Below are 144179 nucleotides of genomic sequence, written 5' to 3' on the forward strand. Positions count from 1 at the left end.
CTTTTCAGTTTGAAAAAGGTTTTGTCCAAAGCAATGTTCCTGTTATTCCAGTAAGAAAAAACAATTCCTTTTCTTACTCTTTCTTTACTAATTCACATTCTGAGTCTAGTTTTCCATTTGTTTCTTTTGCAGTTTGGGATATTATAGTTGATATCAATTTTCTCCATTTGCTTCAATGGAAGTTTTGTGCACAATGCATTATCTTCTTTATATTGAAACTGTACCAAAGGATTCTTAACAACAGTCCTATACAGTGAAAAGGGTGACTGAGTAGAGAAATCTTCAAGTTATTTCCTATTGAAAATTCCATTCCTTTGGATATTTTTTCTTCTCTATTTCCCATTCTATTGAGTCCAGGTTTCCCTTTGTTTCCCTTGCATTTCAGATCATTGTAATTGATGTAAATTCTCTCCCATTTACTTCAATGGAACTTTCTGTACAAGTTGCATAATCTTCATTATATTTAAAGATTGATCAAAGGATTCGTAACAGCAATCCTTTTCAGTCTGAAAAAGGTTTTGTCCAAAGGAATGTTCCGGTTATTCCAGTACCAAAAAACAATTGGTTTTCTTACTTATTCTTCTCTATTTCACATTCTACTGAGTCTAGTTTTCCTTTTGTTTCTTTTGTAGTTTGGGATATTATAGTTGATAACAATTCTCTCGAATTTCCTTCAATATAAGTTTTGTGCTCAATGCATTATCTTCTTTATATTTAAACTCCATGAAAGGATTCTTAATAGGAATCCTAGACAGTGGAAAGGGTGAATGGGTTGAGAATTCTTTAAATTATTCCCTATTGAAAAATCCATTCCTTTGGATACTTGTTCTTTATTTCCGATTCTATTGAGTCTGGGGTTCCCTTTGTTTCTCTTGCATTTGGGATCAATATACTTGATGTAAATACTCTACCATTTCCTTCAGTGAAACTTTCTGTTCAAGTTGCATCATCTTCATTATATTGAAAGATTGATCAAAGGATTCGTAACAGCAATCCTTTTCAGTCTGAAAATGTTTTGTCCAAAGCAATGTTCCTGTTATTCCTGTATGAAAAAACAATTCCTTTCTTACTTGTTCTTTACTAATTCACATTCTGAGTCTAGTTTTCCATTTGTTTCTTTTTCAGTTTGGGATATTATAGTGGATATCAATTCTCTCGCATTTCCTTCAATAGAAGTTTTGTACACAATGCATTATCTTCCTTATATTAAAACTGTACCAAAGGATTCTTAACAACAGTCCTATACAGTGGAAAGGGTGACTGGGTAGAGAAATCTTCAAGTTATTTCCTATTGAAAATTCCATTACTTTGGATATTTGTTCTTCTCTATTTCCCCTTGTATTGAGTCTAGGTTTCCCTTTGTTTCCCTTGCATTTCAGATCATTGTAATTGATGTAAATTCTCTCCCATTTCTTTCAATGGAACTTTCTGTACAAGTTGCATAATATTCTTTATATTTAAAGATTGATCAAAGGATTCGTAACAGCAATCCTTTTCAGTCTGAAAAAGGTTTTGTCCAAAGGAATGTTCCGGTTATTCCAGTACCAAAAAACAATTGGTTTTCTTACTTATTCTTCTCTATTTCACATTCTACTGAGTCTAGTTTTCCTTTTGTTTCTTTTGTAGTTTGGGATATTATAGTTGATAACAATTCTCTCGAATTTCCTTCAATATAAGTTTTGTGCACAATGCATTATCTTCTTTATATTTAAACTCCATGAAAGGATTCTTAATAGGAATCCTAGACAGTGGAAAGGGTGAATGGGTTGAGAATTCTTTAAATTATTCCCTATTGAAAAATCCATTCCTTTGGATACTTGTTCTTTATTTCCGATTCTATTGAGTCTACGGTTCCCTTTGTTTCTCTTGCATTTGGGATCAATATACTTGATGTAAATTCTCTACCATTCCCTTCAGTGAAACTTTCTTTTCAAGTTGCATCATCTTCATTATATTGAAAGATTGATCAAAGGATTCGTAACAGCAATCCTTTTCAGTCTGAAAATGTTTTGTCCAAAGCAATGTTCCTGTTATTCCTGTATGAAAAAACAATTCCTTTTCTTACTTGTTCTTTACTAATTCACATTCTGAGTCTAGTTTTCCATTTGTTTCTTTTTCAGTTTGGGATATTATAGTGGATATCAATTCTCTCGCATTTCCTTCAATAGAAGTTTTGTACACAATGCATTATCTTCCTTATATTAAAACTGTACCAAAGGATTCTTAACAACAGTCCTATACAGTGGAAAGGGTGACTGGGTAGAGAAATCTTCAAGTTATTTACTATTGAAAATTCCATTCCTTTGGATATTTGTTTTTCTCTATTTCCCATTGTATTGAGTCTAGGTTTCCCTTTGTTTCCCTTGCATTTGGGATCATTATACTTGATGTAAATTGTCTCCCATTTGCTTCAATGGAAATGTCTGTACAAGATCGATTATCTTCATTATATTTAAAGATTGATCAAAAGATGCGTAACAGCAATCCTTTTCAGTCTGAAAAAGCTTTTATCCAAAGGAATGTTCCGGTTATTCCAGTACGAAAAAATAATTGCTTTTACTTGTTCTTCTCTATTTCCCATTCTATTGAGTCTAGGTTTCGCTTTGTTTCCCTTGCATTTGGGATCATTATACTTGATGTAAATTGTCTCCCATTTGCTTCAATGGAAATGTCTGTACAAGATCTATTTTCTTCATTATATTTAAAGATTGATCAAAGGATTCGTAACAGCAATCCTTTTCAGTCTGAAAAAGGTTTTGTCCAAAGGAATGTTCCGGTTATTCCAGTCCCAAAAAACAATTGGTTTTCTTACTCGTTCTTCTCTATTTCACATTCTACTGAGTCTAGTTTTCCCTTTGTTTCTTTTGCAGTTTGGGATATTATAGTGGATATCAATTCTCTCGCATTTCCTTCATTAGAAGTTTTGTACACAATGCATTATCTTCCTTATATTCAAACTGTACCAAAGGATTCTTAACAACAGTCATATACAGTGGAAAGGGTGACTGGGTAGAGAAATCTTCAAGTTATTTCCTATTGAAAATTCCATTCCTTTGGATATTTGTTCTTCTCTATTTCCCATTGTATTGAGTCTAGGTTTCCCTTTGTTTCCCTTGCATTTCAGATCATTGTAATTGATGTAAATTCTCTCCCATTTGCTTCAATGGAAATGTCTGTACAAGATCCATTATCTTCATTATATTTAAAGATTGATCAAAAGATTCGTAACAGCAATCCTTTTCAGTCTGAAAAAGCTTTTATCCAAAGGAATGTTCCGGTTATTCCAGTACGAAAAAATAATTGCTTTTACTTGTTCTTCTCTATTTCCCATTCTATTGAGTCTAGGTTTCGCTTTGTTTCCCTTGCATTTGGGATCATTATACTTGATGTAAATTGTCTCCCATTTGCTTCAATGGAAATGTCTGTACAAGATCTATTTTCTTCATTATATTTAAAGATTGATCAAAGGATTCGTAACAGCAATCCTTTTCAGTCTGAAAAAGGTTTTGTCCAAAGGAATGTTCCGGTTATTCCAGTACCAAAAAACAATTGGTTATCTTACTTGTTCTTCTCTATTTCACATTCTACTGAGTCTAGTTTTCCCTTTGTTTCTTTTGCAGTTTGGGATATTATAGTGGATATCAATTCTCTCGCATTTCCTTCATTAGAAGTCTTGTACACAATTCATTATCTTCCTTATATTCAAACTGTACCAAAGGATTCTTAACAACAGTCCTATACAGTGGAAAGGGTGACTGGGTAGAGAAATCTTCAAGTTATTTCCTATTGAAAATTCCATTCCTTTGGATATTTATTCTTCTCTATTTCCCATTGTATTGAGTCTAGGTTTCCCTTTGTTTCCCTTGCATTTCAGATCATTGTAATTGATGTAAATTCTCTCCCATTTGCTTCAATGGAAATGTCTGTACAAGATCCATTATCTTCATTATATTTAAAGATTGATCAAAAGATGCGTAACAGCAATCCTTTTCAGTCTGAAAAAGCTTTTATCCAAAGGAATGTTCTGGTTATTCCAGTACGAAAAAATAATTGCTTTTACTTGTTCTTCTCTATTTCCCATTCTATTGAGTCTAGGTTTCGCTTTGTTTCCCTTGCATTTGGGATCATTATACTTGATGTAAATTGTCTCCCATTTGCTTCAATGGAAATGTCTGTACAAGATCGATTTTCTTCAGTATATTTAAAGATTGATCAAAGGATTCGTAACAGCAATCCATTTCAGTCTGAAAAAGGTTTTGTCCAAAGGAATGTTCCGGTTATTCCAGTACCAAAAAACAATTGGTTTTCTTACTTGTTCTTCTCTATTTCACATTCTGAGTCAGGTTTTCCCTTTCTTTCTTTTGCAGTTTAGGATATTATAGTGGATATCAATTCTCTCGCATTTCCTTCATTAAAAGTTTTGTACACAATGCATTATCTTCCCTATATTCAAACAGTACCAAAGGATTCTTAACAACAGTCCTGTACAGTGGAAACGGTGACTGGGTTGCGAAATCTTCAAGTTATTTCGTATTGAAAATTCCATTCCTTTGGATACTTGTTCTTCTCTATTTCCCATTCTCTTGAGTCCAGGTTTCCCTTTGTTTCCCTTGCATTTCAGATCATTGTAATTGATGTAAATTCTCTCCCATTTACTTCAATGGAACTTTCTGTACAAGTTGCATAATCTTCATTATATTTAAAGATTGATCAAAGGATTCGTAACAGCAATCCTTTTCAGTCTGAAAAAGGTTTTGTCCAAAGGAATGTTCCGGTTATTCCAGTACCAAAAAACAATTGGTTTTCTTACTTATTCTTCTCTATTTCACATTCTACTGAGTCTAGTTTTCCTTTTGTTTCTTTTGTAGTTTGGGATATTATAGTTGATAACAATTCTCTCGAATTTCCTTCAATATAAGTTTTGTGCACAATGCATTATCTTCTTTATATTTAAACTCCATGAAAGGATTCTTAATAGGAATCCTAGACAGTGGAAAGGGTGAATGGGTTGAGAATTCTTTAAATTATTCCCTATTGAAAAATCCATTCCTTTGGATACTTGTTCTTTATTTCCGATTCTATTGAGTCTGGGGTTCCCTTTGTTTCTCTTGCATTTGGGATCAATATACTTGATGTAAATACTCTACCATTTCCTTCAGTGAAACTTTCTGTTCAAGTTGCATCATCTTCATTATATTGAAAGATTGATCAAAGGATTCGTAACAGCAATCCTTTTCAGTCTGAAAATGTTTTGTCCAAAGCAATGTTCCTGTTATTCCTGTATGAAAAAACAATTCCTTTCTTACTTGTTCTTTACTAATTCACATTCTGAGTCTAGTTTTCCATTTGTTTCTTTTTCAGTTTGGGATATTATAGTGGATATCAATTCTCTCGCATTTCCTTCAATAGAAGTTTTGTACACAATGCATTATCTTCCTTATATTAAAACTGTACCAAAGGATTCTTAACAACAGTCCTATACAGTGGAAAGGGTGACTGGGTAGAGAAATCTTCAAGTTATTTCCTATTGAAAATTCCATTACTTTGGATATTTGTTCTTCTCTATTTCCCCTTGTATTGAGTCTAGGTTTCCCTTTGTTTCCCTTGCATTTCAGATCATTGTAATTGATGTAAATTCTCTCCCATTTCTTTCAATGGAACTTTCTGTACAAGTTGCATAATATTCTTTATATTTAAAGATTGATCAAAGGATTCGTAACAGCAATCCTTTTCAGTCTGAAAAAGGTTTTGTCCAAAGGAATGTTCCGGTTATTCCAGTACCAAAAAACAATTGGTTTTCTTACTTGTTCTTCTCTATTTCACATTCTACTGAGTCTAGTTTTCCTTTTGTTTCTTTTGTAGTTTGGGATATTATAGTTGATAACAATTCTCTCGAATTTCCTTCAATATAAGTTTTGTGCACAATGCATTATCTTCTTTATATTTAAACTCCATGAAAGGATTCTTAATAGGAATCCTAGACAGTGGAAAGGGTGAATGGGTTGAGAATTCTTTAAATTATTCCCTATTGAAAAATCCATTCCTTTGGATACTTGTTCTTTATTTCCGATTCTATTGAGTCTACGGTTCCCTTTGTTTCTCTTGCATTTGGGATCAATATACTTGATGTAAATTCTCTACCATTTCCTTCAGTGAAACTTTCTTTTCAAGTTGCATCATCTTCATTATATTGAAAGATTGATCAAAGGATTCGTAACAGCAATCCTTTTCAGTCTGAAAATGTTTTGTCCAAAGCAATGTTCCTGTTATTCCTGTATGAAAAAACAATTCCTTTTCTTACTTGTTCTTTACTAATTCACATTCTGAGTCTAGTTTTCCATTTGTTTCTTTTTCAGTTTGGGATATTGTAGTGGATATCAATTCTCTCGCATTTCCTTCAATAGAAGTTTTGTACACAATGCATTATCTTCCTTATATTCAAACTGTACCAAAGGATTCTTAACAACAGTCCTATACAGTGGAAAGGGTGACTGGGTAGAGAAATCTTCAAGTTATTTACTATTGAAAATTCCATTCCTTTGGATATTTGTTTTTCTCTATTTCCCATTGTATTGAGTCTAGGTTTCCCTTTGTTTCCCTTGCATTTGGGATCATTATACTTGATGTAAATTGTCTCCCATTTGCTTCAATGGAAATGTCTGTACAAGATCGATTATCTTCATTATATTTAAAGATTGATCAAAAGATGCATAACAGCAATCCTTTTCAGTCTGAAAAAGCTTTTATCCAAAGGAATGTTCCGGTTATTCCAGTACGAAAAAATAATTGCTTTTACTTGTTCTTCTCTATTTCCCATTCTATTGAGTCTAGGTTTCGCTTTGTTTCCCTTGCATTTGGGATCATTATACTTGATGTAAATTGTCTCCCATTTGCTTCAATGGAAATGTCTGTACAAGATCGATTTTCTTCATTATATTTAAAGATTGATCAAAGGATTCGTAACAGCAATCCTTTTCAGTCTGAAAAAGGTTTTGTCCAAAGGAATGTTCCGGTTATTCCAGTACCAAAAAACAATTGGTTTTCTTACTTGTTCTTCTCTATTTCACATTCTGAGTCTAGTTTTCCCTTTGTTTCTTTTGCAGTTTGGGATATTATAGTGGATATCAATTCTCTCGCATTTCCTTCATTAAAAGTTTTGTACACAATGCATTATCTTCCTTATATTCAAACTGTACCAAAGGATTCTTAACAACAGTCTTGTACAGTGGAAACGGTGACTGGGTTGCGAAATCTTCAAGTTATTTCGTATTGAAAATTCCATTCCTTTGGATACTTGTTCTTCTCTATTTCCCATTCTCTTGAGTCTAGGTTTCCCTTTGTTTCCCTTGCATTTCAGATCATTGTAATTGATGTAAATTCTCTCCCATTTGCTTCAATGGAAATGTCTGTACAAGATCCATTATCTTCATTATATTTAAAGATTGATCAAAAGATTCGTAACAGCAATCCTTTTCAGTCTGAAAAAGCTTTTATCCAAAGGAATGTTCCGGTTATTCCAGTACGAAAAAATAATTGCTTTTACTTGTTCTTCTCTATTTCCCATTCTATTGAGTCTAGGTTTCGCTTTGTTTCCCTTGCATTTGGGATCATTATACTTGATGTAAATTGTCTCCCATTTGCTTCAATGGAAATGTCTGTACAAGATCTATTTTCTTCATTATATTTAAAGATTGATCAAAGGATTCGTAACAGCAATCCTTTTCAGTCTGAAAAAGGTTTTGTCCAAAGGAATGTTCCGGTTATTCCAGTACCAAAAAACAATTCCTTTTCTTACTTGTTCTTTACTAATTCACATTCTGAGTCTAGTTTTCCATTTGCTTCTTTTACTGTTTGTGATATTATAGTTGATATCAATTCTCTCGCATTTCCTTCAATAGAAGTTTTGTACACAATGCATTATCTTCCTTATATTCAAACTGTACCAAAGGATTCTTAACAACAGTCCTGTACAGTGGAAACGGTGACTGGGTAGAGAAATCTTCAAGTTATTTCCTATTGAAAATTCCATTACTTTGGATATTTGTTCTTCTCTATTTCCCATTGTATTGAGTCTAGGTTTCCCTTTGTTTCCCTTGCATTTCAGATCATTGTAATTGATGTAAATTCTCTCCCATTTTCTTCAATTGAAATTTCTGTACAAGATCCATTATCTTCATTATATTTAAAGATTGATCAAAAGATTCGTAACAGCAATCCTTTTCAGTCTGAAAAAGCTTTTATCCAAAGGAATGTTCCGGTTATTCCAGTACGAAAAAATAATTGCTTTTACTTGTTCTTCTCTATTTCCCATTCAATTGAGTCTAGGTTTCGCTTTGTTTCCCTTGCATTTGGGATCATTATACTTGATGTAAATTGTCTCCCATTTGCTTCAATGGAAATGTCTGTACAAGATCTATTTTCTTCATTATATTTAAAGATTGATCAAATGATTCGTAACAGCAATCCTTTTCAGTCTGAAAAAGGTTTTGTCCAAAGGAATGTTCCGGTTATTCCAGTACCAAAAAACAATTGGTTATCTTACTTGTTCTTCTCTATTTCACATTCTACTGAGTCTAGTTTTCCCTTTGTTTCTTTTGCAGTTTGGGATATTATAGTGGATATCAATTCTCTCGCATTTCCTTCAATAGAAGTTTTGTACACAATGCATTATCTTCCTTGTATTCAAACTGTACCAAAGGATTCTTAACAACAGTCCTATACAGTGGAAAGGGTGACTGGGTAGAGAAATCTTCAAGTTATTTCCTATTGAAAATTCCATTCCTTTGGATATTTGTTCTTCTCTATTTCCCCTTGTATTGAGTCTAGGTTTCCCTTTGTTTCCCTTGCATTTCAGATCATTGTAATTGATGTAAATTCTCTCCCATTTCTTTCAATGGAACTTTCTGTACAAGTTGCATAATCTTCTTTATATTTAAAGATTGATCAAATGATTCGTAACAGCAATCCTTTTCAGTCTGAAAAAGGTTTTGTCCAAAGTAATGTTCCGGTTATTCCAGTACCAAAAAACAATTGGTTTTCTTACTTGTTCTTCTCTATTTCACATTCTACTGAGTCTAGTTTTCCCTTTGTTTCTTTTGCAGTTTGGGATATTATAGTGGATATCAATTCTCTCGCATTTCCTTCATTAAAAGTTTTGTACACAATGCATTATCTTCCTTATATTCAAACTGTACCAAAGGATTCTTAACAACAGTCCTGTACAGTGGAAACGGTGACTGGGTTGCGAAATCTTCAAGTTATTTCGTATTGAAAATTCCATTCCTTTGGATACTTGTTCTTCTCTATTTCCCATTCTCTAGAGTCTAGGTTTCCCTTTGTTTCCCTTGCATTTCAGATCATTGTAATTGATGTAAATTCTCTCCCATTTGCTTCAATGGAACTTTCTGTACAAGTTGCATAATCTTCTTTATATTTAAAGATTGATCAAAGGATTCGTAACAGCAATCCTTTTCAGTCTGAAAAAGCTTTTATCCAAAGCAATGTTCCGGTTATTCCAGTACGAAAAAATAATTGCTTTTACTTGTTCTTCTCTATTTCCCATTCTATTGAGTCTAGGTTTCGCTTTCTTTCCCTTGCATTTGGGATCATTATACTTGATGTAAATTGTCTCCCATTTGCTTCAATGGAAATGTCTGTACAAGATCGATTTTCTTCATTATATTTAAAGATTGATCAAAGGATTCGTAACAGCAATCCTTTTCAGTATGAAAAAGGTTTTGTCCAAAGGAATGTTCCGGTTATTCCAGTACCAAAAAACAATTCCTTTTCTTACTTGTTCTTTACTAATTCACATTCTGAGTCTAGTTTTCCATTTGCTTCTTTTACTGTTTGTGATATTATAGTTGATATCAATTCTCTCGCATTTCCTTCAATAGAAGTTTTGTACACAATGCATTATCTTCCTTATATTCAAACTGTACCAAAGGATTCTTAACAACAGTCCTGTACAGTGGAAACGGTGACTGGGTAGAGAAATCTTCAAGTTATTTCCTATTGAAAATTCCATTACTTTGGATATTTGTTCTTCTCTATTTCCCATTGTATTGAGTCTAGGTTTCCCTTTGTTTCCCTTGCATTTCAGATCATTGTAATTGATGTAAATTCTCTCCCATTTTCTTCAATTGAAATTTCTGTACAAGATCCATTATCTTCATTATATTTAAAGATTGATCAAAAGATTCGTAACAGCAATCCTTTTCAGTCTGAAAAAGCTTTTATCCAAAGGAATGTTCCGGTTATTCCAGTACGAAAAAATAATTGCTTTTACTTGTTCTTCTCTATTTCCCATTCTATTGAGTCTAGGTTTCGCTTTGTTTCCCTTGCATTTGGGATCATTATACTTGATGTAAATTGTCTCCCATTTGCTTCAATGGAAATGTCTGTACAAGATCTATTTTCTTCATTATATTTAAAGATTGATCAAATGATTCGTAACAGCAATCCTTTTCAGTCTGAAAAAGGTTTTGTCCAAAGGAATGTTCCGGTTATTCCAGTACCAAAAAACAATTGGTTTTCTTACTTGTTCTTCTCTATTTCACATTCTACTGAGTCTAGTTTTCCCTTTGTTTCTTTTGCAGTTTGGGATATTATAGTGGATATCAATTCTCTCGCATTTCCTTCAATAGAAGTTTTGTACACAATGCATTATCTTCCTTGTATTCAAACTGTACCAAAGGATTCTTAACAACAGTCCTATACAGTGGAAAGGGTGACTGGGTAGAGAAATCTTCAAGTTATTTCCTATTGAAAATTCCATTCCTTTGGATATTTGTTCTTCTCTATTTCCCATTGTATTGAGTCTAGGTTTCCCTTTGTTTCCCTTGCATTTCAGATCATTGTAATTGATGTAAATTCTCTCCCATTTGCTTCAATGGAAATGTCTGTACAAGATCCATTATCTTCATTATATTTAAAGATTGATCAAATGATTCGTAACAGCAATCCTTTTCAGTCTGAAAAAGGTTTTGTCCAAAGGAATGTTCCGGTTATTCCAGTACCAAAAAACAATTGGTTTTCTTACTTGTTCTTCTCTATTTCACATTCTACTGAGTCTAGTTTTCCTTTTGTTTCTTTTGTAGTTTGGGATATTATAGTTGATAACAATTCTCTCGAATTTCCTTCAATATAAGTTTTGTGCACAATGCATTATCTTCTTTATATTTAAACTCCATGAAAGGATTCTTAATAGGAATCCTAGACAGTGGAAAGGGTGAATGGGTTGAGAATTCTTTAAATTATTCCCTATTGAAAAATCCATTCCTTTGGATACTTGTTCTTTATTTCCGATTCTATTGAGTCTGGGGTTCCCTTTGTTTCTCTTGCATTTGGGATCAATATACTTGATGTAAATACTCTACCATTTCCTTCAGTGAAACTTTCTGTTCAAGTTGCATCATCTTCATTATATTGAAAGATTGATCAAAGGATTCGTAACAGCAATCCTTTTCAGTCTGAAAATGTTTTGTCCAAAGCAATGTTCCTGTTATTCCTGTATGAAAAAACAATTCCTTTTCTTACTTGTTCTTTACTAATTCACATTCTGAGTCTAGTTTTCCATTTGTTTCTTTTTCAGTTTGGGATATTATAGTGGATATCAATTCTCTCGCATTTCCTTCAATAGAAGTTTTGTACACAATGCATTATCTTCCTTATATTCAAACTGTACCAAAGGATTCTTAACAACAGTCCTATACAGTGGAAAGGGTGACTGGGTAGAGAAATCTTCAAGTTATTTCCTATTGAAAATTCCATTCCTTTGGCTATTTATTCTTCTCTATTTCCCATTGTATTGAGTCTAGGTTTCCCTTTGTTTCCCTTGCATTTCAGATCATTGTAATTGATGTAAATTCTCTCCCATTTGCCTCAATGGAAATGTCTGTACAAGATCCATTATCTTCATTATATTTAAAGATTGATCAAAAGATTCGTAACAGCAATCCTTTTCAGTCTGAAAAAGCTTTTATCCAAAGGAATGTTCCGGTTATTCCAGTACGAAAAAATAATTGCTTTTACTTGTTCTTCTCTATTTCCCATTCTATTGAGTCTAGGTTTCGCTTTGTTTCCCTTGCATTTGGGATCATTATACTTGATGTAAATTGTCTCCCATTTGCTTCAATGGAAATGTCTGTACAAGATCTATTTTCTTCATTATATTTAAAGATTGATCAAATGATTCGTAACAGCAATCCTTTTCAGTCTGAAAAAGGTTTTGTCCAAAGGAATGTTCCGGTTATTCCAGTACCAAAAAACAATTGGTTTTCTTACTTGTTCTTCTCTATTTCACATTCTACTGAGTCTAGTTTTCCCTTTGTTTCTTTTGCAGTTTGGGATATTATAGTGGATATCAATTCTCTCGCATTTCCTTCATTAGAAGTTTTGTACACAATGCATTATCTTCCTTATATTCAAACTGTACCAAAGGATTCTTAACAACAGTCCTATACAGTGGAAAGGGTGACTGGGTAGAGAAATCTTCAAGTTATTTCCTATTGAAAATTCCATTCCTTTGGATATTTGTTCTTCTCTATTTCCCATTGTATTGAGTCTAGGTTTCCCTTTGTTTCCCTTGCATTTCAGATCATTGTAATTGATGTAAATTCTCTCCCATTTGCTTCAATGGAAATGTCTGTACAAGATCCATTATCTTCATTATATTTAAAGATTGATCAAAAGATTCGTAACAGCAATCCTTTTCAGTCTGAAAAAGCTTTTATCCAAAGGAATGTTCCGGTTATTCCAGTACGAAAAAATAATTGCTTTTACTTGTTCTTCTCTATTTCCCATTCTATTGAGTCTAGGTTTCGCTTTGTTTCCCTTGCATTTGGGATCATTATACTTGATGTAAATTGTCTCCCATTTGCTTCAATGGAAATGTCTGTACAAGATCTATTTTCTTCATTATATTTAAAGATTGATCAAAGGATTCGTAACAGCAATCCTTTTCAGTCTGAAAAAGGTTTTGTCCAAAGGAATGTTCCGGTTATTCCAGTACCAAAAAACAATTCCTTTTCTTACTTGTTCTTTACTAATTCACATTCTGAGTCTAGTTTTCCATTTGCTTCTTTTACTGTTTGTGATATTATAGTTGATATCAATTCTCTCGCATTTCCTTCAATAGAAGTTTTGTACACAATGCATTATCTTCCTTATATTCAAACTGTACCAAAGGATTCTTAACAACAGTCCTGTACAGTGGAAACGGTGACTGGGTAGAGAAATCTTCAAGTTATTTCCTATTGAAAATTCCATTACTTTGGATATTTGTTCTTCTCTATTTCCCATTGTATTGAGTCTAGGTTTCCCTTTGTTTCCCTTGCATTTCAGATCATTGTAATTGATGTAAATTCTCTCCCATTTTCTTCAATTGAAATTTCTGTACAAGATCCATTATCTTCATTATATTTAAAGATTGATCAAAAGATTCGTAACAGCAATCCTTTTCAGTCTGAAAAAGCTTTTATCCAAAGGAATGTTCCGGTTATTCCAGTACGAAAAAATAATTGCTTTTACTTGTTCTTCTCTATTTCCCATTCAATTGAGTCTAGGTTTCGCTTTGTTTCCCTTGCATTTGGGATCATTATACTTGATGTAAATTGTCTCCCATTTGCTTCAATGGAAATGTCTGTACAAGATCTATTTTCTTCATTATATTTAAAGATTGATCAAATGATTCGTAACAGCAATCCTTTTCAGTCTGAAAAAGGTTTTGTCCAAAGGAATGTTCCGGTTATTCCAGTACCAAAAAACAATTGGTTATCTTACTTGTTCTTCTCTATTTCACATTCTACTGAGTCTAGTTTTCCCTTTGTTTCTTTTGCAGTTTGGGATATTATAGTGGATATCAATTCTCTCGCATTTCCTTCAATAGAAGTTTTGTACACAATGCATTATCTTCCTTGTATTCAAACTGTACCAAAGGATTCTTAACAACAGTCCTATACAGTGGAAAGGGTGACTGGGTAGAGAAATCTTCAAGTTATTTCCTATTGAAAATTCCATTCCTTTGGATATTTGTTCTTCTCTATTTCCCCTTGTATTGAGTCTAGGTTTCCCTTTGTTTCCCTTGCATTTCAGATCATTGTAATTGATGTAAATTCTCTCCCATTTCTTTCAATGGAACTTTCTGTACAAGTTGCATAATCTTCTTTATATTTAAAGATTGATCAAATGATTCGTAACAGCAATCCTTTTCAGTCTGAAAAAGGTTTTGTCCAAAGTAATGTTCCGGTTATTCCAGTACCAAAAAACAATTGGTTTTCTTACTTGTTCTTCTCTATTTCACATTCTACTGAGTCTAGTTTTCCCTTTGTTTCTTTTGCAGTTTGGGATATTATAGTGGATATCAATTCTCTCGCATTTCCTTCATTAAAAGTTTTGTACACAATGCATTATCTTCCTTATATTCAAACTGTACCAAAGGATTCTTAACAACAGTCCTGTACAGTGGAAACGGTGACTGGGTTGCGAAATCTTCAAGTTATTTCGTATTGAAAATTCCATTCCTTTGGATACTTGTTCTTCTCTATTTCCCATTCTCTAGAGTCTAGGTTTCCCTTTGTTTCCCTTGCATTTCAGATCATTGTAATTGATGTAAATTCTCTCCCATTTGCTTCAATGGAACTTTCTGTACAAGTTGCATAATCTTCTTTATATTTAAAGATTGATCAAAGGATTCGTAACAGCAATCCTTTTCAGTCTGAAAAAGCTTTTATCCAAAGCAATGTTCCGGTTATTCCAGTACGAAAAAATAATTGCTTTTACTTGTTCTTCTCTATTTCCCATTCTATTGAGTCTAGGTTTCGCTTTCTTTCCCTTGCATTTGGGATCATTATACTTGATGTAAATTGTCTCCCATTTGCTTCAATGGAAATGTCTGTACAAGATCGATTTTCTTCATTATATTTAAAGATTGATCAAAGGATTCGTAACAGCAATCCTTTTCAGTATGAAAAAGGTTTTGTCCAAAGGAATGTTCCGGTTATTCCAGTACCAAAAAACAATTCCTTTTCTTACTTGTTCTTTACTAATTCACATTCTGAGTCTAGTTTTCCATTTGCTTCTTTTACTGTTTGTGATATTATAGTTGATATCAATTCTCTCGCATTTCCTTCAATAGAAGTTTTGTACACAATGCATTATCTTCCTTATATTCAAACTGTACCAAAGGATTCTTAACAACAGTCCTGTACAGTGGAAACGGTGACTGGGTAGAGAAATCTTCAAGTTATTTCCTATTGAAAATTCCATTACTTTGGATATTTGTTCTTCTCTATTTCCCATTGTATTGAGTCTAGGTTTCCCTTTGTTTCCCTTGCATTTCAGATCATTGTAATTGATGTAAATTCTCTCCCATTTGCTTCAATTGAAATTTCTGTACAAGATCCATTATCTTCATTATATTTAAAGATTGATCAAAAGATTCGTAACAGCAATCCTTTTCAGTCTGAAAAAGCTTTTATCCAAAGGAATGTTCCGGTTATTCCAGTACGAAAAAATAATTGCTTTTACTTGTTCTTCTCTATTTCCCATTCTATTGAGTCTAGGTTTCGCTTTGTTTCCCTTGCATTTGGGATCATTATACTTGATGTAAATTGTCTCCCATTTGCTTCAATGGAAATGTCTGTACAAGATCTATTTTCTTCATTATATTTAAAGATTGATCAAATGATTCGTAACAGCAATCCTTTTCAGTCTGAAAAAGGTTTTGTCCAAAGGAATGTTCCGGTTATTCCAGTACCAAAAAACAATTGGTTTTCTTACTTGTTCTTCTCTATTTCACATTCTACTGAGTCTAGTTTTCCCTTTGTTTCTTTTGCAGTTTGGGATATTATAGTGGATATCAATTCTCTCGCATTTCCTTCATTAGAAGTTTTGTACACAATGCATTATCTTCCTTATATTCAAACTGTACCAAAGGATTCTTAACAACAGTCCTATACAGTGGAAAGGGTGACTGGGTAGAGAAATCTTCAAGTTATTTCCTATTGAAAATTCCATTCCTTTGGATATTTGTTCTTCTCTATTTCCCATTGTATTGAGTCTAGGTTTCCCTTTGTTTCCCTTGCATTTGGGATCATTATACTTGATGTAAATTCTCTCCCATTTGTTTCAATGGAAATGTCTGTACAAGATCCATTATCTTCATTATATTTAAAGATTGATCAAAAGATGCGTAACAGCAATCCTTTTCAGTCTGAAAAAGCTTTTATCCAAAGGAATGTTCCGGTTATTCCAGTACGAAAAAATAATTGCTTTTACTTGTTCTTCTCTATTTCCCATTCTATTGAGTCTAGGTTTCGCTTTGTTTCCCTTGCATTTGGGATCATTATACTTGATGTAAATTGTCTCCCATTTGCTTCAATGGAAATGTCTGTACAAGATCGATTTTCTTCATTATATTTAAAGATTGATCAAAGGATTCGTAACAGCAATCCTTTTCAGTCTGAAAAAGGTTTTGTCCAAAGGAATGTTCCGGTTATTCCAGTACCAAAAAACAATTGGTTTTCTTACTTGTTCTTCTCTATTTCACATTCTGAGTCTAGTTTTCCCTTTGTTTCTTTTGCAGTTTGGGATATTATAGTGGATATCAATTCTCTCGCATTTCCTTCATTAAAAGTTTTGTACACAATGCATTATCTTCCTTATATTCAAACTGTACAAAAGGATTCTTAACAACATTCCTGTACAGTGGAAACGGTGACTGGGTTGCGAAATCTTCAAGTTATTTCGTATTGAAAATTCCATTCCTTTGGATACTTGTTCTTCTCTATTTCCCATTCTCTTGAGTCTAGGTTTCCCTTTGTTTCCCTTGCATTTCAGATCATTGTAATTGATGTAAATTCTCTCCCATTTGCTTCAATGGAACTTTCTGTACAAGTTGCATAATCTTCATTATATATAAAGATTGATCAAAGGATTCGTAACAGCAATCCTTTTCAGTCTGAAAAAGGTTTTGTCCAAAGGAATGTTCCGGTTATTCCAGTACCAAAAAACAATTGGTTTTCTTACTTGTTCTTCTCTATTTCACATTCTACTGAGTCTAGTTTTCCTTTTGTTTCTTTTGTAGTTTGGGATATTATAGTTCATAACAATTCTCTCGAATTTCCTTCAATATAAGTTTTGTGCACAATGCATTATCTTCTTTATATTTAAACTCCATGAAAGGATTCTTAATAGGAATCCTAGACAGTGGAAAGGGTGAATGGGTTGAGAATTCTTTAAATTATTCCCTATTGAAAAATCCATTCCTTTGGATACTTGTTCTTTATTTCCGATTCTATTGAGTCTACGGTTCCCTTTGTTTCTCTTGCATTTGGGATCAATATACTTGATGTAAATTCTCTACCATTTCCTTCAGTGAAACTTTCTTTTCAAGTTGCATCATCTTCATTATATTGAAAGATTGATCAAAGGATTCGTAACAGCAATCCTTTTCAGTCTGAAAATGTTTTGTCCAAAGCAATGTTCCTGTTATTCCTGTATGAAAAAACAATTCCTTTTCTTACTTGTTCTTTACTAATTCACATTCTGAGTCTAGTTTTCCATTTGTTTCTTTTTCAGTTTGGGATATTATAGTGGATATCAATTCTCTCGCATTTCCTTCAATAGAAGTTTTGTACACAATGCATTATCTTCCTTATATTAAAACTGTACCAAAGGATTCTTAACAACAGTCCTATACAGTGGAAAGGGTGACTGGGTAGAGAAATCTTCAAGTTATTTCCTATTGAAAATTCCATTCCTTTGGATATTTGTTCTTCTCTATTTCCCATTGTATTGAGTCTAGGTTTCCCTTTGTTTCCCTTGCATTTGGGATCATTATACTTGATGTAAATTCTCTCCCATTTGTTTCAATGGAAATGTCTGTACAAGATCGATTATCTTCATTATATTTAAAGATTGATCAAAAGATGCGTAACAGCAATCCTTTTCAGTCTGAAAAAGCTTTTATCCAAAGGAATGTTCTGGTTATTCCAGTACGAAAAAATAATTGCTTTTACTTGTTCTTCTCTATTTCCCATTCTATTGAGTCTAGGTTTCGCTTTGTTTCCCTTGCATTTGGGATCATTATACTTGATGTAAATTGTCTCCCATTTGCTTCAATGGAAATGTCTGTACAAGATCGATTTTCTTCATTATATTTAAAGATTGATCAAAGGATTCGTAACAGCAATCCTTTTCAGTCTGAAAAAGGTTTTGTCCAAAGGAATGTTCCTGTTATTCCAGTACCAAAAAACAATTGGTTTTCTTACTTGTTCTTCTCTATTTCACATTCTGAGTCTAGTTTTCCCTTTGTTTCTTTTGCAGTTTGGGATATTATAGTGGATATCAATTCTCTCGCATTTCCTTCATTAAAAGTTTTGTACACAATGCATTATCTTCCTTATATTCAAACTGTACCAAAGGATTCTTAACAACAGTCCTGTACAGTGGAAACGGTGACTGGGTTGCGAAATCTTCAAGTTATTTCGTATTGAAAATTCCATTCCTTTGGATACTTGTTCTTCTCTATTTCCCATTCTCTAGAGTCTAGGTTTCCCTTTGTTTCCCTTGCATTTCAGATCATTGTAATTGATGTAAATTCTCTCCCATTTGCTTCAATGGAACTTTCTGTACAAGTTGCATAATCTTCTTTATATTTAAAGATTGATCAAAGGATTCGTAACAGCAATCCTTTTCAGTCTGAAAAAGCTTTTATCCAAAGGAATGTTCCGGTTATTCCAGTACGAAAAAATAATTGCTTTTACTTGTTCTTCTCTATTTCCCATTCTATTGAGTCTAGGTTTCGCTTTGTTTCCCTTGCATTTGGGATCATTATACTTGATGTAAATTGTCTCCCATTTGCTTCAATGGAAATGTCTGTACAAGATCGATTTTCTTCATTATATTTAAAGATTGATCAAAGGATTCGTAACAGCAATCCTTTTCAGTCTGAAAAAGGTTTTGTCCAAAGGAATGTTCCGGTTATTCCAGCACCAAAAAACAATTCCTTTTCTTACTTGTTCTTTACTAATTCACATTCTGAGTCTAGTTTTCCATTTGCTTCTTTTACTGTTTGTGATATTATAGTTGATATCAATTCTCTCGCATTTCCTTCAATAGAAGTTTTGTACACAATGCATTATCTTCCTTATATTCAAACTGTACCAAAGGATTCTTAACAACAGTCCTGTACAGTGGAAACGGTGACTGGGTAGAGAAATCTTCAAGTTATTTCCTATTGAAAATTCCATTACTTTGGATATTTGTTCTTCTCTATTTCCCATTGTATTGAGTCTAGGTTTCCCTTTTTTCCCTTGCATTTCAGATCATTGTAATTGATGTAAATTCTCTCCCATTTGCTTCAATTGAAATTTCTGTACAAGATCCATTATCTTCATTATATTTAAAGATTGATCAAAAGATTCGTAACAGCAATCCTTTTCAGTCTGAAAAAGCTTTTATCCAAAGGAATGTTCCGGTTATTCCAGTACGAAAAAATAATTGCTTTTACTTGTTCTTCTCTATTTCCCATTCTATTGAGTCTAGGTTTCGCTTTGTTTCCCTTGCATTTGGGATCATTATACTTGATGTAAATTGTCTCCCATTTGCTTCAATGGAAATGTCTGTACAAGATCTATTTTCTTCATTATATTTAAAGATTGATCAAATGATTCGTAACAGCAATCCTTTTCAGTCTGAAAAAGGTTTTGTCCAAAGGAATGTTCCGGTTATTCCAGTACCAAAAAACAATTGGTTTTCTTACTTGTTCTTCTCTATTTCACATTCTACTGAGTCTAGTTTTCCCTTTGTTTCTTTTGCAGTTTGGGATATTATAGTGGATATCAATTCTCTCGCATTTCCTTCATTAGAAGTTTTGTACACAATGCATTATCTTCCTTATATTCAAACTGTACCAAAGGATTCTTAACAACAGTCCTATACAGTGGAAAGGGTGACTGGGTAGAGAAATCTTCAAGTTATTTCCTATTGAAAATTCCATTCCTTTGGATATTTGTTCTTCTCTATTTCCCATTGTATTGAGTCTAGGTTTCCCTTTGTTTCCCTTGCATTTGGGATCATTATACTTGATGTAAATTCTCTCCCATTTGTTTCAATGGAAATGTCTGTACAAGATCCATTATCTTCATTATATTTAAAGATTGATCAAAAGATGCGTAACAGCAATCCTTTTCAGTCTGAAAAAGCTTTTATCCAAAGGAATGTTCCGGTTATTCCAGTACGAAAAAATAATTGCTTTTACTTGTTCTTCTCTATTTCCCATTCTATTGAGTCTAGGTTTCGCTTTGTTTCCCTTGCATTTGGGATCATTATACTTGATGTAAATTGTCTCCCATTTGCTTCAATGGAAATGTCTGTACAAGATCGATTTTCTTCATTATATTTAAAGATTGATCAAAGGATTCGTAACAGCAATCCTTTTCAGTCTGAAAAAGGTTTTGTCCAAAGGAATGTTCCGGTTATTCCAGTACCAAAAAACAATTGGTTTTCTTACTTGTTCTTCTCTATTTCACATTCTGAGTCTAGTTTTCCCTTTGTTTCTTTTGCAGTTTGGGATATTATAGTGGATATCAATTCTCTCGCATTTCCTTCATTAAAAGTTTTGTACACAATGCATTATCTTCCTTATATTCAAACTGTACCAAAGGATTCTTAACAACAGTCCTGTACAGTGGAAACGGTGACTGGGTTGCGAAATCTTCAAGTTATTTCGTATTGAAAATTCCATTCCTTTGGATACTTGTTCTTCTCTATTTCCCATTCTCTTGAGTCTAGGTTTCCCTTTGTTTCCCTTGCATTTCAGATCATTGTAATTGATGTAAATTCTCTCCCATTTGCTTCAATGGAACTTTCTGTACAAGTTGCATAATCTTCTTTATATTTAAAGATTGATCAAAGGATTCGTAACAGCAATCCTTTTCAGTCTGAAAAAGCTTTTATCCAAAGGAATGTTCCGGTTATTCCAGTACGAAAAAATAATTGCTTTTACTTGTTCTTCTCTATTTCCCATTCTATTGAGTCTAGGTTTCGCTTTGTTTCCCTTGCATTTGGGATCATTATACTTGATGTAAATTGTCTCCCATTTGCTTCAATGGAAATGTCTGTACAAGATCGATTTTCTTCATTATATTTAAAGATTGATCAAAGGATTCGTAACAGCAATCCTTTTCAGTCTGAAAAAGGTTTTGTCCAAAGGAATGTTCCGGTTATTCCAGCACCAAAAAACAATTCCTTTTCTTACTTGTTCTTTACTAATTCACATTCTGAGTCTAGTTTTCCATTTGCTTCTTTTACTGTTTGTGATATTATAGTTGATATCAATTCTCTCGCATTTCCTTCAATAGAAGTTTTGTACACAATGCATTATCTTCCTTATATTCAAACTGTACCAAAGGATTCTTAACAACAGTCCTGTACAGTGGAAACGGTGACTGGGTAGAGAAATCTTCAAGTTATTTCCTATTGAAAATTCCATTACTTTGGATATTTGTTCTTCTCTATTTCCCATTGTATTGAGTCTAGGTTTCCCTTTTTTCCCTTGCATTTCAGATCATTGTAATTGATGTAAATTCTCTCCCATTTGCTTCAATTGAAATTTCTGTACAAGATCCATTATCTTCATTATATTTAAAGATTGATCAAAAGATTCGTAACAGCAATCCTTTTCAGTCTGAAAAAGCTTTTATCCAAAGGAATGTTCCGGTTATTCCAGTACGAAAAAATAATTGCTTTTACTTGTTCTTCTCTATTTCCCATTCTATTGAGTCTAGGTTTCGCTTTGTTTCCCTTGCATTTGGGATCATTATACTTGATGTAAATTGTCTCCCATTTGCTTCAATGGAAATGTCTGTACAAGATCTATTTTCTTCATTATATTTAAAGATTGATCAAATGATTCGTAACAGCAATCCTTTTCAGTCTGAAAAAGGTTTTGTCCAAAGGAATGTTCCGGTTATTCCAGTACCAAAAAACAATTGGTTTTCTTACTTGTTCTTCTCTATTTCACATTCTACTGAGTCTAGTTTTCCCTTTGTTTCTTTTGCAGTTTGGGATATTATAGTGGATATCAATTCTCTCGCATTTCCTTCATTAGAAGTTTTGTACACAATGCATTATCTTCCTTATATTCAAACTGTACCAAAGGATTCTTAACAACAGTCCTATACAGTGGAAAGGGTGACTGGGTAGAGAAATCTTCAAGTTATTTCCTATTGAAAATTCCATTCCTTTGGATATTTGTTCTTCTCTATTTCCCATTGTATTGAGTCTAGGTTTCCCTTTGTTTCCCTTGCATTTGGGATCATTATACTTGATGTAAATTCTCTCCCATTTGTTTCAATGGAAATGTCTGTACAAGATCCATTATCTTCATTATATTTAAAGATTGATCAAAAGATGCGTAACAGCAATCCTTTTCAGTCTGAAAAAGCTTTTATCCAAAGGAATGTTCCGGTTATTCCAGTACGAAAAAATAATTGCTTTTACTTTTTCTTCTCTATTTCCCATTCTATTGAGTCTAGGTTTCGCTTTGTTTCCCTTGCATTTGGGATCATTATACTTGATGTAAATTGTCTCCCATTTGCTTCAATGGAAATGTCTGTACAAGATCGATTTTCTTCATTATATTTAAAGATTGATCAAAGGATTCGTAACAGCAATCCTTTTCAGTCTGAAAAAGGTTTTGTCCAAAGGAATGTTCCGGTTATTCCAAAAAACAATTGGTTTTCTTACTTGTTCTTCTCTATTTCACATTCTGAGTCTAGTTTTCCCTTTGTTTCTTTTGCAGTTTGGGATATTATAGTGGATATCAATTCTCTCGCATTTCCTTCATTAAAAGTTTTGTACACAATGCATTATCTTCCTTATATTCAAACTGTACCAAAGGATTCTTAACAACATTCCTGTACAGTGGAAACGGTGACTGGGTTGCGAAATCTTCAAGTTATTTCGTATTGAAAATTCCATTCCTTTGGATACTTGTTCTTCTCTATTTCCCATTCTCTTGAGTCTAGGTTTCCCTTTGTTTCCCTTGCATTTCAGATCATTGTAATTGATGTAAATTCTCTCCCATTTCTTTCAATGGAACTTTCTGTACAAGTTGCATAATCTTCATTATATATAAAGATTGATCAAAGGATTCGTAACAGCAATCCTTTTCAGTCTGAAAAAGGTTTTGTCCAAAGGAATGTTCCGGTTATTCCAGTACCAAAAAACAATTGGTTTTCTTACTTGTTCTTCTCTATTTCACATTCTACTGAGTCTAGTTTTCCTTTTGTTTCTTTTGTAGTTTGGGATATTATAGTTGATAACAATTCTCTCGAATTTCCTTCAATATAAGTTTTGTGCACAATGCATTATCTTCTTTATATTTAAACTCCATGAAAGGATTCTTAATAGGAATCCTAGACAGTGGAAAGGGTGAATGGGTTGAGAATTCTTTAAATTATTCCCTATTGAAAAATCCATTCCTTTGGATACTTGTTCTTTATTTCCGATTCTATTGAGTCTACGGTTCCCTTTGTTTCTCTTGCATTTGGGATCAATATACTTGATGTAAATTCTCTACCATTTCCTTCAGTGAAACTTTCTTTTCAAGTTGCATCATCTTCATTATATTGAAAGATTGATCAAAGGATTCGTAACAGCAATCCTTTTCAGTCTGAAAATGTTTTGTCCAAAGCAATGTTCCTGTTATTCCTGTATGAAAAAACAATTCCTTTTCTTACTTGTTCTTTACTAATTCACATTCTGAGTCTAGTTTTCCATTTGTTTCTTTTTCAGTTTGGGATATTATAGTGGATATCAATTCTCTCGCATTTCCTTCAATAGAAGTTTTGTACACAATGCATTATCTTCCTTATATTAAAACTGTACCAAAGGATTCTTAACAACAGTCCTATACAGTGGAAAGGGTGACTGGGTAGAGAAATCTTCAAGTTATTTACTATTGAAAATTCCATTCCTTTGGATATTTGTTCTTCTCTATTTCCCATTATATTGAGTCTAGGTTTCCCTTTGTTTCCCTTGCATTTGGGATCATTATACTTGATGTAAATTCTCTCCCATTTGTTTCAATGGAAATGTCTGTACAAGATCGATTATCTTCATTATATTTAAAGATTGATCAAAAGATGCGTAACAGCAATCCTTTTCAGTCTGAAAAAGCTTTTATCCAAAGGAATGTTCCGGTTATTCCAGTACGAAAAAATAATTGCTTTTACTTGTTCTTCTCTATTTCCCATTCTATTGAGTCTAGGTTTCGCTTTGTTTCCCTTGCATTTGGGATCATTATACTTGATGTAAATTGTCTCCCATTTGCTTCAATGGAAATGTCTGTACAAGATCGATTTTCTTCATTATATTTAAAGATTGATCAAAGGATTCGTAACAGCAATCCTTTTCAGTCTGAAAAAGGTTTTGTCCAAAGGAATGTTCCGGTTATTCCAGTACCAAAAAACAATTGGTTTTCTTACTTGTTCTTCTCTATTTCACATTCTGAGTCTAGTTTTCCCTTTGTTTCTTTTGCAGTTTGGGATATTATAGTGGATATCAATTCTCTCGCATTTCCTTCATTAAAAGTTTTGTACACAATGCATTATCTTCCTTATATTCAAACTGTACCAAAGGATTCTTAACAACAGTCCTGTACAGTGGAAACGGTGACTGGGTTGCGAAATCTTCAAGTTATTTCGTATTGAAAATTCCATTCCTTTGGATACTTGTTCTTCTCTATTTCCCATTCTCTAGAGTCTAGGTTTCCCTTTGTTTCCCTTGCATTTCAGATCATTGTAATTGATGTAAATTCTCTCCCATTTGCTTCAATGGAACTTTCTGTACAAGTTGCATAATCTTCATTATATATAAAGATTGATCAAAGGATTCGTAACAGCAATCCTTTTCAGTCTGAAAAAGGTTTTGTCCAAAGGAATGTTCCGGTTATTCCAGTACCAAAAAACAATTGGTTTTCTTACTTGTTCTTCTCTATTTCACATTCTACTGAGTCTAGTTTTCCTTTTGTTTCTTTTGTAGTTTGGGATATTATAGTTGATAACAATTCTCTCGAATTTCCTTCAATATAAGTTTTGTGCACAATGCATTATCTTCTTTATATTTAAACTCCATGAAAGGATTCTTAATAGGAATCCTAGACAGTGGAAAGGGTGAATGGGTTGAGAATTCTTTAAATTATTCCCTATTGAAAAATCCATTCCTTTGGATACTTGTTCTTTATTTCCGATTCTATTGAGTCTACGGTTCCCTTTGTTTCTCTTGCATTTGGGATCAATATACTTGATGTAAATTCTCTACCATTTCCTTCAGTGAAACTTTCTTTTCAAGTTGCATCATCTTCATTATATTGAAAGATTGATCAAAGGATTCGTAACAGCAATCCTTTTCAGTCTGAAAATGTTTTGTCCAAAGCAATGTTCCTGTTATTCCTGTATGAAAAAACAATTCCTTTTCTTACTTGTTCTTTACTAATTCACATTCTGAGTCTAGTTTTCCATTTGTTTCTTTTTCAGTTTGGGATATTATAGTGGATATCAATTCTCTCGCATTTCCTTCAATAGAAGTTTTGTACACAATGCATTATCTTCCTTATATTAAAACTGTACCAAAGGATTCTTAACAACAGTCCTATACAGTGGAAAGGGTGACTGGGTAGAGAAATCTTCAAGTTATTTACTATTGAAAATTCCATTCCTTTGGATATTTGTTCTTCTCTATTTCCCATTATATTGAGTCTAGGTTTCCCTTTGTTTCCCTTGCATTTGGGATCATTATACTTGATGTAAATTCTCTCCCATTTGTTTCAATGGAAATGTCTGTACAAGATCGATTATCTTCATTATATTTAAAGATTGATCAAAAGATGCGTAACAGCAATCCTTTTCAGTCTGAAAAAGCTTTTATCCAAAGGAATGTTCCGGTTATTCCAGTACGAAAAAATAATTGCTTTTACTTGTTCTTCTCTATTTCCCATTCTATTGAGTCTAGGTTTCGCTTTGTTTCCCTTGCATTTGGGATCATTATACTTGATGTAAATTGTCTCCCATTTGCTTCAATGGAAATGTCTGTACAAGATCGATTTTCTTCATTATATTTAAAGATTGATCAAAGGATTCGTAACAGCAATCCTTTTCAGTCTGAAAAAGGTTTTGTCCAAAGGAATGTTCCGGTTATTCCAGTACCAAAAAACAATTGGTTTTCTTACTTGTTCTTCTCTATTTCACATTCTGAGTCTAGTTTTCCCTTTGTTTCTTTTGCAGTTTGGGATATTATAGTGGATATCAATTCTCTCGCATTTCCTTCATTAAAAGTTTTGTACACAATGCATTATCTTCCTTATATTCAAACTGTACCAAAGGATTCTTAACAACAGTCCTGTACAGTGGAAACGGTGACTGGGTTGCGAAATCTTCAAGTTATTTCGTATTGAAAATTCCATTCCTTTGGATACTTGTTCTTCTCTATTTCCCATTCTCTAGAGTCTAGGTTTCCCTTTGTTTCCCTTGCATTTCAGATCATTGTAATTGATGTAAATTCTCTCCCATTTGCTTCAATGGAACTTTCTGTACAAGTTGCATAATCTTCTTTATATTTAAAGATTGATCAAAGGATTCGTAACAGCAATCCTTTTCAGTCTGAAAAAGCTTTTATCCAAAGGAATGTTCCGGTTATTCCAGTACGAAAAAATAATTGCTTTTACTTGTTCTTCTCTATTTCCCATTCTATTGAGTCTAGGTTTCGCTTTGTTTCCCTTGCATTTGGGATCATTATACTTGATGTAAATTGTCTCCCATTTGCTTCAATGGAAATGTCTGTACAAGATCGATTTTCTTCATTATATTTAAAGATTGATCAAAGGATTCGTAACAGCAATCCTTTTCAGTCTGAAAAAGGTTTTGTCCAAAGGAATGTTCCGGTTATTCCAGCACCAAAAAACAATTCCTTTTCTTACTTGTTCTTTACTAATTCACATTCTGAGTCTAGTTTTCCATTTGCTTCTTTTACTGTTTGTGATATTATAGTTGATATCAATTCTCTCGCATTTCCTTCAATAGAAGTTTTGTACACAATGCATTATCTTCCTTATATTCAAACTGTACCAAAGGATTCTTAACAACAGTCCTGTACAGTGGAAACGGTGACTGGGTAGAGAAATCTTCAAGTTATTTCCTATTGAAAATTCCATTACTTTGGATATTTGTTCTTCTCTATTTCCCATTGTATTGAGTCTAGGTTTCCCTTTGTTTCCCTTGCATTTCAGATCATTGTAATTGATGTAAATTCTCTCCCATTTGCTTCAATTGAAATTTCTGTACAAGATCCATTATCTTCATTATATTTAAAGATTGATCAAAAGATTCGTAACAGCAATCCTTTTCAGTCTGAAAAAGCTTTTATCCAAAGGAATGTTCCGGTTATTCCAGTACGAAAAAATAATTGCTTTTACTTGTTCTTCTCTATTTCCCATTCTATTGAGTCTAGGTTTCGCTTTGTTTCCCTTGCATTTGGGATCATTATACTTGATGTAAATTGTCTCCCATTTGCTTCAATGGAAATGTCTGTACAAGATCGATTTTCTTCATTATATTTAAAGATTGATCAAAGGATTCGTAACAGCAATCCTTTTCAGTCTGAAAAAGGTTTTGTCCAAAGGAATGTTCCGGTTATTCCAGTACCAAAAAACAATTGGTTTTCTTACTTGTTCTTCTCTATTTCACATTCTGAGTCTAGTTTTCCCTTTGTTTCTTTTGCAGTTTGGGATATTATAGTGGATATCAATTCTCTCGCATTTCCTTCATTAAAAGTTTTGTACACAATGCATTATCTTCCTTATATTCAAACTGTACAAAAGGATTCTTAACAACATTCCTGTACAGTGGAAACAGTGACTGGGTGGCGAAATCTTCAAGTTATTTCGTATTGAAAATTCCATTCCTTTGGATACTTGTTCTTCTCTATTTCCCATTCTCTTGAGTCTAGGTTTCCCTTTGTTTCCCTTGCATTTCAGATCATTGTAATTGATGTAAATTCTCTCCCATTTCTTTCAATGGAACTTTCTGTACAAGTTGCATAATCTTCATTATATATAAAGATTGATCAAAGGATTCGTAACAGCAATCCTTTTCAGTCTGAAAAAGGTTTTGTCCAAAGGAATGTTCCGGTTATTCCAGTACCAAAAAACAATTGGTTTTCTTACTTGTTCTTCTCTATTTCACATTCTACTGAGTCTAGTTTTCCTTTTGTTTCTTTTGTAGTTTGGGATATTATAGTTGATAACAATTCTCTCGAATTTCCTTCAATATAAGTTTTGTGCACAATGCATTATCTTCTTTATATTTAAACTCCATGAAAGGATTCTTAATAGGAATCCTAGACAGTGGAAAGGGTGAATGGGTTGAGAATTCTTTAAATTATTCCCTATTGAAAAATCCATTCCTTTGGATACTTGTTCTTTATTTCCGATTCTTTTGAGTCTGGGGTTCCCTTTGTTTCTCTTGCATTTGGGATCAATATACTTGATGTAAATACTCTACCATTTCCTTCAGTGAAACTTTCTGTTCAAGTTGCATCATCTTCATTATATTGAAAGATTGATCAAAGGATTCGTAACAGCAATCCTTTTCAGTCTGAAAATATTTTGTCCAAAGCAATGTTCCTGTTATTCCTGTATGAAAAAACAATTCCTTTCTTACTTGTTCTTTACTAATTCACATTCTGAGTCTAGTTTTCCATTTGTTTCTTTTTCAGTTTGGGATATTATAGTGGATATCAATTCTCTCGCATTTCCTTCAATAGAAGTTTTGTACACAATGCATTATCTTCCTTATATTAAAACTGTACCAAAGGATTCTTAACAACAGTCCTGTACAGTGGAAAGGGTGACTGGGTAGAGAAATCTTCAAGTTATTTCCTATTGAAAATTCCATTACTTTGGATATTTGTTCTTCTCTATTTCCCCTTGTATTGAGTCTAGGTTTCCCTTTGTTTCCCTTGCATTTCAGATCATTGTAATTGATGTAAATTCTCTCCCATTTCTTTCAATGGAACTTTCTGTACAAGTTGCATAATATTCTTTATATTTAAAGATTGATCAAAGGATTCGTAACAGCAATCCTTTTCAGTCTGAAAAAGGTTTTGTCCAAAGGAATGTTCCGGTTATTCCAGTACGAAAAAATAATTGCTTTTACTTGTTCTTCTCTATTTCCCATTCTATTGAGTCTAGTTTTCCTTTTGTTTCTTTTGTAGTTTGGGATATTATAGTTGATAACAATTCTCTCGAATTTCCTTCAATATAAGTTTTGTGCACAATGCATTATCTTCTTTATATTTAAACTCCATGAAAGGATTCTTAATAGGAATCCTAGACAGTGGAAAGGGTGAATGGGTTGAGAATTCTTTAAATTATTCCCTATTGAAAAATCCATTCCTTTGGATACTTGTTTTTTATTTCCGATTCTATTGAGTCTACGGTTCCCTTTGTTTCTCTTGCATTTGGGATCAATATACTTGATGTAAATACTCTACCATTTCCTTCAGTGAAACTTTCTGTTCAAGTTGCATCATCTTCATTATATTGAAAGATTGATCAAAGGATTCGTAACAGCAATCCTTTTCAGTCTGAAAATGTTTTGTCCAAAGCAATGTTCCTTTTATTCCTGTATGAAAAAACAATTCCTTTTCTTACTTGTTCTTTACTAATTCACATTCTGAGTCAAGTTTTCCATTTGTTTCTTTTTCAGTTTGGGATATTATAGTGGATATCAATTCTCTCGCATTTCCTTCAATAGAAGTTTTGTACACAATGCATTATCTTCCTTATATTAAAACTGTACCAAAGGATTCTTAACAACAGTCCTATACAGTGGAAAGGGTGACTGGGTAGAGAAATCTTCAAGTTATTTCCTATTGAAAATTCCATTACTTTGGATATTTGTTCTTCTCTATTTCCCCTTGTATTGAGTCTAGGTTTCCCTTTGTTTCCCTTGCATTTCAGATCATTGTAATTGATGTAAATTCTCTCCCATTTCTTTCAATGGAACTTTCTGTACAAGTTGCATAATCTTCTTTATATTTAAAGATTGATCAAAGGATTCGTAACAGCAATCCTTTTCAGTCTGAAAAAGGTTTTGTCCAAAGGAATGTTCCGGTTATTCCAGTACCAAAAAACAATTGGTTTTCTTACTTATTCTTCTCTATTTCACATTCTACTGAGTCTAGTTTTCCTTTTGTTTCTTTTGTAGTTTGGGATATTATAGTTGATAACAATTCTCTCGAATTTCCTTCAATATAAGTTTTGTGCACAATGCATTATCTTCTTTATATTTAAACTCCATGAAAGGATTCTTAATAGGAATCCTAGACAGTGGAAAGGGTGAATGGGTTGAGAATTCTTTAAATTATTCCCTATTGAAAAATCCATTCCTTTGGATACTTGTTCTTTATTTCCGATTCTATTGAGTCTACGGTTCCCTTTGTTTCTCTTGCATTTGGGATCAATATACTTGATGTAAATTCTCTACCATTTCCTTCAGTGAAACTTTCTTTTCAAGTTGCATCATCTTCATTATATTGAAAGATTGATCAAAGGATTCGTAACAGCAATCCTTTTCAGTCTGAAAATGTTTTGTCCAAAGCAATGTTCCTGTTATTCCTGTATGAAAAAACAATTCCTTTTCTTACTTGTTCTTTACTAATTCACATTCTGAGTCTAGTTTTCCATTTGTTTCTTTTTCAGTTTGGGATATTATAGTGGATATCAATTCTCTCGCATTTCCTTCAATAGAAGTTTTGTACACAATGCATTATCTTCCTTATATTAAAACTGTACCAAAGGATTCTTAACAACAGTCCTATACAGTGGAAAGGGTGACTGGGTAGAGAAATCTTCAAGTTATTTACTATTGAAAATTCCATTCCTTTGGATATTTGTTCTTCTCTATTTCCCATTATATTGAGTCTAGGTTTCCCTTTGTTTCCCTTGCATTTGGGATCATTATACTTGATGTAAATTCTCTCCCATTTGTTTCAATGGAAATGTCTGTACAAGATCCATTATCTTCATTATATTTAAAGATTGATCAAAAGATGCGTAACAGCAATCCTTTTCAGTCTGAAAAAGCTTTTATCCAAAGGAATGTTCCGGTTATTCCAGTACGAAAAAATAATTGCTTTTACTTGTTCTTCTCTATTTCCCATTCTATTGAGTCTAGGTTTCGCTTTGTTTCCCTTGCATTTGGGATCATTATACTTGATGTAAATTGTCTCCCATTTGCTTCAATGGAAATGTCTGTACAAGATCGATTTTCTTCATTATATTTAAAGATTGATCAAAGGATTCGTAACAGCAATCCTTTTCAGTCTGAAAAAGGTTTTGTCCAAAGGAATGTTCCGGTTATTCCAGTACCAAAAAACAATTGGTTTTCTTACTTGTTCTTCTCTATTTCACATTCTGAGTCTAGTTTTCCCTTTGTTTCTTTTGCAGTTTGGGATATTATAGTGGATATCAATTCTCTCGCATTTCCTTCATTAAAAGTTTTGTACACAATGCATTATCTTCCTTATATTCAAACTGTACCAAAGGATTCTTAACAACAGTCCTGTACAGTGGAAACGGTGACTGGGTTGCGAAATCTTCAAGTTATTTCGTATTGAAAATTCCATTCCTTTGGATACTTGTTCTTCTCTATTTCCCATTCTCTAGAGTCTAGGTTTCCCTTTGTTTCCCTTGCATTTCAGATCATTGTAATTGATGTAAATTCTCTCCCATTTGCTTCAATGGAACTTTCTGTACAAGTTGCATAATCTTCTTTATATTTAAAGATTGATCAAAGGATTCGTAACAGCAATCCTTTTCAGTCTGAAAAAGCTTTTATCCAAAGGAATGTTCCGGTTATTCCAGTACGAAAAAATAATTGCTTTTACTTGTTCTTCTCTATTTCCCATTCTATTGAGTCTAGGTTTCGCTTTGTTTCCCTTGCATTTGGGATCATTATACTTGATGTAAATTGTCTCCCATTTGCTTCAATGGAAATGTCTGTACAAGATCGATTTTCTTCATTATATTTAAAGATTGATCAAAGGATTCGTAACAGCAATCCTTTTCAGTCTGAAAAAGGTTTTGTCCAAAGGAATGTTCCGGTTATTCCAGCACCAAAAAACAATTCCTTTTCTTACTTGTTCTTTACTAATTCACATTCTGAGTCTAGTTTTCCATTTGCTTCTTTTACTGTTTGTGATATTATAGTTGATATCAATTCTCTCGCATTTCCTTCAATAGAAGTTTTGTACACAATGCATTATCTTCCTTATATTCAAACTGTACCAAAGGATTCTTAACAACAGTCCTGTACAGTGGAAACGGTGACTGGGTAGAGAAATCTTCAAGTTATTTCCTATTGAAAATTCCATTACTTTGGATATTTGTTCTTCTCTATTTCCCATTGTATTGAGTCTAGGTTTCCCTTTGTTTCCCTTGCATTTCAGATCATTGTAATTGATGTAAATTCTCTCCCATTTGCTTCAATTGAAATTTCTGTACAAGATCCATTATCTTCATTATATTTAAAGATTGATCAAAAGATTCGTAACAGCAATCCTTTTCAGTCTGAAAAAGCTTTTATCCAAAGGAATGTTCCGGTTATTCCAGTACGAAAAAATAATTGCTTTTACTTGTTCTTCTCTATTTCCCATTCTATTGAGTCTAGGTTTCGCTTTGTTTCCCTTGCATTTGGGATCATTATACTTGATGTAAATTGTCTCCCATTTGCTTCAATGGAAATGTCTGTACAAGATCTATTTTCTTCATTATATTTAAAGATTGATCAAAGGATTCGTAACAGCAATCCCTTTCAGTCTGAAAAAGGTTTTGTCCAAAGGAATGTTCCGGTTATTCCAGTACCAAAAAACAATTCCTTTTCTTACTTGTTCTTTACTAATTCACATTCTGAGTCTAGTTTTCCATTTGCTTCTTTTACTGTTTGTGATATTATAGTTGATATCAATTCTCTCGCATTTCCTTCAATAGAAGTTTTGTACACAATGCATTATCTTCCTTATATTCAAACTGTACCAAAGGATTCTTAACAACAGTCCTGTACAGTGGAAACGGTGACTGGGTAGAGAAATCTTCAAGTTATTTCCTATGGAAAATTCCATTACTTTGGATATTTGTTCTTCTCTATTTCCCATTGTATTGAGTCTAGGTTTCCCTTTGTTTCTTTTGCAGTTTGGGATATTATAGTGGATATCAATTCTCTCGCATTTCCTTCATTAGAAGTTTTGTACACAATGCATTATCTTCCTTATATTCAAACTGTACCAAAGGATTCTTAACAACAGTCCTATACAGTGGAAAGGGTGACTGGGTAGAGAAATCTTCAAGTTATTTCCTATTGAAAATTCCATTCCTTTGGATATTTGTTCTTCTCTATTTCCCATTGTATTGAGTCTAGGTTTCCCTTTGTTTCCCTTGCATTTGGGATCATTATACTTGATGTAAATTCTCTCCCATTTGTTTCAATGGAAATGTCTGTACAAGATCCATTATCTTCATTATATTTAAAGATTGATCAAAAGATGCGTAACAGCAATCCTTTTCAGTCTGAAAAAGCTTTTATCCAAAGGAATGTTCCGGTTATTCCAGTACGAAAAAATAATTGCTTTTACTTGTTCTTCTCTATTTCCCATTCTATTGAGTCTAGGTTTCGCTTTGTTTCCCTTGCATTTGGGATCATTATACTTGATGTAAATTGTCTCCCATTTGCTTCAATGGAAATGTCTGTACAAGATCGATTTTCTTCATTATATTTAAAGATTGATCAAAGGATTCGTAACAGCAATCCTTTTCAGTCTGAAAAAGGTTTTGTCCAAAGGAATGTTCCGGTTATTCCAGTACCAAAAAACAATTGGTTTTCTTACTTGTTCTTCTCTATTTCACATTCTGAGTCTAGTTTTCCCTTTGTTTCTTTTGCAGTTTGGGATATTATAGTGGATATCAATTCTCTCGCATTTCCTTCATTAAAAGTTTTGTACACAATGCATTATCTTCCTTATATTCAAACTGTACCAAAGGATTCTTAACAACATTCCTGTACAGTGGAAACGGTGACTGGGTTGCGAAATCTTCAAGTTATTTCGTATTGAAAATTCCATTCCTTTGGATACTTGTTCTTCTCTATTTCCCATTCTCTTGAGTCTAGGTTTCCCTTTGTTTCCCTTGCATTTCAGATCATTGTAATTGATGTAAATTCTCTCCCATTTCTTTCAATGGAACTTTCTGTACAAGTTGCATAATCTTCATTATATATAAAGATTGATCAAAGGATTCGTAACAGCAATCCTTTTCAGTCTGAAAAAGGTTTTGTCCAAAGGAATGTTCCGGTTATTCCAGTACCAAAAAACAATTGGTTTTCTTACTTGTTCTTCTCTATTTCACATTCTACTGAGTCTAGTTTTCCTTTTGTTTCTTTTGTAGTTTGGGATATTATAGTTGATAACAATTCTCTCGAATTTCCTTCAATATAAGTTTTGTGCACAATGCATTATCTTCTTTATATTTAAACTCCATGAAAGGATTCTTAATAGGAATCCTAGACAGTGGAAAGGGTGAATGGGTTGAGAATTCTTTAAATTATTCCCTATTGAAAAATCCATTCCTTTGGATACTTGTTCTTTATTTCCGATTCTATTGAGTCTACGGTTCCCTTTGTTTCTCTTGCATTTGGGATCAATATACTTGATGTAAATTCTCTACCATTTCCTTCAGTGAAACTTTCTTTTCAAGTTGCATCATCTTCATTATATTGAAAGATTGATCAAAGGATTCGTAACAGCAATCCTTTTCAGTCTGAAAATGTTTTGTCCAAAGCAATGTTCCTGTTATTCCTGTATGAAAAAACAATTCCTTTTCTTACTTGTTCTTTACTAATTCACATTCTGAGTCTAGTTTTCCATTTGTTTCTTTTTCAGTTTGGGATATTATAGTGGATATCAATTCTCTCGCATTTCCTTCAATAGAAGTTTTGTACACAATGCATTATCTTCCTTATATTAAAACTGTACCAAAGGATTCTTAACAACAGTCCTATACAGTGGAAAGGGTGACTGGGTAGAGAAATCTTCAAGTTATTTACTATTGAAAATTCCATTCCTTTGGATATTTGTTCTTCTCTATTTCCCATTATATTGAGTCTAGGTTTCCCTTTGTTTCCCTTGCATTTGGGATCATTATACTTGATGTAAATTCTCTCCCATTTGTTTCAATGGAAATGTCTGTACAAGATCCATTATCTTCATTATATTTAAAGATTGATCAAAAGATGCGTAACAGCAATCCTTTTCAGTCTGAAAAAGCTTTTATCCAAAGGAATGTTCCGGTTATTCCAGTACGAAAAAATAATTGCTTTTACTTGTTCTTCTCTATTTCCCATTCTATTGAGTCTAGGTTTCGCTTTGTTTCCCTTGCATTTGGGATCATTATACTTGATGTAAATTGTCTCCCATTTGCTTCAATGGAAATGTCTGTACAAGATCGATTTTCTTCATTATATTTAAAGATTGATCAAAGGATTCGTAACAGCAATCCTTTTCAGTCTGAAAAAGGTTTTGTCCAAAGGAATGTTCCGGTTATTCCAGTACCAAAAAACAATTGGTTTTCTTACTTGTTCTTCTCTATTTCACATTCTGAGTCTAGTTTTCCCTTTGTTTCTTTTGCAGTTTGGGATATTATAGTGGATATCAATTCTCTCGCATTTCCTTCATTAAAAGTTTTGTACACAATGCATTATCTTCCTTATATTCAAACTGTACCAAAGGATTCTTAACAACAGTCCTGTACAGTGGAAACGGTGACTGGGTTGCGAAATCTTCAAGTTATTTCGTATTGAAAATTCCATTCCTTTGGATACTTGTTCTTCTCTATTTCCCATTCTCTAGAGTCTAGGTTTCCCTTTGTTTCCCTTGCATTTCAGATCATTGTAATTGATGTAAATTCTCTCCCATTTGCTTCAATGGAACTTTCTGTACAAGTTGCATAATCTTCTTTATATTTAAAGATTGATCAAAGGATTCGTAACAGCAATCCTTTTCAGTCTGAAAAAGCTTTTATCCAAAGGAATGTTCCGGTTATTCCAGTACGAAAAAATAATTGCTTTTACTTGTTCTTCTCTATTTCCCATTCTATTGAGTCTAGGTTTCGCTTTGTTTCCCTTGCATTTGGGATCATTATACTTGATGTAAATTGTCTCCCATTTGCTTCAATGGAAATGTCTGTACAAGATCGATTTTCTTCATTATATTTAAAGATTGATCAAAGGATTCGTAACAGCAATCCTTTTCAGTCTGAAAAAGGTTTTGTCCAAAGGAATGTTCCGGTTATTCCAGCACCAAAAAACAATTCCTTTTCTTACTTGTTCTTTATTAATTCACATTCTGAGTCTAGTTTTCCATTTGCTTCTTTTACTGTTTGTGATATTATAGTTGATATCAATTCTCTCGCATTTCCTTCAATAGAAGTTTTGTACACAATGCATTATCTTCCTTATATTCAAACTGTACCAAAGGATTCTTAACAACAGTCCTGTACAGTGGAAACGGTGACTGGGTAGAGAAATCTTCAAGTTATTTCCTATTGAAAATTCCATTACTTTGGATATTTGTTCTTCTCTATTTCCCATTGTATTGAGTCTAGGTTTCCCTTTGTTTCCCTTGCATTTCAGATCATTGTAATTGATGTAAATTCTCTCCCATTTGCTTCAATTGAAATTTCTGTACAAGATCCATTATCTTCATTATATTTAAAGATTGATCAAAAGATTCGTAACAGCAATCCTTTTCAGTCTGAAAAAGCTTTTATCCAAAGGAATGTTCCGGTTATTCCAGTACGAAAAAATAATTGCTTTTACTTGTTCTTCTCTATTTCCCATTCTATTGAGTCTAGGTTTCGCTTTGTTTCCCTTGCATTTGGGATCATTATACTTGATGTAAATTGTCTCCCATTTGCTTCAATGGAAATGTCTGTACAAGATCTATTTTCTTCATTATATTTAAAGATTGATCAAAGGATTCGTAACAGCAATCCCTTTCAGTCTGAAAAAGGTTTTGTCCAAAGGAATGTTCCGGTTATTCCAGTACCAAAAAACAATTCCTTTTCTTACTTGTTCTTTACTAATTCACATTCTGAGTCTAGTTTTCCATTTGCTTCTTTTACTGTTTGTGATATTATAGTTGATATCAATTCTCTCGCATTTCCTTCAATAGAAGTTTTGTACACAATGCATTATCTTCCTTATATTCAAACTGTACCAAAGGATTCTTAACAACAGTCCTGTACAGTGGAAACGGTGACTGGGTAGAGAAATCTTCAAGTTATTTCCTATGGAAAATTCCATTACTTTGGATATTTGTTCTTCTCTATTTCCCATTGTATTGAGTCTAGGTTTCCCTTTGTTTCTTTTGCAGTTTGGGATATTATAGTGGATATCAATTCTCTCGCATTTCCTTCATTAGAAGTTTTGTACACAATGCATTATCTTCCTTATATTCAAACTGTACCAAAGGATTCTTAACAACAGTCCTATACAGTGGAAAGGGTGACTGGGTAGAGAAATCTTCAAGTTATTTCCTATTGAAAATTCCATTCCTTTGGATATTTGTTCTTCTCTATTTCCCATTGTATTGAGTCTAGGTTTCCCTTTGTTTCCCTTGCATTTGGGATCATTATACTTGATGTAAATTCTCTCCCATTTGTTTCAATGGAAATGTCTGTACAAGATCCATTATCTTCATTATATTTAAAGATTGATCAAAAGATGCGTAACAGCAATCCTTTTCAGTCTGAAAAAGCTTTTATCCAAAGGAATGTTCCGGTTATTCCAGTACGAAAAAATAATTGCTTTTACTTGTTCTTCTCTATTTCCCATTCTATTGAGTCTAGGTTTCGATTTGTTTCCCTTGCATTTGGGATCATTATACTTGATGTAAATTGTCTCCCATTTGCTTCAATGGAAATGTCTGTACAAGATCGATTTTCTTCATTATATTTAAAGATTGATCAAAGGATTCGTAACAGCAATCCTTTTCAGTCTGAAAAAGGTTTTGTCCAAAGGAATGTTCCGGTTATTCCAGTACCAAAAAACAATTGGTTTTCTTACTTGTTCTTCTCTATTTCACATTCTGAGTCTAGTTTTCCCTTTGTTTCTTTTGCAGTTTGGGATATTATAGTGGATATCAATTCTCTCGCATTTCCTTCATTAAAAGTTTTGTACACAATGCATTATCTTCCTTATATTCAAACTGTACCAAAGGATTCTTAACAACATTCCTGTACAGTGGAAACGGTGACTGGGTTGCGAAATCTTCAAGTTATTTCGTATTGAAAATTCCATTCCTTTGGATACTTGTTCTTCTCTATTTCCCATTCTCTTGAGTCTAGGTTTCCCTTTGTTTCCCTTGCATTTCAGATCATTGTAATTGATGTAAATTCTCTCCCATTTCTTTCAATGGAACTTTCTGTACAAGTTGCATAATCTTCATTATATATAAAGATTGATCAAAGGATTCGTAACAGCAATCCTTTTCAGTCTGAAAAAGGTTTTGTCCAAAGGAATGTTCTGGTTATTCCAGTACCAAAAAACAATTGGTTTTCTTACTTGTTCTTCTCTATTTCACATTCTACTGAGTCTAGTTTTCCTTTTGTTTCTTTTGTAGTTTGGGATATTATAGTTGATAACAATTCTCTCGAATTTCCTTCAATATAAGTTTTGTGCACAATGCATTATCTTCTTTATATTTAAACTCCATGAAAGGATTCTTAATAGGAATCCTAGACAGTGGAAAGGGTGAATGGGTTGAGAATTCTTTAAATTATTCCCTATTGAAAAATCCATTCCTTTGGATACTTGTTCTTTATTTCCGATTCTATTGAGTCTACGGTTCCCTTTGTTTCTCTTGCATTTGGGATCAATATACTTGATGTAAATTCTCTACCATTTCCTTCAGTGAAACTTTCTTTTCAAGTTGCATCATCTTCATTATATTGAAAGATTGATCAAAGGATTCGTAACAGCAATCCTTTTCAGTCTGAAAATGTTTTGTCCAAAGCAATGTTCCTGTTATTCCTGTATGAAAAAACAATTCCTTTTCTTACTTGTTCTTTACTAATTCACATTCTGAGTCTAGTTTTCCATTTGTTTCTTTTTCAGTTTGGGATATTATAGTGGATATCAATTCTCTCGCATTTCCTTCAATAGAAGTTTTGTACACAATGCATTATCTTCCTTATATTAAAACTGTACCAAAGGATTCTTAACAACAGTCCTATACAGTGGAAAGGGTGACTGGGTAGAGAAATCTTCAAGTTATTTACTATTGAAAATTCCATTCCTTTGGATATTTGTTCTTCTCTATTTCCCATTATATTGAGTCTAGGTTTCCCTTTGTTTCCCTTGCATTTGGGATCATTATACTTGATGTAAATTCTCTCCCATTTGTTTCAATGGAAATGTCTGTACAAGATCGATTATCTTCATTATATTTAATGATTGATCAAAAGATGCGTAACAGCAATCCTTTTCAGTCTGAAAAAGCTTTTATCCAAAGGAATGTTCCGGTTATTCCAGTACGAAAAAATAATTGCTTTTACTTGTTCTTCTCTATTTCCCATTCTATTGAGTCTAGGTTTCGCTTTGTTTCCCTTGCATTTGGGATCATTATACTTGATGTAAATTGTCTCCCATTTGCTTCAATGGAAATGTCTGTACAAGATCGATTTTCTTCATTATTTTTAAAGATTGATCAAAGGATTCGTAACAGCAATCCTTTTCAGTCTGAAAAAGGTTTTGTCCAAAGGAATGTTCCGGTTATTCCAGTACCAAAAAACAATTGGTTTTCTTACTTGTTCTTCTCTATTTCACATTCTGAGTCTAGTTTTCCCTTTGTTTCTTTTGCAGTTTGGGATATTATAGTGGATATCAATTCTCTCGCATTTCCTTCATTAAAAGTTTTGTACACAATGCATTATCTTCCTTATATTCAAACTGTACCAAAGGATTCTTAACAACAGTCCTGTACAGTGGAAACGGTGACTGGGTTGCGAAATCTTCAAGTTATTTCGTATTGAAAATTCCATTCCTTTGGATACTTGTTCTTCTCTATTTCCCATTCTCTAGAGTCTAGGTTTCCCTTTGTTTCCCTTGCATTTCAGATCATTGTAATTGATGTAAATTCTCTCCCATTTGCTTCAATGGAACTTTCTGTACAAGTTGCATAATCTTCATTATATATAAAGATTGATCAAAGGATTCGTAACAGCAATCCTTTTCAGTCTGAAAAAGGTTTTGTCCAAAGGAATGTTCCGGTTATTCCAGTACCAAAAAACAATTGGTTTTCTTACTTGTTCTTCTCTATTTCACATTCTACTGAGTCTAGTTTTCCTTTTGTTTCTTTTGTAGTTTGGGATATTATAGTTGATAACAATTCTCTCGAATTTCCTTCAATATAAGTTTTGTGCACAATGCATTATCTTCTTTATATTTAAACTCCATGAAAGGATTCTTAATAGGAATCCTAGACAGTGGAAAGGGTGAATGGGTTGAGAATTCTTTAAATTATTCCCTATTGAAAAATCCATTCCTTTGGATACTTGTTCTTTATTTCCGATTCTATTGAGTCTACGGTTCCCTTTGTTTCTCTTGCATTTGGGATCAATATACTTGATGTAAATTCTCTACCATTTCCTTCAGTGAAACTTTCTTTTCAAGTTGCATCATCTTCATTATATTGAAAGATTGATCAAAGGATTCGTAACAGCAATCCTTTTCAGTCTGAAAATGTTTTGTCCAAAGCAATGTTCCTGTTATTCCTGTATGAAAAAACAATTCCTTTTCTTACTTGTTCTTTACTAATTCACATTCTGAGTCTAGTTTTCCATTTGTTTCTTTTTCAGTTTGGGATATTATAGTGGATATCAATTCTCTCGCATTTCCTTCAATAGAAGTTTTGTACACAATGCATTATCTTCCTTATATTAAAACTGTACCAAAGGATTCTTAACAACAGTCCTATACAGTGGAAAGGGTGACTGGGTAGAGAAATCTTCAAGTTATTTACTATTGAAAATTCCATTCCTTTGGATATTTGTTCTTCTCTATTTCCCATTATATTGAGTCTAGGTTTCCCTTTGTTTCCCTTGCATTTGGGATCATTATACTTGATGTAAATTCTCTCCCATTTGTTTCAATGGAAATGTCTGTACAAGATCGATTATCTTCATTATATTTAAAGATTGATCAAAAGATGCGTAACAGCAATCCTTTTCAGTCTGAAAAAGCTTTTATCCAAAGGAATGTTCCGGTTATTCCAGTACGAAAAAATAATTGCTTTTACTTGTTCTTCTCTATTTCCCATTCTATTGAGTCTAGGTTTCGCTTTGTTTCCCTTGCATTTGGGATCATTATACTTGATGTAAATTCTCTCCCATTTGTTTCAATGGAAATGTCTGTACAAGATCGATTTTCTTCATTATATTTAAAGATTGATCAAAGGATTCGTAACAGCAATCCTTTTCAGTCTGAAAAAGGTTTTGTCCAAAGGAATGTTCCGGTTATTCCAGTACCAAAAAACAATTGGTTTTCTTACTTGTTCTTCTCTATTTCACATTCTGAGTCTAGTTTTCCCTTTGTTTCTTTTGCAGTTTGGGATATTATAGTGGATATCAATTCTCTCGCATTTCCTTCATTAAAAGTTTTGTACACAATGCATTATCTTCCTTATATTCAAACTGTACCAAAGGATTCTTAACAACAGTCCTGTACAGTGGAAACGGTGACTGGGTTGCGAAATCTTCAAGTTATTTCGTATTGAAAATTCCATTCCTTTGGATACTTGTTCTTCTCTATTTCCCATTCTCTAGAGTCTAAGTTTCCCTTTGTTTCCCTTGCATTTCAGATCATTGTAATTGATGTAAATTCTCTCCCATTTGCTTCAATGGAACTTTCTGTACAAGTTGCATAATCTTCTTTATATTTAAAGATTGATCAAAGGATTCGTAACAGCAATCCTTTTCAGTCTGAAAAAGCTTTTATCCAAAGGAATGTTCCGGTTATTCCAGTACGAAAAAATAATTGCTTTTACTTGTTCTTCTCTATTTCCCATTCTATTGAGTCTAGGTTTCGCTTTGTTTCCCTTGCATTTGGGATCATTATACTTGATGTAAATTGTCTCCCATTTGCTTCAATGGAAATGTCTGTACAAGATCGATTTTCTTCATTATATTTAAAGATTGATCAAAGGATTCGTAACAGCAATCCTTTTCAGTCTGAAAAAGGTTTTGTCCAAAGGAATGTTCCGGTTATTCCAGCACCAAAAAACAATTCCTTTTCTTACTTGTTCTTTACTAATTCACATTCTGAGTCTAGTTTTCCATTTGCTTCTTTTACTGTTTGTGATATTATAGTTGATATCAATTCTCTCGCATTTCCTTCAATAGAAGTTTTGTACACAATGCATTATCTTCCTTATATTCAAACTGTACCAAAGGATTCTTAACAACAGTCCTGTACAGTGGAAACGGTGACTGGGTAGAGAAATCTTCAAGTTATTTCCTATTGAAAATTCCATTACTTTGGATATTTGTTCTTCTCTATTTCCCATTGTATTGAGTCTAGGTTTCCCTTTGTTTCCCTTGCATTTCAGATCATTGTAATTGATGTAAATTCTCTCCCATTTGCTTCAATTGAAATTTCTGTACAAGATCCATTATCTTCATTATATTTAAAGATTGATCAAAAGATTCGTAACAGCAATCCTTTTCAGTCTGAAAAAGCTTTTATCCAAAGGAATGTTCCGGTTATTCCAGTACGAAAAAATAATTGCTTTTACTTGTTCTTCTCTATTTCCCATTCTATTGAGTCTAGGTTTCGCTTTGTTTCCCTTGCATTTGGGATCATTATACTTGATGTAAATTGTCTCCCATTTGCTTCAATGGAAATGTCTGTACAAGATCGATTTTCTTCATTATATTTAAAGATTGATCAAAGGATTCGTAACAGCAATCCTTTTCAGTCTGAAAAAGGTTTTGTCCAAAGGAATGTTCCGGTTATTCCAGTACCAAAAAACAATTGGTTTTCTTACTTGTTCTTCTCTATTTCACATTCTGAGTCTAGTTTTCCCTTTGTTTCTTTTGCAGTTTGGGATATTATAGTGGATATCAATTCTCTCGCATTTCCTTCATTAAAAGTTTTGTACACAATGCATTATCTTCCTTATATTCAAACTGTACCAAAGGATTCTTAACAACAGTCCTGTACAGTGGAAACGGTGACTGGGTTGCGAAATCTTCAAGTTATTTCGTATTGAAAATTCCATTCCTTTGGATACTTGTTCTTCTCTATTTCCCATTCTCTTGAGTCTAGGTTTCCCTTTGTTTCCCTTGCATTTCAGATCATTGTAATTGATGTAAATTCTCTCCCATTTCTTTCAATGGAACTTTCTGTACAAGTTGCATAATCTTCATTATATATAAAGATTGATCAAAGGATTCGTAACAGCAATCCTTTTCAGTCTGAAAAAGGTTTTGTCCAAAGGAATGTTCCGGTTATTCCAGTACCAAAAAACAATTGGTTTTCTTACTTGTTCTTCTCTATTTCACATTCTACTGAGTCTAGTTTTCCTTTTGTTTCTTTTGTAGTTTGGGATATTATAGTTGATAACAATTCTCTCGAATTTCCTTCAATATAAGTTTTGTGCACAATGCATTATCTTCTTTATATTTAAACTCCATGAAAGGATTCTTAATAGGAATCCTAGACAGTGGAAAGGGTGAATGGGTTGAGAATTCTTTAAATTATTCCCTATTGAAAAATCCATTCCTTTGGATACTTGTTCTTTATTTCCGATTCTATTGAGTCTGGGGTTCCCTTTGTTTCTCTTGCATTTGGGATCAATATACTTGATGTAAATTCTCTACCATTTCCTTCAGTGAAACTTTCTTTTCAAGTTGCATCATCTTCATTATATTGAAAGATTGATCAAAGGATTCGTAACAGCAATGCTTTTCAGTCTGAAAATGTTTTGTCCAAAGCAATGTTCCTGTTATTCCTGTATGAAAAAACAATTCCTTTTCTTACTTGTTCTTTACTAATTCACATTCTGAGTCTAGTTTTCCATTTGTTTCTTTTTCAGTTTGGGATATTATAGTGGATATCAATTCTCTCGCATTTCCTTCAATAGAAGTTTTGTACACAATGCATTATCTTCCTTATATTCAAACTGTACCAAAGGATTCTTAACAACAGTCCTGTACAGTGGAAACGGTGACTGGGTAGAGAAATCTTCAAGTTATTTCCTATTGAAAATTCCATTACTTTGGATATTTGTTCTTCTCTATTTCCCCTTGTATTGAGTCTAGGTTTCCCTTTGTTTCCCTTGCATTTCAGATCATTGTAATTGATGTAAATTCTCTCCCATTTCTTTCAATGGAACTTTCTGTACAAGTTGCATAATCTTCTTTATATTTAAAGATTGATCAAAGGATTCGTAACAGCAATCCTTTTCAGTCTGAAAAAGGTTTTGTCCAAAGGAATGTTCCGGTTATTCCAGTACCAAAAAACAATTGGTTTTCTTACTTGTTCTTCTCTATTTCACATTCTACTGAGTCTAGTTTTCCTTTTGTTTCTTTTGTAGTTTGGGATATTATAGTTGATAACAATTCTCTCGAATTTCCTTCAATATAAGTTTTGTGCACAATGCATTATCTTCTTTATATTTAAACTCCATGAAAGGATTCTTAATAGGAATCCTAGACAGTGGAAAGGGTGAATGGGTTGAGAATTCTTTAAATTATTCCCTATTGAAAAATCCATTCCTTTGGATACTTGTTCTTTATTTCCGATTCTATTGAGTCTACGGTTCCCTTTGTTTCTCTTGCATTTGGGATCAATATACTTGATGTAAATTCTCTACCATTTCCTTCAGTGAAACTTTCTTTTCAAGTTGCATCATCTTCATTATATTGAAAGATTGATCAAAGGATTCGTAACAGCAATCCTTTTCAGTCTGAAAATGTTTTGTCCAAAGCAATGTTCCTGTTATTCCTGTATGAAAAAACAATTCCTTTTCTTACTTGTTCTTTACTAATTCACATTCTGAGTCTAGTTTTCCATTTGTTTCTTTTTCAGTTTGGGATATTATAGTGGATATCAATTCTCTCGCATTTCCTTCAATAGAAGTTTTGTACACAATGCATTATCTTCCTTATATTCAAACTATACCAAAGGATTCTTAACAACAGTCCTGTACAGTGGAAACGGTGACTGGGTAGAGAAATCTTCAAGTTATTTCCTATTGAAAATTCCATTACTTTGGATATTTGTTCTTCTCTATTTCCCATTGTATTGAGTCTAGGTTTCCCTTTGTTTCCCTTGCATTTCAGATCATTGTAATTGATGTAAATTCTCTCCCATTTTCTTCAATTGAAATTTCTGTACAAGATCCATTATCTTCATTATATTTAAAGATTGATCAAAAGATTCGTAACAGCAATCCTTTTCAGTCTGAAAAAGCTTTTATCCAAAGGAATGTTCCGGTTATTCCAGTACGAAAAAATAATTGCTTTTACTTGTTCTTCTCTATTTCCCATTCTATTGAGTCTAGGTTTCGCTTTGTTTCCCTTGCATTTGGGATCATTATACTTGATGTAAATTGTCTCCCATTTGCTTCAATGGAAATGTCTGTACAAGATCTATTTTCTTCATTATATTTAAAGATTGATCAAATGATTCGTAACAGCAATCCTTTTCAGTCTGAAAAAGGTTTTGTCCAAAGGAATGTTCCGGTTATTCCAGTACCAAAAAACAATTGGTTTTCTTACTTGTTCTTCTCTATTTCACATTCTACTGAGTCTAGTTTTCCCTTTGTTTCTTTTGCAGTTTGGGATATTATAGTGGATATCAATTCTCTCGCATTTCCTTCATTAGAAGTTTTGTACACAATGCATTATCTTCCTTATATTCAAACTGTACCAAAGGATTCTTAACAACAGTCCTATACAGTGGAAAGGGTGACTGGGTAGAGAAATCTTCAAGTTATTTCCTATTGAAAATTCCATTCCTTTGGATATTTGTTCTTCTCTATTTCCCATTGTATTGAGTCTAGGTTTCCCTTTGTTTCCCTTGCATTTGGGATCATTATACTTGATGTAAATTCTCTCCCATTTGTTTCAATGGAAATGTCTGTACAAGATCCATTATCTTCATTATATTTAAAGATTGATCAAAAGATGCGTAACAGCAATCCTTTTCAGTCTGAAAAAGCTTTTATCCAAAGGAATGTTCCGGTTATTTCAGTACGAAAAAATAATTGCTTTTACTTGTTCTTCTCTATTTCCCATTCTATTGAGTCTAGGTTTCGCTTTGTTTCCCTTACATTTGGGATCATTATACTTGATGTAAATTGTCTCCCATTTGCTTCAATGGAAATGTCTGTACAAGATCGATTTTCTTCATTATATTTAAAGATTGATCAAAGGATTCGTAACAGCAATCCTTTTCAGTCTGAAAAGGTTTTGTCCAAAGCAATGTTCCTGTTACTCCAGTAAGAAAAAACAATTCCTTTTCTTACTCTTTCTTTACTAATTCACATTCTGAGTCTAGTTTTCCATTTGCTTCTTTTACTGTTTGGGATATTATAGTTGATATCAATTCTCTCGCATTTGCTTCAATGGAAGTTTTGTACACAATGCATTATCTTCCTTATATTGAAACTGTACCAAAGGATTCTTAACAACAGTCCTATACAGTGGAAAGGGTGACTGAGTAGAGAAATCTTCAAGTTATTTCCTATTGGAAATTCCATTCCTCAAATCACTATTGATCAGAGAAATGCAAATTAAGACAACTCTGAGGTATCATTACACACCTGTCAGATTGGCTAAGATGACAGGAACAAATAACGATGAATGTTGGAGGGGCTGTGGGAAAACTGGGACACTGATGCATTGTTGGTGGAGTTGTGAAAGAATCCAACCATTCTGGAGAGCAATCTGGAATTATGCCCAAAAAGTTATCAAAATGTGCATACCCTTTGACCCAGCCATACTACTACTGGGCTTATACCCCAAGGAACTACTAGAGAAGGGAAAGGGTCCTGTATGTGCCAAAATGTTTGTGGCAGCCCTTTTCATAGTGGCTAGAAGCTGGAAGATGAATGGATGTCCATCAATTGGAGAATGGTTGGGTAAACTATGGTATATGAATGTTATGGAATATTATTGTTCTATAAGAAATGACCAACAGGAGAAATACAGAGAGGCTTGGAGAGACTTACGTCAACTGATGCTGAGTGAAACGAGCAGAACCAGAAGATCATTATACACTTCAACAATGATACTGTACGAGGATGTATGCTGATGGAAGTGGATTTCTTCAACATAGAGAAGAACTAATCCAATTCCAATTGATTAATGATGGACAGAACCAGCTACATCCAGAAAAGGAACACTGGGAAATGAATGTAAACTGTTATTTTTACCTTCTGAATCCAATTCTTCCTGTGCAACAAAAAATTCGGTTCTACACACATATATTGTATCTAAATTATACTGTAATATATTTAACATATATAAGACTGCTTGCCATCTGGGGGAGGGGGTTGGGGGAGGAAGGGAAAAAATCTGAATAGAAGTAAGTGCAAGGGATAATGTTGTAAAAAATTACCCATGCATATGTACTGTCAAAAAATGTTATAATTATAAAATAAAATAAAAAATTAAAAAAAAAAAAAAAAAAAAAAAGGAATGGGGGTCATTAATCCCCAAAGACTGAAAACTGACTTAATTTAAAAATAAATTATTACTTGTTTTAAAAAAAAAAAAAAAAAAAAAAAGGAAATTCCATTCCTTTGGATATATTTTCTTCTCTATTTCCCATTCTATTGAGTCTAGGTTTCACTTTGTTTCCCTTGCATTTCAGATCATTGTAATTGATTTAAATTCTCTCCCATTTGCTTCAATGGAACTTTTTTACAAGTTGCATAATCTTCTTTATATGTAAAGATTGATCAAAGGGTTCGTAACAGCAATACTTTTCAGTTTGAAAAAGGTTTTGTCCAAAGGAATGTTCCGGTTATTCCAGTACCAAAAAACAATTGGTGTTCTTACTCGTTTTTCTCTATTTCACATTATATTGAGTCTAGTTTTCCCTTTGTTTCTTTTGCAGTTTGGGATATTATAGTTGATATCAATTTTCTCCATTTGCTTCAATGGAAGTTTTGTGCACAATGCATTATCTTCTTTATATTGAAACTGTACCAAAGGATTCTTAACAACAGTCCTATACAGTGAAAAGGGTGACTGAGTAGAGAAATCTTCAAGTTATTTCCTATTGAAAATTCCATTCCTTTGGATACTTGTTCTTCTTTATTTCCGATTCTATTGAGTCTACCTTTCCCTTTGTTTCTCTTGTATTTGGGATCATTATACTTGATGTAAATTCTCTACCATTTCCTTCAGTGAAACTTTCTGTTCAAGTTGCATCATCTTCATTATATTGAAAGATTGATCAAAGGATTCGTAACAGCAATCCTTTTCAGTCTGAAAAGGTTTTGTCCAAAGCAATGTTCCTGTTATTCCAGTAAGAAAAAACAATTCCTTTTCTTACTCTTTCTTTACTAATTCACATTCTGAGTCTAGTTTTCCATTTGCTTCTTTTACTGTTTGGGATATTATAGTTGATATCAATTCTCTCGCATTTGCTTCAATGGAAGTTTTGTACACAATGCATTATCTTCCTTATATTGAAACTGTACCAAAGGATTCTTAACAACAGTCCTATACAGTGGAAAGGGTGACTGAGTAGAGAAATCTTCAAGTTATTTCCTATTGGAAATTCCATTCCTTTGGATATTTTTTCTTCTCTATTTCCCATTCTATTGAGTCTAGGTTTCACTTTGTTTCCCTTGCATTTCAGATCATTGTAATTGATTTAAATTCTCTCCCATTTGCTTCAATGGAACTTTTTTACAAGTTGCATAATCTTCTTTATATGTAAAGATTGATCAAAGGATTCGTAACTGCAATCCTTTTCAGTCTGAAAAAGGTTTTGTCCAAAGGAATGTTCCGGTTATTCCAGTACCAAAAAACAATTGGTTTTCTTACTTGTTTTTCTCTATTTCACATTATATTGAGTCTAGTTTTCCCTTTGTTTCTTTTGCAGTTTGGGATATTATAGTTGATATCAATTTTCTCCATTTGCTTCAATGGAAGTTTTGTGCACAATGCATTATCTTCTTTATATTTAAATTGTATGAAAGGATTCTTAATAGGAGTCCTATACAGTGGAAAGGGTGAATGGGTAGAGAAATCTTCCCGTTATTCCATTTTGACAAATTCATTCCTTTGGATATTTTTTCTTCTCTATTTCCCATTCTATTGAGTCTAGGTTTCACTTTGTTTCCCTTGCATTTCAGATCATTGTAATTGATTTAAATTCTCTCCCATTTGCTTCAATGGAACTTTTTTACAAGTTGCATAATCTTCTTTATATGTAAAGATTGATCAAAGGATTCGTAACTGCAATCCTTTTCAGTCTGAAAAAGGTTTTGTCCAAAGGAATGTTCCGGTTATTCCAGTACCAAAAAACAATTGGTGTTCTTACTCGTTTTTCTCTATTTCACATTATATTGAGTCTAGTTTTCCCTTTGTTTCTTTTGCAGTTTGGGATATTATAGTTGATATCAATTTTCTCCATTTGCTTCAATGGAAGTTTTGTGCACAATGCATTATCTTCTTTATATTTAAATTGTATGAAAGGATTCTTAATAGGAGTCCTATACAGTGGAAAGGGTGAATGGGTTGAGAAATCTTTAAATTATTCCCTATTGAAAAATCCATTCCTTTGGATACTTGTTCTTCTTTATTTCCGATTCTATTGAGTCTACCTTTCCCTTTGTTTCTCTTGTATTTGGGATCATTATACTTGATGTAAATTCTCTACCATTTCCTTCAGTGAAACTTTCTGTTCAAGTTGCATCATCTTCATTATATTGAAAGATTGATCAAAGGATTCGTAACAGCAATCCTTTTCAGTCTGAAAAGGTTTTGTCCAAAGCAATGTTCCTGTTACTCCAGTAAGAAAAAACAATTCCTTTTCTTACTCTTTCTTTACTAATTCACATTCTGAGTCTAGTTTTCCATTTGCTTCTTTTACTGTTTGGGATATTATAGTTGATATCAATTCTCTCGCATTTGCTTCAATGGAAGTTTTGTACACAATGCATTATCTTCCTTATATTGAAACTGTACCAAAGGATTCTTAACAACAGTCCTATACAGTGGAAAGGGTGACTGAGTAGAGAAATCTTCAAGTTATTTCCTATTGGAAATTCCATTCCTTTGGATATTTTTTCTTCTCTATTTCCCATTCTATTGAGTCTAGGTTTCACTTTGTTTCCCTTGCATTTCAGATCATTGTAATTGATTTAAATTCTCTCCCATTTGCTTCAATGGAACTTTCTTTACAAGTTGCATAATCTTCTTTATATGTAAAGATTGATCAAAGGATTCGTAACTGCAATCCTTTTCAGTCTGAAAAAGGTTTTGTCCAAAGGAATGTTCCGGTTATTTCAGTACCAAAAACAATTGGTTTTCTTACTTGTTCTTCTCTATTTCACATTATATTGAGTCTAGTTTTCCCTTTGTTTCTTTTGCAGTTTGAGATGTTATACTTGATATCACTTCTCTCGCTTTTCCTTCAATAGAAGTTTTGTGCACAATGCATTATCTTCTTTCTATTTAAATTGTATGAAAGGATTCTTAATAGGAGTCCTATACAGTGGAAAGGGTGAATGGGTAGAGAAATCTTCAAGTTATTTCCTATTGAAAATTCCATTCCTTTGGATATTTTTTCTTCTCTATTTCCCATTCAATTGAGTCTAGGTTTCACTTTGTTTCCCTTGCATTTCAGATCATTGTAATTGATTTAATTTCTCTCCCATTTGCTTCAATGGAACTTTCTTTACAAGTTGCATAATCTTCTTTATATATAAAGATTGATCAAAGGATTCGTAACTGCAATCCTTTTCAGTTTGAAAAAGGTTTTGTCCAAAGGAATGTTCCGGTTATTCCAGTACCAAAAAACAATTGGTGTTCTTACTCGTTTTTCTCTATTTCACATTATATTGAGTCTAGTTTTCCCTTTGTTTCTTTTGCAGTTTGGGATATTATAGTTGATATCAATTTTCTCCATTTGCTTCAATGGAAGTTTTGTGCACAATGCATTATCTTCTTTATATTGAAACTGTACCAAAGGATTCTTAACAACAGTCCTATACAGTGGAAAGGGTGACTGAGTAGAGAAATCTTCAAGTTATTTCCTATTGAAAATTCCATTCCTTTGGATACTTGTTCTTCTTTATTTCCGATTCTATTGAGTCTACCTTTCCCTTTGTTTCTCTTGTATTTGGGATCATTATACTTGATGTAAATTCTCTACCATTTCCTTCAGTGAAACTTTCTGTTCAAGTTGCATCATATTCATTATATTGAAAGATTGATCAAAGGATTCGTAACAGCAATCCTTTTCAGTCTGAAAAGGTTTTGTCCAAAGCAATGTTCCTGTTATTCCAGTAAGAAAAAACAATTCCTTTTCTTACTCTTTCTTTACTAATTCACATTCTGAGTCTAGTTTTCCATTTGCTTCTTTTACTGTTTGGGATATTATAGTTGATATCAATTCTCTCGCATTTGCTTCAATGGAAGTTTTGTACACAATGCATTATCTTCCTTATATTGAAACTGTACCAAAGGATTCTTAACAACAGTCCTATACAGTGGAAAGGGTGACTGAGTAGAGAAATCTTCAAGTTATTTCCTATTGAAAATTCCATTCCTTTGGATATTTTTTCTTCTCTATTTCCCATTCTATTGAGTCTAGGTTTCACTTTGTTTCCCTTGCATTTCAGATCATTGTAATTGATTTAAATTCTCTCCCATTTGCTTCAATGGAACTTTCTTTACAAGTTGCATAATCTTCTTTATATGTAAAGATTGATCAAAGGATTCGTAACTGCAATCCTTTTCAGTCTGAAAAAGGTTTTGTCCAAAGGAATGTTCCGGTTATTTCAGTACCAAAAACAATTGGTTTTCTTACTTGTTCTTCTCTATTTCACATTATATTGAGTCTAGTTTTCCCTTTGTTTCTTTTGCAGTTTGAGATGTTATACTTGATATCACTTCTCTCGCTTTTCCTTCAATAGAAGTTTTGTGCACAATGCATTATCTTCTTTATATTTAAATTGTATGAAAGGATTCTTAATAGGAGTCCTATACAGTGGAAAGGGTGAATGGGTAGAGAAATCTTCAAGTTATTTCCTATTGAAAATTCCATTCCTTTGGATATTTTTTCTTCTCTATTTCCCATTCAATTGAGTCTAGGTTTCACTTTGTTTCCCTTGCATTTCAGATCATTGTAATTGATTTAATTTCTCTCCCATTTGCTTCAATGGAACTTTCTTTACAAGTTGCATAATCTTCTTTATATATAAAGATTGATCAAAGGATTCGTAACTGCAATCCTTTTCAGTTTGAAAAAGGTTTTGTCCAAAGGAATGTTCCGGTTATTCCAGTACCAAAAAACAATTGGTGTTCTTACTCGTTTTTCTCTATTTCACATTATATTGAGTCTAGTTTTCCCTTTGTTTCTTTTGCAGTTTGGGATATTATAGTTGATATCAATTTTCTCCATTTGCTTCAATGGAAGTTTTGTGCACAATGCATTATCTTCTTTATATTGAAACTGTACCAAAGGATTCTTAACAACAGTCCTATACAGTGGAAAGAATGACTGAGTAGAGAAATCTTCAAGTTATTTCCTCATGAAAATTCCATTCCTTTAAATACTTGTTCTTCTTTATTTCCGATTCTATTGGGTCTACCTTTCCCTTTGTTTCTCTTGTATTTGGGATCATTATACTTGATGTAAATTCTCTACCATTTCCTTCAGTGAAACTTTCTGTTCAAGTTGCATCATCTTCATTATATTGAAAGATTGATCAAAGGATTCGTAACAGCAATCCTTTTCAGTCTGAAAAGGTTTTGTCCAAAGCAATGTTCCTGTTATTCCAGTAAGAAAAAACAATTCCTTTTCTTACTCTTTCTTTACTAATTCACATTCTGAGTCTAGTTTTCCATTTGCTTCTTTTACTGTTTGGGATATTATAGTTGATATCAATTCTCTCGCATTTGCTTCAATGGAAGTTTTGTACACAATGCATTATCTTCCTTAAATTGAAACTGTACCAAAGGATTCTTAACAACAGTCCTATACAGTGGAAAGGGTGACTGAGTAGAGAAATCTTCAAGTTATTTCCTATTGAAAATTCCATTCCTTTGGATATTTTTTCTTCTCTATTTCCCATTCTATTGAGTCTAGGTTTCACTTTGTTTCCCTTGCATTTCAGATCATTGTAATTGATTTAAATTCTCTCCCATTTGCTTCAATGGAACTTTCTTTACAAGTTGCATAATCTTCTTTATATGTAAAGATTGATCAAAGGATTCGTAACTGCAATCCTTTTCAGTCTGAAAAAGGTTTTGTCCAAAGGAATGTTCCGGTTATTTCAGTACCAAAAACAATTGGTTTTCTTACTTGTTCTTCTCTATTTCACATTATATTGAGTCTAGTTTTCCCTTTGTTTCTTTTGCAGTTTGAGATGTTATACTTGATATCACTTCTCTCGCTTTTCCTTCAATAGAAGTTTTGTGCACAATGCATTATCTTCTTTCTATTTAAATTGTATGAAAGGATTCTTAAAAGGAGTCCTATACAGTGGAAAGGGTGAATGGGTAGAGAAATCTTCAAGTTATTTCCTATTGAAAATTCCATTCCTTTGGATATTTTTTCTTCTCTATTTCCCATTCAATTGAGTCTAGGTTTCACTTTGTTTCCCTTGCATTTCAGATCATTGTAATGGATTTAATTTCTCTCCCATTTGCTTCAATGGAACTTTCTTTACAAGTTGCATAATCTTCTTTATATATAAAGATTGATCAAAGGATTCGTAACTGCAATCCTTTTCAGTTTGAAAAAGGTTTTGTCCAAAGGAATGTTCCGGTTATTCCAGTACCAAAAAACAATTGGTGTTCTTACTCGTTTTTCTCTATTTCACATTATATTGAGTCTAGTTTTCCCTTTGTTTCTTTTGCAGTTTGGGATATTATAGTTGATATCAATTTTCTCCATTTGCTTCAATGGAAGTTTTGTGCACAATGCATTATCTTCTTTATATTGAAACTGTACCAAAGGATTCTTAACAACAGTCCTATACAGTGGAAGGGGTGACTGAGTAGAGAAATCTTCAAGTTATTTCCTATTGAAAATTCCATTCCTTTGGATACTTGTTCTTCTTTATTTCCGATTCTATTGAGTCTACCTTTCCCTTTGTTTCTCTTGTATTTGGGATCATTATACTTGATGTAAATTCTCTACCATTTCCTTCAGTGAAACTTTCTGTTCAAGTTGCATCATCTTCATTATATTGAAAGATTGATCAAAGGATTCGTAACAGCAATCCTTTTCAGTCTGAAAAGGTTTTGTCCAAAGCAATGTTCCTGTTACTCCAGTAAGAAAAAACAATTCCTTTTCTTACTCTTTCTTTACTAATTCACATTCTGAGTCTAGTTTTCCATTTGCTTCTTTTACTGTTTGGGATAGTATAGTTGATATCAATTCTCTCGCATTTGCTTCAATGGAAGTTTTGTACACAATGCATTATCTTCCTTATATTGAAACTGTACCAAAGGATTCTTAACAACAGTCCTATACAGTGGAAAGGGTGACTGAGTAGAGAAATCTTCAAGTTATTTCCTATTGGAAATTCCATTCCTCAAATCACTATTGATCAGAGAAATGCAAATTAAGACAACTCTGAGGTATCATTACACACCTGTCAGATTGGCTAAGATGACAGGAACAAATAACGATGAATGTTGGAGGGGCTGTGGGAAAACTGGGACACTGATGCATTGTTGGTGGAGTTGTGAAAGAATCCAACCATTCTGGAGAGCAATCTGGAATTATGCCCAAAAAGTTATCAAAATGTGCATACCCTTTGACCCAGCCATACTACTACTGGGCTTATACCCCAAGGAACTACTAGAGAAGGGAAAGGGTCCTGTATGTGCCAAAATGTTTGTGGCAGCCCTTTTCATAGTGGCTAGAAGCTGGAAGATGAATGGATGTCCATCAATTGGAGAATGGTTGGGTAAACTATGGTATATGAATGTTATGGAATATTATTGTTCTATAAGAAATGACCAACAGGAGAAATACAGAGAGGCTTGGAGAGACTTACGTCAACTGATGCTGAGTGAAACGAGCAGAACCAGAAGATCATTATACACTTCAACAATGATACTGTACGAGGATGTATGCTGATGGAAGTGGATTTCTTCAACATAGAGAAGAACTAATCCAATTCCAATTGATTAATGATGGACAGAACCAGCTACATCCAGAAAAGGAACACTGGGAAATGAATGTAAACTGTTATTTTTACCTTCTGAATCCAATTCTTCCTGTGCAACAAAAAATTCGGTTCTACACACATATATTGTATCTAAATTATACTGTAATATATTTAACATATATAAGACTGCTTGCCATCTGGGGGAGGGGGTTGGGGGAGGAAGGGAAAAAATCTGAATAGAAGTAAGTGCAAGGGATAATGTTGTAAAAAATTACCCATGCATATGTACTGTCAAAAAATGTTATAATTATAAAATAAAATAAAAAATTAAAAAAAAAAAAAAAAAAAAAAAGGAATGGGGGTCATTAATCCCCAAAGACTGAAAACTGACTTAATTTAAAAATAAATTATTACTTGTTTTAAAAAAAAAAAAAAAAAAAAAAAAGGAAATTCCATTCCTTTGGATATATTTTCTTCTCTATTTCCCATTCTATTGAGTCTAGGTTTCACTTTGTTTCCCTTGCATTTCAGATCATTGTAATTGATTTAAATTCTCTCCCATTTGCTTCAATGGAACTTTTTTACAAGTTGCATAATCTTCTTTATATGTAAAGATTGATCAAAGGGTTCGTAACAGCAATACTTTTCAGTTTGAAAAAGGTTTTGTCCAAAGGAATGTTCCGGTTATTCCAGTACCAAAAAACAATTGGTGTTCTTACTCGTTTTTCTCTATTTCACATTATATTGAGTCTAGTTTTCCCTTTGTTTCTTTTGCAGTTTGGGATATTATAGTTGATATCAATTTTCTCCATTTGCTTCAATGGAAGTTTTGTGCACAATGCATTATCTTCTTTATATTGAAACTGTACCAAAGGATTCTTAACAACAGTCCTATACAGTGGAAGGGGTGACTGAGTAGAGAAATCTTCAAGTTATTTCCTATTGAAAATTCCATTCCTTTGGATACTTGTTCTTCTTTATTTCCGATTCTATTGAGTCTACCTTTCCCTTTGTTTCTCTTGTATTTGGGATCATTATACTTGATGTAAATTCTCTACCATTTCCTTCAGTGAAACTTTCTGTTCAAGTTGCATCATCTTCATTATATTGAAAGATTGATCAAAGGATTCGTAACAGCAATCCTTTTCAGTCTGAAAAGGTTTTGTCCAAAGCAATGTTCCTGTTACTCCAGTAAGAAAAAACAATTCCTTTTCTTACTCTTTCTTTACTAATTCACATTCTGAGTCTAGTTTTCCATTTGCTTCTTTTACTGTTTGGGATATTATAGTTGATATCAATTCTCTCGCATTTGCTTCAATGGAAGTTTTGTACACAATGCATTATCTTCCTTATATTGAAACTGTACCAAAGGATTCTTAACAACAGTCCTATACAGTGGAAAGGGTGACTGAGTAGAGAAATCTTCAAGTTATTTCCTATTGGAAATTCCATTCCTTTGGATATTTTTTCTTCTCTATTTCCCATTCTATTGAGTCTAGGTTTCACTTTGTTTCCCTTGCATTTCAGATCATTGTAATTGATTTAAATTCTCTCCCATTTGCTTCAATGGAACTTTTTTACAAGTTGCATAATCTTCTTTATATGTAAAGATTGATCAAAGGATTCGTAACTGCAATCCTTTTCAGTCTGAAAAAGGTTTTGTCCAAAGGAATGTTCCGGTATTCCAGTACCAAAAAACAATTGGTTTTCTTACTTGTTTTTCTCTATTTCACATTATATTGAGTCTAGTTTTCCCTTTGTTTCTTTTGCAGTTTGGGATATTATAGTTGATATCAATTTTCTCCATTTGCTTCAATGGAAGTTTTGTGCACAATGCATTATCTTCTTTATATTTAAATTGTATGAAAGGATTCTTAATAGGAGTCCTATACAGTGGAAAGGGTGAATGGGTAGAGAAATCTTCCCGTTATTCCATTTTGACAAATTCATTCCTTTGGATATTTTTTCTTCTCTATTTCCCATTCTATTGAGTCTAGGTTTCACTTGGTTCCCCTTGCATTTCAGATCATTGTAATGGATTTAAATTCTCTCCCATTTGCTTCAATGGAACTTTCTTTACAAGTTGCATAATCTTCTTTATATGTAAAGATTGATCAAAGGGTTCGTAACAGCAATACTTTTCAGTTTGAAAAAGGTTTTGTCCAAAGGAATGTTCCGGTTATTCCAGTACCAAAAAACAATTGGTGTTCTTACTCGTTTTTCTCTATTTAACATTATATTGAGTCTAGTTTTCCCTTTGTTTCTTTTGCAGTTTGGGATATTATAGTTGATATCAATTTTCTCCATTTGCTTCAATGGAAGTTTTGTGCACAATGCATTATCTTCTTTATATTGAAACTGTACCAAAGGATTCTTAACAACAGTCCTATACAGTGGAAGTGGTGACTGAGTAGAGAAATCTTCAAGTTATTTCCTATTGAAAATTCCATAACTTTGGATACTTGTTCTTCTTTATTTCCGATTCTATTGAGTCTACCTTTCCCTTTGTTTCTCTTGTATTTGGGATCATTATACTTGATGTAAATTCTCTACCATTTCCTTCAGTGAAACTTTCTGTTCAAGTTGCATCATCTTCATTATATTGAAAGATTGATCAAAGGATTCGTAACAGCAATCCTTTTCAGTCTGAAAAGGTTTTGTCCAAAGCAATGTTCCTGTTACTCCAGTAAGAAAAAACAATTCCTTTTCTTACTCTTTCTTTACTAATTCACATTCTGAGTCTAGTTTTCCATTTGCTTCTTTTACTGTTTGGGATATTATAGTTGATATCAATTCTCTCGCATTTGCTTCAATGGAAGTTTTGTACACAATGCATTATCTTCCTTATATTGAAACTGTACCAAAGGATTCTTAACAACAGTCCTATACAGTGGAAAGGGTGACTGAGTAGAGAAATCTTCAAGTTATTTCCTATTGGAAATTCCATTCCTTTGGATATTTTTTCTTCTCTATTTCCCATTCTATTGAGTCTAGGTTTCACTTTGTTTCCCTTGCATTTCAGATCATTGTAATTGATTTAAATTCTCTCCCATTTGCTTCAATGGAACTTTTTTACAAGTTGCATAATCTTCTTTATATGTAAAGATTGATCAAAGGATTCGTAACTGCAATCCTTTTCAGTCTGAAAAAGGTTTTGTCCAAAGGAATGTTCCGGTTATTCCAGTACCAAAAAACAATTGGTTTTCTTACTTGTTTTTCTCTATTTCACATTATATTGAGTCTAGTTTTCCCTTTGTTTCTTTTGCAGTTTGGGATATTATAGTTGATATCAATTTTCTCCATTTGCTTCAATGGAAGTTTTGTGCACAATGCATTATCTTCTTTATATTTAAATTGTATGAAAGGATTCTTAATAGGAGTCCTATACAGTGGAAAGGGTGAATGGGTAGAGAAATCTTCCCGTTATTCCATTTTGACAAATTCATTCCTTTGGATATTTTTTCTTCTCTATTTCCCATTCTATTGAGTCTAGGTTTCACTTGGTTTCCCTTGCATTTCAGATCATTGTAATGGATTTAAATTCTCTCCCATTTGCTTCAATGGAACTTTCTTTACAAGTTGCATAATCTTCTTTATATGTAAAGATTGATCAAAGGGTTCGTAACAGCAATCCTTTTCAGTTTGAAAAAGGTTTTGTCCAAAGGAATGTTCCGGTTATTCCAGTACCAAAAAACAATTGGTGTTCTTACTCGTTTTTCTCTATTTCACATTATATTGAGTCTAGTTTTCCCTTTGTTTCTTTTGCAGTTTGGGATATTATAGTTGATATCAATTTTCTCCATTTGCTTCAATGGAAGTTTTGTGCACAATGCATTATCTTCTTTATATTTAAATTGTATGAAAGGATTCTTAATAGGAGTCCTATACAGTGGAAAGGGTGAATGGGTTGAGAAATCTTTAAATTATTCCCTATTGAAAAATCCATTCCTTTGGATACTTGTTCTTCTTTATTTCCGATTCTATTGAGTCTACCTTTCCCTTTGTTTCTCTTGTATTTGGGATCATTATACTTGATGTAAATTCTCTACCATTTCCTTCAGTGAAACTTTCTGTTCAAGTTGCATCATCTTCATTATATTGAAAGATTGATCAAAGGATTCGTAACAGCAATCCTTTTCAGTCTGAAAAGGTTTTGTCCAAAGCAATGTTCCTGTTACTCCAGTAAGAAAAAACAATTCCTTTTCTTACTCTTTCTTTACTAATTCACATTCTGAGTCTAGTTTTCCATTTGCTTCTTTTACTGTTTGGGATATTATAGTTGATATCAATTCTCTCGCATTTGCTTCAATGGAAGTTTTGTACACAATGCATTATCTTCCTTATATTGAAACTGTACCAAAGGATTCTTAACAACAGTCCTATACAGTGGAAAGGGTGACTGAGTAGAGAAATCTTCAAGTTATTTCCTATTGGAAATTCCATTCCTTTGGATATTTTTTCTTCTCTATTTCCCATTCTATTGAGTCTAGGTTTCACTTTGTTTCCCTTGCATTTCAGATCATTGTAATTGATTTAAATTCTCTCCCATTTGCTTCAATGGAACTTTCTTTACAAGTTGCATAATCTTCTTTATATGTAAAGATTGATCAAAGGATTCGTAACTGCAATCCTTTTCAGTCTGAAAAAGGTTTTGTCCAAAGGAATGTTCCGGTTATTTCAGTACCAAAAACAATTGGTTTTCTTACTTGTTCTTCTCTATTTCACATTATATTGAGTCTAGTTTTCCCTTTGTTTCTTTTGCAGTTTGAGATGTTATACTTGATATCACTTCTCTCGCTTTTCCTTCAATAGAAGTTTTGTGCACAATGCATTATCTTCTTTCTATTTAAATTGTATGAAAGGATTCTTAATAGGAGTCCTATACAGTGGAAAGGGTGAATGGGTAGAGAAATCTTCAAGTTATTTCCTATTGAAAATTCCATTCCTTTGGATATTTTTTCTTCTCTATTTCCCATTCAATTGAGTCTAGGTTTCACTTTGTTTCCCTTGCATTTCAGATCATTGTAATTGATTTAATTTCTCTCCCATTTGCTTCAATGGAACTTTCTTTACAAGTTGCATAATCTTCTTTATATATAAAGATTGATCAAAGGATTCGTAACTGCAATCCTTTTCAGTTTGAAAAAGGTTTTGTCCAAAGGAATGTTCCGGTTATTCCAGTACCAAAAAACAATTGGTGTTCTTACTCGTTTTTCTCTATTTCACATTATATTGAGTCTAGTTTTCCCTTTGTTTCTTTTGCAGTTTGGGATATTATAGTTGATATCAATTTTCTCCATTTGCTTCAATGGAAGTTTTGTGCACAATGCATTATCTTCTTTATATTGAAACTGTACCAAAGGATTCTTAACAACAGTCCTATACAGTGGAAAGGGTGACTGAGTAGAGAAATCTTCAAGTTATTTCCTCATGAAAATTCCATTCCTTTAAATACTTGTTCTTCTTTATTTCCGATTCTATTGAGTCTACCTTTCCCTTTGTTTCTCTTGTATTTGGGATCATTATACTTGATGTAAATTCTCTACCATTTCCTTCAGTGAAACTTTCTGTTCAAGTTGCATCATCTTCATTATATTGAAAGATTGATCAAAGGATTCGTAACAGCAATCCTTTTCAGTCTGAAAAGGTTTTGTCCAAAGCAATGTTCCTGTTATTCCAGTAAGAAAAAACAATTCCTTTTCTTACTCTTTCTTTACTAATTCACATTCTGAGTCTAGTTTTCCATTTGCTTCTTTTACTGTTTGGGATATTATAGTTGATATCAATTCTCTCGCATTTGCTTCAATGGAAGTTTTGTACACAATGCATTATCTTCCTTATATTGAAACTGTACCAAAGGATTCTTAACAACAGTCCTATACAGTGGAAAGGGTGACTGAGTAGAGAAATCTTCAAGTTATTTCCTATTGGAAATTCCATTCCTTTGGATATTTTTTCTTCTCTATTTCCCATTCTATTGAGTCTAGGTTTCACTTTGTTTCCCTTGCATTTCAGATCATTGTAATTGATTTAAATTCTCTCCCATTTGCTTCAATGGAACTTTCTTTACAAGTTGCATAATCTTCTTTATATGTAAAGATTGATCAAAGGATTCGTAACTGCAATCCTTTTCAGTCTGAAAAAGGTTTTGTCCAAAGGAATGTTCCGGTTATTTCAGTACCAAAAACAATTGGTTTTCTTACTTGTTCTTCTCTATTTCACATTATATTGAGTCTAGTTTTCCCTTTGTTTCTTTTGCAGTTTGAGATGTTATACTTGATATCACTTCTCTCGCTTTTCCTTCAATAGAAGTTTTGTGCACAATGCATTATCTTCTTTCTATTTAAATTGTATGAAAGGATTCTTAAAAGGAGTCCTATACAGTGGAAAGGGTGAATGGGTAGAGAAATCTTCAAGTTATTTCCTATTGAAAATTCCATTCCTTTGGATATTTTTTCTTCTCTATTTCCCATTCAATTGAGTCTAGGTTTCACTTTGTTTCCCTTGCATTTCAGATCATTGTAATGGATTTAATTTCTCTCCCATTTGCTTCAATGGAACTTTCTTTACAAGTTGCATAATCTTCTTTATATATAAAGATTGATCAAAGGATTCGTAACTGCAATCCTTTTCAGTTTGAAAAAGGTTTTGTCCAAAGGAATGTTCCGGTTATTCCAGTACCAAAAAACAATTGGTGTTCTTACTCGTTTTTCTCTATTTCACATTATATTGAGTCTAGTTTTCCCTTTGTTTCTTTTGCAGTTTGGGATATTATAGTTGATATCAATTTTCTCCATTTGCTTCAATGGAAGTTTTGTGCACAATGCATTATCTTCTTTATATTGAAACTGTACCAAAGGATTCTTAACAACAGTCCTATACAGTGGAAGGGGTGACTGAGTAGAGAAATCTTCAAGTTATTTCCTATTGAAAATTCCATTCCTTTGGATACTTGTTCTTCTTTATTTCCGATTCTATTGAGTCTACCTTTCCCTTTGTTTCTCTTGTATTTGGGATCATTATACTTGATGTAAATTCTCTACCATTTCCTTCAGTGAAACTTTCTGTTCAAGTTGCATCATCTTCATTATATTGAAAGATTGATCAAAGGATTCGTAACAGCAATCCTTTTCAGTCTGAAAAGGTTTTGTCCAAAGCAATGTTCCTGTTACTCCAGTAAGAAAAAACAATTCCTTTTCTTACTCTTTCTTTACTAATTCACATTCTGAGTCTAGTTTTCCATTTGCTTCTTTTACTGTTTGGGATATTATAGTTGATATCAATTCTCTCGCATTTGCTTCAATGGAAGTTTTGTACACAATGCATTATCTTCCTTATATTGAAACTGTACCAAAGGATTCTTAACAACAGTCCTATACAGTGGAAAGGGTGACTGAGTAGAGAAATCTTCAAGTTATTTCCTATTGGAAATTCCATTCCTCAAATCACTATTGATCAGAGAAATGCAAATTAAGACAACTCTGAGGTATCATTACACACCTGTCAGATTGGCTAAGATGACAGGAACAAATAACGATGAATGTTGGAGGGGCTGTGGGAAAACTGGGACACTGATGCATTGTTGGTGGAGTTGTGAAAGAATCCAACCATTCTGGAGAGCAATCTGGAATTATGCCCAAAAAGTTATCAAAATGTGCATACCCTTTGACCCAGCCATACTACTACTGGGCTTATACCCCAAGGAACTACTAGAGAAGGGAAAGGGTCCTGTATGTGCCAAAATGTTTGTGGCAGCCCTTTTCATAGTGGCTAGAAGCTGGAAGATGAATGGATGTCCATCAATTGGAGAATGGTTGGGTAAACTATGGTATATGAATGTTATGGAATATTATTGTTCTATAAGAAATGACCAACAGGAGAAATACAGAGAGGCTTGGAGAGACTTACGTCAACTGATGCTGAGTGAAACGAGCAGAACCAGAAGATCATTATACACTTCAACAATGATACTGTACGAGGATGTATGCTGATGGAAGTGGATTTCTTCAACATAGAGAAGAACTAATCCAATTCCAATTGATTAATGATGGACAGAACCAGCTACATCCAGAAAAGGAACACTGGGAAATGAATGTAAACTGTTATTTTTACCTTCTGAATCCAATTCTTCCTGTGCAACAAAAAATTCGGTTCTACACACATATATTGTATCTAAATTATACTGTAATATATTTAACATATATAAGACTGCTTGCCATCTGGGGGAGGGGGTTGGGGGAGGAAGGGAAAAAATCTGAATAGAAGTAAGTGCAAGGGATAATGTTGTAAAAAATTACCCATGCATATGTACTGTCAAAAAATGTTATAATTATAAAATAAAATAAAAAATTAAAAAAAAAAAAAAAAAAAAAGGAATGGGGGTCATTAATCCCCAAAGACTGAAAACTGACTTAATTTAAAAATAAATTATTACTTGTTTTAAAAAAAAAAAAAAAAAAAAAAAGGAAATTCCATTCCTTTGGATATTTTTTCTTCTCTATTTCCCATTCTATTGAGTCTAGGTTTCACTTTGTTTCCCTTGCATTTCAGATCATTGTAATTGATTTAAATTCTCTCCCATTTGCTTCAATGGAACTTTTTTACAAGTTGCATAATCTTCTTTATATGTAAAGATTGATCAAAGGGTTCGTAACAGCAATACTTTTCAGTTTGAAAAAGGTTTTGTCCAAAGGAATGTTCCGGTTATTCCAGTACCAAAAAACAATTGGTGTTCTTACTCGTTTTTCTCTATTTCACATTATATTGAGTCTAGTTTTCCCTTTGTTTCTTTTGCAGTTTGGGATATTATAGTTGATATCAATTTTCTCCATTTGCTTCAATGGAAGTTTTGTGCACAATGCATTATCTTCTTTATATTGAAACTGTACCAAAGGATTCTTAACAACAGTCCTATACAGTGAAAAGGGTGACTGAGTAGAGAAATCTTCAAGTTATTTCCTATTGAAAATTCCATTCCTTTGGATACTTGTTCTTCTTTATTTCCGATTCTATTGAGTCTACCTTTCCCTTTGTTTCTCTTGTATTTGGGATCATTATACTTGATGTAAATTCTCTACCATTTCCTTCAGTGAAACTTTCTGTTCAAGTTGCATCATCTTCATTATATTGAAAGATTGATCAAAGGATTCGTAACAGCAATCCTTTTCAGTCTGAAAAGGTTTTGTCCAAAGCAATGTTCCTGTTATTCCAGTAAGAAAAAACAATTCCTTTTCTTACTCTTTCTTTACTAATTCACATTCTGAGTCTAGTTTTCCATTTGCTTCTTTTACTGTTTGGGATATTATAGTTGATATCAATTCTCTCGCATTTGCTTCAATGGAAGTTTTGTACACAATGCATTATCTTCCTTATATTGAAACTGTACCAAAGGATTCTTAACAACAGTCCTATACAGTGGAAAGGGTGACTGAGTAGAGAAATCTTCAAGTTATTTCCTATTGGAAATTCCATTCCTTTGGATATTTTTTCTTCTCTATTTCCCATTCTATTGAGTCTAGGTTTCACTTTGTTTCCCTTGCATTTCAGATCATTGTAATTGATTTAAATTCTCTCCCATTTGCTTCAATGGAACTTTTTTACAAGTTGCATAATCTTCTTTATATGTAAAGATTGATCAAAGGATTCGTAACTGCAATCCTTTTCAGTCTGAAAAAGGTTTTGTCCAAAGGAATGTTCCGGTTATTCCAGTACCAAAAAACAATTGGTTTTCTTACTTGTTTTTCTCTATTTCACATTATATTGAGTCTAGTTTTCCCTTTGTTTCTTTTGCAGTTTGGGATATTATAGTTGATATCAATTTTCTCCATTTGCTTCAATGGAAGTTTTGTGCACAATGCATTATCTTCTTTATATTTAAATTGTATGAAAGGATTCTTAATAGGAGTCCTATACAGTGGAAAGGGTGAATGGGTAGAGAAATCTTCCCGTTATTCCATTTTGACAAATTCATTCCTTTGGATATTTTTTCTTCTCTATTTCCCATTCTATTGAGTCTAGGTTTCACTTGGTTTCCCTTGCATTTCAGATCATTGTAATGGATTTAAATTCTCTCCCATTTGCTTCAATGGAACTTTCTTTACAAGTTGCATAATCTTCTTTATATGTAAAGATTGATCAAAGGATTCGTAACTGCAATCCTTTTCAGTCTGAAAAAGGTTTTGTCCAAAGGAATGTTCCGGTTATTCCAGTACCAAAAAACAATTGGTGTTCTTACTCGTTTTTCTCTATTTCACATTATATTGAGTCTAGTTTTCCCTTTGTTTCTTTTGCAGTTTGGGATATTATAGTTGATATCAATTTTCTCCATTTGCTTCAATGGAAGTTTTGTGCACAATGCATTATCTTCTTTATATTTAAATTGTATGAAAGGATTCTTAATAGGAGTCCTATACAGTGGAAAGGGTGAATGGGTTGAGAAATCTTTAAATTATTCCCTATTGAAAAATCCATTCCTTTGGATACTTGTTCTTCTTTATTTCCGATTCTATTGAGTCTACCTTTCCCTTTGTTTCTCTTGTATTTGGGATCATTATACTTGATGTAAATTCTCTACCATTTCCTTCAGTGAAACTTTCTGTTCAAGTTGCATCATCTTCATTATATTGAAAGATTGATCAAAGGATTCGTAACAGCAATCCTTTTCAGTCTGAAAAGGTTTTGTCCAAAGCAATGTTCCTGTTACTCCAGTAAGAAAAAACAATTCCTTTTCTTACTCTTTCTTTACTAATTCACATTCTGAGTCTAGTTTTCCATTTGCTTCTTTTACTGTTTGGGATATTATAGTTGATATCAATTCTCTCGCATTTGCTTCAATGGAAGTTTTGTACACAATGCATTATCTTCCTTATATTGAAACTGTACCAAAGGATTCTTAACAACAGTCCTATACAGTGGAAAGGGTGACTGAGTAGAGAAATCTTCAAGTTATTTCCTATTGGAAATTCCATTCCTTTGGATATTTTTTCTTCTCTATTTCCCATTCTATTGAGTCTAGGTTTCACTTTGTTTCCCTTGCATTTCAGATCATTGTAATTGATTTAAATTCTCTCCCATTTGCTTCAATGGAACTTTCTTTACAAGTTGCATAATCTTCTTTATATGTAAAGATTGATCAAAGGATTCGTAACTGCAATCCTTTTCAGTCTGAAAAAGGTTTTGTCCAAAGGAATGTTCCGGTTATTTCAGTACCAAAAACAATTGGTTTTCTTACTTGTTCTTCTCTATTTCACATTATATTGAGTCTAGTTTTCCCTTTGTTTCTTTTGCAGTTTGAGATGTTATACTTGATATCACTTCTCTCGCTTTTCCTTCAATAGAAGTTTTGTGCACAATGCATTATCTTCTTTCTATTTAAATTGTATGAAAGGATTCTTAATAGGAGTCCTATACAGTGGAAAGGGTGAATGGGTAGAGAAATCTTCAAGTTATTTCCTATTGAAAATTCCATTCCTTTGGATATTTTTTCTTCTCTATTTCCCATTCAATTGAGTCTAGGTTTCACTTTGTTTCCCTTGCATTTCAGATCATTGTAATTGATTTAATTTCTCTCCCATTTGCTTCAATGGAACTTTCTTTACAAGTTGCATAATCTTCTTTATATATAAAGATTGATCAAAGGATTCGTAACTGCAATCCTTTTCAGTTTGAAAAAGGTTTTGTCCAAAGGAATGTTCCGGTTATTCCAGTACCAAAAAACAATTGGTGTTCTTACTCGTTTTTCTCTATTTCACATTATATTGAGTCTAGTTTTCCCTTTGTTTCTTTTGCAGTTTGGGATATTATAGTTGATATCAATTTTCTCCATTTGCTTCAATGGAAGTTTTGTGCACAATGCATTATCTTCTTTATATTGAAACTGTACCAAAGGATTCTTAACAACAGTCCTATACAGTGGAAAGGGTGACTGAGTAGAGAAATCTTCAAGTTATTTCCTATTGAAAATTCCATTCCTTTGGATACTTGTTCTTCTTTATTTCCGATTCTATTGAGTCTACCTTTCCCTTTGTTTCTCTTGTATTTGGGATCATTATACTTGATGTAAATTCTCTACCATTTCCTTCAGTGAAACTTTCTGTTCAAGTTGCATCATCTTCATTATATTGAAAGATTGATCAAAGGATTCGTAACAGCAATCCTTTTCAGTCTGAAAAGGTTTTGTCCAAAGCAATGTTCCTGTTATTCCAGTAAGAAAAAACAATTCCTTTTCTTACTCTTTCTTTACTAATTCACATTCTGAGTCTAGTTTTCCATTTGCTTCTTTTACTGTTTGGGATATTATAGTTGATATCAATTCTCTCGCATTTGCTTCAATGGAAGTTTTGTACACAATGCATTATCTTCCTTATATTGAAACTGTACCAAAGGATTCTTAACAACAGTCCTATACAGTGGAAAGGGTGACTGAGTAGAGAAATCTTCAAGTTATTTCCTATTGGAAATTCCATTCCTTTGGATATTTTTTCTTCTCTATTTCCCATTCTATTGAGTCTAGGTTTCACTTTGTTTCCCTTGCATTTCAGATCATTGTAATTGATTTAAATTCTCTCCCATTTGCTTCAATGGAACTTTCTTTACAAGTTGCATAATCTTCTTTATATGTAAAGATTGATCAAAGGATTCGTAACTGCAATCCTTTTCAGTCTGAAAAAGGTTTTGTCCAAAGGAATGTTCCGGTTATTTCAGTACCAAAAACAATTGGTTTTCTTACTTGTTCTTCTCTATTTCACATTATATTGAGTCTAGTTTTCCCTTTGTTTCTTTTGCAGTTTGAGATGTTATACTTGATATCACTTCTCTCGCTTTTCCTTCAATAGAAGTTTTGTGCACAATGCATTATCTTCTTTCTATTTAAATTGTATGAAAGGATTCTTAAAAGGAGTCCTATACAGTGGAAAGGGTGAATGGGTAGAGAAATCTTCAAGTTATTTCCTATTGAAAATTCCATTCCTTTGGATATTTTTTCTTCTCTATTTCCCATTCAATTGAGTCTAGGTTTCACTTTGTTTCCCTTGCATTTCAGATCATTGTAATGGATTTAATTTCTCTCCCATTTGCTTCAATGGAACTTTCTTTACAAGTTGCATAATCTTCTTTATATATAAAGATTGATCAAAGGATTCGTAACTGCAATCCTTTTCAGTTTGAAAAAGGTTTTGTCCAAAGGAATGTTCCGGTTATTCCAGTACCAAAAAACAATTGGTGTTCTTACTCGTTTTTCTCTATTTCACATTATATTGAGTCTAGTTTTCCCTTTGTTTCTTTTGCAGTTTGGGATATTATAGTTGATATCAATTTTCTCCATTTGCTTCAATGGAAGTTTTGTGCACAATGCATTATCTTCTTTATATTGAAACTGTACCAAAGGATTCTTAACAACAGTCCTATACAGTGGAAGGGGTGACTGAGTAGAGAAATCTTCAAGTTATTTCCTATTGAAAATTCCATTCCTTTGGATACTTGTTCTTCTTTATTTCCGATTCTATTGAGTCTACCTTTCCCTTTGTTTCTCTTGTATTTGGGATCATTATACTTGATGTAAATTCTCTACCATTTCCTTCAGTGAAACTTTCTGTTCAAGTTGCATCATCTCCATTATATTGAAAGATTGATCAAAGGATTCGTAACAGCAATCCTTTTCAGTCTGAAAAGGTTTTGTCCAAAGCAATGTTCCTGTTACTCCAGTAAGAAAAAACAATTCCTTTTCTTACTCTTTCTTTACTAATTCACATTCTGAGTCTAGTTTTCCATTTGCTTCTTTTACTGTTTGGGATATTATAGTTGATATCAATTCTCTCGCATTTGCTTCAATGGAAGTTTTGTACACAATGCATTATCTTCCTTATATTGAAACTGTACCAAAGGATTCTTAACAACAGTCCTATACAGTGGAAAGGGTGACTGAGTAGAGAAATCTTCAAGTTATTTCCTATTGGAAATTCCATTCCTCAAATCACTATTGATCAGAGAAATGCAAATTAAGACAACTCTGAGGTATCATTACACACCTGTCAGATTGGCTAAGATGACAGGAACAAATAACGATGAATGTTGGAGGGGCTGTGGGAAAACTGGGACACTGATGCATTGTTGGTGGAGTTGTGAAAGAATCCAACCATTCTGGAGAGCAATCTGGAATTATGCCCAAAAAGTTATCAAAATGTGCATACCCTTTGACCCAGCCATACTACTACTGGGCTTATACCCCAAGGAACTACTAGAGAAGGGAAAGGGTCCTGTATGTGCCAAAATGTTTGTGGCAGCCCTTTTCATAGTGGCTAGAAGCTGGAAGATGAATGGATGTCCATCAATTGGAGAATGGTTGGGTAAACTATGGTATATGAATGTTATGGAATATTATTGTTCTATAAGAAATGACCAACAGGAGAAATACAGAGAGGCTTGGAGAGACTTACGTCAACTGATGCTGAGTGAAACGAGCAGAACCAGAAGATCATTATACACTTCAACAATGATACTGTACGAGGATGTATGCTGATGGAAGTGGATTTCTTCAACATAGAGAAGAACTAATCCAATTCCAATTGATTAATGATGGACAGAACCAGCTACATCCAGAAAAGGAACACTGGGAAATGAATGTAAACTGTTATTTTTACCTTCTGAATCCAATTCTTCCTGTGCAACAAAAAATTCGGTTCTACACACATATATTGTATCTAAATTATACTGTAATATATTTAACATATATAAGACTGCTTGCCATCTGGGGGAGGGGGTTGGGGGAGGAAGGGAAAAAATCTGAATAGAAGTAAGTGCAAGGGATAATGTTGTAAAAAATTACCCATGCATATGTACTGTCAAAAAATGTTATAATTATAAAATAAAATAAAAAATTAAAAAAAAAAAAAAAAAAAAAGGAATGGGGGTCATTAATCCCCAAAGACTGAAAACTGACTTAATTTAAAAATAAATTATTACTTGTTTTAAAAAAAAAAAAAAAAAAAAAAAGGAAATTCCATTCCTTTGGATATTTTTTCTTCTCTATTTCCCATTCTATTGAGTCTAGGTTTCACTTTGTTTCCCTTGCATTTCAGATCATTGTAATTGATTTAAATTCTCTCCCATTTGCTTCAATGGAACTTTTTTACAAGTTGCATAATCTTCTTTATATGTAAAGATTGATCAAAGGGTTCGTAACAGCAATACTTTTCAGTTTGAAAAAGGTTTTGTCCAAAGGAATGTTCCGGTTATTCCAGTACCAAAAAACAATTGGTGTTCTTACTCGTTTTTCTCTATTTCACATTATATTGAGTCTAGTTTTCCCTTTGTTTCTTTTGCAGTTTGGGATATTATAGTTGATATCAATTTTCTCCATTTGCTTCAATGGAAGTTTTGTGCACAATGCATTATCTTCTTTATATTGAAACTGTACCAAAGGATTCTTAACAACAGTCCTATACAGTGAAAAGGGTGACTGAGTAGAGAAATCTTCAAGTTATTTCCTATTGAAAATTCCATTCCTTTGGATACTTGTTCTTCTTTATTTCCGATTCTATTGAGTCTACCTTTCCCTTTGTTTCTCTTGTATTTGGGATCATTATACTTGATGTAAATTCTCTACCATTTCCTTCAGTGAAACTTTCTGTTCAAGTTGCATCATCTTCATTATATTGAAAGATTGATCAAAGGATTCGTAACAGCAATCCTTTTCAGTCTGAAAAGGTTTTGTCCAAAGCAATGTTCCTGTTATTCCAGTAAGAAAAAACAATTCCTTTTCTTACTCTTTCTTTACTAATTCACATTCTGAGTCTAGTTTTCCATTTGCTTCTTTTACTGTTTGGGATATTATAGTTGATATCAATTCTCTCGCATTTGCTTCAATGGAAGTTTTGTACACAATGCATTATCTTCCTTATATTGAAACTGTACCAAAGGATTCTTAACAACAGTCCTATACAGTGGAAAGGGTGACTGAGTAGAGAAATCTTCAAGTTATTTCCTATTGGAAATTCCATTCCTTTGGATATTTTTTCTTCTCTATTTCCCATTCTATTGAGTCTAGGTTTCACTTTGTTTCCCTTGCATTTCAGATCATTGTAATTGATTTAAATTCTCTCCCATTTGCTTCAATGGAACTTTTTTACAAGTTGCATAATCTTCTTTATATGTAAAGATTGATCAAAGGATTCGTAACTGCAATCCTTTTCAGTCTGAAAAAGGTTTTGTCCAAAGGAATGTTCCGGTTATTCCAGTACCAAAAAACAATTGGTTTTCTTACTTGTTTTTCTCTATTTCACATTATATTGAGTCTAGTTTTCCCTTTGTTTCTTTTGCAGTTTGGGATATTATAGTTGATATCAATTTTCTCCATTTGCTTCAATGGAAGTTTTGTGCACAATGCATTATCTTCTTTATATTTAAATTGTATGAAAGGATTCTTAATAGGAGTCCTATACAGTGGAAAGGGTGAATGGGTAGAGAAATCTTCCCGTTATTCCATTTTGACAAATTCATTCCTTTGGATATTTTTTCTTCTCTATTTCCCATTCTATTGAGTCTAGGTTTCACTTGGTTTCCCTTGCATTTCAGATCATTGTAATGGATTTAAATTCTCTCCCATTTGCTTCAATGGAACTTTCTTTACAAGTTGCATAATCTTCTTTATATGTAAAGATTGATCAAAGGATTCGTAACTGCAATCCTTTTCAGTCTGAAAAAGGTTTTGTCCAAAGGAATGTTCCGGTTATTCCAGTACCAAAAAACAATTGGTGTTCTTACTCGTTTTTCTCTATTTCACATTATATTGAGTCTAGTTTTCCCTTTGTTTCTTTTGCAGTTTGGGATATTATAGTTGATATCAATTTTCTCCATTTGCTTCAATGGAAGTTTTGTGCACAATGCATTATCTTCTTTATATTTAAATTGTATGAAAGGATTCTTAATAGGAGTCCTATACAGTGGAAAGGGTGAATGGGTTGAGAAATCTTTAAATTATTCCCTATTGAAAAATCCATTCCTTTGGATACTTGTTCTTCTTTATTTCCGATTCTATTGAGTCTACCTTTCCCTTTGTTTCTCTTGTATTTGGGATCATTATACTTGATGTAAATTCTCTACCATTTCCTTCAGTGAAACTTTCTGTTCAAGTTGCATCATCTTCATTATATTGAAAGATTGATCAAAGGATTCGTAACAGCAATCCTTTTCAGTCTGAAAAGGTTTTGTCCAAAGCAATGTTCCTGTTACTCCAGTAAGAAAAAACAATTCCTTTTCTTACTCTTTCTTTACTAATTCACATTCTGAGTCTAGTTTTCCATTTGCTTCTTTTACTGTTTGGGATATTATAGTTGATATCAATTCTCTCGCATTTGCTTCAATGGAAGTTTTGTACACAATGCATTATCTTCCTTATATTGAAACTGTACCAAAGGATTCTTAACAACAGTCCTATACAGTGGAAAGGGTGACTGAGTAGAGAAATCTTCAAGTTATTTCCTATTGGAAATTCCATTCCTTTGGATATTTTTTCTTCTCTATTTCCCATTCTATTGAGTCTAGGTTTCACTTTGTTTCCCTTGCATTTCAGATCATTGTAATTGATTTAAATTCTCTCCCATTTGCTTCAATGGAACTTTCTTTACAAGTTGCATAATCTTCTTTATATGTAAAGATTGATCAAAGGATTCGTAACTGCAATCCTTTTCAGTCTGAAAAAGGTTTTGTCCAAAGGAATGTTCCGGTTATTTCAGTACCAAAAACAATTGGTTTTCTTACTTGTTCTTCTCTATTTCACATTATATTGAGTCTAGTTTTCCCTTTGTTTCTTTTGCAGTTTGAGATGTTATACTTGATATCACTTCTCTCGCTTTTCCTTCAATAGAAGTTTTGTGCACAATGCATTATCTTCTTTCTATTTAAATTGTATGAAAGGATTCTTAATAGGAGTCCTATACAGTGGAAAGGGTGAATGGGTAGAGAAATCTTCAAGTTATTTCCTATTGAAAATTCCATTCCTTTGGATATTTTTTCTTCTCTATTTCCCATTCAATTGAGTCTAGGTTTCACTTTGTTTCCCTTGCATTTCAGATCATTGTAATTGATTTAATTTCTCTCCCATTTGCTTCAATGGAACTTTCTTTACAAGTTGCATAATCTTCTTTATATATAAAGATTGATCAAAGGATTCGTAACTGCAATCCTTTTCAGTTTGAAAAAGGTTTTGTCCAAAGGAATGTTCCGGTTATTCCAGTACCAAAAAACAATTGGTGTTCTTACTCGTTTTTCTCTATTTCACATTATATTGAGTCTAGTTTTCCCTTTGTTTCTTTTGCAGTTTGGGATATTATAGTTGATATCAATTTTCTCCATTTGCTTCAATGGAAGTTTTGTGCACAATGCATTATCTTCTTTATATTGAAACTGTACCAAAGGATTCTTAACAACAGTCCTATACAGTGGAAAGGGTGACTGAGTAGAGAAATCTTCAAGTTATTTCCTATTGAAAATTCCATTCCTTTGGATACTTGTTCTTCTTTATTTCCGATTCTATTGAGTCTACCTTTCCCTTTGTTTCTCTTGTATTTGGGATCATTATACTTGATGTAAATTCTCTACCATTTCCTTCAGTGAAACTTTCTGTTCAAGTTGCATCATATTCATTATATTGAAAGATTGATCAAAGGATTCGTAACAGCAATCCTTTTCAGTCTGAAAAGGTTTTGTCCAAAGCAATGTTCCTGTTATTCCAGTAAGAAAAAACAATTCCTTTTCTTACTCTTTCTTTACTAATTCACATTCTGAGTCTAGTTTTCCATTTGCTTCTTTTACTGTTTGGGATATTATAGTTGATATCAATTCTCTCGCATTTGCTTCAATGGAAGTTTTGTACACAATGCATTATCTTCCTTATATTGAAACTGTACCAAAGGATTCTTAACAACAGTCCTATACAGTGGAAAGGGTGACTGAGTAGAGAAATCTTCAAGTTATTTCCTATTGAAAATTCCATTCCTTTGGATATTTTTTCTTCTCTATTTCCCATTCTATTGAGTCTAGGTTTCACTTTGTTTCCCTTGCATTTCAGATCATTGTAATTGATTTAAATTCTCTCCCATTTGCTTCAATGGAACTTTCTTTACAAGTTGCATAATCTTCTTTATATGTAAAGATTGATCAAAGGATTCGTAACTGCAATCCTTTTCAGTCTGAAAAAGGTTTTGTCCAAAGGAATGTTCCGGTTATTTCAGTACCAAAAACAATTGGTTTTCTTACTTGTTCTTCTCTATTTCACATTATATTGAGTCTAGTTTTCCCTTTGTTTCTTTTGCAGTTTGAGATGTTATACTTGATATCACTTCTCTCGCTTTTCCTTCAATAGAAGTTTTGTGCACAATGCATTATCTTCTTTATATTTAAATTGTATGAAAGGATTCTTAATAGGAGTCCTATACAGTGGAAAGGGTGAATGGGTAGAGAAATCTTCAAGTTATTTCCTATTGAAAATTCCATTCCTTTGGATATTTTTTCTTCTCTATTTCCCATTCAATTGAGTCTAGGTTTCACTTTGTTTCCCTTGCATTTCAGATCATTGTAATTGATTTAATTTCTCTCCCATTTGCTTCAATGGAACTTTCTTTACAAGTTGCATAATCTTCTTTATATATAAAGATTGATCAAAGGATTCGTAACTGCAATCCTTTTCAGTTTGAAAAAGGTTTTGTCCAAAGGAATGTTCCGGTTATTCCAGTACCAAAAAACAATTGGTGTTCTTACTCGTTTTTCTCTATTTCACATTATATTGAGTCTAGTTTTCCCTTTGTTTCTTTTGCAGTTTGGGATATTATAGTTGATATCAATTTTCTCCATTTGCTTCAATGGAAGTTTTGTGCACAATGCATTATCTTCTTTATATTGAAACTGTACCAAAGGATTCTTAACAACAGTCCTATACAGTGGAAAGAATGACTGAGTAGAGAAATCTTCAAGTTATTTCCTCATGAAAATTCCATTCCTTTAAATACTTGTTCTTCTTTATTTCCGATTCTATTGGGTCTACCTTTCCCTTTGTTTCTCTTGTATTTGGGATCATTATACTTGATGTAAATTCTCTACCATTTCCTTCAGTGAAACTTTCTGTTCAAGTTGCATCATCTTCATTATATTGAAAGATTGATCAAAGGATTCGTAACAGCAATCCTTTTCAGTCTGAAAAGGTTTTGTCCAAAGCAATGTTCCTGTTATTCCAGTAAGAAAAAACAATTCCTTTTCTTACTTGTTCTTTACTAATTCACATTCTGAGTCTAGTTTTCCATTTGCTTCTTTTACTGTTTGGGATATTATAGTTGATATCAATTCTCTCGCATTTGCTTCAATGGAAGTTTTGTACACAATGCATTATCTTCCTTATATTGAAACTGTACCAAAGGATTCTTAACAACAGTCCTATACAGTGGAAAGGGTGACTGAGTAGAGAAATCTTCAAGTTATTTCCTATTGAAAATTCCATTCCTTTGGATATTTTTTCTTCTCTATTTCCCATTCTATTGAGTCTAGGTTTCACTTTGTTTCCCTTGCATTTCAGATCATTGTAATTGATTTAAATTCTCTCCCATTTGCTTCAATGGAACTTTCTTTACAAGTTGCATAATCTTCTTTATATGTAAAGATTGATCAAAGGATTCGTAACTGCAATCCTTTTCAGTCTGAAAAAGGTTTTGTCCAAAGGAATGTTCCGGTTATTTCAGTACCAAAAACAATTGGTTTTCTTACTTGTTCTTCTCTATTTCACATTATATTGAGTCTAGTTTTCCCTTTGTTTCTTTTGCAGTTTGAGATGTTATACTTGATATCACTTCTCTCGCTTTTCCTTCAATAGAAGTTTTGTGCACAATGCATTATCTTCTTTCTATTTAAATTGTATGAAAGGATTCTTAAAAGGAGTCCTATACAGTGGAAAGGGTGAATGGGTAGAGAAATCTTCAAGTTATTTCCTATTGAAAATTCCATTCCTTTGGATATTTTTTCTTCTCTATTTCCCATTCAATTGAGTCTAGGTTTCACTTTGTTTCCCTTGCATTTCAGATCATTGTAATGGATTTAATTTCTCTCCCATTTGCTTCAATGGAACTTTCTTTACAAGTTGCATAATCTTCTTTATATATAAAGATTGATCAAAGGATTCGTAACTGCAATCCTTTTCAGTTTGAAAAAGGTTTTGTCCAAAGGAATGTTCCGGTTATTCCAGTACCAAAAAACAATTGGTGTTCTTACTCGTTTTTCTCTATTTCACATTATATTGAGTCTAGTTTTCCCTTTGTTTCTTTTGCAGTTTGGGATATTATAGTTGATATCAATTTTCTCCATTTGCTTCAATGGAAGTTTTGTGCACAATGCATTATCTTCTTTATATTGAAACTGTACCAAAGGATTCTTAACAACAGTCCTATACAGTGGAAGGGGTGACTGAGTAGAGAAATCTTCAAGTTATTTCCTATTGAAAATTCCATTCCTTTGGATACTTGTTCTTCTTTATTTCCGATTCTATTGAGTCTACCTTTCCCTTTGTTTCTCTTGTATTTGGGATCATTATACTTGATGTAAATTCTCTACCATTTCCTTCAGTGAAACTTTCTGTTCAAGTTGCATCATCTTCATTATATTGAAAGATTGATCAAAGGATTCGTAACAGCAATCCTTTTCAGTCTGAAAAGGTTTTGTCCAAAGCAATGTTCCTGTTACTCCAGTAAGAAAAAACAATTCCTTTTCTTACTCTTTCTTTACTAATTCACATTCTGAGTCTAGTTTTCCATTTGCTTCTTTTACTGTTTGGGATAGTATAGTTGATATCAATTCTCTCGCATTTGCTTCAATGGAAGTTTTGTACACAATGCATTATCTTCCTTATATTGAAACTGTACCAAAGGATTCTTAACAACAGTCCTATACAGTGGAAAGGGTGACTGAGTAGAGAAATCTTCAAGTTATTTCCTATTGGAAATTCCATTCCTCAAATCACTATTGATCAGAGAAATGCAAATTAAGACAACTCTGAGGTATCATTACACACCTGTCAGATTGGCTAAGATGACAGGAACAAATAACGATGAATGTTGGAGGGGCTGTGGGAAAACTGGGACACTGATGCATTGTTGGTGGAGTTGTGAAAGAATCCAACCATTCTGGAGAGCAATCTGGAATTATGCCCAAAAAGTTATCAAAATGTGCATACCCTTTGACCCAGCCATACTACTACTGGGCTTATACCCCAAGGAACTACTAGAGAAGGGAAAGGGTCCTGTATGTGCCAAAATGTTTGTGGCAGCCCTTTTCATAGTGGCTAGAAGCTGGAAGATGAATGGATGTCCATCAATTGGAGAATGGTTGGGTAAACTATGGTATATGAATGTTATGGAATATTATTGTTCTATAAGAAATGACCAACAGGAGAAATACAGAGAGGCTTGGAGAGACTTACGTCAACTGATGCTGAGTGAAACGAGCAGAACCAGAAGATCATTATACACTTCAACAATGATACTGTACGAGGATGTATGCTGATGGAAGTGGATTTCTTCAACATAGAGAAGAACTAATCCAATTCCAATTGATTAATGATGGACAGAACCAGCTACATCCAGAAAAGGAACACTGGGAAATGAATGTAAACTGTTATTTTTACCTTCTGAATCCAATTCTTCCTGTGCAACAAAAAATTCGGTTCTACACACATATATTGTATCTAAATTATACTGTAATATATTTAACATATATAAGACTGCTTGCCATCTGGGGGAGGGGGTTGGGGGAGGAAGGGAAAAAATCTGAATAGAAGTAAGTGCAAGGGATAATGTTGTAAAAAATTACCCATGCATATGTACTGTCAAAAAATGTTATAATTATAAAATAAAATAAAAAATTAAAAAAAAAAAAAAAAAAAAAAAAGGAATGGGGGTCATTAATCCCCAAAGACTGAAAACTGACTTAATTTAAAAATAAATTATTACTTGTTTTAAAAAAAAAAAAAAAAAAAAAAAGGAAATTCCATTCCTTTGGATATATTTTCTTCTCTATTTCCCATTCTATTGAGTCTAGGTTTCACTTTGTTTCCCTTGCATTTCAGATCATTGTAATTGATTTAAATTCTCTCCCATTTGCTTCAATGGAACTTTTTTACAAGTTGCATAATCTTCTTTATATGTAAAGATTGATCAAAGGGTTCGTAACAGCAATACTTTTCAGTTTGAAAAAGGTTTTGTCCAAAGGAATGTTCCGGTTATTCCAGTACCAAAAAACAATTGGTGTTCTTACTCGTTTTTCTCTATTTCACATTATATTGAGTCTAGTTTTCCCTTTGTTTCTTTTGCAGTTTGGGATATTATAGTTGATATCAATTTTCTCCATTTGCTTCAATGGAAGTTTTGTGCACAATGCATTATCTTCTTTATATTGAAACTGTACCAAAGGATTCTTAACAACAGTCCTATACAGTGGAAGGGGTGACTGAGTAGAGAAATCTTCAAGTTATTTCCTATTGAAAATTCCATTCCTTTGGATACTTGTTCTTCTTTATTTCCGATTCTATTGAGTCTACCTTTCCCTTTGTTTCTCTTGTATTTGGGATCATTATACTTGATGTAAATTCTCTACCATTTCCTTCAGTGAAACTTTCTGTTCAAGTTGCATCATCTTCATTATATTGAAAGATTGATCAAAGGATTCGTAACAGCAATCCTTTTCAGTCTGAAAAGGTTTTGTCCAAAGCAATGTTCCTGTTACTCCAGTAAGAAAAAACAATTCCTTTTCTTACTCTTTCTTTACTAATTCACATTCTGAGTCTAGTTTTCCATTTGCTTCTTTTACTGTTTGGGATATTATAGTTGATATCAATTCTCTCGCATTTGCTTCAATGGAAGTTTTGTACACAATGCATTATCTTCCTTATATTGAAACTGTACCAAAGGATTCTTAACAACAGTCCTATACAGTGGAAAGGGTGACTGAGTAGAGAAATCTTCAAGTTATTTCCTATTGGAAATTCCATTCCTTTGGATATTTTTTCTTCTCTATTTCCCATTCTATTGAGTCTAGGTTTCACTTTGTTTCCCTTGCATTTCAGATCATTGTAATTGATTTAAATTCTCTCCCATTTGCTTCAATGGAACTTTTTTACAAGTTGCATAATCTTCTTTATATGTAAAGATTGATCAAAGGATTCGTAACTGCAATCCTTTTCAGTCTGAAAAAGGTTTTGTCCAAAGGAATGTTCCGGTATTCCAGTACCAAAAAACAATTGGTTTTCTTACTTGTTTTTCTCTATTTCACATTATATTGAGTCTAGTTTTCCCTTTGTTTCTTTTGCAGTTTGGGATATTATAGTTGATATCAATTTTCTCCATTTGCTTCAATGGAAGTTTTGTGCACAATGCATTATCTTCTTTATATTTAAATTGTATGAAAGGATTCTTAATAGGAGTCCTATACAGTGGAAAGGGTGAATGGGTAGAGAAATCTTCCCGTTATTCCATTTTGACAAATTCATTCCTTTGGATATTTTTTCTTCTCTATTTCCCATTCTATTGAGTCTAGGTTTCACTTGGTTCCCCTTGCATTTCAGATCATTGTAATGGATTTAAATTCTCTCCCATTTGCTTCAATGGAACTTTCTTTACAAGTTGCATAATCTTCTTTATATGTAAAGATTGATCAAAGGGTTCGTAACAGCAATACTTTTCAGTTTGAAAAAGGTTTTGTCCAAAGGAATGTTCCGGTTATTCCAGTACCAAAAAACAATTGGTGTTCTTACTCGTTTTTCTCTATTTAACATTATATTGAGTCTAGTTTTCCCTTTGTTTCTTTTGCAGTTTGGGATATTATAGTTGATATCAATTTTCTCCATTTGCTTCAATGGAAGTTTTGTGCACAATGCATTATCTTCTTTATATTGAAACTGTACCAAAGGATTCTTAACAACAGTCCTATACAGTGGAAGTGGTGACTGAGTAGAGAAATCTTCAAGTTATTTCCTATTGAAAATTCCATAACTTTGGATACTTGTTCTTCTTTATTTCCGATTCTATTGAGTCTACCTTTCCCTTTGTTTCTCTTGTATTTGGGATCATTATACTTGATGTAAATTCTCTACCATTTCCTTCAGTGAAACTTTCTGTTCAAGTTGCATCATCTTCATTATATTGAAAGATTGATCAAAGGATTCGTAACAGCAATCCTTTTCAGTCTGAAAAGGTTTTGTCCAAAGCAATGTTCCTGTTACTCCAGTAAGAAAAAACAATTCCTTTTCTTACTCTTTCTTTACTAATTCACATTCTGAGTCTAGTTTTCCATTTGCTTCTTTTACTGTGTGGGATATTATAGTTGATATCAATTCTCTCGCATTTGCTTCAATGGAAGTTTTGTACACAATGCATTATCTTCCTTATATTGAAACTGTACCAAAGGATTCTTAACAACAGTCCTATACAGTGGAAAGGGTGACTGAGTAGAGAAATCTTCAAGTTATTTCCTATTGGAAATTCCATTCCTTTGGATATTTTTTCTTCTCTATTTCCCATTCTATTGAGTCTAGGTTTCACTTTGTTTCCCTTGCATTTCAGATCATTGTAATTGATTAAAATTCTCTCCCATTTGCTTCAATGGAACTTTTTTACAAGTTGCATAATCTTCTTTATATGTAAAGATTGATCAAAGGATTCGTAACTGCAATCCTTTTCAGTCTGAAAAAGGTTTTGTCCAAAGGAATGTTCCGGTTATTCCAGTACCAAAAAACAATTGGTTTTCTTACTTGTTTTTCTCTATTTCACATTATATTGAGTCTAGTTTTCCCTTTGTTTCTTTTGCAGTTTGGGATATTATAGTTGATATCAATTTTCTCCATTTGCTTCAATGGAAGTTTTGTGCACAATGCATTATCTTCTTTATATTTAAATTGTATGAAAGGATTCTTAATAGGAGTCCTATACAGTGGAAAGGGTGAATGGGTAGAGAAATCTTCCCGTTATTCCATTTTGACAAATTCATTCCTTTGGATATTTTTTCTTCTCTATTTCCCATTCTATTGAGTCTAGGTTTCACTTGGTTTCCCTTGCATTTCAGATCATTGTAATGGATTTAAATTCTCTCCCATTTGCTTCAATGGAACTTTCTTTACAAGTTGCATAATCTTCTTTATATGTAAAGATTGATCAAAGGGTTCGTAACAGCAATCCTTTTCAGTTTGAAAAAGGTTTTGTCCAAAGGAATGTTCCGGTTATTCCAGTACCAAAAAACAATTGGTGTTCTTACTCGTTTTTCTCTATTTCACATTATATTGAGTCTAGTTTTCCCTTTGTTTCTTTTGCAGTTTGGGATATTATAGTTGATATCAATTTTCTCCATTTGCTTCAATGGAAGTTTTGTGCACAATGCATTATCTTCTTTATATTTAAATTGTATGAAAGGATTCTTAATAGGAGTCCTATACAGTGGAAAGGGTGAATGGGTTGAGAAATCTTTAAATTATTCCCTATTGAAAAATCCATTCCTTTGGATACTTGTTCTTCTTTATTTCCGATTCTATTGAGTCTACCTTTCCCTTTGTTTCTCTTGTATTTGGGATCATTATACTTGATGTAAATTCTCTACCATTTCCTTCAGTGAAACTTTCTGTTCAAGTTGCATCATCTTCATTATATTGAAAGATTGATCAAAGGATTCGTAACAGCAATCCTTTTCAGTCTGAAAAGGTTTTGTCCAAAGCAATGTTCCTGTTACTCCAGTAAGAAAAAACAATTCCTTTTCTTACTCTTTCTTTACTAATTCACATTCTGAGTCTAGTTTTCCATTTGCTTCTTTTACTGTTTGGGATATTATAGTTGATATCAATTCTCTCGCATTTGCTTCAATGGAAGTTTTGTACACAATGCATTATCTTCCTTATATTGAAACTGTACCAAAGGATTCTTAACAACAGTCCTATACAGTGGAAAGGGTGACTGAGTAGAGAAATCTTCAAGTTATTTCCTATTGGAAATTCCATTCCTTTGGATATTTTTTCTTCTCTATTTCCCATTCTATTGAGTCTAGGTTTCACTTTGTTTCCCTTGCATTTCAGATCATTGTAATTGATTTAAATTCTCTCCCATTTGCTTCAATGGAACTTTCTTTACAAGTTGCATAATCTTCTTTATATGTAAAGATTGATCAAAGGATTCGTAACTGCAATCCTTTTCAGTCTGAAAAAGGTTTTGTCCAAAGGAATGTTCCGGTTATTTCAGTACCAAAAACAATTGGTTTTCTTACTTGTTCTTCTCTATTTCACATTATATTGAGTCTAGTTTTCCCTTTGTTTCTTTTGCAGTTTGAGATGTTATACTTGATATCACTTCTCTCGCTTTTCCTTCAATAGAAGTTTTGTGCACAATGCATTATCTTCTTTATATTTAAATTGTATGAAAGGATTCTTAATAGGAGTCCTATACAGTGGAAAGGGTGAATGGGTAGAGAAATCTTCAAGTTATTTCCTATTGAAAATTCCATTCCTTTGGATATTTTTTCTTCTCTATTTCCCATTCAATTGAGTCTAGGTTTCACTTTGTTTCCCTTGCATTTCAGATCATTGTAATTGATTTAATTTCTCTCCCATTTGCTTCAATGGAACTTTCTTTACAAGTTGCATAATCTTCTTTATATATAAAGATTGATCAAAGGATTCGTAACTGCAATCCTTTTCAGTTTGAAAAAGGTTTTGTCCAAAGGAATGTTCCGGTTATTCCAGTACCAAAAAACAATTGGTGTTCTTACTCGTTTTTCTCTATTTCACATTATATTGAGTCTAGTTTTCCCTTTGTTTCTTTTGCAGTTTGGGATATTATAGTTGATATCAATTTTCTCCATTTGCTTCAATGGAAGTTTTGTGCACAATGCATTATCTTCTTTATATTGAAACTGTACCAAAGGATTCTTAACAACAGTCCTATACAGTGGAAAGGGTGACTGAGTAGAGAAATCTTCAAGTTATTTCCTCATGAAAATTCCATTCCTTTAAATACTTGTTCTTCTTTATTTCCGATTCTATTGAGTCTACCTTTCCCTTTGTTTCTCTTGTATTTGGGATCATTATACTTGATGTAAATTCTCTACCATTTCCTTCAGTGAAACTTTCTGTTCAAGTTGCATCATCTTCATTATATTGAAAGATTGATCAAAGGATTCGTAACAGCAATCCTTTTCAGTCTGAAAAGGTTTTGTCCAAAGCAATGTTCCTGTTATTCCAGTAAGAAAAAACAATTCCTTTTCTTACTCTTTCTTTACTAATTCACATTCTGAGTCTAGTTTTCCATTTGCTTCTTTTACTGTTTGGGATATTATAGTTGATATCAATTCTCTCGCATTTGCTTCAATGGAAGTTTTGTACACAATGCATTATCTTCCTTATATTGAAACTGTACCAAAGGATTCTTAACAACAGTCCTATACAGTGGAAAGGGTGACTGAGTAGAGAAATCTTCAAGTTATTTCCTATTGAAAATTCCATTCCTTTGGATATTTTTTCTTCTCTATTTCCCATTCTATTGAGTCTAGGTTTCACTTTGTTTCCCTTGCATTTCAGATCATTGTAATTGATTTAAATTCTCTCCCATTTGCTTCAATGGAACTTTCTTTACAAGTTGCATAATCTTCTTTATATGTAAAGATTGATCAAAGGATTCGTAACTGCAATCCTTTTCAGTCTGAAAAAGGTTTTGTCCAAAGGAATGTTCCGGTTATTTCAGTACCAAAAACAATTGGTTTTCTTACTTGTTCTTCTCTATTTCACATTATATTGAGTCTAGTTTTCCCTTTGTTTCTTTTGCAGTTTGAGATGTTATACTTGATATCACTTCTCTCGCTTTTCCTTCAATAGAAGTTTTGTGCACAATGCATTATCTTCTTTCTATTTAAATTGTATGAAAGGATTCTTAAAAGGAGTCCTATACAGTGGAAAGGGTGAATGGGTAGAGAAATCTTCAAGTTATTTCCTATTGAAAATTCCATTCCTTTGGATATTTTTTCTTCTCTATTTCCCATTCAATTGAGTCTAGGTTTCACTTTGTTTCCCTTGCATTTCAGATCATTGTAATGGATTTAATTTCTCTCCCATTTGCTTCAATGGAACTTTCTTTACAAGTTGCATAATCTTCTTTATATATAAAGATTGATCAAAGGATTCGTAACTGCAATCCTTTTCAGTTTGAAAAAGGTTTTGTCCAAAGGAATGTTCCGGTTATTCCAGTACCAAAAAACAATTGGTGTTCTTACTCGTTTTTCTCTATTTCACATTATATTGAGTCTAGTTTTCCCTTTGTTTCTTTTGCAGTTTGGGATATTATAGTTGATATCAATTTTCTCCATTTGCTTCAATGGAAGTTTTGTGCACAATGCATTATCTTCTTTATATTGAAACTGTACCAAAGGATTCTTAACAACAGTCCTATACAGTGGAAGGGGTGACTGAGTAGAGAAATCTTCAAGTTATTTCCTATTGAAAATTCCATTCCTTTGGATACTTGTTCTTCTTTATTTCCGATTCTATTGAGTCTACCTTTCCCTTTGTTTCTCTTGTATTTGGGATCATTATACTTGATGTAAATTCTCTACCATTTCCTTCAGTGAAACTTTCTGTTCAAGTTGCATCATCTTCATTATATTGAAAGATTGATCAAAGGATTCGTAACAGCAATCCTTTTCAGTCTGAAAAGGTTTTGTCCAAAGCAATGTTCCTGTTACTCCAGTAAGAAAAAACAATTCCTTTTCTTACTCTTTCTTTACTAATTCACATTCTGAGTCTAGTTTTCCATTTGCTTCTTTTACTGTTTGGGATATTATAGTTGATATCAATTCTCTCGCATTTGCTTCAATGGAAGTTTTGTACACAATGCATTATCTTCCTTATATTGAAACTGTACCAAAGGATTCTTAACAACAGTCCTATACAGTGGAAAGGGTGACTGAGTAGAGAAATCTTCAAGTTATTTCCTATTGGAAATTCCATTCCTCAAATCACTATTGATCAGAGAAATGCAAATTAAGACAACTCTGAGGTATCATTACACACCTGTCAGATTGGCTAAGATGACAGGAACAAATAACGATGAATGTTGGAGGGGCTGTGGGAAAACTGGGACACTGATGCATTGTTGGTGGAGTTGTGAAAGAATCCAACCATTCTGGAGAGCAATCTGGAATTATGCCCAAAAAGTTATCAAAATGTGCATACCCTTTGACCCAGCCATACTACTACTGGGCTTATACCCCAAGGAACTACTAGAGAAGGGAAAGGGTCCTGTATGTGCCAAAATGTTTGTGGCAGCCCTTTTCATAGTGGCTAGAAGCTGGAAGATGAATGGATGTCCATCAATTGGAGAATGGTTGGGTAAACTATGGTATATGAATGTTATGGAATATTATTGTTCTATAAGAAATGACCAACAGGAGAAATACAGAGAGGCTTGGAGAGACTTACGTCAACTGATGCTGAGTGAAACGAGCAGAACCAGAAGATCATTATACACTTCAACAATGATACTGTACGAGGATGTATGCTGATGGAAGTGGATTTCTTCAACATAGAGAAGAACTAATCCAATTCCAATTGATTAATGATGGACAGAACCAGCTACATCCAGAAAAGGAACACTGGGAAATGAATGTAAACTGTTATTTTTACCTTCTGAATCCAATTCTTCCTGTGCAACAAAAAATTCGGTTCTACACACATATATTGTATCTAAATTATACTGTAATATATTTAACATATATAAGACTGCTTGCCATCTGGGGGAGGGGGTTGGGGGAGGAAGGGAAAAAATCTGAATAGAAGTAAGTGCAAGGGATAATGTTGTAAAAAATTACCCATGCATATGTACTGTCAAAAAATGTTATAATTATAAAATAAAATAAAAAATTAAAAAAAAAAAAAAAAAAAAAAAGGAATGGGGGTCATTAATCCCCAAAGACTGAAAACTGACTTAATTTAAAAATAAATTATTACTTGTTTTAAAAAAAAAAAAAAAAAAAAAAAGGAAATTCCATTCCTTTGGATATTTTTTCTTCTCTATTTCCCATTCTATTGAGTCTAGGTTTCACTTTGTTTCCCTTGCATTTCAGATCATTGTAATTGATTTAAATTCTCTCCCATTTGCTTCAATGGAACTTTTTTACAAGTTGCATAATCTTCTTTATATGTAAAGATTGATCAAAGGGTTCGTAACAGCAATACTTTTCAGTTTGAAAAAGGTTTTGTCCAAAGGAATGTTCCGGTTATTCCAGTACCAAAAAACAATTGGTGTTCTTACTCGTTTTTCTCTATTTCACATTATATTGAGTCTAGTTTTCCCTTTGTTTCTTTTGCAGTTTGGGATATTATAGTTGATATCAATTTTCTCCATTTGCTTCAATGGAAGTTTTGTGCACAATGCATTATCTTCTTTATATTGAAACTGTACCAAAGGATTCTTAACAACAGTCCTATACAGTGAAAAGGGTGACTGAGTAGAGAAATCTTCAAGTTATTTCCTATTGAAAATTCCATTCCTTTGGATACTTGTTCTTCTTTATTTCCGATTCTATTGAGTCTACCTTTCCCTTTGTTTCTCTTGTATTTGGGATCATTATACTTGATGTAAATTCTCTACCATTTCCTTCAGTGAAACTTTCTGTTCAAGTTGCATCATCTTCATTATATTGAAAGATTGATCAAAGGATTCGTAACAGCAATCCTTTTCAGTCTGAAAAGGTTTTGTCCAAAGCAATGTTCCTGTTATTCCAGTAAGAAAAAACAATTCCTTTTCTTACTCTTTCTTTACTAATTCACATTCTGAGTCTAGTTTTCCATTTGCTTCTTTTACTGTTTGGGATATTATAGTTGATATCAATTCTCTCGCATTTGCTTCAATGGAAGTTTTGTACACAATGCATTATCTTCCTTATATTGAAACTGTACCAAAGGATTCTTAACAACAGTCCTATACAGTGGAAAGGGTGACTGAGTAGAGAAATCTTCAAGTTATTTCCTATTGGAAATTCCATTCCTTTGGATATTTTTTCTTCTCTATTTCCCATTCTATTGAGTCTAGGTTTCACTTTGTTTCCCTTGCATTTCAGATCATTGTAATTGATTTAAATTCTCTCCCATTTGCTTCAATGGAACTTTTTTACAAGTTGCATAATCTTCTTTATATGTAAAGATTGATCAAAGGATTCGTAACTGCAATCCTTTTCAGTCTGAAAAAGGTTTTGTCCAAAGGAATGTTCCGGTTATTCCAGTACCAAAAAACAATTGGTTTTCTTACTTGTTTTTCTCTATTTCACATTATATTGAGTCTAGTTTTCCCTTTGTTTCTTTTGCAGTTTGGGATATTATAGTTGATATCAATTTTCTCCATTTGCTTCAATGGAAGTTTTGTGCACAATGCATTATCTTCTTTATATTTAAATTGTATGAAAGGATTCTTAATAGGAGTCCTATACAGTGGAAAGGGTGAATGGGTAGAGAAATCTTCCCGTTATTCCATTTTGACAAATTCATTCCTTTGGATATTTTTTCTTCTCTATTTCCCATTCTATTGAGTCTAGGTTTCACTTGGTTTCCCTTGCATTTCAGATCATTGTAATGGATTTAAATTCTCTCCCATTTGCTTCAATGGAACTTTCTTTACAAGTTGCATAATCTTCTTTATATGTAAAGATTGATCAAAGGATTCGTAACTGCAATCCTTTTCAGTCTGAAAAAGGTTTTGTCCAAAGGAATGTTCCGGTTATTCCAGTACCAAAAAACAATTGGTGTTCTTACTCGTTTTTCTCTATTTCACATTATATTGAGTCTAGTTTTCCCTTTGTTTCTTTTGCAGTTTGGGATATTATAGTTGATATCAATTTTCTCCATTTGCTTCAATGGAAGTTTTGTGCACAATGCATTATCTTCTTTATATTTAAATTGTATGAAAGGATTCTTAATAGGAGTCCTATACAGTGGAAAGGGTGAATGGGTTGAGAAATCTTTAAATTATTCCCTATTGAAAAATCCATTCCTTTGGATACTTGTTCTTCTTTATTTCCGATTCTATTGAGTCTACCTTTCCCTTTGTTTCTCTTGTATTTGGGATCATTATACTTGATGTAAATTCTCTACCATTTCCTTCAGTGAAACTTTCTGTTCAAGTTGCATCATCTTCATTATATTGAAAGATTGATCAAAGGATTCGTAACAGCAATCCTTTTCAGTCTGAAAAGGTTTTGTCCAAAGCAATGTTCCTGTTACTCCAGTAAGAAAAAACAATTCCTTTTCTTACTCTTTCTTTACTAATTCACATTCTGAGTCTAGTTTTCCATTTGCTTCTTTTACTGTTTGGGATATTATAGTTGATATCAATTCTCTCGCATTTGCTTCAATGGAAGTTTTGTACACAATGCATTATCTTCCTTATATTGAAACTGTACCAAAGGATTCTTAACAACAGTCCTATACAGTGGAAAGGGTGACTGAGTAGAGAAATCTTCAAGTTATTTCCTATTGGAAATTCCATTCCTTTGGATATTTTTTCTTCTCTATTTCCCATTCTATTGAGTCTAGGTTTCACTTTGTTTCCCTTGCATTTCAGATCATTGTAATTGATTTAAATTCTCTCCCATTTGCTTCAATGGAACTTTCTTTACAAGTTGCATAATCTTCTTTATATGTAAAGATTGATCAAAGGATTCGTAACTGCAATCCTTTTCAGTCTGAAAAAGGTTTTGTCCAAAGGAATGTTCCGGTTATTTCAGTACCAAAAACAATTGGTTTTCTTACTTGTTCTTCTCTATTTCACATTATATTGAGTCTAGTTTTCCCTTTGTTTCTTTTGCAGTTTGGGATATTATAGTTGATATCAATTTTCTCCATTTGCTTCAATGGAAGTTTTGTGCACAATGCATTATCTTCTTTATATTTAAATTGTATGAAAGGATTCTTAATAGGAGTCCTATACAGTGGAAAGGGTGAATGGGTAGAGAAATCTTCCCGTTATTCCATTTTGACAAATTCATTCCTTTGGATATTTTTTCTTCTCTATTTCCCATTCTATTGAGTCTAGGTTTCACTTGGTTCCCCTTGCATTTCAGATCATTGTAATGGATTTAAATTCTCTCCCATTTGCTTCAATGGAACTTTCTTTACAAGTTGCATAATCTTCTTTATATGTAAAGATTGATCAAAGGGTTCGTAACAGCAATACTTTTCAGTTTGAAAAAGGTTTTGTCCAAAGGAATGTTCCGGTTATTCCAGTACCAAAAAACAATTGGTGTTCTTACTCGTTTTTCTCTATTTAACATTATATTGAGTCTAGTTTTCCCTTTGTTTCTTTTGCAGTTTGGGATATTATAGTTGATATCAATTTTCTCCATTTGCTTCAATGGAAGTTTTGTGCACAATGCATTATCTTCTTTATATTGAAACTGTACCAAAGGATTCTTAACAACAGTCCTATACAGTGGAAGTGGTGACTGAGTAGAGAAATCTTCAAGTTATTTCCTATTGAAAATTCCATAACTTTGGATACTTGTTCTTCTTTATTTCCGATTCTATTGAGTCTACCTTTCCCTTTGTTTCTCTTGTATTTGGGATCATTATACTTGATGTAAATTCTCTACCATTTCCTTCAGTGAAACTTTCTGTTCAAGTTGCATCATCTTCATTATATTGAAAGATTGATCAAAGGATTCGTAACAGCAATCCTTTTCAGTCTGAAAAGGTTTTGTCCAAAGCAATGTTCCTGTTACTCCAGTAAGAAAAAACAATTCCTTTTCTTACTCTTTCTTTACTAATTCACATTCTGAGTCTAGTTTTCCATTTGCTTCTTTTACTGTTTGGGATATTATAGTTGATATCAATTCTCTCGCATTTGCTTCAATGGAAGTTTTGTACACAATGCATTATCTTCCTTATATTGAAACTGTACCAAAGGATTCTTAACAACAGTCCTATACAGTGGAAAGGGTGACTGAGTAGAGAAATCTTCAAGTTATTTCCTATTGGAAATTCCATTCCTTTGGATATTTTTTCTTCTCTATTTCCCATTCTATTGAGTCTAGGTTTCACTTTGTTTCCCTTGCATTTCAGATCATTGTAATTGATTTAAATTCTCTCCCATTTGCTTCAATGGAACTTTCTTTACAAGTTGCATAATCTTCTTTATATGTAAAGATTGATCAAAGGATTCGTAACTGCAATCCTTTTCAGTCTGAAAAAGGTTTTGTCCAAAGGAATGTTCCGGTTATTCCAGTACCAAAAAACAATTGGTTTTCTTACTTGTTTTTCTCTATTTCACATTATATTGAGTCTAGTTTTCCCTTTGTTTCTTTTGCAGTTTGGGATATTATAGTTGATATCAATTTTCTCCATTTGCTTCAATGGAAGTTTTGTGCACAATGCATTATCTTCTTTATATTTAAATTGTATGAAAGGATTCTTAATAGGAGTCCTATACAGTGGAAAGGGTGAATGGGTAGAGAAATCTTCCCGTTATTCCATTTTGACAAATTCATTCCTTTGGATATTTTTTCTTCTCTATTTCCCATTCTATTGAGTCTAGGTTTCACTTGGTTTCCCTTGCATTTCAGATCATTGTAATGGATTTAAATTCTCTCCCATTTGCTTCAATGGAACTTTCTTTACAAGTTGCATAATCTTCTTTATATGTAAAGATTGATCAAAGGGTTCGTAACAGCAATCCTTTTCAGTTTGAAAAAGGTTTTGTCCAAAGGAATGTTCCGGTTATTCCAGTACCAAAAAACAATTGGTGTTCTTACTCGTTTTTCTCTATTTCACATTATATTGAGTCTAGTTTTCCCTTTGTTTCTTTTGCAGTTTGGGATATTATAGTTGATATCAATTTTCTCCATTTGCTTCAATGGAAGTTTTGTGCACAATGCATTATCTTCTTTATATTGAAACTGTACCAAAGGATTCTTAACAACAGTCCTATACAGTGAAAAGGGTGACTGAGTAGAGAAATCTTCAAGTTATTTCCTATTGAAAATTCCATTCCTTTGGATACTTGTTCTTCTTTATTTCCGATTCTATTGAGTCTACCTTTCCCTTTGTTTCTCTTGTATTTGGGATCATTATACTTGATGTAAATTCTCTACCATTTCCTTCAGTGAAACTTTCTGTTCAAGTTGCATCATCTTCATTATATTGAAAGATTGATCAAAGCATTCGTAACAGCAATCCTTTTCAGTCTGAAAAGGTTTTGTCCAAAGCAATGTTCCTGTTATTCCAGTAAGAAAAAACAATTCCTTTTCTTACTCTTTCTTTACTAATTCACATTCTGAGTCTAGTTTTCCATTTGCTTCTTTTACTGTTTGGGATATTATAGTTGATATCAATTCTCTCGCATTTGCTTCAATGGAAGTTTTGTACACAATGCATTATCTTCCTTATATTGAAACTGTACCAAAGGATTCTTAACAACAGTCCTATACAGTGGAAAGGGTGACTGAGTAGAGAAATCTTCAAGTTATTTCCTATTGGAAATTCCATTCCTTTGGATATTTTTTCTTCTCTATTTCCCATTCTATTGAGTCTAGGTTTCACTTTGTTTCCCTTGCATTTCAGATCATTGTAATTGATTTAAATTCTCTCCCATTTGCTTCAATGGAACTTTTTTACAAGTTGCATAATCTTCTTTATATGTAAAGATTGATCAAAGGATTCGTAACTGCAATCCTTTTCAGTTTGAAAAAGGTTTTGTCCAAAGGAATGTTCCGGTTATTCCAGTACCAAAAAACAATTGGTGTTCTTACTCGTTTTTCTCTATTTCACATTATATTGAATCTAGTTTTCCCTTTGTTTCTTTTGCAGTTTGGGATATTATAGTTGATATCAATTTTCTCCATTTGCTTCAATGGAAGTTTTGTGCACAATGCATTATCTTCTTTATATTGAAACTGTACCAAAGGATTCTTAACAACAGTCCTATACAGTGGAAGGGGTGACTGAGTAGAGAAATCTTCAAGTTATTTCCTATTGAAAATTCCATTCCTTTGGATACTTGTTCTTCTTTATTTCCGATTCTATTGAGTCTACCTTTCCCTTTGTTTCTCTTGTATTTGGGATCATTATACTTGATGTAAATTCTCTACCATTTCCTTCAGTGAAACTTTCTGTTCAAGTTGCATCATCTTCATTATATTGAAAGATTGATCAAAGGATTCGTAACAGCAATCCTTTTCAGTCTGAAAAGGTTTTGTCCAAAGCAATGTTCCTGTTATTCCAGTAAGAAAAAACAATTCCTTTTCTTACTCTTTCTTTACTAATTCACATTCTGAGTCTAGTTTTCCATTTGCTTCTTTTACTGTTTGGGATATTATAGTTGATATCAATTCTCTCGCATTTGCTTCAATGGAAGTTTTGTACACAATGCATTATCTTCCTTATATTGAAACTGTACCAAAGGATTCTTAACAACAGTCCTATACAGTGGAAAGGGTGACTGAGTAGAGAAATCTTCAAGTTATTTCCTATTGAAAATTCCATTCCTTTGGATATTTTTTCTTCTCTATTTCCCATTCTATTTAGTCTAGGTTTCACTTTGTTTCCCTTGCATTTCAGATCATTGTAATTGATTTAAATTCTCTCCCATTTGCTTCAATGGACCTTTCTTTACAAGTTGCATAATCTTCTTTATATGTAAAGATTGATCAAAGGATTCGTAACTGCAATCCTTTTCAGTCTGAAAAAGGTTTTGTCCAAAGGAATGTTCCGGTTATTTCAGTACCAAAAACAATTGGTTTTCTTACTTGTTCTTCTCTATTTCACATTATATTGAGTCTAGTTTTCCCTTTGTTTCTTTTGCAGTTTGAGATGTTATACTTGATATAACTTCTCTCGCTTTTCCTTCAATAGAAGTTTTGGGCACAATGCATTATCTTCTTTATATTTAAATTGTATGAAAGGATTCTTAATAGGAGTCCTATACAGTGGAAAGGGTGAATGGGTAGAGAAATCTTCAAGTTATTTCCTATTGAAAATTCCATTCCTTTGGATATTTTTTCTTCTCTATTTCCCATTCAATTGAGTCTAGGTTTCCCTTTGTTTCCCTTGCATTTCAGATCATTGTAATTGATTTAATTTCTCTCCCATTTGCTTCAATGGAACTTTCTTTACAAGTTGCATAATCTTCTTTATATATAAAGATTAATCAAAGGATTCGTAACTGCAATCCTTTTCAGTTTGAAAAAGGTTTTGTCCAAAGCAATGTTCCTGTTATTCCAGTAAGAAAAAACAATTCCTTTTCTTACTCTTTCTTTACTAATTCACATTCTGAGTCTAGTTTTCCATTTGCTTCTTTTACTGTTTGGGATATTATAGTTGATATCAATTCTCTCGCATTTGCTTCAATGGAAGTTTTGTACACAATGCATTATCTTCCTTATATTGAAACTGTACCAAAGGATTCTTAACAACAGTCCTATACAGTGGAAAGGGTGACTGAGTACAGAAATCTTCAAGTTATTTCCTATTGAAAATTCCATTCCTTTGGATATTTTTTCTTCTCTATTTCCCATTCTATTGAGTCTAGGTTTCACTTTGTTTCCCTTGCATTTCAGATCATTGTAATTGATTTAAATTCTCTCCCATTTGCTTCAATGGAACTTTCTTTACAAGTTGCATAATCTTCTTTATATGTAAAGATTGATCAAAGGATTCGTAACTGCAATCCTTTTCAGTCTGAAAAAGGTTTTGTCCAAAGGAATGTTCCGGTTATTTCAGTACCAAAAACAATTGGTTTTCTTACTTGTTCTTCTCTATTTCACATTATATTGAGTCTAGTTTTCCCTTTGTTTCTTTTGCAGTTTGAGATGTTATACTTGATATCACTTCTCTCGCTTTTACTTCAATAGAAGTTTTGTGCACAATGCATTATCTTCTTTATATTTAAATTGTATGAAAGGATTCTTAATAGGAGTCCTATACAGTGGAAAGGGTGAATGGGTAGAGAAATCTTCAAGTTATTTCCTATTGAAAATTCCATTCCTTTGGATATTTTTTCTTCTCTATTTCCCATTCAATTGAGTCTAGGTTTCACTTTGTTTCCCTTGCATTTCAGATCATTGTAATTGATTTAATTTCTCTCCCATTTGCTTCAATGGAACTTTCTTTACAAGTTGCATAATCTTCTTTATATATAAAGATTGATCAAAGGATTCGTAACTGCAATCCTTTTCAGTTTGAAAAAGGTTTTGTCCAAAGGAATGTTCCGGTTATTCCAGTACCAAAAAACAATTGGTGTTCTTACTCGTTTTTCTCTATTTCACATTATATTGAGTCTAGTTTTCCCTTTGTTTCTTTTGCAGTTTGGGATATTATAGTTGATATCAATTTTCTCCATTTGCTTCAATGGAAGTTTTGTGCACAATGCATTATCTTCTTTATATTGAAACTGTACCAAAGGATTCTTAACAACAGTCCTATACAGTGAAAAGGGTGACTGAGTAGAGAAATCTTCAAGTTATTTCCTATTGAAAATTCCATTCCTTTGGATATTTTTTCTTCTCTATTTCCCATTCTATTGAGTCCAGGTTTCCCTTTGTTTCCCTTGCATTTCAGATCATTGTAATTGATGTAAATTCTCTCCCATTTACTTCAATGGAACTTTCTGTACAAGTTGCATAATCTTCATTATATTTAAAGATTGATCAAAGGATTCGTAACAGCAATCCTTTTCAGTCTGAAAAAGGTTTTGTCCAAAGGAATGTTCCGGTTATTCCAGTACCAAAAAACAATTGGTTTTCTTACTTATTCTTCTCTATTTCACATTCTACTGAGTCTACTTTTCCTTTTGTTTCTTTTGTAGTTTGGGATATTATAGTTGATAACAATTCTCTCGAATTTCCTTCAATATAAGTTTTGTGCTCAATGCATTATCTTCTTTATATTTAAACTCCATGAAAGGATTCTTAATAGGAATCCTAGACAGTGGAAAGGGTGAATGGGTTGAGAATTCTTTAAATTATTCCCTATTGAAAAATCCATTCCTTTGGATACTTGTTCTTTATTTCCGATTCTATTGAGTCTGGGGTTCCCTTTGTTTCTCTTGCATTTGGGATCAATATACTTGATGTAAATACTCTACCATTTCCTTCAGTGAAACTTTCTGTTCAAGTTGCATCATCTTCATTATATTGAAAGATTGATCAAAGGATTCGTAACAGCAATCCTTTTCAGTCTGAAAATGTTTTGTCCAAAGCAATGTTCCTGTTATTCCTGTATGAAAAAACAATTCCTTTCTTACTTGTTCTTTACTAATTCACATTCTGAGTCTAGTTTTCCATTTGTTTCTTTTTTAGTTTGGGATATTATAGTGGATATCAATTCTCTCGCATTTCCTTCAATAGAAGTTTTGTACACAATGCATTATCTTCCTTATATTAAAACTGTACCAAAGGATTCTTAACAACAGTCCTATACAGTGGAAAGGGTGACTGGGTAGAGAAATCTTCAAGTTATTTCCTATTGAAAATTCCATTACTTTGGATATTTGTTCTTCTCTATTTCCCCTTGTATTGAGTCTAGGTTTCCCTTTGTTTCCCTTGCATTTCAGATCATTGTAATTGATGTAAATTCTCTCCCATTTCTTTCAATGGAACTTTCTGTACAAGTTGCATAATATTCTTTATATTTAAAGATTGATCAAAGGATTCGTAACAGCAATCCTTTTCAGTCTGAAAAAGGTTTTGTCCAAAGGAATGTTCCGGTTATTCCAGTACCAAAAAACAATTGGTTTTCTTACTTATTCTTCTCTATTTCACATTCTACTGAGTCTAGTTTTCCTTTTGTTTCTTTTGTAGTTTGGGATATTATAGTTGATAACAATTCTCTCGAATTTCCTTCAATATAAGTTTTGTGCACAATGCATTATCTTCTTTATATTTAAACTCCATGAAAGGATTCTTAATAGGAATCCTAGACAGTGGAAAGGGTGAATGGGTTGAGAATTCTTTAAATTATTCCCTATTGAAAAATCCATTCCTTTGGATACTTGTTCTTTATTTCCGATTCTATTGAGTCTACGGTTCCCTTTGTTTCTCTTGCATTTGGGATCAATATACTTGATGTAAATTCTCTACCATTTCCTTCAGTGAAACTTTCTTTTCAAGTTGCATCATCTTCATTATATTGAAAGATTGATCAAAGGATTCGTAACAGCAATCCTTTTCAGTCTGAAAATGTTTTGTCCAAAGCAATGTTCCTGTTATTCCTGTATGAAAAAACAATTCCTTTTCTTACTTGTTCTTTACTAATTCACATTCTGAGTCTAGTTTTCCATTTGTTTCTTTTTCAGTTTGGGATATTATAGTGGATATCAATTCTCTCGCATTTCCTTCAATAGAAGTTTTGTACACAATGCATTATCTTCCTTATATTAAAACTGTACCAAAGGATTCTTAACAACAGTCCTATACAGTGGAAAGGGTGACTGGGTAGAGAAATCTTCAAGTTATTTACTATTGAAAATTCCATTCCTTTGGATATTTGTTTTTCTCTATTTCCCATTGTATTGAGTCTAGGTTTCCCTTTGTTTCCCTTGCATTTGGGATCATTATACTTGATGTAAATTGTCTCCCATTTGCTTCAATGGAAATGTCTGTACAAGATCGATTATCTTCATTATATTTAAAGATTGATCAAAAGATGCGTAACAGCAATCCTTTTCAGTCTGAAAAAGCTTTTATCCAAAGGAATGTTCCGGTTATTCCAGTACGAAAAAATAATTGCTTTTACTTGTTCTTCTCTATTTCCCATTCTATTGAGTCTAGGTTTCGCTTTGTTTCCCTTGCATTTGGGATCATTATACTTGATGTAAATTGTCTCCCATTTGCTTCAATGGAAATGTCTGTACAAGATCTATTTTCTTCATTATATTTAAAGATTGATCAAAGGATTCGTAACAGCAATCCTTTTCAGTCTGAAAAAGGTTTTGTCCAAAGGAATGTTCCGGTTATTCCAGTCCCAAAAAACAATTGGTTTTCTTACTCGTTCTTCTCTATTTCACATTCTACTGAGTCTAGTTTTCCCTTTGTTTCTTTTGCAGTTTGGGATATTATAGTGGATATCAATTCTCTCGCATTTCCTTCATTAGAAGTTTTGTACACAATGCATTATCTTCCTTATATTCAAACTGTACCAAAGGATTCTTAACAACAGTCATATACAGTGGAAAGGGTGACTGGGTAGAGAAATCTTCAAGTTATTTCCTATTGAAAATTCCATTCCTTTGGATATTTGTTCTTCTCTATTTCCCATTGTATTGAGTCTAGGTTTCCCTTTGTTTCCCTTGCATTTCAGATCATTGTAATTGATGTAAATTCTCTCCCATTTGCTTCAATGGAAATGTCTGTACAAGATCCATTATCTTCATTATATTTAAAGATTGATCAAAAGATTCGTAACAGCAATCCTTTTCAGTCTGAAAAAGCTTTTATCCAAAGGAATGTTCCGGTTATTCCAGTACGAAAAAATAATTGCTTTTACTTGTTCTTCTCTATTTCCCATTCTATTGAGTCTAGGTTTCGCTTTGTTTCCCTTGCATTTGGGATCATTATACTTGATGTAAATTGTCTCCCATTTGCTTCAATGGAAATGTCTGTACAAGATCTATTTTCTTCATTATATTTAAAGATTGATCAAAGGATTCGTAACAGCAATCCTTTTCAGTCTGAAAAAGGTTTTGTCCAAAGGAATGTTCCGGTTATTCCAGTACCAAAAAACAATTGGTTTTCTTACTTGTTCTTCTCTATTTCACATTCTACTGAGTCTAGTTTTCCCTTTGTTTCTTTTGCAGTTTGGGATATTATAGTGGATATCAATTCTCTCGCATTTCCTTCATTAGAAGTCTTGTACACAATTCATTATCTTCCTTATATTCAAACTGTACCAAAGGATTCTTAACAACAGTCCTATACAGTGGAAAGGGTGACTGGGTAGAGAAATCTTCAAGTTATTTCCTATTGAAAATTCCATTCCTTTGGATATTTATTCTTCTCTATTTCCCATTGTATTGAGTCTAGGTTTCCCTTTGTTTCCCTTGCATTTCAGATCATTGTAATTGATGTAAATTCTCTCCCATTTGCTTCAATGGAAATGTCTGTACAAGATCCATTATCTTCATTATATTTAAAGATTGATCAAAAGATGCGTAACAGCAATCCTTTTCAGTCTGAAAAAGCTTTTATCCAAAGGAATGTTCTGGTTATTCCAGTACGAAAAAATAATTGCTTTTACTTGTTCTTCTCTATTTCCCATTCTATTGAGTCTAGGTTTCGCTTTGTTTCCCTTGCATTTGGGATCATTATACTTGATGTAAATTGTCTCCCATTTGCTTCAATGGAAATGTCTGTACAAGATCGATTTTCTTCAGTATATTTAAAGATTGATCAAAGGATTCGTAACAGCAATCCATTTCAGTCTGAAAAAGGTTTTGTCCAAAGGAATGTTCCGGTTATTCCAGTACCAAAAAACAATTGGTTTTCTTACTTGTTCTTCTCTATTTCACATTCTGAGTCAGGTTTTCCCTTTCTTTCTTTTGCAGTTTAGGATATTATAGTGGATATCAATTCTCTCGCATTTCCTTCATTAAAAGTTTTGTACACAATGCATTATCTTCCCTTTATTCAAACAGTACCAAAGGATTCTTAACAACAGTCCTGTACAGTGGAAACGGTGACTGGGTTGCGAAATCTTCAAGTTATTTCGTATTGAAAATTCCATTCCTTTGGATACTTGTTCTTCTCTATTTCCCATTCTCTTGAGTCCAGGTTTCCCTTTGTTTCCCTTGCATTTCAGATCATTGTAATTGATGTAAATTCTCTCCCATTTACTTCAATGGAACTTTCTGTACAAGTTGCATAATCTTCATTATATTTAAAGATTGATCAAAGGATTCGTAACAGCAATCCTTTTCAGTCTGAAAAAGGTTTTGTCCAAAGGAATGTTCCGGTTATTCCAGTACCAAAAAACAATTGGTTTTCTTACTTATTCTTCTCTATTTCACATTCTACTGAGTCTAGTTTTCCTTTTGTTTCTTTTGTAGTTTGGGATATTATAGTTGATAACAATTCTCTCGAATTTCCTTCAATATAAGTTTTGTGCACAATGCATTATCTTCTTTATATTTAAACTCCATGAAAGGATTCTTAATAGGAATCCTAGACAGTGGAAAGGGTGAATGGGTTGAGAATTCTTTAAATTATTCCCTATTGAAAAATCCATTCCTTTGGATACTTGTTCTTTATTTCCGATTCTATTGAGTCTGGGGTTCCCTTTGTTTCTCTTGCATTTGGGATCAATATACTTGATGTAAATACTCTACCATTTCCTTCAGTGAAACTTTCTGTTCAAGTTGCATCATCTTCATTATATTGAAAGATTGATCAAAGGATTTGTAACAGCAATCCTTTTCAGTCTGAAAATGTTTTGTCCAAAGCAATGTTCCTGTTATTCCTGTATGAAAAAACAATTCCTTTCTTACTTGTTCTTTACTAATTCACATTCTGAGTCTAGTTTTCCATTTGTTTCTTTTTCAGTTTGGGATATTATAGTGGATATCAATTCTCTCGCATTTCCTTCAATAGAAGTTTTGTACACAATGCATTATCTTCCTTATATTAAAACTGTACCAAAGGATTCTTAACAACAGTCCTATACAGTGGAAAGGGTGACTGGGTAGAGAAATCTTCAAGTTATTTCCTATTGAAAATTCCATTACTTTGGATATTTGTTCTTCTCTATTTCCCCTTGTATTGAGTCTAGGTTTCCCTTTGTTTCCCTTGCATTTCAGATCATTGTAATTGATGTAAATTCTCTCCCATTTCTTTCAATGGAACTTTCTGTACAAGTTGCATAATATTCTTTATATTTAAAGATTGATCAAAGGATTCGTAACAGCAATCCTTTTCAGTCTGAAAAAGGTTTTGTCCAAAGGAATGTTCCGGTTATTCCAGTACCAAAAAACAATTGGTTTTCTTACTTGTTCTTCTCTATTTCACATTCTACTGAGTCTAGTTTTCCTTTTGTTTCTTTTGTAGTTTGGGATATTATAGTTGATAACAATTCTCTCGAATTTCCTTCAATATAAGTTTTGTGCACAATGCATTATCTTCTTTATATTTAAACTCCATGAAAGGATTCTTAATAGGAATCCTAGACAGTGGAAAGGGTGAATGGGTTGAGAATTCTTTAAATTATTCCCTATTGAAAAATCCATTCCTTTGGATACTTGTTCTTTATTTCCGATTCTATTGAGTCTACGGTTCCCTTTGTTTCTCTTGCATTTGGGATCAATATACTTGATGTAAATTCTCTACCATTTCCTTCAGTGAAACTTTCTTTTCAAGTTGCATCATCTTCATTATATTGAAAGATTGATCAAAGGATTCGTAACAGCAATCCTTTTCAGTCTGAAAATGTTTTGTCCAAAGCAATGTTCCTGTTATTCCTGTATGAAAAAACAATTCCTTTTCTTACTTGTTCTTTACTAATTCACATTCTGAGTCTAGTTTTCCATTTGTTTCTTTTTCAGTTTGGGATATTATAGTGGATATCAATTCTCTCGCATTTCCTTCAATAGAAGTTTTGTACACAATGCATTATCTTCCTTATATTCAAACTGTACCAAAGGATTCTTAACAACAGTCCTATACAGTGGAAAGGGTGACTGGGTAGAGAAATCTTCAAGTTATTTACTATTGAAAATTCCATTCCTTTGGATATTTGTTTTTCTCTATTTCCCATTGTATTGAGTCTAGGTTTCCCTTTGTTTCCCTTGCATTTGGGATCATTATACTTGATGTAAATTGTCTCCCATTTGCTTCAATGGAAATGTCTGTACAAGATCGATTATCTTCATTATATTTAAAGATTGATCAAAAGATGCATAACAGCAATCCTTTTCAGTCTGAAAAAGCTTTTATCCAAAGGAATGTTCCGGTTATTCCAGTACGAAAAAATAATTGCTTTTACTTGTTCTTCTCTATTTCCCATTCTATTGAGTCTAGGTTTCGCTTTGTTTCCCTTGCATTTGGGATCATTATACTTGATGTAAATTGTCTCCCATTTGCTTCAATGGAAATGTCTGTACAAGATCGATTTTCTTCATTATATTTAAAGATTGATCAAAGGATTCGTAACAGCAATCCTTTTCAGTCTGAAAAAGGTTTTGTCCAAAGGAATGTTCCGGTTATTCCAGTACCAAAAAACAATTGGTTTTCTTACTTGTTCTTCTCTATTTCACATTCTGAGTCTAGTTTTCCCTTTGTTTCTTTTGCAGTTTGGGATATTATAGTGGATATCAATTCTCTCGCATTTCCTTCATTAAAAGTTTTGTACACAATGCATTATCTTCCTTATATTCAAACTGTACCAAAGGATTCTTAACAACAGTCTTGTACAGTGGAAACGGTGACTGGGTTGCGAAATCTTCAAGTTATTTCGTATTGAAAATTCCATTCCTTTGGATACTTGTTCTTCTCTATTTCCCATTCTCTTGAGTCTAGGTTTCCCTTTGTTTCCCTTGCATTTCAGATCATTGTAATTGATGTAAATTCTCTCCCATTTGCTTCAATGGAACTTTCTGTACAAGTTGCATAATCTTCATTATATATAAAGATTGATCAAAGGATTCGTAACAGCAATCCTTTTCAGTCTGAAAAAGGTTTTGTCCAAAGGAATGTTCCGGTTATTCCAGTACCAAAAAACAATTGGTTTTCTTACTTGTTCTTCTCTATTTCACATTCTACTGAGTCTAGTTTTCCTTTTGTTTCTTTTGTAGTTTGGGATATTATAGTTGATAACAATTCTCTCGAATTTCCTTCAATATAAGTTTTGTGCACAATGCATTATCTTCTTTATATTTAAACTCCATGAAAGGATTCTTAATAGGAATCCTAGACAGTGGAAAGGGTGAATGGGTTGAGAATTCTTTAAATTATTCCCTATTGAAAAATCCATTCCTTTGGATACTTGTTCTTTATTTCCGATTCTATTGAGTCTACGGTTCCCTTTGTTTCTCTTGCATTTGGGATCAATATACTTGATGTAAATACTCTACCATTTCCTTTAGTGAAACTTTCTGTTCAAGTTGCATCATCTTCATTATATTGAAAGATTGATCAAAGGATTCGTAACAGCAATCCTTTTCAGTCTGAAAATGTTTTGTCCAAAGCAATGTTCCTTTTATTCCTGTATGAAAAAACAATTCCTTTTCTTACTTGTTCTTTACTAATTCACATTCTGAGTCAAGTTTTCCATTTGTTTCTTTTTCAGTTTGGGATATTATAGTGGATATCAATTCTCTCGCATTTCCTTCAATAGAAGTTTTGTACACAATGCATTATCTTCCTTATATTAAAACTGTACCAAAGGATTCTTAACAACAGTCCTATACAGTGGAAAGGGTGACTGGGTAGAGAAATCTTCAAGTTATTTCCTATTGAAAATTCCATTACTTTGGATATTTGTTCTTCTCTATTTCCCCTTGTATTGAGTCTAGGTTTCCCTTTGTTTCCCTTGCATTTTAGATCATTGTAATTGATGTAAATTCTCTCCCATTTCTTTCAATGGAACTTTCTGTACAAGTTGCATAATCTTCTTTATATTTAAAGATTGATCAAAGGATTCGTAACAGCAATCCTTTTCAGTCTGAAAAAGGTTTTGTCCAAAGGAATGTTCCGGTTATTCCAGTACCAAAAAACAATTGGTTTTCTTACTTATTCTTCTCTATTTCACATTCTACTGAGTCTAGTTTTCCTTTTGTTTCTTTTGTAGTTTGGGATATTATAGTTGATAACAATTCTCTCGAATTTCCTTCAATATAAGTTTTGTGCACAATGCATTATCTTCTTTATATTTAAACTCCATGAAAGGATTCTTAATAGGAATCCTAGACAGTGGAAAGGGTGAATGGGTTGAGAATTCTTTAAATTATTCCCTATTGAAAAATCCATTCCTTTGGATACTTGTTCTTTATTTCCGATTCTATTGAGTCTACGGTTCCCTTTGTTTCTCTTGCATTTGGGATCAATATACTTGATGTAAATTCTCTACCATTTCCTTCAGTGAAACTTTCTTTTCAAGTTGCATCATCTTCATTATATTGAAAGATTGATCAAAGGATTCGTAACAGCAATCCTTTTCAGTCTGAAAATGTTTTGTCCAAAGCAATGTTCCTGTTATTCCTGTATGAAAAAACAATTCCTTTTCTTACTTGTTCTTTACTAATTCACATTCTGAGTCTAGTTTTCCATTTGTTTCTTTTTCAGTTTGGGATATTATAGTGGATATCAATTCTCTCGCATTTCCTTCAATAGAAGTTTTGTACACAATGCATTATCTTCCTTATATTAAAACTGTACCAAAGGATTCTTAACAACAGTCCTATACAGTGGAAAGGGTGACTGGGTAGAGAAATCTTCAAGTTATTTACTATTGAAAATTCCATTCCTTTGGATATTTGTTCTTCTCTATTTCCCATTATATTGAGTCTAGGTTTCCCTTTGTTTCCCTTGCATTTGGGATCATTATACTTGATGTAAATTCTCTCCCATTTGTTTCAATGGAAATGTCTGTACAAGATCGATTATCTTCATTATATTTAAAGATTGATCAAAAGATGCGTAACAGCAATCCTTTTCAGTCTGAAAAAGCTTTTATCCAAAGGAATGTTCCGGTTATTCCAGTACGAAAAAATAATTGCTTTTACTTGTTCTTCTCTATTTCCCATTCTATTGAGTCTAGGTTTCGCTTTGTTTCCCTTGCATTTGGGATCATTATACTTGATGTAAATTGTCTCCCATTTGCTTCAATGGAAATGTCTGTACAAGATCGATTTTCTTCATTATATTTAAAGATTGATCAAAGGATTCGTAACAGCAATCCTTTTCAGTCTGAAAAAGGTTTTGTCCAAAGGAATGTTCCGGTTATTCCAGTACCAAAAAACAATTGGTTTTCTTACTTGTTCTTCTCTATTTCACATTCTGAGTCTAGTTTTCCCTTTGTTTCTTTTGCAGTTTGGGATATTATAGTGGATATCAATTCTCTCGCATTTCCTTCATTAAAAGTTTTGTACACAATGCATTATCTTCCTTATATTCAAACTGTACCAAAGGATTCTTAACAACAGTCCTGTACAGTGGAAACGGTGACTGGGTTGCGAAATCTTCAAGTTATTTCGTATTGAAAATTCCATTCCTTTGGATACTTGTTCTTCTCTATTTCCCATTCTCTAGAGTCTAGGTTTCCCTTTGTTTCCCTTGCATTTCAGATCATTGTAATTGATGTAAATTCTCTCCCATTTGCTTCAATGGAACTTTCTGTACAAGTTGCATAATCTTCTTTATATTTAAAGATTGATCAAAGGATTCGTAACAGCAATCCTTTTCAGTCTGAAAAAGCTTTTATCCAAAGGAATGTTCCGGTTATTCCAGTACGAAAAAATAATTGCTTTTACTTGTTCTTCTCTATTTCCCATTCTATTGAGTCTAGGTTTCGCTTTGTTTCCCTTGCATTTGGGATCATTATACTTGATGTAAATTGTCTCCCATTTGCTTCAATGGAAATGTCTGTACAAGATCGATTTTCTTCATTATATTTAAAGATTGATCAAAGGATTCGTAACAGCAATCCTTTTCAGTCTGAAAAAGGTTTTGTCCAAAGGAATGTTCCGGTTATTCCAGCACCAAAAAACAATTCCTTTTCTTACTTGTTCTTTACTAATTCACATTCTGAGTCTAGTTTTCCATTTGCTTCTTTTACTGTTTGTGATATTATAGTTGATATCAATTCTCTCGCATTTCCTTCAATAGAAGTTTTGTACACAATGCATTATCTTCCTTATATTCAAACTGTACCAAAGGATTCTTAACAACAGTCCTGTACAGTGGAAAGGGTGACTGGGTAGAGAAATCTTCAAGTTATTTCCTATTGAAAATTCCATTCCTTTGGATATTTGTTCTTCTCTATTTCCCATTGTATTGAGTCTAGGTTTCCCTTTGTTTCCCTTGCATTTCAGATCATTGTAATTGATGTAAATTCTCTCCCATTTGCTTCAATTGAAATTTCTGTACAAGATCCATTATCTTCATTATATTTAAAGATTGATCAAAAGATTCGTAACAGCAATCCTTTTCAGTCTGAAAAAGCTTTTATCCAAAGGAATGTTCCGGTTATTCCAGTACGAAAAAATAATTGCTTTTACTTGTTCTTCTCTATTTCCCATTCTATTGAGTCTAGGTTTCGCTTTGTTTCCCTTGCATTTGGGATCATTATACTTGATGTAAATTGTCTCCCATTTGCTTCAATGGAAATGTCTGTACAAGATCTATTTTCTTCATTATATTTAAAGATTGATCAAAGGATTCGTAACAGCAATCCTTTTCAGTCTGAAAAAGGTTTTGTCCAAAGGAATGTTCCGGTTATTCCAGTACCAAAAAACAATTCCTTTTCTTACTTGTTCTTTACTAATTCACATTCTGAGTCTAGTTTTCCATTTGCTTCTTTTACTGTTTGTGATATTATAGTTGATATCAATTCTCTCGCATTTCCTTCAATAGAAGTTTTGTACACAATGCATTATCTTCCTTATATTCAAACTGTACCAAAGGATTCTTAACAACAGTCCTGTACAGTGGAAACGGTGACTGGGTAGAGAAATCTTCAAGTTATTTCCTATTGAAAATTCCATTACTTTGGATATTTGTTCTTCTCTATTTCCCATTGTATTGAGTCTAGGTTTCCCTTTGTTTCCCTTGCATTTCAGATCATTGTAATTGATGTAAATTCTCTCCCATTTTCTTCAATTGAAATTTCTGTACAAGATCCATTATCTTCATTATATTTAAAGATTGATCAAAAGATTCGTAACAGCAATCCTTTTCAGTCTGAAAAAGCTTTTATCCAAAGGAATGTTCCGGTTATTCCAGTACGAAAAAATAATTGCTTTTACTTATTCTTCTCTATTTCCCATTCTATTGAGTCTAGGTTTCGCTTTGTTTCCCTTGCATTTGGGATCATTATACTTGATGTAAATTGTCTCCCATTTGCTTCAATGGAAATGTCTGTACAAGATCTATTTTCTTCATTATATTTAAAGATTGATCAAATGATTCGTAACAGCAATCCTTTTCAGTCTGAAAAAGGTTTTGTCCAAAGGAATGTTCCGGTTATTCCAGTACCAAAAAACAATTGGTTTTCTTACTTGTTCTTCTCTATTTCACATTCTACTGAGTCTAGTTTTCCCTTTGTTTCTTTTGCAGTTTGGGATATTATAGTGGATATCAATTCTCTCGCATTTCCTTCATTAGAAGTTTTGTACACAATGCATTATCTTCCTTATATTCAAACTGTACCAAAGGATTCTTAACAACAGTCCTATACAGTGGAAAGGGTGACTGGGTAGAGAAATCTTCAAGTTATTTCCTATTGAAAATTCCATTCCTTTGGATATTTGTTCTTCTCTATTTCCCATTGTATTGAGTCTAGGTTTCCCTTTGTTTCCCTTGCATTTGGGATCATTATACTTGATGTAAATTCTCTCCCATTTGTTTCAATGGAAATGTCTGTACAAGATCCATTATCTTCATTATATTTAAAGATTGATCAAAAGATGCGTAACAGCAATCCTTTTCAGTCTGAAAAAGCTTTTATCCAAAGGAATGTTCCGGTTATTCCAGTACGAAAAAATAATTGCTTTTACTTGTTCTTCTCTATTTCCCATTCTATTGAGTCTAGGTTTCGCTTTGTTTCCCTTGCATTTGGGATCATTATACTTGATGTAAATTGTCTCCCATTTGCTTCAATGGAAATGTCTGTACAAGATCGATTTTCTTCATTATATTTAAAGATTGATCAAAGGATTCGTAACAGCAATCCTTTTCAGTCTGAAAAAGGTTTTGTCCAAAGGAATGTTCCGGTTATTCCAGTACCAAAAAACAATTGGTTTTCTTACTTGTTCTTCTCTATTTCACATTCTGAGTCTAGTTTTCCCTTTGTTTCTTTTGCAGTTTGGGATATTATAGTGGATATCAATTCTCTCGCATTTCCTTCATTAAAAGTTTTGTACACAATGCATTATCTTCCTTATATTCAAACTGTACCAAAGGATTCTTAACAACAGTCCTGTACAGTGGAAACGGTGACTGGGTTGCGAAATCTTCAAGTTATTTCGTATTGAAAATTCCATTCCTTTGGATACTTGTTCTTCTCTATTTCCCATTCTCTTGAGTCTAGGTTTCCCTTTGTTTCCCTTGCATTTCAGATCATTGTAATTGATGTAAATTCTCTCCCATTTGCTTCAATGGAACTTTCTGTACAAGTTGCATAATCTTCATTATATATAAAGATTGATCAAAGGATTCGTAACAGCAATCCTTTTCAGTCTGAAAAAGGTTTTGTCCAAAGGAATGTTCCGGTTATTCCAGTACCAAAAAACAATTGGTTTTCTTACTTGTTCTTCTCTATTTCACATTCTACTGAGTCTAGTTTTCCTTTTGTTTCTTTTGTAGTTTGGGATATTATAGTTGATAACAATTCTCTCGAATTTCCTTCAATATAAGTTTTGTGCACAATGCATTATCTTCTTTATATTTAAACTCCATGAAAGGATTCTTAATAGGAATCCTAGACAGTGGAAAGGGTGAATGGGTTGAGAATTCTTTAAATTATTCCCTATTGAAAAATCCATTCCTTTGGATACTTGTTCTTTATTTCCGATTCTATTGAGTCTGGGGTTCCCTTTGTTTCTCTTGCATTTGGGATCAATATACTTGATGTAAATACTCTACCATTTCCTTCAGTGAAACTTTCTGTTCAAGTTGCATCATCTTCATTATATTGAAAGATTGATCAAAGGATTCGTAACAGCAATCCTTTTCAGTCTGAAAATGTTTTGTCCAAAGCAATGTTCCTGTTATTCCTGTATGAAAAAACAATTCCTTTTCTTACTTGTTCTTTACTAATTCACATTCTGAGTCTAGTTTTCCATTTGTTTCTTTTTCAGTTTGGGATATTATAGTGGATATCAATTCTCTCGCATTTCCTTCAATAGAAGTTTTGTACACAATGCATTATCTTCCTTATATTCAAACTGTACCAAAGGATTCTTAACAACAGTCCTATACAGTGGAAAGGGTGACTGGGTAGAGAAATCTTCAAGTTATTTCCTATTGAAAATTCCATTCCTTTGGATATTTATTCTTCTCTATTTCCCATTTTATTGAGTCTAGGTTTCCCTTTGTTTCCCTTGCATTTCAGATCATTGTAATTGATGTAAATTCTCTCCCATTTGCCTCAATGGAAATGTCTGTACAAGATCCATTATCTTCATTATATTTAAAGATTGATCAAAAGATTCGTAACTGCAATCCTTTTCAGTCTGAAAAAGCTTTTATCCAAAGGAATGTTCCGGTTATTCCAGTACGAAAAAATAATTGCTTTTACTTGTTCTTCTCTATTTCCCATTCTATTGAGTCTAGGTTTCGCTTTGTTTCCCTTGCATTTGGGATCATTATACTTGATGTAAATTGTCTCCCATTTGCTTCAATGGAAATGTCTGTACAAGATCTATTTTCTTCATTATATTTAAAGATTGATCAAATGATTCGTAACAGCAATCCTTTTCAGTCTGAAAAAGGTTTTGTCCAAAGGAATGTTCCGGTTATTCCAGTACCAAAAAACAATTGGTTTTCTTACTTGTTCTTCTCTATTTCACATTCTACTGAGTCTAGTTTTCCCTTTGTTTCTTTTGCAGTTTGGGATATTATAGTGGATATCAATTCTCTCGCATTTCCTTCATTAGAAGTTTTGTACACAATGCATTATCTTCCTTATATTCAAACTGTACCAAAGGATTCTTAACAACAGTCCTATACAGTGGAAAGGGTGACTGGGTAGAGAAATCTTCAAGTTATTTCCTATTGAAAATTCCATTCCTTTGGATATTTGTTCTTCTCTATTTCCCATTGTATTGAGTCTAGGTTTCCCTTTGTTTCCCTTGCATTTCAGATCATTGTAATTGATGTAAATTCTCTCCCATTTTCTTCAATTGAAATTTCTGTACAAGATCCATTATCTTCATTATATTTAAAGATTGATCAAAAGATTCGTAACAGCAATCCTTTTCAGTCTGAAAAAGGTTTTGTCCAAAGGAATGTTCCGGTTATTCCAGTACCAAAAAACAATTCCTTTTCTTACTTGTTCTTTACTAATTCACATTCTGAGTCTAGTTTTCCATTTGCTTCTTTTACTGTTTGTGATATTATAGTTGATATCAATTCTCTCGCATTTCCTTCAATAGAAGTTTTGTACACAATGCATTATCTTCCTTATATTCAAACTGTACCAAAGGATTCTTAACAACAGTCCTGTACAGTGGAAACGGTGACTGGGTAGAGAAATCTTCAAGTTATTTCCTATTGAAAATTCCATTACTTTGGATATTTGTTCTTCTCTATTTCCCATTGTATTGAGTCTAGGTTTCCCTTTGTTTCCCTTGCATTTCAGATCATTGTAATTGATGTAAATTCTCTCCCATTTTCTTCAATTGAAATTTCTGTACAAGATCCATTATCTTCATTATATTTAAAGATTGATCAAAAGATTCGTAACAGCAATCCTTTTCAGTCTGAAAAAGCTTTTATCCAAAGGAATGTTCCGGTTATTCCAGTACGAAAAAATAATTGCTTTTACTTGTTCTTCTCTATTTCCCATTCTATTGAGTCTAGGTTTCGCTTTGTTTCCCTTGCATTTGGGATCATTATACTTGATGTAAATTGTCTCCCATTTGCTTCAATGGAAATGTCTGTACAAGATCTATTTTCTTCATTATATTTAAAGATTGATCAAATGATTCGTAACAGCAATCCTTTTCAGTCTGAAAAAGGTTTTGTCCAAAGGAATGTTCCGGTTATTCCAGTACCAAAAAACAATTGGTTTTCTTACTTGTTCTTCTCTATTTCACATTCTACTGAGTCTAGTTTTCCCTTTGTTTCTTTTGCAGTTTGGGATATTATAGTGGATATCAATTCTCTCGCATTTCCTTCAATAGAAGTTTTGTACACAATGCATTATCTTCCTTGTATTCAAACTGTACCAAAGGATTCTTAACAACAGTCCTATACAGTGGAAAGGGTGACTGGGTAGAGAAATCTTCAAGTTATTTCCTATTGAAAATTCCATTCCTTTGGATATTTGTTCTTCTCTATTTCCCATTGTATTGAGTCTAGGTTTCCCTTTGTTTCCCTTGCATTTCAGATCATTGTAATTGATGTAAATTCTCTCCCATTTGCTTCAATGGAAATGTCTGTACAAGATCCATTATCTTCATTATATTTAAAGATTGATCAAATGATTCGTAACAGCAATCCTTTTCAGTCTGAAAAAGGTTTTGTCCAAAGGAATGTTCCGGTTATTCCAGTACCAAAAAACAATTGGTTTTCTTACTTGTTCTTCTCTATTTCACATTCTACTGAGTCTAGTTTTCCTTTTGTTTCTTTTGTAGTTTGGGATATTATAGTTGATAACAATTCTCTCGAATTTCCTTCAATATAAGTTTTGTGCACAATGCATTATCTTCTTTATATTTAAACTCCATGAAAGGATTCTTAATAGGAATCCTAGACAGTGGAAAGGGTGAATGGGTTGAGAATTCTTTAAATTATTCCCTATTGAAAAATCCATTCCTTTGGATACTTGTTCTTTATTTCCGATTCTATTGAGTCTGGGGTTCCCTTTGTTTCTCTTGCATTTGGGATCAATATACTTGATGTAAATACTCTACCATTTCCTTCAGTGAAACTTTCTGTTCAAGTTGCATCATCTTCATTATATTGAAAGATTGATCAAAGGATTCGTAACAGCAATCCTTTTCAGTCTGAAAATGTTTTGTCCAAAGCAATGTTCCTGTTATTCCTGTATGAAAAAACAATTCCTTTTCTTACTTGTTCTTTACTAATTCACATTCTGAGTCTAGTTTTCCATTTGTTTCTTTTTCAGTTTGGGATATTATAGTGGATATCAATTCTCTCGCATTTCCTTCAATAGAAGTTTTGTACACAATGCATTATCTTCCTTATATTAAAACTGTACCAAAGGATTCTTAACAACAGTCCTATACAGTGGAAAGGGTGACTGGGTAGAGAAATCTTCAAGTTATTTACTATTGAAAATTCCATTCCTTTGGATATTTGTTCTTCTCTATTTCCCATTATATTGAGTCTAGGTTTCCCTTTGTTTCCCTTGCATTTGGGATCATTATACTTGATGTAAATTCTCTCCCATTTGTTTCAATGGAAATGTCTGTACAAGATCGATTATCTTCATTATATTTAAAGATTGATCAAAAGATGCGTAACAGCAATCCTTTTCAGTCTGAAAAAGCTTTTATCCAAAGGAATGTTCCGGTTATTCCAGTACGAAAAAATAATTGCTTTTACTTGTTCTTCTCTATTTCCCATTCTATTGAGTCTAGGTTTCGCTTTGTTTCCCTTGCATTTGGGATCATTATACTTGATGTAAATTGTCTCCCATTTGCTTCAATGGAAATGTCTGTACAAGATCGATTTTCTTCATTATATTTAAAGATTGATCAAAGGATTCGTAACAGCAATCCTTTTCAGTCTGAAAAAGGTTTTGTCCAAAGGAATGTTCCGGTTATTCCAGTACCAAAAAACAATTGGTTTTCTTACTTGTTCTTCTCTATTTCACATTCTGAGTCTAGTTTTCCCTTTGTTTCTTTTGCAGTTTGGGATATTATAGTGGATATCAATTCTCTCGCATTTCCTTCATTAAAAGTTTTGTACACAATGCATTATCTTCCTTATATTCAAACTGTACCAAAGGATTCTTAACAACAGTCCTGTACAGTGGAAACGGTGACTGGGTTGCGAAATCTTCAAGTTATTTCGTATTGAAAATTCCATTCCTTTGGATACTTGTTCTTCTCTATTTCCCATTCTCTAGAGTCTAGGTTTCCCTTTGTTTCCCTTGCATTTCAGATCATTGTAATTGATGTAAATTCTCTCCCATTTGCTTCAATGGAACTTTCTGTACAAGTTGCATAATCTTCTTTATATTTAAAGATTGATCAAAGGATTCGTAACAGCAATCCTTTTCAGTCTGAAAAAGCTTTTATCCAAAGGAATGTTCCGGTTATTCCAGTACGAAAAAATAATTGCTTTTACTTGTTCTTCTCTATTTCCCATTCTATTGAGTCTAGGTTTCGCTTTGTTTCCCTTGCATTTGGGATCATTATACTTGATGTAAATTGTCTCCCATTTGCTTCAATGGAAATGTCTGTACAAGATCGATTTTCTTCATTATATTTAAAGATTGATCAAAGGATTCGTAACAGCAATCCTTTTCAGTCTGAAAAAGGTTTTGTCCAAAGGAATGTTCCGGTTATTCCAGCACCAAAAAACAATTCCTTTTCTTACTTGTTCTTTACTAATTCACATTCTGAGTCTAGTTTTCCATTTGCTTCTTTTACTGTTTGTGATATTATAGTTGATATCAATTCTCTCGCATTTCCTTCAATAGAAGTTTTGTACACAATGCATTATCTTCCTTATATTCAAACTGTACCAAAGGATTCTTAACAACAGTCCTGTACAGTGGAAAGGGTGACTGGGTAGAGAAATCTTCAAGTTATTTCCTATTGAAAATTCCATTCCTTTGGATATTTGTTCTTCTCTATTTCCCATTGTATTGAGTCTAGGTTTCCCTTTGTTTCCCTTGCATTTCAGATCATTGTAATTGATGTAAATTCTCTCCCATTTGCTTCAATTGAAATTTCTGTACAAGATCCATTATCTTCATTATATTTAAAGATTGATCAAAAGATTCGTAACAGCAATCCTTTTCAGTCTGAAAAAGCTTTTATCCAAAGGAATGTTCCGGTTATTCCAGTACGAAAAAATAATTGCTTTTACTTGTTCTTCTCTATTTCCCATTCTATTGAGTCTAGGTTTCGCTTTGTTTCCCTTGCATTTGGGATCATTATACTTGATGTAAATTGTCTCCCATTTGCTTCAATGGAAATGTCTGTACAAGATCTATTTTCTTCATTATATTTAAAGATTGATCAAAGGATTCGTAACAGCAATCCTTTTCAGTCTGAAAAAGGTTTTGTCCAAAGGAATGTTCCGGTTATTCCAGTACCAAAAAACAATTCCTTTTCTTACTTGTTCTTTACTAATTCACATTCTGAGTCTAGTTTTCCATTTGCTTCTTTTACTGTTTGTGATATTATAGTTGATATCAATTCTCTCGCATTTCCTTCAATAGAAGTTTTGTACACAATGCATTATCTTCCTTATATTCAAACTGTACCAAAGGATTCTTAACAACAGTCCTGTACAGTGGAAACGGTGACTGGGTAGAGAAATCTTCAAGTTATTTCCTATTGAAAATTCCATTACTTTGGATATTTGTTCTTCTCTATTTCCCATTGTATTGAGTCTAGGTTTCCCTTTGTTTCCCTTGCATTTCAGATCATTGTAATTGATGTAAATTCTCTCCCATTTTCTTCAATTGAAATTTCTGTACAAGATCCATTATCTTCATTATATTTAAAGATTGATCAAAAGATTCGTAACAGCAATCCTTTTCAGTCTGAAAAAGCTTTTATCCAAAGGAATGTTCCGGTTATTCCAGTACGAAAAAATAATTGCTTTTACTTATTCTTCTCTATTTCCCATTCTATTGAGTCTAGGTTTCGCTTTGTTTCCCTTGCATTTGGGATCATTATACTTGATGTAAATTGTCTCCCATTTGCTTCAATGGAAATGTCTGTACAAGATCTATTTTCTTCATTATATTTAAAGATTGATCAAATGATTCGTAACAGCAATCCTTTTCAGTCTGAAAAAGGTTTTGTCCAAAGGAATGTTCCGGTTATTCCAGTACCAAAAAACAATTGGTTTTCTTACTTGTTCTTCTCTATTTCACATTCTACTGAGTCTAGTTTTCCCTTTGTTTCTTTTGCAGTTTGGGATATTATAGTGGATATCAATTCTCTCGCATTTCCTTCATTAGAAGTTTTGTACACAATGCATTATCTTCCTTATATTCAAACTGTACCAAAGGATTCTTAACAACAGTCCTATACAGTGGAAAGGGTGACTGGGTAGAGAAATCTTCAAGTTATTTCCTATTGAAAATTCCATTCCTTTGGATATTTGTTCTTCTCTATTTCCCATTGTATTGAGTCTAGGTTTCCCTTTGTTTCCCTTGCATTTGGGATCATTATACTTGATGTAAATTCTCTCCCATTTGTTTCAATGGAAATGTCTGTACAAGATCCATTATCTTCATTATATTTAAAGATTGATCAAAAGATGCGTAACAGCAATCCTTTTCAGTCTGAAAAAGCTTTTATCCAAAGGAATGTTCCGGTTATTCCAGTACGAAAAAATAATTGCTTTTACTTGTTCTTCTCTATTTCCCATTCTATTGAGTCTAGGTTTCGCTTTGTTTCCCTTGCATTTGGGATCATTATACTTGATGTAAATTGTCTCCCATTTGCTTCAATGGAAATGTCTGTACAAGATCGATTTTCTTCATTATATTTAAAGATTGATCAAAGGATTCGTAACAGCAATCCTTTTCAGTCTGAAAAAGGTTTTGTCCAAAGGAATGTTCCGGTTATTCCAGTACCAAAAAACAATTGGTTTTCTTACTTGTTCTTCTCTATTTCACATTCTGAGTCTAGTTTTCCCTTTGTTTCTTTTGCAGTTTGGGATATTATAGTGGATATCAATTCTCTCGCATTTCCTTCATTAAAAGTTTTGTACACAATGCATTATCTTCCTTATATTCAAACTGTACCAAAGGATTCTTAACAACAGTCCTGTACAGTGGAAACGGTGACTGGGTTGCGAAATCTTCAAGTTATTTCGTATTGAAAATTCCATTCCTTTGGATACTTGTTCTTCTCTATTTCCCATTCTCTTGAGTCTAGGTTTCCCTTTGTTTCCCTTGCATTTCAGATCATTGTAATTGATGTAAATTCTCTCCCATTTGCTTCAATGGAACTTTCTGTACAAGTTGCATAATCTTCATTATATATAAAGATTGATCAAAGGATTCGTAACAGCAATCCTTTTCAGTCTGAAAAAGGTTTTGTCCAAAGGAATGTTCCGGTTATTCCAGTACCAAAAAACAATTGGTTTTCTTACTTGTTCTTCTCTATTTCACATTCTACTGAGTCTAGTTTTCCTTTTGTTTCTTTTGTAGTTTGGGATATTATAGTTGATAACAATTCTCTCGAATTTCCTTCAATATAAGTTTTGTGCACAATGCATTATCTTCTTTATATTTAAACTCCATGAAAGGATTCTTAATAGGAATCCTAGACAGTGGAAAGGGTGAATGGGTTGAGAATTCTTTAAATTATTCCCTATTGAAAAATCCATTCCTTTGGATACTTGTTCTTTATTTCCGATTCTATTGAGTCTGGGGTTCCCTTTGTTTCTCTTGCATTTGGGATCAATATACTTGATGTAAATACTCTACCATTTCCTTCAGTGAAACTTTCTGTTCAAGTTGCATCATCTTCATTATATTGAAAGATTGATCAAAGGATTCGTAACAGCAATCCTTTTCAGTCTGAAAATGTTTTGTCCAAAGCAATGTTCCTGTTATTCCTGTATGAAAAAACAATTCCTTTTCTTACTTGTTCTTTACTAATTCACATTCTGAGTCTAGTTTTCCATTTGTTTCTTTTTCAGTTTGGGATATTATAGTGGATATCAATTCTCTCGCATTTCCTTCAATAGAAGTTTTGTACACAATGCATTATCTTCCTTATATTCAAACTGTACCAAAGGATTCTTAACAACAGTCCTATACAGTGGAAAGGGTGACTGGGTAGAGAAATCTTCAAGTTATTTCCTATTGAAAATTCCATTCCTTTGGATATTTATTCTTCTCTATTTCCCATTTTATTGAGTCTAGGTTTCCCTTTGTTTCCCTTGCATTTCAGATCATTGTAATTGATGTAAATTCTCTCCCATTTGCCTCAATGGAAATGTCTGTACAAGATCCATTATCTTCATTATATTTAAAGATTGATCAAAAGATTCGTAACTGCAATCCTTTTCAGTCTGAAAAAGCTTTTATCCAAAGGAATGTTCCGGTTATTCCAGTACGAAAAAATAATTGCTTTTACTTGTTCTTCTCTATTTCCCATTCTATTGAGTCTAGGTTTCGCTTTGTTTCCCTTGCATTTGGGATCATTATACTTGATGTAAATTGTCTCCCATTTGCTTCAATGGAAATGTCTGTACAAGATCTATTTTCTTCATTATATTTAAAGATTGATCAAATGATTCGTAACAGCAATCCTTTTCAGTCTGAAAAAGGTTTTGTCCAAAGGAATGTTCCGGTTATTCCAGTACCAAAAAACAATTGGTTTTCTTACTTGTTCTTCTCTATTTCACATTCTACTGAGTCTAGTTTTCCCTTTGTTTCTTTTGCAGTTTGGGATATTATAGTGGATATCAATTCTCTCGCATTTCCTTCATTAGAAGTTTTGTACACAATGCATTATCTTCCTTATATTCAAACTGTACCAAAGGATTCTTAACAACAGTCCTATACAGTGGAAAGGGTGACTGGGTAGAGAAATCTTCAAGTTATTTCCTATTGAAAATTCCATTCCTTTGGATATTTGTTCTTCTCTATTTCCCATTGTATTGAGTCTAGGTTTCCCTTTGTTTCCCTTGCATTTCAGATCATTGTAATTGATGTAAATTCTCTCCCATTTTCTTCAATTGAAATTTCTGTACAAGATCCATTATCTTCATTATATTTAAAGATTGATCAAAAGATTCGTAACAGCAATCCTTTTCAGTCTGAAAAAGGTTTTGTCCAAAGGAATGTTCCGGTTATTCCAGTACCAAAAAACAATTCCTTTTCTTACTTGTTCTTTACTAATTCACATTCTGAGTCTAGTTTTCCATTTGCTTCTTTTACTGTTTGTGATATTATAGTTGATATCAATTCTCTCGCATTTCCTTCAATAGAAGTTTTGTACACAATGCATTATCTTCCTTATATTCAAACTGTACCAAAGGATTCTTAACAACAGTCCTGTACAGTGGAAACGGTGACTGGGTAGAGAAATCTTCAAGTTATTTCCTATTGAAAATTCCATTACTTTGGATATTTGTTCTTCTCTATTTCCCATTGTATTGAGTCTAGGTTTCCCTTTGTTTCCCTTGCATTTCAGATCATTGTAATTGATGTAAATTCTCTCCCATTTTCTTCAATTGAAATTTCTGTACAAGATCCATTATCTTCATTATATTTAAAGATTGATCAAAAGATTCGTAACAGCAATCCTTTTCAGTCTGAAAAAGCTTTTATCCAAAGGAATGTTCCGGTTATTCCAGTACGAAAAAATAATTGCTTTTACTTGTTCTTCTCTATTTCCCATTCTATTGAGTCTAGGTTTCGCTTTGTTTCCCTTGCATTTGGGATCATTATACTTGATGTAAATTGTCTCCCATTTGCTTCAATGGAAATGTCTGTACAAGATCTATTTTCTTCATTATATTTAAAGATTGATCAAATGATTCGTAACAGCAATCCTTTTCAGTCTGAAAAAGGTTTTGTCCAAAGGAATGTTCCGGTTATTCCAGTACCAAAAAACAATTGGTTTTCTTACTTGTTCTTCTCTATTTCACATCTACTGAGTCTAGTTTTCCCTTTGTTTCTTTTGCAGTTTGGGATATTATAGTGGATATCAATTCTCTCGCATTTCCTTCAATAGAAGTTTTGTACACAATGCATTATCTTCCTTGTATTCAAACTGTACCAAAGGATTCTTAACAACAGTCCTATACAGTGGAAAGGGTGACTGGGTAGAGAAATCTTCAAGTTATTTCCTATTGAAAATTCCATTCCTTTGGATATTTGTTCTTCTCTATTTCCCATTGTATTGAGTCTAGGTTTCCCTTTGTTTCCCTTGCATTTCAGATCATTGTAATTGATGTAAATTCTCTCCCATTTGCTTCAATGGAAATGTCTGTACAAGATCCATTATCTTCATTATATTTAAAGATTGATCAAATGATTCGTAACAGCAATCCTTTTCAGTCTGAAAAAGGTTTTGTCCAAAGGAATGTTCCGGTTATTCCAGTACCAAAAAACAATTGGATTTCTTACTTATTCTTCTGTATTTCACATTCTACTGAGTCTAGTTTTCCTTTTGTTTCTTTTGTAGTTTGGGATATTATAGTTGATAACAATTCTCTCGAATTTCCTTCAATATAAGTTTTGTGCACAATGCATTATCTTCTTTATATTTAAACTCCATGAAAGGATTCTTAATAGGAATCCTAGACAGTGGAAAGGGTGAATGGGTTGAGAATTCTTTAAATTATTCCCTATTGAAAAATCCATTCCTTTGGATACTTGTTCTTTATTTCCGATTCTATTGAGTCTGGGGTTCCCTTTGTTTCTCTTGCATTTGGGATCAATATACTTGATGTAAATACTCTACCATTTCCTTCAGTGAAACTTTCTGTTCAAGTTGCATCATCTTCATTATATTGAAAGATTGATCAAAGGATTCGTAACAGCAATCCTTTTCAGTCTGAAAATGTTTTGTCCAAAGCAATGTTCCTGTTATTCCTGTATGAAAAAACAATTCCTTTTCTTACTTGTTCTTTACTAATTCACATTCTGAGTCTAGTTGTCCATTTGTTTCTTTTTCAGTTTGGGATATTATAGTGGATATCAATTCTCTCGCATTTCCTTCAATAGAAGTTTTGTACACAATGCATTATCTTCCTTATATTCAAACTGTACCAAAGGATTCTTAACAACAGTCCTATACAGTGGAAAGGGTGACTGGGTAGAGAAATCTTCAAGTTATTTCCTATTGAAAATTCCATTCCTTTGGATATTTATTCTTCTCTATTTCCCATTGTATTGAGTCTAGGTTTCCCTTTGTTTCCCTTGCATTTCAGATCATTGTAATTGATGTAAATTCTCTCCCATTTGCCTCAATGGAAATGTCTGTACAAGATCCATTATCTTCATTATATTTAAAGATTGATCAAAAGATTCGTAACAGCAATCCTTTTCAGTCTGAAAAAGCTTTTATCCAAAGGAATGTTCCGGTTATTCCAGTACGAAAAAATAATTGCTTTTACTTGTTCTTCTCTATTTCCCATTCTATTGAGTCTAGGTTTCGCTTTGTTTCCCTTGCATTTGGGATCATTATACTTGATGTAAATTGTCTCCCATTTGCTTCAATGGAAATGTCTGTACAAGATCTATTTTCTTCATTATATTTAAAGATTGATCAAAGGATTCGTAACAGCAATCCTTTTCAGTCTGAAAAAGGTTTTGTCCAAAGGAATGTTCCGGTTATTCCAGTACCAAAAAACAATTGGTTTTCTTACTTGTTCTTCTCTATTTCACATTCTACTGAGTCTAGTTTTCCCTTTGTTTCTTTTGCAGTTTGGGATATTATAGTGGATATCAATTCTCTCGCATTTCCTTCATTAAAAGTTTTGTACACAATGCATTATCTTCCTTATATTCAAACTGTACCAAAGGATTCTTAACAACATTCCTGTACAGTGGAAACGGTGACTGGGTTGCGAAATCTTCAAGTTATTTCGTATTGAAAATTCCATTCCTTTGGATACTTGTTCTTCTCTATTTCCCATTCTCTTGAGTCTAGGTTTCCCTTTGTTTCCCTTGCATTTCAGATCATTGTAATTGATGTAAATTCTCTCCCATTTGCTTTCAATGGAACTTTCTGTACAAGTTGCATAATCTTCATTATATATAAAGATTGATCAAAGGATTCGTAACAGCAATCCTTTTCAGTCTGAAAAAGGTTTTGTCCAAAGGAATGTTCCGGTTATTCCAGTACCAAAAAACAATTGGTTTTCTTACTTGTTCTTCTCTATTTCACATTCTACTGAGTCTAGTTTTCCTTTTGTTTCTTTTGTAGTTTGGGATATTATAGTTCATAACAATTCTCTCGAATTTCCTTCAATATAAGTTTTGTGCACAATGCATTATCTTCTTTATATTTAAACTCCATGAAAGGATTCTTAATAGGAATCCTAGACAGTGGAAAGGGTGAATGGGTTGAGAATTCTTTAAATTATTCCCTATTGAAAAATCCATTCCTTTGGATACTTGTTCTTTATTTCCGATTCTATTGAGTCTACGGTTCCCTTTGTTTCTCTTGCATTTGGGATCAATATACTTGATGTAAATTCTCTACCATTTCCTTCAGTGAAACTTTCTTTTCAAGTTGCATCATCTTCATTATATTGAAAGATTGATCAAAGGATTCGTAACAGCAATCCTTTTCAGTCTGAAAATGTTTTGTCCAAAGCAATGTTCCTGTTATTCCTGTATGAAAAAACAATTCCTTTTCTTACTTGTTCTTTACTAATTCACATTCTGAGTCTAGTTTTCCATTTGTTTCTTTTTCAGTTTGGGATATTATAGTGGATATCAATTCTCTCGCATTTCCTTCAATAGAAGTTTTGTACACAATGCATTATCTTCCTTATATTAAAACTGTACCAAAGGATTCTTAACAACAGTCCTATACAGTGGAAAGGGTGACTGGGTAGAGAAATCTTCAAGTTATTTCCTATTGAAAATTCCATTCCTTTGGATATTTGTTCTTCTCTATTTCCCATTGTATTGAGTCTAGGTTTCCCTTTGTTTCCCTTGCATTTGGGATCATTATACTTGATGTAAATTCTCTCCCATTTGTTTCAATGGAAATGTCTGTACAAGATCGATTATCTTCATTATATTTAAAGATTGATCAAAAGATGCGTAACAGCAATCCTTTTCAGTCTGAAAAAGCTTTTATCCAAAGGAATGTTCCGGTTATTCCAGTACGAAAAAATAATTGCTTTTACTTGTTCTTCTCTATTTCCCATTCTATTGAGTCTAGGTTTCGCTTTGTTTCCCTTGCATTTGGGATCATTATACTTGATGTAAATTGTCTCCCATTTGCTTCAATGGAAATGTCTGTACAAGATCGATTTTCTTCATTATATTTAAAGATTGATCAAAGGATTCGTAACAGCAATCCTTTTCAGTCTGAAAAAGGTTTTGTCCAAAGGAATGTTCCGGTTATTCCAGTACCAAAAAACAATTGGTTTTCTTACTTGTTCTTCTCTATTTCACATTCTGAGTCTAGTTTTCCCTTTGTTTCTTTTGCAGTTTGGGATATTATAGTGGATATCAATTCTCTCGCATTTCCTTCATTAAAAGTTTTGTACACAATGCATTATCTTCCTTATATTCAAACTGTACCAAAGGATTCTTAACAACATTCCTGTACAGTGGAAACGGTGACTGGGTTGCGAAATCTTCAAGTTATTTCGTATTGAAAATTCCATTCCTTTGGATACTTGTTCTTCTCTATTTCCCATTCTCTTGAGTCTAGGTTTCCCTTTGTTTCCCTTGCATTTCAGATCATTGTAATTGATGTAAATTCTCTCCCATTTCTTTCAATGGAACTTTCTGTACAAGTTGCATAATCTTCATTATATATAAAGATTGATCAAAGGATTCGTAACAGCAATCCTTTTCAGTCTGAAAAAGGTTTTGTCCAAAGGAATGTTCCGGTTATTCCAGTACCAAAAAACAATTGGTTTTCTTACTTGTTCTTCTCTATTTCACATTCTACTGAGTCTAGTTTTCCTTTTGTTTCTTTTGTAGTTTGGGATATTATAGTTCATAACAATTCTCTCGAATTTCCTTCAATATAAGTTTTGTGCACAATGCATTATCTTCTTTATATTTAAACTCCATGAAAGGATTCTTAATAGGAATCCTAGACAGTGGAAAGGGTGAATGGGTTGAGAATTCTTTAAATTATTCCCTATTGAAAAATCCATTCCTTTGGATACTTGTTCTTTATTTCCGATTCTATTGAGTCTACGGTTCCCTTTGTTTCTCTTGCATTTGGGATCAATATACTTGATGTAAATTCTCTACCATTTCCTTCAGTGAAACTTTCTTTTCAAGTTGCATCATCTTCATTATATTGAAAGATTGATCAAAGGATTCGTAACAGCAATCCTTTTCAGTCTGAAAATGTTTTGTCCAAAGCAATGTTCCTGTTATTCCTGTATGAAAAAACAATTCCTTTTCTTACTTGTTCTTTACTAATTCACATTCTGAGTCTAGTTTTCCATTTGTTTCTTTTTCAGTTTGGGATATTATAGTGGATATCAATTCTCTCGCATTTCCTTCAATAGAAGTTTTGTACACAATGCATTATCTTCCTTATATTAAAACTGTACCAAAGGATTCTTAACAACAGTCCTATACAGTGGAAAGGGTGACTGGGTAGAGAAATCTTCAAGTTATTTACTATTGAAAATTCCATTCCTTTGGATATTTGTTCTTCTCTATTTCCCATTATATTGAGTCTAGGTTTCCCTTTGTTTCCCTTGCATTTGGGATCATTATACTTGATGTAAATTCTCTCCCATTTGTTTCAATGGAAATGTCTGTACAAGATCGATTATCTTCATTATATTTAAAGATTGATCAAAAGATGCGTAACAGCAATCCTTTTCAGTCTGAAAAAGCTTTTATCCAAAGGAATGTTCCGGTTATTCCAGTACGAAAAAATAATTGCTTTTACTTGTTCTTCTCTATTTCCCATTCTATTGAGTCTAGGTTTCGCTTTGTTTCCCTTGCATTTGGGATCATTATACTTGATGTAAATTGTCTCCCATTTGCTTCAATGGAAATGTCTGTACAAGATCGATTTTCTTCATTATATTTAAAGATTGATCAAAGGATTCGTAACAGCAATCCTTTTCAGTCTGAAAAAGGTTTTGTCCAAAGGAATGTTCCGGTTATTCCAGTACCAAAAAACAATTGGTTTTCTTACTTGTTCTTCTCTATTTCACATTCTGAGTCTAGTTTTCCCTTTGTTTCTTTTGCAGTTTGGGATATTATAGTGGATATCAATTCTCTCGCATTTCCTTCAATAGAAGTTTTGTACACAATGCATTATCTTCCTTATATTAAAACTGTACCAAAGGATTCTTAACAACAGTCCTATACAGTGGAAAGGGTGACTGGGTAGAGAAATCTTCAAGTTATTTCCTATTGAAAATTCCATTCCTTTGGATATTTGTTCTTCTCTATTTCCCATTGTATTGAGTCTAGGTTTCCCTTTGTTTCCCTTGCATTTGGGATCATTATACTTGATGTAAATTCTCTCCCATTTGTTTCAATGGAAATGTCTGTACAAGATCGATTATCTTCATTATATTTAAAGATTGATCAAAAGATGCGTAACAGCAATCCTTTTCAGTCTGAAAAAGCTTTTATCCAAAGGAATGTTCCGGTTATTCCAGTACGAAAAAATAATTGCTTTTACTTGTTCTTCTCTATTTCCCATTCTATTGAGTCTAGGTTTCGCTTTGTTTCCCTTGCATTTGGGATCATTATACTTGATGTAAATTGTCTCCCATTTGCTTCAATGGAAATGTCTGTACAAGATCGATTTTCTTCATTATATTTAAAGATTGATCAAAGGATTCGTAACAGCAATCCTTTTCAGTCTGAAAAAGGTTTTGTCCAAAGGAATGTTCCTGTTATTCCAGTACCAAAAAACAATTGGTTTTCTTACTTGTTCTTCTCTATTTCACATTCTGAGTCTAGTTTTCCCTTTGTTTCTTTTTCAGTTTGGGATATTATAGTGGATATCAATTCTCTCGCATTTCCTTCATTAAAAGTTTTGTACACAATGCATTATCTTCCTTATATTCAAACTGTACCAAAGGATTCTTAACAACAGTCCTGTACAGTGGAAACGGTGACTGGGTTGCGAAATCTTCAAGTTATTTCGTATTGAAAATTCCATTCCTTTGGATACTTGTTCTTCTCTATTTCCCATTCTCTAGAGTCTAGGTTTCCCTTTGTTTCCCTTGCATTTCAGATCATTGTAATTGATGTAAATTCTCTCCCATTTGCTTCAATGGAACTTTCTGTACAAGTTGCATAATCTTCTTTATATTTAAAGATTGATCAAAGGATTCGTAACAGCAATCCTTTTCAGTCTGAAAAAGCTTTTATCCAAAGGAATGTTCCGGTTATTCCAGTACGAAAAAATAATTGCTTTTACTTGTTCTTCTCTATTTCCCATTCTATTGAGTCTAGGTTTCGCTTTGTTTCCCTTGCATTTGGGATCATTATACTTGATGTAAATTGTCTCCCATTTGCTTCAATGGAAATGTCTGTACAAGATCGATTTTCTTCATTATATTTAAAGATTGATCAAAGGATTCGTAACAGCAATCCTTTTCAGTCTGAAAAAGGTTTTGTCCAAAGGAATGTTCCGGTTATTCCAGCACCAAAAAACAATTCCTTTTCTTACTTGTTCTTTACTAATTCACATTCTGAGTCTAGTTTTCCATTTGCTTCTTTTACTGTTTGTGATATTATAGTTGATATCAATTCTCTCGCATTTCCTTCAATAGAAGTTTTGTACACAATGCATTATCTTCCTTATATTCAAACTGTACCAAAGGATTCTTAACAACAGTCCTGTACAGTGGAAACGGTGACTGGGTAGAGAAATCTTCAAGTTATTTCCTATTGAAAATTCCATTACTTTGGATATTTGTTCTTCTCTATTTCCCATTGTATTGAGTCTAGGTTTCCCTTTGTTTCCCTTGCATTTCAGATCATTGTAATTGATGTAAATTCTCTCCCATTTGCTTCAATTGAAATTTCTGTACAAGATCCATTATCTTCATTATATTTAAAGATTGATCAAAAGATTCGTAACAGCAATCCTTTTCAGTCTGAAAAAGCTTTTATCCAAAGGAATGTTCCGGTTATTCCAGTACGAAAAAATAATTGCTTTTACTTGTTCTTCTCTATTTCCCATTCTATTGAGTCTAGGTTTCGCTTTGTTTCCCTTGCATTTGGGATCATTATACTTGATGTAAATTGTCTCCCATTTGCTTCAATGGAAATGTCTGTACAAGATCTATTTTCTTCATTATATTTAAAGATTGATCAAATGATTCGTAACAGCAATCCTTTTCAGTCTGAAAAAGGTTTTGTCCAAAGGAATGTTCCGGTTATTCCAGTACCAAAAAACAATTGGTTTTCTTACTTGTTCTTCTCTATTTCACATTCTACTGAGTCTAGTTTTCCCTTTGTTTCTTTTGCAGTTTGGGATATTATAGTGGATATCAATTCTCTCGCATTTCCTTCATTAGAAGTTTTGTACACAATGCATTATCTTCCTTATATTCAAACTGTACCAAAGGATTCTTAACAACAGTCCTATACAGTGGAAAGGGTGACTGGGTAGAGAAATCTTCAAGTTATTTCCTATTGAAAATTCCATTCCTTTGGATATTTGTTCTTCTCTATTTCCCATTGTATTGAGTCTAGGTTTCCCTTTGTTTCCCTTGCATTTGGGATCATTATACTTGATGTAAATTCTCTCCCATTTGTTTCAATGGAAATGTCTGTACAAGATCCATTATCTTCATTATATTTAAAGATTGATCAAAAGATGCGTAACAGCAATCCTTTTCAGTCTGAAAAAGCTTTTATCCAAAGGAATGTTCCGGTTATTCCAGTACGAAAAAATAATTGCTTTTACTTGTTCTTCTCTATTTCCCATTCTATTGAGTCTAGGTTTCCCTTTGTTTCCCTTGCATTTCAGATCATTGTAATTGATGTAAATTCTCTCCCATTTGCTTCAATGGAAATGTCTGTACAAGATCCATTATCTTCATTATATTTAAAGATTGATCAAATGATTCGTAACAGCAATCCTTTTCAGTCTGAAAAAGGTTTTGTCCAAAGGAATGTTCCGGTTATTCCAGTACCAAAAAACAATTGGTTTTCTTACTTGTTCTTCTCTATTTCACATTCTGAGTCTAGTTTTCCCTTTGTTTCTTTTGCAGTTTGGGATATTATAGTGGATATCAATTCTCTCGCATTTCCTTCATTAAAAGTTTTGTACACAATGCATTATCTTCCTTATATTCAAACTGTACCAAAGGATTCTTAACAACAGTCCTGTACAGTGGAAACGGTGACTGGGTTGCGAAATCTTCAAGTTATTTCGTATTGAAAATTCCATTCCTTTGGATACTTGTTCTTCTCTATTTCCCATTCTCTTGAGTCTAGGTTTCCCTTTGTTTCCCTTGCATTTCAGATCATTGTAATTGATGTAAATTCTCTCCCATTTGCTTCAATGGAACTTTCTGTACAAGTTGCATAATCTTCATTATATATAAAGATTGATCAAAGGATTCGTAACAGCAATCCTTTTCAGTCTGAAAAAGGTTTTGTCCAAAGGAATGTTCCGGTTATTCCAGTACCAAAAAACAATTGGTTTTCTTACTTGTTCTTCTCTATTTCACATTCTACTGAGTCTAGTTTTCCTTTTGTTTCTTTTGTAGTTTGGGATATTATAGTTGATAACAATTCTCTCGAATTTCCTTCAATATAAGTTTTGTGCACAATGCATTATCTTCTTTATATTTAAACTCCATGAAAGGATTCTTAATAGGAATCCTAGACAGTGGAAAGGGTGAATGGGTTGAGAATTCTTTAAATTATTCCCTATTGAAAAATCCATTCCTTTGGATACTTGTTCTTTATTTCCGATTCTATTGAGTCTGGGGTTCCCTTTGTTTCTCTTGCATTTGGGATCAATATACTTGATGTAAATACTCTACCATTTCCTTCAGTGAAACTTTCTGTTCAAGTTGCATCATCTTCATTATATTGAAAGATTGATCAAAGGATTCGTAACAGCAATCCTTTTCAGTCTGAAAATGTTTTGTCCAAAGCAATGTTCCTGTTATTCCTGTATGAAAAAACAATTCCTTTTCTTACTTGTTCTTTACTAATTCACATTCTGAGTCTAGTTTTCCATTTGTTTCTTTTTCAGTTTGGGATATTATAGTGGATATCAATTCTCTCGCATTTCCTTCAATAGAAGTTTTGTACACAATGCATTATCTTCCTTATATTCAAACTGTACCAAAGGATTCTTAACAACAGTCCTATACAGTGGAAAGGGTGACTGGGTAGAGAAATCTTCAAGTTATTTCCTATTGAAAATTCCATTCCTTTGGATATTTATTCTTCTCTATTTCCCATTTTATTGAGTCTAGGTTTCCCTTTGTTTCCCTTGCATTTCAGATCATTGTAATTGATGTAAATTCTCTCCCATTTGCCTCAATGGAAATGTCTGTACAAGATCCATTATCTTCATTATATTTAAAGATTGATCAAAAGATTCGTAACTGCAATCCTTTTCAGTCTGAAAAAGCTTTTATCCAAAGGAATGTTCCGGTTATTCCAGTACGAAAAAATAATTGCTTTTACTTGTTCTTCTCTATTTCCCATTCTATTGAGTCTAGGTTTCGCTTTGTTTCCCTTGCATTTGGGATCATTATACTTGATGTAAATTGTCTCCCATTTGCTTCAATGGAAATGTCTGTACAAGATCTATTTTCTTCATTATATTTAAAGATTGATCAAATGATTCGTAACAGCAATCCTTTTCAGTCTGAAAAAGGTTTTGTCCAAAGGAATGTTCCGGTTATTCCAGTACCAAAAAACAATTGGTTTTCTTACTTGTTCTTCTCTATTTCACATTCTACTGAGTCTAGTTTTCCCTTTGTTTCTTTTGCAGTTTGGGATATTATAGTGGATATCAATTCTCTCGCATTTCCTTCATTAGAAGTTTTGTACACAATGCATTATCTTCCTTATATTCAAACTGTACCAAAGGATTCTTAACAACAGTCCTATACAGTGGAAAGGGTGACTGGGTAGAGAAATCTTCAAGTTATTTCCTATTGAAAATTCCATTCCTTTGGATATTTGTTCTTCTCTATTTCCCATTGTATTGAGTCTAGGTTTCCCTTTGTTTCCCTTGCATTTGGGATCATTATACTTGATGTAAATTCTCTCCCATTTGTTTCAATGGAAATGTCTGTACAAGATCCATTATCTTCATTATATTTAAAGATTGATCAAAAGATGCGTAACAGCAATCCTTTTCAGTCTGAAAAAGCTTTTATCCAAAGGAATGTTCCGGTTATTCCAGTACGAAAAAATAATTGCTTTTACTTGTTCTTCTCTATTTCCCATTCTATTGAGTCTAGGTTTCCCTTTGTTTCCCTTGCATTTCAGATCATTGTAATTGATGTAAATTCTCTCCCATTTGCTTCAATGGAAATGTCTGTACAAGATCCATTATCTTCATTATATTTAAAGATTGATCAAATGATTCGTAACAGCAATCCTTTTCAGTCTGAAAAAGGTTTTGTCCAAAGGAATGTTCCGGTTATTCCAGTACCAAAAAACAATTGGTTTTCTTACTTGTTCTTCTCTATTTCACATTCTGAGTCTAGTTTTCCCTTTGTTTCTTTTGCAGTTTGGGATATTATAGTGGATATCAATTCTCTCGCATTTCCTTCATTAAAAGTTTTGTACACAATGCATTATCTTCCTTATATTCAAACTGTACCAAAGGATTCTTAACAACAGTCCTGTACAGTGGAAACGGTGACTGGGTTGCGAAATCTTCAAGTTATTTCGTATTGAAAATTCCATTCCTTTGGATACTTGTTCTTCTCTATTTCCCATTCTCTTGAGTCTAGGTTTCCCTTTGTTTCCCTTGCATTTCAGATCATTGTAATTGATGTAAATTCTCTCCCATTTGCTTCAATGGAACTTTCTGTACAAGTTGCATAATCTTCATTATATATAAAGATTGATCAAAGGATTCGTAACAGCAATCCTTTTCAGTCTGAAAAAGGTTTTGTCCAAAGGAATGTTCCGGTTATTCCAGTACCAAAAAACAATTGGTTTTCTTACTTGTTCTTCTCTATTTCACATTCTACTGAGTCTAGTTTTCCTTTTGTTTCTTTTGTAGTTTGGGATATTATAGTTGATAACAATTCTCTCGAATTTCCTTCAATATAAGTTTTGTGCACAATGCATTATCTTCTTTATATTTAAACTCCATGAAAGGATTCTTAATAGGAATCCTAGACAGTGGAAAGGGTGAATGGGTTGAGAATTCTTTAAATTATTCCCTATTGAAAAATCCATTCCTTTGGATACTTGTTCTTTATTTCCGATTCTATTGAGTCTGGGGTTCCCTTTGTTTCTCTTGCATTTGGGATCAATATACTTGATGTAAATACTCTACCATTTCCTTCAGTGAAACTTTCTGTTCAAGTTGCATCATCTTCATTATATTGAAAGATTGATCAAAGGATTCGTAACAGCAATCCTTTTCAGTCTGAAAATGTTTTGTCCAAAGCAATGTTCCTGTTATTCCTGTATGAAAAAACAATTCCTTTTCTTACTTGTTCTTTACTAATTCACATTCTGAGTCTAGTTTTCCATTTGTTTCTTTTTCAGTTTGGGATATTATAGTGGATATCAATTCTCTCGCATTTCCTTCAATAGAAGTTTTGTACACAATGCATTATCTTCCTTATATTCAAACTGTACCAAAGGATTCTTAACAACAGTCCTATACAGTGGAAAGGGTGACTGGGTAGAGAAATCTTCAAGTTATTTCCTATTGAAAATTCCATTCCTTTGGATATTTATTCTTCTCTATTTCCCATTTTATTGAGTCTAGGTTTCCCTTTGTTTCCCTTGCATTTCAGATCATTGTAATTGATGTAAATTCTCTCCCATTTGCCTCAATGGAAATGTCTGTACAAGATCCATTATCTTCATTATATTTAAAGATTGATCAAAAGATTCGTAACTGCAATCCTTTTCAGTCTGAAAAAGCTTTTATCCAAAGGAATGTTCCGGTTATTCCAGTACGAAAAAATAATTGCTTTTACTTGTTCTTCTCTATTTCCCATTCTATTGAGTCTAGGTTTCGCTTTGTTTCCCTTGCATTTGGGATCATTATACTTGATGTAAATTGTCTCCCATTTGCTTCAATGGAAATGTCTGTACAAGATCTATTTTCTTCATTATATTTAAAGATTGATCAAATGATTCGTAACAGCAATCCTTTTCAGTCTGAAAAAGGTTTTGTCCAAAGGAATGTTCCGGTTATTCCAGTACCAAAAAACAATTGGTTTTCTTACTTGTTCTTCTCTATTTCACATTCTACTGAGTCTAGTTTTCCCTTTGTTTCTTTTGCAGTTTGGGATATTATAGTGGATATCAATTCTCTCGCATTTCCTTCATTAGAAGTTTTGTACACAATGCATTATCTTCCTTATATTCAAACTGTACCAAAGGATTCTTAACAACAGTCCTATACAGTGGAAAGGGTGACTGGGTAGAGAAATCTTCAAGTTATTTCCTATTGAAAATTCCATTCCTTTGGATATTTGTTCTTCTCTATTTCCCATTGTATTGAGTCTAGGTTTCCCTTTGTTTCCCTTGCATTTCAGATCATTGTAATTGATGTAAATTCTCTCCCATTTTCTTCAATTGAAATTTCTGTACAAGATCCATTATCTTCATTATATTTAAAGATTGATCAAAAGATTCGTAACAGCAATCCTTTTCAGTCTGAAAAAGGTTTTGTCCAAAGGAATGTTCCGGTTATTCCAGTACCAAAAAACAATTCCTTTTCTTACTTGTTCTTTACTAATTCACATTCTGAGTCTAGTTTTCCATTTGCTTCTTTTACTGTTTGTGATATTATAGTTGATATCAATTCTCTCGCATTTCCTTCAATAGAAGTTTTGTACACAATGCATTATCTTCCTTATATTCAAACTGTACCAAAGGATTCTTAACAACAGTCCTGTACAGTGGAAACGGTGACTGGGTAGAGAAATCTTCAAGTTATTTCCTATTGAAAATTCCATTACTTTGGATATTTGTTCTTCTCTATTTCCCATTGTATTGAGTCTAGGTTTCCCTTTGTTTCCCTTGCATTTCAGATCATTGTAATTGATGTAAATTCTCTCCCATTTTCTTCAATTGAAATTTCTGTACAAGATCCATTATCTTCATTATATTTAAAGATTGATCAAAAGATTCGTAACAGCAATCCTTTTCAGTCTGAAAAAGCTTTTATCCAAAGGAATGTTCCGGTTATTCCAGTACGAAAAAATAATTGCTTTTACTTGTTCTTCTCTATTTCCCATTCTATTGAGTCTAGGTTTCGCTTTGTTTCCCTTGCATTTGGGATCATTATACTTGATGTAAATTGTCTCCCATTTGCTTCAATGGAAATGTCTGTACAAGATCTATTTTCTTCATTATATTTAAAGATTGATCAAATGATTCGTAACAGCAATCCTTTTCAGTCTGAAAAAGGTTTTGTCCAAAGGAATGTTCCGGTTATTCCAGTACCAAAAAACAATTGGTTTTCTTACTTGTTCTTCTCTATTTCACATTCTACTGAGTCTAGTTTTCCCTTTGTTTCTTTTGCAGTTTGGGATATTATAGTGGATATCAATTCTCTCGCATTTCCTTCAATAGAAGTTTTGTACACAATGCATTATCTTCCTTGTATTCAAACTGTACCAAAGGATTCTTAACAACAGTCCTATACAGTGGAAAGGGTGACTGGGTAGAGAAATCTTCAAGTTATTTCCTATTGAAAATTCCATTCCTTTGGATATTTGTTCTTCTCTATTTCCCATTGTATTGAGTCTAGGTTTCCCTTTGTTTCCCTTGCATTTCAGATCATTGTAATTGATGTAAATTCTCTCCCATTTGCTTCAATGGAAATGTCTGTACAAGATCCATTATCTTCATTATATTTAAAGATTGATCAAATGATTCGTAACAGCAATCCTTTTCAGTCTGAAAAAGGTTTTGTCCAAAGGAATGTTCCGGTTATTCCAGTACCAAAAAACAATTGGTTTTCTTACTTGTTCTTCTCTATTTCACATTCTACTGAGTCTAGTTTTCCTTTTGTTTCTTTTGTAGTTTGGGATATTATAGTTGATAACAATTCTCTCGAATTTCCTTCAATATAAGTTTTGTGCACAATGCATTATCTTCTTTATATTTAAACTCCATGAAAGGATTCTTAATAGGAATCCTAGACAGTGGAAAGGGTGAATGGGTTGAGAATTCTTTAAATTATTCCCTATTGAAAAATCCATTCCTTTGGATACTTGTTCTTTATTTCCGATTCTATTGAGTCTGGGGTTCCCTTTGTTTCTCTTGCATTTGGGATCAATATACTTGATGTAAATACTCTACCATTTCCTTCAGTGAAACTTTCTGTTCAAGTTGCATCATCTTCATTATATTGAAAGATTGATCAAAGGATTCGTAACAGCAATCCTTTTCAGTCTGAAAATGTTTTGTCCAAAGCAATGTTCCTGTTATTCCTGTATGAAAAAACAATTCCTTTTCTTACTTGTTCTTTACTAATTCACATTCTGAGTCTAGTTTTCCATTTGTTTCTTTTTCAGTTTGGGATATTATAGTGGATATCAATTCTCTCGCATTTCCTTCAATAGAAGTTTTGTACACAATGCATTATCTTCCTTATATTCAAACTGTACCAAAGGATTCTTAACAACAGTCCTATACAGTGGAAAGGGTGACTGGGTAGAGAAATCTTCAAGTTATTTCCTATTGAAAATTCCATTCCTTTGGATATTTATTCTTCTCTATTTCCCATTGTATTGAGTCTAGGTTTCCCTTTGTTTCCCTTGCATTTCAGATCATTGTAATTGATGTAAATTCTCTCCCATTTGCCTCAATGGAAATGTCTGTACAAGATCCATTATCTTCATTATATTTAAAGATTGATCAAAAGATTCGTAACAGCAATCCTTTTCAGTCTGAAAAAGCTTTTATCCAAAGGAATGTTCCGGTTATTCCAGTACGAAAAAATAATTGCTTTTACTTGTTCTTCTCTATTTCCCATTCTATTGAGTCTAGGTTTCGCTTTGTTTCCCTTGCATTTGGGATCATTATACTTGATGTAAATTGTCTCCCATTTGCTTCAATGGAAATGTCTGTACAAGATCTATTTTCTTCATTATATTTAAAGATTGATCAAATGATTCGTAACAGCAATCCTTTTCAGTCTGAAAAAGGTTTTGTCCAAAGGAATGTTCCGGTTATTCCAGTACCAAAAAACAATTGGTTTTCTTAATTGTTCTTCTCTATTTCACATTCTACTGAGTCTAGTTTTCCCTTTGTTTCTTTTGCAGTTTGGGATATTATAGTGGATATCAATTCTCTCGCATTTCCTTCATTAGAAGTTTTGTACACAATGCATTATCTTCCTTATATTCAAACTGTACCAAAGGATTCTTAACAACAGTCCTATACAGTGGAAAGGGTGACTGGGTAGAGAAATCTTCAAGTTATTTCCTATTGAAAATTCCATTCCTTTGGATATTTGTTCTTCTCTATTTCCCATTGTATTGAGTCTAGGTTTCCCTTTGTTTCCCTTGCATTTCAGATCATTGTAATTGATGTAAATTCTCTCCCATTTTCTTCAATGGAAATGTCTGTACAAGATCCATTATCTTCATTATATTTAAAGATTGATCAAAAGATTCGTAACAGCAATCCTTTTCAGTCTGAAAAAGCTTTTATCCAAAGGAATGTTCTGGTTATTCCAGTACGAAAAAATAATTGCTTTTACTTGTTCTTCTCTATTTCCCATTCTATTGAGTCTAGGTTTCGCTTTGTTTCCCTTGCATTTGGGATCATTATACTTGATGTAAATTGTCTCCCATTTGCTTCAATGGAAATGTCTGTACAAGATCTATTTTCTTCATTATATTTAAAGATTGATCAAAGGATTCGTAACAGCAATCCTTTTCAGTCTGAAAAAGGTTTTGTCCAAAGGAATGTTCCGGTTATTCCAGTACCAAAAAACAATTCCTTTTCTTACTTGTTCTTTACTAATTCACATTCTGAGTCTAGTTTTCCATTTGCTTCTTTTACTGTTTGTGATATTATAGTTGATATCAATTCTCTCGCATTTCCTTCAATAGAAGTTTTGTACACAATGCATTATCTTCCTTATATTCAAACTGTACCAAAGGATTCTTAACAACAGTCCTGTACAGTGGAAACGGTGACTGGGTAGAGAAATCTTCAAGTTATTTCCTATTGAAAATTCCATTACTTTGGATATTTGTTCTTCTCTATTTCCCATTGTATTGAGTCTAGGTTTCCCTTTGTTTCCCTTGCATTTCAGATCATTGTAATTGATGTAAATTCTCTCCCATTTTCTTCAATTGAAATTTCTGTACAAGATCCATTATCTTCATTATATTTAAAGATTGATCAAAAGATTCGTAACAGCAATCCTTTTCAGTCTGAAAAAGCTTTTATCCAAAGGAATGTTCCGGTTATTCCAGTACGAAAAAATAATTGCTTTTACTTGTTCTTCTCTATTTCCCATTCAATTGAGTCTAGGTTTCGCTTTGTTTCCCTTGCATTTGGGATCATTATACTTGATGTAAATTGTCTCCCATTTGCTTCAATGGAAATGTCTGTACAAGATCTATTTTCTTCATTATATTTAAAGATTGATCAAATGATTCGTAACAGCAATCCTTTTCAGTCTGAAAAAGGTTTTGTCCAAAGGAATGTTCCGGTTATTCCAGTACCAAAAAACAATTGGTTTTCTTACTTGTTCTTCTCTATTTCACATTCTACTGAGTCTAGTTTTCCCTTTGTTTCTTTTGCAGTTTGGGATATTATAGTGGATATCAATTCTCTCGCATTTCCTTCAATAGAAGTTTTGTACACAATGCATTATCTTCCTTGTATTCAAACTGTACCAAAGGATTCTTAACAACAGTCCTATACAGTGGAAAGGGTGACTGGGTAGAGAAATCTTCAAGTTATTTCCTATTGAAAATTCCATTCCTTTGGATATTTGTTCTTCTCTATTTCCCATTGTATTGAGTCTAGGTTTCCCTTTGTTTCCCTTGCATTTCAGATCATTGTAATTGATGTAAATTCTCTCCCATTTGCTTCAATGGAAATGTCTGTACAAGATCCATTATCTTCATTATATTTAAAGATTGATCAAATGATTCGTAACAGCAATCCTTTTCAGTCTGAAAAAGGTTTTGTCCAAAGGAATGTTCCGGTTATTCCAGTACCAAAAAACAATTGGTTTTCTTACTTGTTCTTCTCTATTTCACATTCTACTGAGTCTAGTTTTCCTTTTGTTTCTTTTGTAGTTTGGGATATTATAGTTGATAACAATTCTCTCGAATTTCCTTCAATATAAGTTTTGTGCACAATGCATTATCTTCTTTATATTTAAACTCCATGAAAGGATTCTTAATAGGAATCCTAGACAGTGGAAAGGGTGAATGGGTTGAGAATTCTTTAAATTATTCCCTATTGAAAAATCCATTCCTTTGGATACTTGTTCTTTATTTCCGATTCTATTGAGTCTGGGGTTCCCTTTGTTTCTCTTGCATTTGGGATCAATATACTTGATGTAAATACTCTACCATTTCCTTCAGTGAAACTTTCTGTTCAAGTTGCATCATCTTCATTATATTGAAAGATTGATCAAAGGATTCGTAACAGCAATCCTTTTCAGTCTGAAAATGTTTTGTCCAAAGCAATGTTCCTGTTATTCCTGTATGAAAAAACAATTCCTTTTCTTACTTGTTCTTTACTAATTCACATTCTGAGTCTAGTTTTCCATTTGTTTCTTTTTCAGTTTGGGATATTATAGTGGATATCAATTCTCTCGCATTTCCTTCAATAGAAGTTTTGTACACAATGCATTATCTTCCTTATATTCAAACTGTACCAAAGGATTCTTAACAACAGTCCTATACAGTGGAAAGGGTGACTGGGTAGAGAAATCTTCAAGTTATTTCCTATTGAAAATTCCATTACTTTGGATATTTGTTCTTCTCTATTTCCCCTTGTATTGAGTCTAGGTTTCCCTTTGTTTCCCTTGCATTTCAGATCATTGTAATTGATGTAAATTCTCTCCCATTTCTTTCAATGGAACTTTCTGTACAAGTTGCATAATCTTCTTTATATTTAAAGATTGATCAAATGATTCGTAACAGCAATCCTTTTCAGTCTGAAAAAGGTTTTGTCCAAAGTAATGTTCCGGTTATTCCAGTACCAAAAAACAATTGGTTTTCTTACTTGTTCTTCTCTATTTCACATTCTACTGAGTCTAGTTTTCCCTTTGTTTCTTTTGCAGTTTGGGATATTATAGTGGATATCAATTCTCTCGCATTTCCTTCATTAAAAGTTTTGTACACAATGCATTATCTTCCTTATATTCAAACTGTACCAAAGGATTCTTAACAACAGTCCTGTACAGTGGAAACGGTGACTGGGTTGCGAAATCTTCAAGTTATTTCGTATTGAAAATTCCATTCCTTTGGATACTTGTTCTTCTCTATTTCCCATTCTCTAGAGTCTAGGTTTCCCTTTGTTTCCCTTGCATTTCAGATCATTGTAATTGATGTAAATTCTCTCCCATTTGCTTCAATGGAACTTTCTGTACAAGTTGCATAATCTTCTTTATATTTAAAGATTGATCAAAGGATTCGTAACAGCAATCCTTTTCAGTCTGAAAAAGCTTTTATCCAAAGCAATGTTCCGGTTATTCCAGTACGAAAAAATAATTGCTTTTACTTGTTCTTCTCTATTTCCCATTCTATTGAGTCTAGGTTTCGCTTTCTTTCCCTTGCATTTGGGATCATTATACTTGATGTAAATTGTCTCCCATTTGCTTCAATGGAAATGTCTGTACAAGATCGATTTTCTTCATTATATTTAAAGATTGATCAAAGGATTCGTAACAGCAATCCTTTTCAGTATGAAAAAGGTTTTGTCCAAAGGAATGTTCCGGTTATTCCAGTACCAAAAAACAATTCCTTTTCTTACTTGTTCTTTACTAATTCACATTCTGAGTCTAGTTTTCCATTTGCTTCTTTTACTGTTTGTGATATTATAGTTGATATCAATTCTCTCGCATTTCCTTCAATAGAAGTTTTGTACACAATGCATTATCTTCCTTATATTCAAACTGTACCAAAGGATTCTTAACAACAGTCCTGTACAGTGGAAACGGTGACTGGGTAGAGAAATCTTCAAGTTATTTCCTATTGAAAATTCCATTACTTTGGATATTTGTTCTTCTCTATTTCCCATTGTATTGAGTCTAGGTTTCCCTTTGTTTCCCTTGCATTTCAGATCATTGTAATTGATGTAAATTCTCTCCCATTTGCTTCAATGGAACTTTCTGTACAAGTTGCATAATCTTCTTTATATTTAAAGATTGATCAAAGGATTCGTAACAGCAATCCTTTTCAGTCTGAAAAAGCTTTTATCCAAAGCAATGTTCCGGTTATTCCAGTACGAAAAAATAATTGCTTTTACTTGTTCTTCTCTATTTCCCATTCTATTGAGTCTAGGTTTCGCTTTGTTTCCCTTGCATTTGGGATCATTATACTTGATGTAAATTGTCTCCCATTTGCTTCAATGGAAATGTCTGTACAAGATCGATTTTCTTCATTATATTTAAAGATTGATCAAAGGATTCGTAACAGCAATCCTTTTCAGTCTGAAAAAGGTTTTGTCCAAAGGAATGTTCCGGTTATTCCAGCACCAAAAAACAATTCCTTTTCTTACTTGTTCTTTACTAATTCACATTCTGAGTCTAGTTTTCCATTTGCTTCTTTTACTGTTTGTGATATTATAGTTGATATCAATTCTCTCACATTTCCTTCAATAGAAGTTTTGTACACAATGCATTATCTTCCTTATATTCAAACTGTACCAAAGGATTCTTAACAACAGTCCTGTACAGTGGAAACGGTGACTGGGTAGAGAAATCTTCAAGTTATTTCCTATTGAAAATTCCATTACTTTGGATATTTGTTCTTCTCTATTTCCCATTGTATTGAGTCTAGGTTTCCCTTTGTTTCCCTTGCATTTCAGATCATTGTAATTGATGTAAATTCTCTCCCATTTGCTTCAATTGAAATTTCTGTACAAGATCCATTATCTTCATTATATTTAAAGATTGATCAAAAGATTCGTAACAGCAATCCTTTTCAGTCTGAAAAAGCTTTTATCCAAAGGAATGTTCCGGTTATTCCAGTACGAAAAAATAATTGCTTTTACTTGTTCTTCTCTATTTCCCATTCTATTGAGTCTAGGTTTCGCTTTGTTTCCCTTGCATTTGGGATCATTATACTTGATGTAAATTGTCTCCCATTTGCTTCAATGGAAATGTCTGTACAAGATCTATTTTCTTCATTATATTTAAAGATTGATCAAAGGATTCGTAACAGCAATCCCTTTCAGTCTGAAAAAGGTTTTGTCCAAAGGAATGTTCCGGTTATTCCAGTACCAAAAAACAATTCCTTTTCTTACTTGTTCTTCTCTATTTCACATTCTGAGTCTAGTTTTCCCTTTGTTTCTTTTGCAGTTTGGGATATTATAGTGGATATCAATTCTCTCGCATTTCCTTCATTAAAAGTTTTGTACACAATGCATTATCTTCCTTATATTCAAACTGTACCAAAGGATTCTTAACAACAGTCCTGTACAGTGGAAACGGTGACTGGGTTGCGAAATCTTCAAGTTATTTCGTATTGAAAATTCCATTCCTTTGGATACTTGTTCTTCTCTATTTCCCATTCTCTTGAGTCTAGGTTTCCCTTTGTTTCCCTTGCATTTCAGATCATTGTAATTGATGTAAATTCTCTCCCATTTCTTTCAATGGAACTTTCTGTACAAGTTGCATAATCTTCATTATATATAAAGATTGATCAAAGGATTCGTAACAGCAATCCTTTTCAGTCTGAAAAAGGTTTTGTCCAAAGGAATGTTCCGGTTATTCCAGTACCAAAAAACAATTGGTTTTCTTACTTGTTCTTCTCTATTTCACATTCTACTGAGTCTAGTTTTCCTTTTGTTTCTTTTGTAGTTTGGGATATTATAGTTGATAACAATTCTCTCGAATTTCCTTCAATATAAGTTTTGTGCACAATGCATTATCTTCTTTATATTTAAACTCCATGAAAGGATTCTTAATAGGAATCCTAGACAGTGGAAAGGGTGAATGGGTTGAGAATTCTTTAAATTATTCCCTATTGAAAAATCCATTCCTTTGGATACTTGTTCTTTATTTCCGATTCTATTGAGTCTGGGGTTCCCTTTGTTTCTCTTGCATTTGGGATCAATATACTTGATGTAAATTCTCTACCATTTCCTTCAGTGAAACTTTCTTTTCAAGTTGCATCATCTTCATTATATTGAAAGATTGATCAAAGGATTCGTAACAGCAATCCTTTTCAGTCTGAAAATGTTTTGTCCAAAGCAATGTTCCTGTTATTCCTGTATGAAAAAACAATTCCTTTTCTTACTTGTTCTTTACTAATTCACATTCTGAGTCTAGTTTTCCATTTGTTTCTTTTTCAGTTTGGGATATTATAGTGGATATCAATTCTCTCGCATTTCCTTCAATAGAAGTTTTGTACACAATGCATTATCTTCCTTATATTCAAACTGTACCAAAGGATTCTTAACAACAGTCCTGTACAGTGGAAACGGTGACTGGGTAGAGAAATCTTCAAGTTATTTCCTATTGAAAATTCCATTACTTTGGATATTTGTTCTTCTCTATTTCCCCTTGTATTGAGTCTAGGTTTCCCTTTGTTTCCCTTGCATTTCAGATCATTGTAATTGATGTAAATTCTCTCCCATTTCTTTCAATGGAACTTTCTGTACAAGTTGCATAATCTTCTTTATATTTAAAGATTGATCAAAGGATTCGTAACAGCAATCCTTTTCAGTCTGAAAAAGGTTTTGTCCAAAGGAATGTTCCGGTTATTCCAGTACCAAAAAACAATTGGTTTTCTTACTTGTTCTTCTCTATTTCACATTCTACTGAGTCTAGTTTTCCTTTTGTTTCTTTTGTAGTTTGGGATATTATAGTTGATAACAATTCTCTCGAATTTCCTTCAATATAAGTTTTGTGCACAATGCATTATCTTCTTTATATTTAAACTCCATGAAAGGATTCTTAATAGGAATCCTAGACAGTGGAAAGGGTGAATGGGTTGAGAATTCTTTAAATTATTCCCTATTGAAAAATCCATTCCTTTGGATACTTGTTCTTTATTTCCGATTCTATTGAGTCTACGGTTCCCTTTGTTTCTCTTGCATTTGGGATCAATATACTTGATGTAAATTCTCTACCATTTCCTTCAGTGAAACTTTCTTTTCAAGTTGCATCATCTTCATTATATTGAAAGATTGATCAAAGGATTCGTAACAGCAATCCTTTTCAGTCTGAAAATGTTTTGTCCAAAGCAATGTTCCTGTTATTCCTGTATGAAAAAACAATTCCTTTTCTTACTTGTTCTTTACTAATTCACATTCTGAGTCTAGTTTTCCATTTGTTTCTTTTTCAGTTTGGGATATTATAGTGGATATCAATTCTCTCGCATTTCCTTCAATAGAAGTTTTGTACACAATGCATTATCTTCCTTATATTCAAACTGTACCAAAGGATTCTTAACAACAGTCCTGTACAGTGGAAACGGTGACTGGGTAGAGAAATCTTCAAGTTATTTCCTATTGAAAATTCCATTACTTTGGATATTTGTTCTTCTCTATTTCCCATTGTATTGAGTCTAGGTTTCCCTTTGTTTCCCTTGCATTTCAGATCATTGTAATTGATTTAAATTCTCTCCCATTTTCTTCAATTGAAATTTCTGTACAAGATCCATTATCTTCATTATATTTAAAGATTGATCAAAAGATTCGTAACAGCAATCCTTTTCAGTCTGAAAAAGCTTTTATCCAAAGGAATGTTCCGGTTATTCCAGTACGAAAAAATAATTGCTTTTACTTGTTCTTCTCTATTTCCCATTCTATTGAGTCTAGGTTTCGCTTTGTTTCCCTTGCATTTGGGATCATTATACTTGATGTAAATTGTCTCCCATTTGCTTCAATGGAAATGTCTGTACAAGATCTATTTTCTTCATTATATTTAAAGATTGATCAAATGATTCGTAACAGCAATCCTTTTCAGTCTGAAAAAGGTTTTGTCCAAAGGAATGTTCCGGTTATTCCAGTACCAAAAAACAATTGGTTTTCTTACTTGTTCTTCTCTATTTCACATTCTACTGAGTCTAGTTTTCCCTTTGTTTCTTTTGCAGTTTGGGATATTATAGTGGATATCAATTCTCTCGCATTTCCTTCATTAGAAGTTTTGTACACAATGCATTATCTTCCTTATATTCAAACTGTACCAAAGGATTCTTAACAACAGTCCTATACAGTGGAAAGGGTGACTGGGTAGAGAAATCTTCAAGTTATTTCCTATTGAAAATTCCATTCCTTTGGATATTTGTTCTTCTCTATTTCCCATTGTATTGAGTCTAGGTTTCCCTTTGTTTCCCTTGCATTTGGGATCATTATACTTGATGTAAATTCTCTCCCATTTGTTTCAATGGAAATGTCTGTACAAGATCCATTATCTTCATTATATTTAAAGATTGATCAAAAGATGCGTAACAGCAATCCTTTTCAGTCTGAAAAAGCTTTTATCCAAAGGAATGTTCCGGTTATTTCAGTACGAAAAAATAATTGCTTTTACTTGTTCTTCTCTATTTCCCATTCTATTGAGTCTAGGTTTCGCTTTGTTTCCCTTACATTTGGGATCATTATACTTGATGTAAATTGTCTCCCATTTGCTTCAATGGAAATGTCTGTACAAGATCGATTTTCTTCATTATATTTAAAGATTGATCAAAGGATTCGTAACAGCAATCCTTTTCAGTCTGAAAAAGGTTTTGTCCAAAGGAATGTTCCGGTTATTCCAGTACCAAAAAACAATTGGTTTTCTTACTTGTTCTTCTCTATTTCACATTCTGAGTCTAGTTTTCCCTTTGTTTCTTTTGCAGTTTGGGATATTATAGTGGATATCAATTCTCTCGCATTTCCTTCATTAAAAGTTTTGTACACAATGCATTATCTTCCTTATATTCAAACTGTACCAAAGGATTCTTAACAACAGTCCTGTACAGTGGAAACGGTGACTGGGTTGCGAAATCTTCAAGTTATTTCGTATTGAAAATTCCATTCCTTTGGATACTTGTTCTTCTCTATTTCCCATTCTCTTGAGTCTAGGTTTCCCTTTGTTTCCCTTGCATTTCAGATCATTGTAATTGATGTAAATTCTCTCCCATTTGCTTCAATGGAACTTTCTGTACAAGTTGAATAATCTTCATTATATATAAAGATTGATCAAAGGATTCGTAACAGCAATCCTTTTCAGTCTGAAAAAGGTTTTGTCCAAAGGAATGTTCCGGTTATTCCAGTACCAAAAAACAATTGGTTTTCTTACTTGTTCTTCTCTATTTCACATTCTACTGAGTCTAGTTTTCCTTTTGTTTCTTTTGTAGTTTGGGATATTATAGTTGATAACAATTCTCTCGAATTACTTCAATATAAGTTTTGTGCACAATGCATTATCTTCTTTATATTTAAACTCCATGAAAGGATTCTTAATAGGAATCCTAGACAGTGGAAAGGGTGAATGGGTTGAGAATTCTTTAAATTATTCCCTATTGAAAAATCCATTCCTTTGGATACTTGTTCTTTATTTCCGATTCTATTGAGTCTGGGGTTCCCTTTGTTTCTCTTGCATTTGGGATCAATATACTTGATGTAAATACTCTACCATTTCCTTCAGTGAAACTTTCTGTTCAAGTTGCATCATCTTCATTATATTGAAAGATTGATCAAAGGATTCGTAACAGCAATCCTTTTCAGTCTGAAAATGTTTTGTCCAAAGCAATGTTCCTGTTATTCCTGTATGAAAAAACAATTCCTTTTCTTACTTGTTCTTTACTAATTCACATTCTGAGTCTAGTTTTCCATTTGTTTCTTTTTCAGTTTGGGATATTATAGTGGATATCAATTCTCTCGCATTTCCTTCAATAGAAGTTTTGTACACAATGCATTATCTTCCTTATATTCAAACTGTACCAAAGGATTCTTAACAACAGTCCTATACAGTGGAAAGGGTGACTGGGTAGAGAAATCTTCAAGTTATTTCCTATTGAAAATTCCATTCCTTTGGATATTTATTCTTCTCTATTTCCCATTGTATTGAGTCTAGGTTTCCCTTTGTTTCCCTTGCATTTCAGATCATTGTAATTGATGTAAATTCTCTCCCATTTGCCTCAATGGAAATGTCTGTACAAGATCCATTATCTTCATTATATTTAAAGATTGATCAAAAGATTCGTAACAGCAATCCTTTTCAGTCTGAAAAAGCTTTTATCCAAAGGAATGTTCCGGTTATTCCAGTACGAAAAAATAATTGCTTTTACTTGTTCTTCTCTATTTCCCATTCTATTGAGTCTAGGTTTCGCTTTGTTTCCCTTGCATTTGGGATCATTATACTTGATGTAAATTGTCTCCCATTTGCTTCAATGGAAATGTCTGTACAAGATCTATTTTCTTCATTATATTTAAAGATTGATCAAATGATTCGTAACAGCAATCCTTTTCAGTCTGAAAAAGGTTTTGTCCAAAGGAATGTTCCGGTTATTCCAGTACCAAAAAACAATTGGTTTTCTTACTTGTTCTTCTCTATTTCACATTCTACTGAGTCTAGTTTTCCCTTTGTTTCTTTTGCAGTTTGGGATATTATAGT

Source organism: Sminthopsis crassicaudata, chromosome 6, assembly GCF_048593235.1.
Source record: "Sminthopsis crassicaudata isolate SCR6 chromosome 6, ASM4859323v1, whole genome shotgun sequence".
Taxonomy (NCBI): Eukaryota; Metazoa; Chordata; class Mammalia; order Dasyuromorphia; family Dasyuridae; genus Sminthopsis; species Sminthopsis crassicaudata.